Genomic DNA, 129,893 nt, shown 5'->3' with positions numbered 1-129,893 from the left:
TAGGCAGACTTCGTTGGAGACTTATTAACAGACTTAATATACAAACTTCTTAGGCAGACTTCTTAACCAGACTTAATATGCAGACTTCTTAGGCAGACTTCTTAAGCAGACTTAATATGCAGACTTAATACGTCGAATAAACTAAACCAGACAGTTTTAAAATTATATTGCAAACCAGCTATAATTGGCTAAACCAATTGCGTTTTAAATAACAAAATCGATAAACCACATTGAACTGGTACGACGGTTATTGAACTGGTACGACAGTTATTGAACTGGTACGATTGAACTGGTACGATGGTTATTGAACCGGTACGACGGTTAAATAGGTTTCTACGGTCATATATAAGAGTTTCTACGAACACTGTATTAACACAAATCGGTAAAAAAAAAAAAACTACTATCGTTTAGAAATTTTTTCTCGGAACTTGTCGCCGGTTTTTACAGTACATCCGTTTACCGTTTAAGGTAAGTCGAAATTAATGCCGACTTCTCTTTTGGATCGAAGTCGTCTATGTAATTCACGAACCCTAATCTCCTTCGCTTTCTATTCCAGATCTAGTGTCGCCGCCGTCCATAACTGTTCATTTCCGCCGTCTGTTCATTTCCGCCGTTGCTCGTGGAAAGGTATTTGGCTGTACTAATTTCTTATAATTTGTAAATAAATATCTTTACGGGTTCCAAGTTCCCAGTCGTTTGGGTTTCTACATCAGTTTTTCTAAAACATATTTCTCTCTGCTTGAATACAACATATTTCTCTCTGCTTGAATAATTGTTTTCATTGAATATGCAGCACATGGAAGCTGGGATTAACCTACTCAGGCTGCGATTTACAAAGCATCCTGAGTGGTTTAGGTCAGACAGGATAACATTCCTCGACTCTTACTTTGCAACGATGTGGAGGCACAAGTACAAGGAGTTCGTGGACTCTCACGCCAACCCTTATGGTTCATGCAAGCTCCTTCCAGCTGGCTCGTTCGAGTACTACACTGGCGCAGCGCCAACCTACTGCGTTAGTAACAAGACGTGGGGGTATGATGTGGATGACCTGTACTCGATGTTACACATCACTGATGATCACTGGGTGGCAATGTGGATTTCGATTCCGATGAAGCATATTGTTATTTGGGATAGCCATGCGAATACTCATGCATCGGATATTCAGATTGAGGCTGCTGTGACTCCGATTACCGTCTTGGTTCCCTACATACTCCGTGAATGTGCACCTGCTGAAGACCATATCAATCTGACTTATATGATCCATTCACGTGGGAGCGAATCAAGGGGCATTTGATCCCACAAAACAAACAAAGCGGTGACTGTGGCGTTTACTGCTTGAAGTACCTTGAATGCCATGCTCTAGGGATGCCATTTACTAAGACCTTGTGCGATGCAAACATTAAAAACGTCCGAGACAAGCTGGCAACTGAGATATTTGACGAGACAGGAGTAACCGGCACAGAGAAGTATGATTATCCATGGTTGGACGTATACGAAGGTAAGTGATATGTCCAACTATGTATATTCTGTACTGAAAGAGAAAGGACTCTCGTTTGGTGTGGTATGGTTGGAAGTTTTTGGTTAACCTGCCAGAATTGTTGTTCTCTATTTAACTGTAATGTTCCTAACTAATTTCGGTTTGTTTAGTAATATTTAAAATAATGGTGTGGTTGTATCTTTTGTGGTTGTATCTTTTGGGAGGCTAAAACGCTTGTAATAGACTAGTGTGGCTTCTGTGATAATTAACGTACTTTAAGGTTTAGCCTAATCATAGCTTATTATATCGCATAGTTTATGACAATAACTAAGAAGGATCGTACATAGACATGAAAGAGACATATTTCAGTAGTGTTTCCCTTACCTGGTGAAGCAGACTTCTTGTGCAGACTACTGTCGAAGACTTCTAGTTGTAGTCTTCAGTGTAAGTATACTATTATAGGTTTAGGGTTTTATCTTGACTTCAACGTCTGCAAAAAAAACAGAGGAAATTAACTTAGACCAATGTAACCCTTAAAATATGAGGTAACATAACACTTACACAATCCGGTCTGGTATGTCCTGGTTGGTGACATTTCGAACAACTGTACTGCTTTTGGATCTTACGGGGTTTCTTTTGCTTATGCCTCAAAATTTCCAGCCAAGTTTGTCATCTTGACTTCATCTGCCTGCCTTTTTTACGTCGGACCTCCGGAGGTAGACATTGTGTTGTTTCATCGGTTTTCATTGCAATGCTTGGAGGATATATATTATGCGAGTACGATGCATACAAGTAATCTTTGGAGTATGTCGGGCATACAAGAGTGGCCAGATGCATATGCATTGCATCTGAAACGGCTATAACATGAGATCAAGGTATTTTCTCAATATCATACACGCCACACCCACACTTTCGAAGTTCCAAATCAATGACACAGTTATGTGATCCTCCTTTCACATTGAATCGCCAACCATCTATGCCTTCAACCGTCAAATTATCAGCATAATGTGAACGAATTGCCAACAAATATTCAACTCCTCGAGTATGGTTGGTTGGAAGACTCAAAGCATCTTCCCGCTTTTTACAAAACCAGTTTGTTAGCTTCGCCCGTAAGTACTCCAACAGGAATACTATGGGAAATCCCCGTGCCCGTTTGAGAGCAGAGTTGATAGACTCTGCGATTTTGCTCGTCTTTATATTGTATCTATCACCTGGAAAGTGAACTCTTGACCACAACTGAATGCCTGTCTCCTCCAGGTACGTTGCAAGGTCAGGTTTTATATGCCTTATCTCGTCCATATAACGGTTAATATCATGTACCGTATATACATACGCAACACGTTTGACTAAGTACATAAGATGCTTCCCCTTAAACTTAGTGACAATATTATGTTGCAGATGATAATAGCATATACCGCGTGTTACCCATGGTAAAACAGTCTCACATGCCTTCTTAATGGAATGATGCCGGTCTGAAACTATCACCAACGGATACTCGTCTGTAAAACACTCCCGCAATTTTCTTAAAAACCATTCCCATGCGTGATCATTCTCAGAGTCCACTATTCCAAAAGCTAGTGGAAATATCTGGAAGTTACCATCTTGTGCTGTGGCCACTAGCAGAGTCCCTTCATACTTTCCAGTCAGATGACACCCATCGACAACAATGACCCGTCTGAGATATTGAAAACCAGCTATGGAGGCTCTGAAGGCTAAGAATAGGTACTTGAACCTATTCTGACTGTCGCGTTCAAGGGCAGTTATAGTACCCGGATTTGCTTAAGCGATCATACGCAAATAAGAAGGCAGTCGACTATATCCATCCTCAGGGGGTTTCCCTCACACATTCTTGTGCATATATCTAAGCTCTATATGAAGTTGTGTAGTCTATTTTCAATTGAAACATCGCCTGCATTGAATCTTTGATGTGTTCTGCAGTAATCCCATCAATTATTCCCACACGCTCTATAAATAACTTTCCAATGTATCTTGGAGTCGTATGCTTTCGGTGAGCCAACCGATCTGAAACAGAACAGGTATGAGTTTTGACATATTTAGTGACCCAAAACGTTTTTGCTTCATTCTTTACAGCTGCTCTAACTCTCCATTGGCATCCTTTAACAGCACATTTAGCAACAAACAGACGTCTCGATGACTTATCAACTCTGAATGCAAACTTCAACATAACAGCCGTCAACCTGATCTCAGAAATCAGCTCGTCTTTTGTAGCAAAACTTCTGTTTACTTTTATTTTGTCAACCCAATTTCTTTCATATCCTCTTTGAGGAGCCTTCACCGGTTCTTCAATCCGCTCACCCTCTGAATCAGAATTTGAATCCTCATCCTTCACTTTCCCATATTGGCTGTAGTCCTGATCCTCAGAGTCCTGACCCTCAGAGTCAGTACCATCTTCCTCCTTTACTGAATCGTTTTTGATGTCATCGTTTATCTCATCATAATCATACTCATCGACATTTTCATCTTCACCTTCCTCAGTAGTTTGATTCCCACCTTCAACAGAACACCCATCAGCAGCATCAACACCACCAGTACGTCCATCATTGTCCTTACTAGATACACAAAGACGTATAACATGCGTCTTACTCAACCCAATCAAGCTCTGTACTTGTCTATCATTAGTAATATGCATAGGAGGGGTATCCGGAGCCATGTGTGCTAACATTGAATCTGGCAATGCATAAGTGATAGACACGCTGTCCGTATTTCCATCCAGCATGTAATCATCTAGAGCCATAGCTACGAGTTCTCCATGTGTACAACCATCATTCAAGAAGAACAACCTCCCTCCTTTGCGATTATCCACCTCAAAATGCCACGACTGAGCACCCATAACCCATTCTCCAAATACAACAGGCAACTGAGCCGCCATCTGCAAAAAAGGTAAACCACATAAGATAAACCATGTTTTCCAAGTAACATAGAGCAGACTTCTAAAAAAGTCTGCTATAATCGGCTAAAAGTCTAAACATTCAAGAAAATTCATCACTTTCTAATTATAACACATATCAACGTGAAACTCACGTATATGGAATTAAAAAAGGCAGATCAACATGTCCAAACAATATATTTATTTTAGCATATACCATTAATTCGAAAATGAATTTTTTGTTAAAATAATTAGGCAGACTTCAAGTGTTGTTTGCTGTGTTATTCTCCTTCGCCAGGCAGACTTCAGTGGCAGACTTCATAAGAAGTCTGCTAATATGTGCCAGTTACCGTTCAAATCTACAAAAAATTATAACTATCAATGTATAACACATAAACATACAAAATTAATACAAATAAAGGAAATATACCTTCTAAACAAGAATAAAAATTTTTAAAAAAATTTCATCACACAAAAGTTTTTAAAAAGTGCTTTTTAAAAACGAAAAAAGAAGCAGACTTCCAGCAAAACTCCACCTGGTTTCTTTCACGAAGAAGTCTGCCAAAAAGGCAGGGTTACTTTTGCAATTGACCAAATGTTTGACTTTCGTAGTAGACTTCTATATAAAGTCTGCATAAGAAAAATGTTATTTCTGCAATTGACCAAACGTTTGACTTTTACAGCAGACTTCTTTAGAAGTCTAAAGAAGTCTGCTTGAACAGTCAAAGATGGTCAACATCTTGGTCAAATGCAAAAATAACCTTTTAGGTCAAACTTATCTTTTTCAGACGCCTCCACGAAGTCTGCAGAAAAGGTCGAAGTATAATATTTTCCGGTCAAATGCAAAACTATTCTCGCTTTTCGGCAGCCTGAAATAGAAGTCTAAACGTTGTTTTTTTGTATTCAAATGAAAATTCGCAGACTTACAAAGAAGTCTACTTTCAAAAAAATACCAAAATGTCAATTGCAAATCTAACCTTTTACGTTGACTAGCAGACTGTAAAAAAAGTCTACTTTCGCGAAACATAGCCCAATGTTAAAGAAAATATTTAGATGTTTACCTCCTTCCAATTTGAACTCGATTAACTTTGACAGAAGTTCAGAATTTTAGAGATGCACGAAAAGGAAACCAGCCCAGAACTCGGTTATCCAAGAATCTCACAAAATATATGATTTGCGAATTCAAACATATCAATGTCGACCAAGAAAGAGATTTTTAGATGAAACCAGATAGAAATTTGAAGATAGAATGAAGTTTGAGCGGCCAAATAAGCATTTAGAGCTTCAAGTGCAGATGAGCAATCATTAACAGCTTCCCTTTTGGTTGGTAATGGTAGTTGGCGAAATTGAAGATGATGGCATTTTCGTAAATACTTGATATATCTTAGGATGGTTATGTCTTTTTCGAATTACCTAAAAAGATAATTATAAATATAATGACATTTATGTTATTATATGTGGCTTTAGGGAGAAAGTGGGGAGAAATTGGCTAATATTGAAGAGGGAGAAAAAGAGGTTAGATTTGCATTTGACTTCAATTTTGAGGTCATATGTGCAAGAACCCCTTAAAATACATGAATTTTTTTTTTGTATTTTTTTGTGGAAAAACATGATTTTGAATATTTGACGGGAAAATTTTTTACTGGAATTTTGAATTTTTGATAGAAAATCAAGATATTGTGTTTTTGGCGGAAAATCAAGATTTTGCGTTTTTGGCGAGAAACCGAGAGCTTTCGTTTTCGGCGAGAAACCGAGATTTTTTGTTTTTTGCGAGAAACCAAGAGTTTTAGTTTCTGGTGGGCAATCGAGATTTTGCGTTTTTTGGCGAGAAACCTAGATTTTTTTTTGTTTTTGGTGGGAAATCGAGATTTTACGTTTTTGGCAGGAAACCGAGAGTTTTTGTTTTTGGCGAGAAATCGAGATTTTGCGTTTTTTACGAAAACCTAGATTTTTCGTATTTGGCGGAAAATCAAAATTTTGTGTTTTGGAGGAAAAACGAGATTTTGCGTTTTCGGCGAAATCGAGAGTTTTTCGTTTTTGGCAGAAAATCGAGATTTTGCGTTTTTGGTGAGAAACTGAGATTTTTCGTCATTGACGAGAAACAAAGAGTTTTTGTTTTTGGCGAGAAACCAAGAATTAACGTTTAGGCGGGAAATCAAAATTTTCCGTTTTTGATTTTTTGTCTTAGCGGAAAATCGAGATTTTGTGATTTTTGTGGAAATAAAAATTTTGTGATGTTTGTAGAAATCGAAATTTTTATTTTAGTAAAGGCATTAATGTCTTTTACATAAACTAGATGCAAACGCTGCATTTGAACTTTCTATTTCTCAGCATCAAGAATATCCAAATTTTTTAGATGCTAATCAATTTGCATCTAAATGCTGCATCTGAACGCAATTTTTTTGTAAAAAAAACGAACAACATTTAGATATTTGCAGTTAGATGCAACATCCAAATACAGAAATGAACATGGCCTATAGTTTTAATTTTATCGGTTAATGATTATGAGAGAAAAGCAGGTAGGTTAGATCAATAATGTTATATTTGACCCATATTGAATGTGAGGTCCCAAGCACCGAGATTAAAATTGAATTAGTCAAATGTATGTACAGTAAAACCTCTATAAATTAATAATGTCGGAACTGCAATATTTTATTAATTAATCGAGTTATTAATTTATCGATATAAAAATCAGCTCGAAAAACAAATTTGGGACTTAAGAAATATATTAATTTATCGAGTATTAATTTATAGAGGTTATACTGTACATAGTATTAACCCATAGTTTCGACTTCAGCCCATCACATATGGGCCTCGTTTTTTTTCCATAATAATTGGACCTAATCTTCATCATGTCATCGGGAAATATGGGAAAATTGGCCTTTTTAGACCCCAACTATTCGATTATGTTAATCTCAGACCTGACTTTATGTATCCGACTAAAACATACTTACACTTCTATTTAATTTGAGTATCATACTTAAACAATGTTTTTTGTGCATAAACATACTTAACACCAAACGTCGTTAAAAAACCGTCAACCCTTGTCGATGTGGAGGCCAGGTCAGAGATCTCGTTCTAATGCAAAACATCATCGGGTTTAGGTGTAAACGACGTCGGGTTAGTTATTTTTTTCTTCTTGTATTCTTCTTCTTCAACATCTCTACAATGGACTCTTTCTCTGGTGTCTTTCGCTTCCTTCCCGGCCAACATCTCCTCTCTAAATGTCCATCATGCCACTAAATCCCCTCTTAATTCCAAAAAGCTCATCACCATCGCAATCTCCGCCGTGACGTCCACCGTTTTAGTTGCCACGCTTATCGAATTGCTCTATTGGCGTAGAAGAAGAAGAAGAAGATGACAGGATAGTAACTTACCTGATGATAGCAAGACGTGGACAACTGACAGTAGCCACCGAGTTTATCCGCCTCCTCTGTTGGTGGCGCCGCTAAGAGGGTAGGAATAGTAAGCAGAGAACGACGGCGAACATTAGCTTAGAGATTCTTTACTTAGGAACGATGGTGAATCCAAGAGGAATTGAGAATCGATCGGCTAGTAAAAATGGTTTGAGTTTCTTTACCAGTCTAAATCGGGAGCTTGGTTCAATAGGAGAGGATGAAGAAGAAGAGTTATACTTCTCCTGGTCGTCGTCAAGCTCACCAGGAAGATCGACCTTCATCAGCATTTCTCCGCGCGTCAATGAGTCCGAAGAGATCCGCCGGTGGTAATCTCCGCCACAGAGCTGCCGCTGAAGACTTCTCGGGGAAGCTCTTAATCATCACCAGCGAAAGTATCAGAAAAACCAGATTATCTATTCCTGAGGTTTCTATCACTGCCGGGATTTTGCCTGGCAAAAAAACGCCGATGAGAAATTAGGACCAAATCTCAAGATCTCTGGCAGTCAAATGATGTCATTTGTTTTTTTTTCTCAGATTTTGAAAATCTGATGTAACTGTTTACGTGGATGCCACATATACTAGATTTAACAGAGTTTGAATAGCGTTTAATCGAATGGTGTTTTACGCACAAAAAGAAAAGTTTAGGTATAAAATTCATATTATTTAAAATTTGAGAACGTTTTAGCACAGGATACAAGATCAGGTTTAAATTTAACACTTTTGCATAGTTTACGGAGGAAAAAACCAATTTTCCGGATATATGAAAAGAAGAATAATAACAAACCTATTTTGGGTTATAAAACCCTAATATTATGAATGTGTGGAACGCACGCTAACAACGTACCCACCAAAAAAACAGAGTAAAACGAAAGGTTTTGTGTTTTCTAGGGAACGATCATCCCAAATTCTGCTTTCTCATTCGTGACGAGGAGAAACTACGAGGAGAAACTACGATGAGGTAAATTGATTTGTTTTCTAATCTAGGATTCATCGAAACTTCGATTACTTATAACCTAAATTCGATATTTTATGTGTTGAAGAGACGATTTTTATAGATTTTGAGTTTGTTGGCGATTTTCGTAAAACATCTGGCTTTTTCGTATTGTTTTTCATTGGCATCATCACTACGTATATAAGACTCTCTCTCTCTCTCTCTCGACTCTAATATATAATATGAACGTATAACAGTCAATCAGTCATTGACAGTCATTGCTTTAATCCAAAAAAAAAAAAAAACAGTCATTGCTCTTAATTGTTTTCGCGAGAGAAACCCTAGAGAAAAGTTTGAGATTCAAGCAATCGTTATCGGTTATTTTTCTTTTTGTAATCTTGCAGAGAGGCAATGTTGAAGCCCAATAAACTCGTAGATAACAACCTTTGGGACTCAATGAGCTCGGAAGATAATAAGCTTCTTGATCCTGAACCTAGTCGTCTCAACATGAAAAACTCTTATCCGGTCAACCAAATCGCTCTGCCTCTTGCAGTTCCTTTGGTTGGTTACGTCGGTTCTTCTCTGCATTAAAAACCAACTCAAGTGGAAACAAAATGTACCGCAAAGGTCGTTTCACAGAGGCTTTGAATTTTTACGATCAAGCAATAGAGCTCTCACCTAATAATGGAATGTACCATAGAAATCGAGCACTTGCATTGTCTAGATTGGGACGGATCGGGGAAGCTGTGAGCCAGTGTGAAAAAGGCATAAAGTTGGATCCATATTTTGAAATGGCTCGTCAAAGTTTAGCCTTGTTTCTTCTTAGGTAGTCATTGATTCACTTTTACACTATTTTCAAACAATAGAGAAAGTTTATCAAACTAATCATTTGTCTCTTTAAATTGGTTGTAGATTAGGTCAGGTCGATAATGCGAGAAAGCATGGATTAATACCATTGAACAGTCGTGTCTTGAACATGCTTAAGCAAGTAGAAAAACATTGAACGAATATTGCACTAATGCAAGGAGACGCGAGGACTGGACTAGTGTTTTGAAAGAAGCAAGTGCAGCTATTGTGTCTGGAGCCGTTTGGTCTCCTCAGGTAAAGAACAACTAATCTTGTGTTATTTTATGAGGAATCAGAAACAAACGTTTTACATATCTCACAAAAAAGACGTATATCTCATCTGTAGCTAGCTATGTGTAAAGTTGAAGCACTACTGAAACTCCAAAGGCTTGATGAGGCTCAAGCAGCACTAACAGATGTCCCCAACGTTGAACCATTCCCAGCCTCTTTCTCACGGACTCGGTTTTTCGACATGATCTGTGTAGCTTACACATTTTTTGTGAAATTTCAAATGGATTTGGCTCTAGGAAGGTGAGCTCTTGCTATATACTATTGCTGACTATTTTTAATATACTGTTATGTTGGATAAATAATAGTAAAGATAAGATGACAAAATTTTGCAGGTTAGATGATGCAGCTGAAGCTGCAGCGAAAGCTTCAGAGTTGGATCCACATAATATTGAAATTAAAATTTTCAAGAAGAAGGTTGAATTGATTCAAAGTGCACTGTTCTACATCAAGGTACGTAAGATCTATATAGTGTGACTTAGCTTTGACTTTTCTCTTGCTCCCTAAGGTTTTTCCTGTGAAATTGTAGATGGAGAAATGGGCTGAAGCAGCGAGAGATTATGAGATCTTAAGTTGCATAGAATCTTTGTCTCAAGCTCAATCTTTTGCTACATACGATAAAGCCATTGCTAATTCTTTGTCTCAAGCTCAAGTTGCATTAAAGCTATCTCGCAGAGAAGTAGTTCCAAACTTGGATTCTGGAGCTGATGTTAAGGAAATTTCTAGTCTGAAGAGTTAACCGGTTCTTATTAAGTGGGCTGCTTTCTTGTTGTTGGATAATATGAAGATGTTGATTCTTTTTTGCAAAACAGATTTTCATTGTCGTTTTATTATTCTTTTTATTAATTATATAATTTTATGTTCAGAAAATAAAATCTAGGAATTATTTTACAAACTTTATATAATACTACACAACATCTGATCATGTGAGCATTGGATCTTAGGAATATATGTCTTTTGTTGAATAAGTCGTGCTTACTATGTTAGAAATTTTTGGTAAATCACGAATCTATAAATTTTTGGTAAATCAAGTTGCATTAAAGCTATCTCGCAGAGAAGTAGTTCCAAACTTGGAATCTGGAACTGATGTTGAGGAAATTTCTAATCTGAAGAGTTAACCGGTTCTTATTAAGTGGGTTGCTTTCTTGCTGTTGTTGGATAATATGAAGATGTTGATTCTTTTTTGCAAAACTTTAGATTTTCATTGTCGTTTTATTATTCTTGTTATTAATTATATAATTTTATGTTCAGAAAATAAAATTTAGGAATTATTTTACAAACTTTATTCAATACTACACAACATCTGATCATGTGATGGGTGAAACCCGAACATTGGATATGAGGAATATATGTCTTTTATTGAATAATTGAAGTCTTGCTTACTATATTTTTAATTTCATTAAGTTAATGATTATGAGAGAAAAGCAGGTAGGTCGATCATGTATGTTTTTTATTTGACACATGTTGAATGTGAGGTCCCAGCCACCAAGAAACTGATCAAGCGCTACATTATCCAATTATTTAATTCCCTTAGTTTTACAAGATTAAAATTGAATTAGTCAAATGTTTGTATTAACCTATTGTTTAAATAAATAATTACAAGTTTGCGAATGTATTCAGAGTAGACTTATACGTACCTGATCCGAAGTACAACTTGAAAATAAATTTGATAAAATGGAAAAATTGGTGAAAGAATGAATAATCAGTGTTTATTCATCAGCCACCAGTCTACCAACTTTCTAGTTTCGACAATATTTACCACGTGTGCAAGCGAAGTCAATTATTCAACATATAAAGAAAAATAGATAAATGAGTAGAGAATAAAATACTAAAATAGATAATTTCGGCGTAGCTTCGGGTCAAGAATCAAGATTAGTCTGGTCAGGTCAAAACTGAGGAGCTCTGTATAATTAGTAATCAATGAGTCGACGAATAAATCTTTTGTTAAAAAATAAACGCACTGAAATGTATCATCATCCCGTCTATTTTCACCCCTATGATCGATCGATTTTGTTTTTTAATATAATATTGAATATTATAATCGAGTTTTCGTATCGTTGACAAGAAAATTCGAGTTTCGACATGCTACTATTTATTCAGTTGCCAACGTACAAGCAAATATATGGAACAAATATCATTTGGCAAAAAAAAAATGTACAAAACAAAGTATGTGGTGACAAAGGAAGAACAGATCGAGAGACAAAAGGTTTCTGAAAAGTTATAATGTTCATTGTACGTTTTTTTTTCTTTGGGTAAAAATAAAATGTTCATTGCACGTTCGCATCGTACACATATATATGGTTTATGGATAGAAAGACAATTCTAGTTCATTTTTGATATTGTCAAAAAAGATGTTTATAGAGGCTGTCCGAAAGTATCCTCGATCGGGTTGATGCAATGAGTTTTTTTTCGTACACATTAAAAAAAATAAACAAGGTTAACAAAATAGATAAATTAACACAAATCAGAGTTGTTAAGTTGAATCTAAAAAGTTTAGTTGTTAGATTTATAAAGCAAAAAAAAAATGAAGGAAGATTGATTATTTATTTATTTATTTCTGGAAATTCCATCTCCATTTTTCTGGAGTATATAAATTGTTTGTTTTTTTTTTTTATAATGTTTTAGCCATAATATTATTCTTTAAAAAATGAAAAAGTATCTAAAAGGAAATAAATATTCGTGATATGACGTGGCAGTTCGAGTGGTGTAAATATACTATTACCAAGTTGTTATTGTCATTAGCCAAATTGATGGTCGAATGGTCGAACCTGACCGTATTCTTGGATATATTCAACTGTAGCATCGGTCCACACACTGACCTCACCTTTCCTAACTTTTAATTCTATATTATTTCCTTAACAACAAAACTACCATTAATTTTTGGTCCTGTAAGAAGAGCATTAAGAATTTCCTTATATGTCCGAAAACATAATAAGAAAACAAAAAAATATATATATATGAAAGATTCGCATTATCTACCATTTAAATACAATTGGATAATTGCGGAACAATGTGGTTTTAAATTTTCATGTTTTGTTCTTCGGTTTATATTTCGAATTCAAAATGGGTAGTGACAAGTTGTCGTTACTGTATTTAAATCAGAATTTGAACACAACATTAGTAATACTACTAACGACTAGAATATAATATACGTTGAATAACAAACAAGAAAGAGTGACTATCACAATTTAATTATACAATGACTCTGCACCATACCAATAAGGTAACCTCGTTATTCTTTAGATTACTCTATTATTTAATTATTAACTCACAATTAATTTAGTGATAAATAGTGTCTAGGTACATAATATTCGCAGAAACGGTCCCTAATAACAAACATTAAGTCTATAAAAGCCCCATAAGAACGAAATTTTCATTTCCAATTGAATTGGGAACAAACATTTTTTCTCAATCTCTTCCTCGTCACTCTCACCGTCTCACGGAATCTCCATTGAAGCAGCCATAGAGAACCTTCAATGGCTTCAATGGCTGCCGTTCTCAGCAAAACCGCTTTCCTTTCTCAGCCACTAACCAAATCTATCAATCCCGATTTCCCCTTCGCCGCCGCAACCGCCGCTTCCGTTTCCTTCCCTTCGAAATCGCGAACCCTTCGCGGAGGAATCCGAGCTGGTCTGATCGCGCCCGATGGCGGGAAGCTGGTGGAGCTCGTCGTGGAGGAGCCACGGCGGCGAGAGAAGAAGCACGAGGCGGCGGAGCTGCCGCGCGTAGAGCTGACCGCGATCGACCTGCAATGGATGCACGTCTTGAGCGAAGGCTGGGCAAGCCCACTCGGAGGTTTCATGAGAGAATCCGAGTTCCTCCAAACTCTTCATTTCAACTCGCTGCGTCTTGACGACGGCTCCGTCGTCAACATGTCGGTGCCTATTGTCCTCGCTATTGACGACGAGCAAAAGGCCCGGATCGGCGAGTCTAAACGCGTCGCACTTGTTGATTCCGACGGTAATCCCGTTGCTATCCTCAGCGAGTAAGTTTCTTATTCATAATTGCTCCTTCACTCATCCATTGTTTAGATCGAATTCATTATCCTGGAGGAAACTGAGTTTTCAATTGGGATTTTGAACATCTATGAGCAAGTAGTGGAAAATTGAGGCTAGTCAATGATATAGATTCATGATTAAACTAGTCTATAGATCTGATTCGTCCCTTAAGCTGTCACTCGTTTGACACAGACACAAAAGCTGTGCATCACGGTAGTGTCTTAAAAGGTTTATCTGTAGATTTCATTTTGGTCTCATTTATCTGGTGGAAACATGGCTTTTCAAATCCAACTTTTTTGTCTTGAAGATTAGTCAATGATATAGATTCGTGATTGAACTAGTCTATACGATATAGCTTGTTTCTCAAACTTGTTTGTGATTGATCAGCATTGAGATTTACAAGCATCCCAAGGAAGAAAGGATAGCCAGAACTTGGGGTACAACCGCACCAGGTTTGCCGTATGTAGAAGAGGCGATAACTAACGCCGGAAACTGGCTGATCGGTGGTGATCTTGAGGTTCTAGAGCCAGTCAAGTACAACGATGGGCTTGACCGTTTCAGGCTTTCACCTGCTGAGCTCCGCAAAGAGCTAGAGAAGCGTGATGCGGATGCTGTCTTTGCTTTCCAGCTCAGGAACCCGGTTCACAATGGTCATGCACTCCTTATGACTGATACTCGTAGGAGACTTCTTGAGATGGGATACAAAAACCCTATCCTTTTGCTTCACCCATTAGGAGGTTACACAAAGGCTGATGATGTTCCTCTAAGTTGGAGGATGAAGCAGCATGAGAAGGTAAAGAAAAAACTGATGGCTTGTGTTTCCTTGAAAATTTTGCTGTTTTCTTGAAATGCTAAATGGGTTTTATGAATCTAAAACAGGTGCTAGAGGATGGTGTTCTCGATCCAGAGACAACAGTGGTTTCGATATTCCCATCTCCAATGCATTACGCTGGTCCAACCGAAGTGCAATGGCACGCAAAGGCTAGAATCAATGCTGGTGCTAACTTTTACATTGTGGGTCGTGATCCAGCTGGAATGGGTCATCCAGTAGAGAAACGTGATCTTTACGATGCTGATCATGGAAAGAAAGTACTAAGCATGGCTCCTGGACTTGAACGACTCAACATCCTTCCTTTCAGGGTATATGAAAACCCAATTCAAAGATTCACACTTTTATTTCTTGGCAATGTTGAGATATGATTATTTATTTATATTTGGTTCATTCCAAACGACAGGTTGCTGCATATGACAAGACGCAAGGCAAGATGGCTTTCTTCGATCCCTCGAGGCCTCAAGACTTCTTGTTCATATCCGGCACTAAGGTAACTTCACTAGCTCTTAAACAGATTCCTACATTGTTGAATTCTCCATCGTCCTTACTCCTTTGTGATAAAATAAATATATTGTTGTCGGTTTATCAGATGCGCACATTGGCAAAGAACAAAGAAAACCCTCCGGACGGATTCATGTGTCCAGGTGGATGGCAAGTTCTGGTTGATTACTATGACAGCTTGACTCCGGCAGGTAATGGTAGACTACCGGAAGTGGTTACGGCCTAAGACTAAGACAAAGAAAAAGACAAAGAAGCTGTCTTTATTGATTCGTTTCAAATGGTATGGTTTTGTAACTTTGTGTGGTAGGCCTTGTGGCAACAATCATGGTTGTATAGGAGAAAGCCTATTTATAAATCTGGCCGGACCTATTTTCGAAATAAATACAATAAGTCTTTTTTTTCTTCCTTCCAACGACCGAATGAAACTTGTACCATATGAAACGATTGTGTTTATATAATAAGTACAACAAAATGCAGTTTTTGCTTTTTTCTATGCAACTATTCATAAATATATATGTATTTGTGTACTAGTTCGTATAGAGACGCTTGAATCTCCCATTTTGACTACATTAAAATCAGGTAAATTTGTAGACACAAGGAACGTTTAAAAATTAATAGATGAGTTAGGTTAGGCCCATTTGTATTAATATGGGCGTTAAAAGGTCTATTAATTTGGAAACCAAAGGTCTCGTCTCATTTCGAGAGAGAAAGTTGGGAAGAAAGTTCAATCTCAGGTCGCTAAAGCGGAAATCGGTGTCTGTTGCCGGAGTCTATTTCTATGGTAACTTTTATCTTTTAGAAAAATTTAAGGTAAAATTTCTTAAATCTTTTGATTTTTAAAGCTAAATTTTCAGATATACTTCGTGTAGGCATTGTGAAGAGCGATGATTTATCACGCTTCGGTATACTATTGTGGCTAAACTTATGGTAGAAAAAGGATGATTTGTTGGGGATTGCAAAGTAGGAAACTTTATGATTTTTTTTTTTTTTTTTTTGACTCTTTTGTGGAGTTTCACTTGCATGTTTACATGAATGCAAACTGTTTATTTAAATGTCTGAAAGAAAACCTAATGTTGATCATTCTGATTGTCTTGACTGAGCGTTTATGTAAACAATGGGTTTTCTGTATAATTACTGTAGAGAGGTAGAAACTGGTAGCTTGCTTCTGTAGAATTCATAATCTTGAAATCAAAAATGTGATTATTGATTACTACTTCTGACTAAGATTCTCTTAGCAAAAATCAACCTTGACATGACGATTCGCCTTCATAATTGCTCAAACGTTGTGATAGCATGTTGCAAAAAACGCTTGGTGTGATTTGAAATCTGAATGTTTTTTCAAAGTTTCAGGCTGAGAAAACATGTTTCTCCAAGCCAAACTGCCATGGAATGTCATGATTCGAGCTGAAGAATTGGACCCGAACGGCCACCTCATGATCAAGAGAGCTATTCTCATTCGCCTGCTAGATGCCTTTGCTTCCAAGAAAGCAACCAAAGATCTTGGCTATTTTGTGGCACTCAAGAATCTCGAGAAAGTCGGTGAGGGCAAAATCAAGGAAAACACTGGCGAGATTCTCTTCCCTGTAGTTTTCAGCGGAATCACCTTCAATATCTTCCAAGGAGAGATTGTACACGGTGTGGTGCACATGGTGCACAAGACAGGCGTCTTCTTGAGATGTGGCCCTTGTGAAAATGTTTACCTATCCCACTTCAAGATGTCTGGTTACGACTTACGAGTACATTCCAGGAGAAAACCCGATGTTCTTGAATCAGACCATGTCTCGGATTCAGAAAGGTTCCACTGTTCGTTTCATGGTGTTAAGTACCAAATGGAGAGAGAAAGAGAGATATTTCATCGCTTTGGCCAGCCTCGAAGGAGACTACAATCTCGGCCCGTTTTAAAAAGATTGTAATCTGAATCTTCACTCTATATACGCTATGTAAAAGAATCGTTTTCAATGTTATTCAGATCAAATAGTTATATATAAAAAAACAAATCAATAGTATACTAGAAAGAAAAATCATAGCTTCCTCATGCTCTCTTCTTCCACTTCAGGTAGCTAAAGAAGTGTTTCTCCGGTACCGGAACAGACTTCACCAACCATCCGATCGGCCACGACGCAGCCGCGATGGCCACGCAAACTCCCCACTGACCCAAATCCAGCCTCTCGGTATCAGCAAACCTCTTGAGAAACTCAACCATAACAACTTGCAAAACCACAGTCACTACTATAATCCCAACGAAGAGCCTGTTCTTGTGTATCCCTTTAAACACATTCTTCTTCTCCAAGCTCCTCGCGTTAAACTCGTTAAACACTTGACACAGCACAAACGTATTAAAAATCAAAGTGTTCTTCACTCTCTCATTCACTCCAAAAATCGATCTCCCTCGAAACTGAAGCACCAAGAGCACACCGATCTGATAAAACGCTTGAGCCAATAGATTCCTCCACATGACGTTCGTGATCAAAGGAGCGAATCTACCGATCGGTTTCTTCCTCATCAGATCGTTCGTCGGTTTCTCCGTAGCCAAAGCCAAAGCGCCGAGAGTGTCCATGATCAGATTCACCCACAGCAACTGAACCGCCGTCAACGGAACTTCTCCGGCGGAAATCGCCGCCACGAAATTGATCACTAGAGCCGCGACGTTTACGGTGAGCTGGAATTGTATGAATTTCTGGATGTTGTTGTAAACGCATCTCCCCCATCTGAGAACCGTCGCGACGGAGGCGAAATTATCGTCGAGGATCACTATATCGGAGCTCTCTTTCGCAACCTCCGTGCCTTGGATCCCCATCGAGAGTCCGATATCGGCTTCTTTTAACGCCGGCGCGTCGTTTGTTCCGTCTCCGGTGACCGCCACGACGTGACCTAGCTCTCTGAGGCATTTCACCATTAAAAGCTTGTCGAAAGGGGAAGATCTCGCCATCACTTTGATTCTCTCGACTTTCTCTAATCTCTCTTGTTGTGTGTAGTTTCGAAACTCCTCTCCTTCTAATACAGCTTCTTTGTTCGTCTCGTCTTCTTGTGTTAAGATCCCGCACTCTACGGCGATTGCTCTCGCCGTGAATATGTTGTCTCCGGTTATCATTTTGATGCTTACTCCGGCGAATTGGCAATCCTCGACGGCTTTCTTCACTCCTGGTCTACACGGATCTTTGATTCCGACGATTCCGAGTAAAGTCAGGTTCTCTTCTTTTAGCTTCTTCTTCTCTTCTTCTTCTTCCTCTGAATACGCAAACGCGATGCAACGTAGGGATTTAGCTGCCATTGATTGAATGATCTGCTCGAATTTGATCTTATCATCTTCATCAATCTCTTTTACAGCTCCAGAACCATCGCAGAAGGTAGAACACATAGCTAGAATCTTCTCTGCAGCTCCTTTCCAATGAACAACTGTGATCTCTCCCTTCTTCTTCTTCCTCAGCAATACGCCACTTCTCTTCTTCTCTGAGTTAAAAGCTTCAACATGAACAACATCGTGTTCTTCAATCACTTCTTCCATATCCATCTTCAATTCCTCAACCGCCCAGCTCAGAATCGCTTTCTCCGTCGGAGAACCGGAAAACTCATACTCTGTTCCTGAATTAGCCTTGAACACACTCCCTGTAGTGTTCATTGCAACTCCTTGATGAAACAATTCCACAACTTTCCGAGACAGAGAAGAGGAAGAAGAAGAAGTTCCTGGTTCGAGACCAAACCAGGAATCGGTTACCTTCATTTGGTTAAGCGTCAAAGTACCGGTTTTATCGGTGCAAATCGTCGTTGCAGAGCCCATTGTCTCACAAGCAGAGAGCTTTCTCACCATAGCTTGATCTTTCATCATCCTCTTCATCGAATACGCTAATGTCAATGTCACAGCTAATGGCAATCCTTCAGGTATCGCAACCACGATGATCGTAACCGCAGCCGCAACCATTTCAACCACCGCGTTCACGATTTCGTCGCTATTCGTCTTCTTTCCGTTATACTCGCGGTTTCCACTCTCGTCTCTCGTGCTTCCCGTGAAGTAACGGACCAACAAAACAACAAGAACCAAGAACGCTACGAGTAAACCGACTTTACCTATCGAAGAAGTAAGCTTGTCGAGACGAGTTTGCAATGGAGTTTGCTCGTTTGTGTCACGCGAGATGTGACTCATCATCTGTCCCCAAGCTGTGTTCATTCCAACGGAAGTAACCGCCATTTTACCAAACCCATCAGCGACTTTAGTCCCTGAGAACAAGAACGTGTTTCCGTTTAGACTTACCTCGACGTGATCGCTTTCTCCTGTCATGCTTGATTCGTCGACGTGCAACGAGTGTCCTTCGACGAACACTCCATCCGCTGGAACTTGATCTCCGATGTTCAAACAAACGATGTCTCCAACGACAATGTCGAAGATCGAAATCTCTTGACGACGTCCGTTTCTTACGACATCGATCTTGATGTTGCTACTTACTTTGGAGAGTTTGTCGAACTGTCTGTTCTGTCTGAAGTTGCTGACCGCAGAGACAGCAACCACCAAGAAAACCGCTACGAATATGCTTCCTCCATCGTACCATCCTTCTTTTAATCCGTGCTCTTTGATACCGAACCCGAGAGAGAGCGTTGCGCAGGCTAAAAGGATGAGAATCGTGAGGTCTTTGAAAGCTTCGATCACGAAATGGATGAGACTCTTCGATGGAGGTCTTGTGTAAGTGTTGGACCCGAACGTTGAACGCCTAACCTGGATCTCGTCGGCTTCTTCGTTGATCCCGAGACGCGTGTTTGTCTTGAGAGCTGAGACTAAGCCGTTAGGACCACCAAGAGAGTCGAGTTTCTCTTGGTTCTTGTTTTTGACGAGATCGTTTAGTGTTTCTTGATCGATCTTGAAGTCTCCGTGATGATCTTGGTGATGGTCAAGATTAATGGTGGTGTAGGAAAGGGAACGAGTGAACAAACCGGGTTTTTGGATGGTGTGTTTGGCGCAGTTGAGGAGAGTTCTTGAGCAGTAGATCTTGATGAATGCTAATTGCCATTTCTTGTTTGACTTGCTTAGGGTTTTGGGGAGTTCCAAAAGAAACTCGACGCCCACCAAATTGTTCTTCTTCTCTGCATGATCAGGAACGTTTGTTGGCATTGATTTTGGTATCTTTTAAACCGGAGTTGCTAAACCGAAAAGAGTGAAAACAAAATAACAAGCTGTGAATATCTCTGTGAAAGCGATATTGAATGTGAAGGCAAAATACAAGCTGATGTAAGATGTTTAACGCAATCTGCATTGCTTTTATATTATTAGTTCACGAGTCGGTTTTGCAATCATCCACGAAGTTTCCTAGCAATACAAACGAAAGCCACCTTCACCAAATATATCGCCTAAAAGCTCGTTCAATTAATCGACATTAAATTCTAAATTAAATGCAACAGTAAACTATTAATATACTAATATATCAATTAAAGATTTTTAAATAAGTGAAAAGAGTTTTAAAATGAACAATATATTTTCCTCTCCAAAACTTTTAACCAATAAAACTAAGCCGCATAACTTAAATTAAATTATATAACCAAAAAAATAAACGTAAATTAATAGAAAATTTAAATAGATATAAGAAATATAAAAATACGAATTTGATCGATGTGAACAGTGAAATCTCTTAGAACCTGTCATTCAAAACCGTTTCGAGTTTTTTCAGGGACACAAGTGTTATCCACAAGCTTTAGAGATAAAGATCTGTGTCACAACTCGTGGACCTGACCTGTTTTCTTTAGACAAAATGGTCCACATTTTTTTTTGACAAAGTCAATACGGTCAACATGATAATTTTCTTAATGCTATATGATATTATTGATATGTATTATTTTCAATATAGGATATGTAGTAGTATATGTATTAATGCGTAATTGCGTCTAGTACTTGTTTAGGTTTAGTATTATCTGACATTCGTTTTCAATATAAAAAGAATGAAGGGAAAGTCGGCGTATTGGTCAATCGACATGCCTACTTGTACTGTACATCCCTTAACATATTCTTTGATTAGCGACTAAGGAAATGGTAATAAGACAATTATTTATACAAAATACTTAATTTATCATTTGGAGAGTTTGAACCGTGTGGATTTCGAATTCATAGTAACGGCTACTCGGCTATCCTAATTTGCGTTCTAACTGTCATTGCATTTCATTTGAGTATCACAAACTTTTCCTTTTTGATTTTTTTGCTAAACTGGATCCAGAGTCGTCTTTGAAAATTTTTAAACTACAAGCGAGCAAAAAAAGTTGGTCCCTTAATCTTTTATATAAAAAAATATGGTAACGAAAAAATATCACACTCTTAATTCTACTGTTCTCTAAAAGGGAACATTAATTTTATTCGATATCAAAAGAAAATAATATCCATACATGATTTATGATTTTTATGAAATATGAATTTTCTTGCAGTTTTACTTGCAAACTCATCCATCAAGCTTGTATAATCAAGTTCTTTAACCATAGCACTTTCGATTAACAACGTCGATAGTCCGTTTAGTCTTTCTTGTGACATAGTTGATTGTAAATACGTATTTTATGAGTTTCAACTTTGAAAAAAAAATTTCTGTAGTGACAACCGAAACTGAAATCGTCATCATTATACAGTATGCAATCCATGTTTGTGGATAACACATTTCCATCCTTTTCAGAAAATCCAACACCTCAACCAGCTTATTTATTTCTTTGGGTAAAACATCTCGTAAAAGCTTTAATTCCATATATAAATTATTACTATCAACATCAGAATTTCAGAGGCATTTTTTCTAAAGAATTTTGGAAGCATTTTTTTTTTGTGCTAAAAATCCACAACTCACTTGAGTAATTAATTACTCTTTTACAACTAAATAATTAATTACTCTTTTAAAATAAAACTCTTCTTAACGCAGCTTAATCCACAAATAATAAATTATGAAAAATCTACAGCTCACTAAGATATTTAATTATTATTTTTAGATGAAGAGTCTTATTTATAGTGCAGCTTCCCCTTTAAATTTTTGGAAGTCTTATGTGCGACATTTCTAATATGGGCTTAATTTTTAACAATGGGCCGATTTAAAAAAAAAGAGTAATAAATGGTAAATTTGCGCACAAATGGACTAACATAACACTTGAAAAATTGGCCCCTAAAAATATTTAAGTCTTTGGCTTTGAAGCATATGCCTCATTAACCTGTGCTCAGATAATTCTTCTTAATACAGTTTAATCCACAAATAATAAATTATTAAAAATCCATAGCTCACTAAAATATTTAAATATTATTTTTAGATAAAGAGTCTTATTTATAGTGCAGCTTCCCCTTTAAAATGTTTGAAGTCTTCCATGTGGAACATTTCTCATATGGACTTAATTTTTAACAATATGTCAATTTAAAAAAAAAATAAATGGCAAACTTGCGCACAAATGAACTAACATAACATTTGAAAAATTAGCCCTGAAACAGATATTTTATTAGCATGTGCTCAGATACACTGGATCACAAACTTAAATTTAAAATATTCAAAACCACGTATCAAATGGAATATGTTTTGGGTTTTAAATGATTAAGCAGACCAAATGATGTTATAGTGGCTTGTTCTCGGTAATGTGTTTTAGTTGTGTTCCGTCATTTCAGGATGATGCTTTTTTAGTTGGGTTGAATCGAGCTGATCAATTTTGGGTTAGGTCGATTTCGATAAAACTAATTTTTTGTTTGATCGATTATGAATCAGATTGAATAGCATAAATTGAATTCTGATATAATATGGACTATTTTACTCGAAACCAATCAACAATAAATTGATTAGCTAATATTATTTATATATATTTTAGTATCTTTTTGTTGTCAACATATATTTTAGTATCTAACCTCGGAAAAGTTGGAAAACTTCTAAAGTAATATATAAATGACAAAATACGCTCAAATTAGGGTAAAACTTGTCTATTATGTTTTTTTTTTTCAAATTTTCCACATAAAAACTATATCATATATCCTAGGCCTTACTTATAGATCTTATTTATCTAACATTTACGTTTCAGATTAAATTATTATTATTTTTTTTCATGACAATGGTAAAACATAGAAATTACGTAGAATTGTTGTAAAGTCGGAAGCAGTAACTTCCTCATGAAGTTTATCGTTAAGCGTAGAGAAATTTCAAATGTTATGCAAGAAGAAAAATGTTTTACTTATTTGGTTAAAAAACTAACTCTGGGATATGGAAACGGGAAACCCGAATTTCCATGGGGAAAAATGTTTCAAGTTGTCTCAAGCATCAAGTCTCAACCACCATTAGTGGATTTCTCGTAGGAGGTACCTAGCAAAATCGTCACATTTTCATATACGTTATATATTTTTTGTCAGGAAAAAACAAAAAAGAAATAAATATTCGCTTCTTTTGAAAAGATTAGCTTAATATAAAACATCATGGAAGAAAACGTAAGCGAGAAAGAGTCGTTGGAAAGTGGAAAGATATGGTACTAAAATTGGTAGATTATGGCGGAATAGGGTTCAATGGCTTACATATAGCTGAAGACATGTGTTTTGTTCCCTTTGTTAAATTAGCGCTTTTTGTTGTTGCTACATTGTTATAAATGTTCGAATAAAAACAATAATCATTTTATAACTGTTTAGCTAAAACAATATTTTTTGGAAGCTACATTTTTTTCAGAAAATCAGCACTAACTAAATAAACATTTTATGAAAGATATCTTTTAAATTCACATAAAAATATTATGTCCTTTCATAAAGTCTCAATCTTTCCATATAATATATATATATATATATATATATATTTAAATGGACTCTATAAGCCAAAAACAAATAAACAAAGAGTTACTCAACGTTAAGGATCGAATATTGACTTGTATATAATATAATTTATAGTCAATTACAACTGACCAAAAATTCTTCCACATTGGATACGTATTGCCTGTACGGGTCTCGGAATAAATTGTATTTCTTTTGTTTTTAGGTGAACTACAGGATAACGTTTTAGGAAAAAAAGAATTAACGAATGAAAAAAGAGAATTTTGGTGTGGTAGCATAACGACAAAGGTAAATTAGGTGTGCGAGAACTAATTTTTCCATAGGGTGGAAAGTATCCAATACCCCCTCACCTTTAGTGCACTATAACATACTTAATATATGATAAAGTTTATGTCTTAACATTTTTCAATTTATCTGACAATTTTCTTTTTCATCCCACTTTACCTTTAATTCATATTTCTCTATCCACGCCTTTATAGGGGAACTTGGGTCGATGAAATTCATTTTGAATTTCAAATCAGTCACAAGCCAGTATTACTTTTTTCTCCCTTTCTCCTTCAATATCTGAGTTCTCTCTCTCTTATCAGACGAACGGCGGCTGAAGCTAGGTAGCGACGTCGTCTTTTTTTGGGATATCAACCATGGTCGGCGAGTCTTCTACGTCACCCAGTTCTAAATCGACGGCGGATTCTGGAAGGTATAACCTTTTTTCTTGTCTCCTCTAGCACTCCTTGAGGTGTTTCCGACATTTCGCTACAGTGAATGACACGAACTCTGTTATCACTCGCACCCACGCGATTTTATATCTTAAAGTGTTAGATCTGATTTTCCAGTTGTTTTCTAGGGTGATTTGCATCAATATTATGTTTGCCAGTTTCATTGTCTTCTTCACCCACCAGATGTTTTATCTACAGATCTATAGTCGTGTATAGTAATCGACTACTAAATTTCGGTAGTCATTTACATTTAGAATTGGGGTAGTTAACTATTGGACAACATATACTTCACTTTCATGATAAGTGACTACTGTAACTTGATAGTTAACTTCTTTTTTCTGTTGTGTTTCGTAGGCATATCTCGATCCTCGGAAACCCCAATGTCAATCCTTTGGCAAATGATGTGTTTCCGCATATTCGTGATGCAGTTAGCATATTCCAAAGAGTTGGTACGGTATCTGCAGAAGACGCTTGCTCGTTTGCGTCATCTTGTAAGTTCATGAACCAAACATTCAAGGAACCATCTGTGACAAGGGTTATTAACATATCAGCTTTCGTCAAGAGACCGAGTTTAATTCAGGACTACCCTACCTTTTTTGAGTCAGCGATCAACTCAGGTAATCCAATTGCACTCTATCTCCATGGGATGAGCCGAATAACGGTTGCTAATGATATCGAAGGTTCGCTGAGGTTTTTGAACCAAGCCTCAAAAGGTGGAGTTGAAGCGGCGACTGTAATGCTGGCAATCTGTGTTACAGCTGTTGGGCACTATCCAAAAGGCATGGATATGTTAGACCGTGTGGTTGGTTGGAGAGTAAAAATCGAGCATATGATCTCCATTGGGGAGCAAGTGATGGATTTAATCACGAAAATGGTGGTCCCTGATAGTCATACATCTTTACCCCAACTAGCCCTTGATTTCCCCAGCTGCCGTTTGAAGCATCAGCTAATGTACTGCGAACACTGCTACCTCTACGTTTACTACCACCATGAAAAATTCTCATTAGACCCCTAATTAGTTGAGTATGTTGTTGCCTTATATTAAACCATAATATCTATTATATTCGACTACTATTAGTTGCCTACTTATTAGTTAGCTATTACCAATTTCCAATGTAGTTGACTATTATCAGATGGGTTTAGCTCTTAAGTACTGTATTAATTAATGTAAGACTAAATATTGTTGTGCAATTTATTTTGGGACCCTCTAATCTTAGCAATATTTAATTTTCTGAACCATTAAGCAGGAGGGAAAAATGAAATTTTATTCTCGCTAACAACCTCTGATAACCGTTTTTTTTTAAAATGCAGAAAAACCGCAATTATAACTTCCTTTACTGCCCTTCATAAGTTCCCGTCTGCCATTTCTTTTTTTCTTCTCTCACTCCACGAACTTATTTGCAACTGTCATTTCTCTCTTTATATCCCTTATTCTCTTTCATCTTCCCTGTTATCTTTCATCTTCCCCGACGCTTTTCTTTAACCTAAAAAGACACCCAGTGACCGACCGTTTTTTTTTTCTTGCGTCCGAACCGCCTCCGCCGCACCGATAACGACGACCCAGTCGTCGTCTCTGTTGCCCTGCCCCTTTCAATTTTAAAGGTAAGCTCTTTCACTGTTTATTGTACTTCCCCATCCTTTAGATCCCGTTTCGCCGCCGCCGCCGTACGCAGAGGCTTCCGTGAACAACCGATTTCATACTCGAATTTTGATGGCTATTAGTAAATAATTATCGTAATAGTCGTATATTTTCAATGAATAAATGTAGTTTATTTCGAATTTGATATCATTTCTGCTCCAATTTCAGATCTAGGTTTTCGTTTTATCGTTTTCAACTATTTCTAACTTGGGACTCTAGGGATTTCGGGGTGACACCCGACTTTGGTTTGGTCCGATATTATAAAAATTAATATTCAAGTAACCGACTATTCTATCACAAACCAGTTTATGTCCAATTCGATTGTATAATCGAACGTAACTGGCGTATACATGAATACGTTAGTTGATTACCAGTAGTCATTTAGGTAATATTTGGCTATTTTCTTCAACTGTTTTTTGTTGCCTGTTATGATAATTATTCATCTACAAATAAACGATTACTTGTAGTTATTAAGGTTTAATTGGCTACTATATTCAACCGGTAGTTACTGACTTATAGCCATTTATCTATTTTACAGAGTACAATCCATGACCCGGTTTCCGGACCGACTGTTTGCCTTAGGCAACGAACCGGCGAATAAAAAGGTGAATACTTACTTCCAGCTACCTTATCTCGACACTATCAGTCATGCTTTGGAAGAAGAGCATATGGAGAAGCTCTCTCTGTCCCAATTTGGAAAGATTATTGAAACAAGCAACAAGATAGCATCGTCAGTCAGATTTCTTCATTTCATTTTGTCGAGACAGCTGGTTACGAAAAAAAAAAAAGAGCTTTGGTGCCTCTTTGCTGGGCAGCCAATTCGCTTTTCTATCAGAGAGTTTGCTATTACGACGGGGTTAGATTGCTCCAATTTACCACCGCCGAAAAAGTTCAAGGAAGACCAGGTCAATAAATATACCGTTGAATTATTTGGTTCTGAGAGGAATGCAACCCCAGGATGGATAGCGAATACCCTTGCCGGCCGACCGTACAAAGATAAAGCTACCAGATTCAAGTTGGCATGCCTACTCCTCATAGACCGTATTGTCTGTCCTACCTCCAAAAATGCCAAGATTAGTGCCAAGCACATCATGTTGGTACAAGATGTTGATAAATTTCTCGAATATCCATGGGGTCGAAAATCCTTTGATCTGACTATTCACAGCATCAAAACTAGGACAGCTACGACATCGTACCTTTCTCAGCCAACCTGTGCTTTTCAGGGTTTTCTACATGCTTTACAGATGGTTGTTTTGGAGTGTGCTCCTTCTATTCTGCAGAAGGATGTAAAAGGTAAATGAACCAAGCATACCCTGAGGGATGACGATGATGAAGAAGATGAATTCCCAAGTGTACGGCCTGGTTCTATGAAACCGATTAATATCTCGATGCCTCATGTGAAGTCTCTCGACAATAATACCAAGGTATGTTATATATTTCGGAATACTGGTAACTGGTTACTAGTAGTCAATTCATTTATCATCCGGATTGCGACTACCCACGGCACGTAAAAGTTATGTTAACCAGTAGATATCTATTGATAATCAAAGACCTGGTAGTTACCTACGCGTGAAATTTAAACATTGTATGATTGTTAGTTGTCTACTTACAGGTAATTAAGACTACTTGAAATGTCGCATAGGACTGGAGTGTAATAGTAGTTCCTAGTGTTATATAATCAACTTCTAATAGTTAACTACTTGTAGTGTAGATTTGTTTTGTTCGCGATGGTTACTACCAGCGAATATATTAGTAATGAACTATTAAAAGGTGTATACTTGGTAGCTACTTACTCGTGGTAATTTATCATCACAGGTGGCTGTCACAGCAATCTTACCGGACGATGAACACCTGTTGGATGATACCGATTTCGCATTTGATGATGATGTCCCGGACGAAACCGTAGACAACTTACTCGCAGCAATCAGTGATGGCAAGAAATTTTCTAGGAAGACATGGAATGGCGGTGAAAGTGCAAGTCTTCTTCAAAACCAGCCAAATGCACCAGCGTCATCGTCTCGGAACACATCTTCTGATGTGGATTTAGATTCTGCTGCTTCTTCCATGCTTGAAAAGGTTGTACGTGAGACCGGGTTTGTATTATCAGAGATTAAAAGTCTTCGTACCGAGTTTGTTGACCTTCGTTCCAAAGTATCTTCCACTTTGAGTACCTTTAAGGATTATATTCGGAGCCAACAGGATCTTTCGCCTAAAGTTCGAGAACCTGCTAAGCGACCGCTTGGCCGTAGGGTCAAGTCCATTCCACTAAGAGCCAAGCACGTACGATTTCAACAGGTTTCTTCGTCCGAGGAGTCCAAGTCCTCAGATCCATCAAAAGAAGATGACGGCGATGACGGTACAAAGAACAAGGATTCAAGCAGTCCTTCTACCGAAAGTGACGACGTTGTGGATACCAATGTCGGTGATGTTGTTGAAATTTACGATGGTGATGCCCATGAAGATAGAAGGGAACCTGACGCTGAGGGATCTGGAGATGTTGGCGAAGTGGGTAAACAAATGCCAGTTGACGTTGATGATGTCCAAGACGCTGCTACACTCGCGAGCAACCAGATTGCGAGTGTGCTGTCTGATTTATCAGACCAAGTATAGGTACGTAGTCAACTACTAATAGCCATATACTTGCAACTAAACTACTCACTCACACTTGTCTTGTTAATGTAGGTTAATGTAGAGCCGTCAATAATCCAGCCTGTTCCATCACCACCACCATATGTGAGTATACAACTAGTTAAGCATACAATCTCGTGTCTTAGTACTCGATTATATGATACAATAATATCAGGTTGTACAGCCGAGGGACCAAACCGGTGCCGATAAAGTTGTCCCACCTGTTGTTACCAACGAAGAAACCGATGCTGCTGAAGATGTCCAACCTGTTGTTACCAACGACGGAACCGATGCTGCTAAAGAGGTTTCACCTGTTGACATGAACAACCAAACCAGCCCGCAGGAAGATGTGACACCTGTTCAGACCAACGACCAAACAGTCCCCCAGAAAGAAGTACCACCAGAACCCCAGGTTCGTTAACTTTATTAATATCATCACTCAGTAGTTGTGTTTAATGTAGCTATTTACTAAGTAGTCAATTATTTGTAATTTTGACAACACACTTATGTATACTAGATCATGCTGGAGACTCAACACACTATTCCTGAATCTGCGATCTCAGCCGGCACAAAGATGGAAACGGTTTGTACTCTATTATTTCTTTTTCCTTAGAATCATCTAGGAAGTCTAAGTTAAAGTAGTTAGCTACGTGTAGAGGACTACTGTTTGTTCATCTTTCGGTGATAATTCGTCGACGTACCAGTTTAGTTAGGACCTACAAATTCCTGTAGTCAACTACTAATATATGATTTTTTTTATGTCCCTTTAAGGGATTGGGAGATGATGTCCCAAATGCCCAGAAAGAGATCAAAATTCCAGCAGGCGTTGATCCTCCTGTGTGGTCATTGGGTCTTACACAGGAAGAGAAAAATATGGTCCAAACATCTAAGACTGGAGGTGAAGAACAGGGAGCTATTCGCAAGAGTAAACGACAACCCGTCCCTTCGTCACAGATGACCGACTATATAGTCCCACGAACTAAACGCCCGAAGAAGTCTGATAAATCAATTGACATGTCGCATTGGTTTCCTACACAAAACTTCGAACAAGTCATCCTCCTACAAAATAGAATGAAAGATACTCGGTAAGTAAACGTTTATTTGATTTTTGTTTACTATTTGACGGTAGTTAACACTGGGTCCTTTGCAACGCTTGTTATCTGTAGGACTTTTCCTAGTTGGAATGGGATTGTCCTCTCTGTCAACATTTTGAAAGAAATTGTTGACCTGAAATTCCCGATCTCCGTGATGGTAATTAGTAACTAACTATTTATCAATAGCTAACTATTTTCAATGTGTCTAGTATGTAACTGAATACTTTCTCTTCTATCTTTTATATTAGTCTATCGACAGCATTATTAGGTTATTCTGTCATCAACTGGCGGAATTGAACGACGATCGGTGCACTTATGACTTTGTCGAGTACACGTTCCTTCACGGCATCGTTGAACTTCTTCCGCATTTCACAAATCCCCCGAAGAAGAAACTTGTCTCACTCCCTCCTGGTTCAGCTGCATACGTCAAAGCCAGGCGCTCATGGTACACTCAGGTTGCGCGGATTTATTGCCCTTTTCAAGTGGATGACCGATACTGGGTGGGGCTTTGCATCGATTTTGAAAGCCACGAGATTCTGGTACTGAATTCGTATGCGACACTCAAAGAGATGAAACTTAAGACAAGTGTCGCGCCCCTTGCACAGTCTCTACCACATTTTATCAGAAGAGTGGCATACAATACAGAGATGAAAGCAGACGACCTGACGGCGTTCACAATAAAAATTGTGAAACCAACTTTCCAGACATCGACTTTAGGTATCTCCTATTTGTAGTAGTATACATATACGTGTTAAACGTTTACAGATAGTTAACTATTTTTCTGCACGACCAGGTCATTTGGGTGTGCTGGCACTCATGTCTATTCAGTTGCACGCTGCAAATGTGCCTCTGGACAATGCTGTGGGTGATGATGTTGTTCGTGACGCTTCCCTGAAGTTTGCTTATGATCTCCTATGTTTGATCGAACTGCCTTCTCTAGCTAATGTCGTAATTCCAAAGGACCCTGCGGCTTGATGCCAACATTGCATCCAGGTGTTTTAATAACTTATTCCCTGTCGAACATGTCACATCGTTTCAGACACTTATCCCTTTATGACTTATTGTTATGTTTGTGTGTTTTATGAACTTCGACATATTTAATTATTAGTAGTCGTTTATTATCATCAATCGGAATGAAGCATTACTAATATTTATGTGATAGTAACCATCGCGAACAAATAAGTCTGTATTACAGGTAGTTAACTACGATTTAATAGTTGACTACGCCGACACAGTAGACAAGGTTCTGTACAAAATAGGTAGACAACTATCTCGTATTAGGATATTAACGGTTTTATAGTTGACTACTCCGACGTCATAGACAAACTACCAACATCAAATAACGGACTACTCAATAAGTAGCTATTATATTCTGCTTACCATCACCAGCCGCCCCATCCTCCTCCGTCGTGCCGTAGACAACCAAAGCTTCTTCATTTTCCCCAGGAACCCTCACAACATCATCGTCCGTATTTTCATCTGTGGCTACGCACAGATTGAGCTGGTCGATTTCCGCTCTCATTTCCACAAAGAGCGACACTTCATCATCCGACGACATCAGCACAGGTGGGGCGTCGCGGCCGTCGTCCATCAGCATGAATGCCGGCCACTGGAAAGTAAATGTTACGCCCACATCTTATTTGATACACAGTTTTTCCTTAACGAGCTTCACAACTTCACAAAAACTCATCCGCGAGCTTAGGAAAACCGCTTTAGTGTTCCCTCTGCGGTCCGTAAGGAAAGTCCACACTCCGTTGGTCTGTTCGAACCATTTCCCTTTCACCAACAACACCATTTGCCTTCCTGCCATCTACACAAACAAAGGTCAAGAGGTCATAAATATCCAACTACATATGTTAAGTAGTCATAATTTATCCTCAGAAGTAGTTATACCTTCGAAACCAAGAAGTAGACAAACCCTAGACGATTGTTTACTAGCGGCGGTTTATGGAAATTTTCGTCTTAGCTATTTATTTGATCCCAAGGGTCCCCTCCACTAAACCTATCCGTACAAATTGACAACACGACAAAACACCTCGGGCGGGCAAATAAGGAACAAAAAGTAAGTGATGTTACTGTCTCAAAAACATGGTAGCGTCTGCCTTTAGCTAAGTCCGTGTGGTCCCTACCCGCCACAAAAAACTGATGTCTACTTTTTGGGGAGCAAGGAGCATACTGTCATTTCCACCCTTACTTTTTCGTTGACTTCCGCTACTGAGTGAATTGACTCTTGTTGGATGTCATGCGCTTAATTTGCTCCTCCAAACATAATATTGATGCAAATCACCCATGAAAAAAAGACATACAAATTAAAAATAAGCAAGGGAAACAAAAAAAGACGAAAATACTATTTTTGACCAACAGAAAGCATCTCATACAAGATTTTTTTGTTTGTATGTTTGTTTCTCATGTAATTTGACAAACTAAACTACTTTTAACATTTGTATATATGAAAAGTTAAGGAAATAGGCTAATTTTTAAAAATTGTTTTTACAAAATGGAGTTACAGTTTAGGATTTGGGTTCAGGATCGAATGGTTAGTCTACATTTTACTTTTAATAATTCAAAGATCAGGTTCGTATTATTTTATAATTAATTTTCAAAGTATAAACTATTTTGTTGATTACTACAGATTTGTATATGGGACTGGGAGTTTGTTAGTATGATAACGAAAAGATATTGAAACTGACTGGGCTCGTTTGTCCTAACCAAAATATTTGCAATTTGTAATTTCTATATGGGCTTAACTAGCGAGCAGGGCCGGATCTTGGGACAGCCTGATGAAACATCCGCCTATAACCCCTAAAATTTTTCTTTGGTTATTTACAAATTTTTCAGCCCCCAAATTACAAAAAAAATATTTGTTCTTAAATTGTTTTTAACCCCCAAATTCTCAGATACGGCTCTGTTAGCGAAATTAACAGATCTTGTTATTAAGCAAAACAAACGAAAATTTATGGGGTTTTGGTCGTCTCAACAAGTAACTCCTATAATAACTTCAAGTAAATATACCTTTCTCAATCAAAAAAAAAAAAAAATCAAGTGTTTTACTCATTATTGTTAAAAAACTAACTTTGAGGACATGGAAACCCGAATTTACATGGGTCATGAAAACTAACTCAAGAGTCAAGTCTCAAGTCTCAACCACCATTCATGGATTTCTTGTAGGAGAGACCTAAGTAGCAATATCGTCACATCTTCGTATACTATACGTTATATATTCTTATATATTTTCCGTGAAGAAAAAACAGAAGAAAAAAATATTCGCGTCTTTTGAAAAGATTAATTAGCTTAATATACAAAACACATGTGGAAAGATAATGGTACTAAGATTGGTAGATTATGGCGGAATAGGGTTCCATCAGCATTAATTACATAATTTTTTTTAATCAAAAGGTACCTTTGAATTCACATAAAATTATGTCCTGTCATAAATTCGATCTTTCCATAATAGTTAAGAACATTATTTATGTAAGCTTTATGTAAAATTGTAAATAAACAATTTACGTTGATTGATAAGTCTTCTATATCTCTTAGATTTTAGTTTTAACTGGAAAGAAATGAGTCGAGAGTTCAAATCTCTCAGATTAAGAATGTTAGAATTCTTAAGTTAAAGAGAGATGGCATGAAAGAATCGAAGATGTTGTTTTAGTGTTCACTCGTATTAAAAGTGGTCTGTAAGTTGCCTTTTGTCAACAAAAAAAAAGTGGTCTATAAGCCAAAAACAAATAAACAAAGACTTTATTCAATCTTAAGGATCGAATATAGACTTTTTTTGTTAAAAAATTTTCATATTGACAATTTTATAGTTTTTTTTACATATATAAAAGATGCGATAAGAAAGAAAAGATATAGAGACAAAAAAAAAGAAAAAAAAATCCAACCCGAGAACCGCTAATGGGCTAGACCAGGAGCCCAAAGAAAGAAAACATAAAACGGAAAAAACAAATTGAGAGACAGGAAACTCTAGTCTCACAGCCGCCGGAACCACCTACCGTCAAGAAGAGAGCCACCGACCTGAGCACACCAGAAACTGGAGGAAATAACTGGGGTGGGAGAAAAGAGAACCGGAACGAATATTGACTTGTATATAATTTCTAGTCCGGCTTTGGGCTAAAACAGATAAAGTCTTTGTTTCAGTATGCCAAAACTATATATAAATTAAGGACATCAATTATTGAAAAATGTGTTGTAATGTAGTGGTTTATAGCTCAAAACATAAGTTTCGAATCCCAAAAACAGCATTTTGTGAAAAAAATTTATTAATAAGTTTTTGGGTTTTATGCGCTCAAACTTATCGGACCGGCCCTACCTGTGCTGGTCTAGGTATAGATTTTTTGGGTGAACTACAGGATAACGTGTTATGGAAGAAACAGATTAGCGAATGACGAAAAGACCCAAAAATTAAAGAAAAGCAAAAGAGGGGGGAAAAGGACGAACAAACTCTTTTTGACGCATAGAAAGCATCTCAATCTCAAGTATGTCATATCATTTGTATAAATGACAATTTAAGGAAATAGGCTAATTCTAAGGCTTGTCTAAAGCTATTTTATAGGGATACCATACATGTCGGCCCATTGGTCCATAGTAAATGAATAAATGTTGTTAATATGCAAAACAATCGAACCCATGTAATGGGTGTATTTAAATGATGCTTTAATGGTCGAGAAATGTCGCAAAATAGAGTTTTGTAGACATTACATGTGAAGTCAGACAATCAATTAGTTGATCTTTTCACAAGAATGTGCTATCGGAATTGCTTAAGATTCTAATAGCAAAAATGAGAATCCATAACATGCTCTTTAATTTACATATCTTAAGAGTTTAATTGGAACTAAATGTACAATATATATATATATATATGTTTAGTATGATTAAGCAGTTTGGTTATGTGACGGTTATTATAATGTGTGAGATATAAATACTGAGGTGTAACTAACTCAGCTTAATCTGATAATATATTGACCTCGTCGTCTTTACCTTTGCCCTCTCCTCTCCAGAGATCAAGTTAGGATACGATAAAACATTAAAACTTCAATAAAATATATCAGAGGTACGTGGTTACGTTGTGAATATATAAAAAAAAAGACAGTATTCACAGAGAAAACAGAGATAGCTTGGTTGTTTATAAAGGTGATGTGATCATGTGAAAGAAGATTGCTATTTGTTTTCTAACAACGTAAAAGGAGATATGTAACTCTGTAAGTATGTCTATCTTAGATGCGTATATACATTCAAAATGATTATTCTTTGCTTTTTTACTTTTAATTAGGCTTTTTTTTGGTTTGTTGACAAAAGGGTTTATTTTAATATATTTCTTGGCAGTCGCAAACATAAAGGCCGAATAAAATCTCAAGTTTATGAAATTTAGAATATGACTATGATTGTACCAACCAAGCTTTTATATGCGCATCCGAGTGTTTAATACTTAAAATTAAAACCGAAATAGCCCGAGATCTTTCCATTCTCTCAAATATGGGACAATAGTCCATTAATCGATCGGTTAGGTGTTTAACTAATCCCAACACTAATTGGTTAGATATTCAGTTAATAATAGATAAAATACTCTGACGTATAATATAATATAAATCGAATTATGTTTACATCAGCTTAGTAGTTTATAAACTACAAATTATAAAATATAAAGTTTTGGCAAACGAATTAAACCTTAATTATCGATTAATTCCCATAACCATTAACTCTATTACTTAGATGTGTGATTAGGCACAGAAGTCTTTAGTACTCACTCTGTTTAGAATATTTGCACATAGATTAAGAATTCATTTAATTTTTATTTTTTCTACATTAAAAATATTATTTATAATTCAGTTAAATATAATTTAGCCAATAAAAAAACAATTTGCAGAATATAAAAAGTCAAAAACAATAAAAATTCATTAAATTTTACATTGAAAAGTGAAAATATCAAATAATTCTGAACAAAAAAATTCTCCTAAAACATCAAATAATTCTGAACAGATAGAGTACATGATTAAACAATGATTTAGTCATGTTTCTTTTATTTCCTAGATACTCAATCTGATTTACGTTTTCAATAAATAGCTAAATAAATATACTATACACCAGATATACATATTAAGAATTCAAATAAATAAAAAGAACTATTCTATGGTTGAATGTGAAAAGCTTAAATGAATTTAATTGGAAAAAGGGAAATATGATATTCTGAGATCGAAGAAGAAAATGGATTAACAAATATAGAAAAGATAATACATTAGCGGGTAAAATTGATTTGCAATTTAACCGCTGTTCATCATCATCCTCACAAATTCATCATAGTTGACTTGACCATCACCATCCAAATCTGCCTCCTTTATCATTTGATCAACCTCTTCATCTGTTAGCTTCTCCCCAAGATTGATCATCACATGCCTCAACTGCAATTATAAATCAAAATTTACGATGTTAAATGATGTTTTTAAGTAAAGAAAAAAGGGTATTATTTGTGTAGTTTCATACTCTGTTCCTAAATAGATGATGTTTTAGTATTTTCACATTTATTAAGAAGCAATAAATACATATTTTTATTAATTACTTTTTATTTTTTTTTAAATTATTTTGCTATTTTCAATAAATGTATAACCTTTATTCACACTTTTCAATACTATTTCAGAAATTTAATATTCTTACAACCAATGTAAATTAAGTATTTTTTAATTTACAAATAAAATAACATTAAATACTTCTAAAACATCATCTTTTGTGAAACAATACTAAATCTTAAAACATTATCTATTTAAGAATATGAGTAATATTTTTGATTTTGTTTGTCACCTAGTCGTGTTGTTATCAAAACATCGTAAGATATAAATGGAGAAAGATGGTTAAAGAAAATAAATTATGTGTGTGAAAAGAATATGTATATATATTATTTGCACTGTGAGACCGTGAGAGTGACATGTGATCCGCCCAATAAAACAATAGAATCATACACATTTTACTAAATATTAACAACATTTTAAAATATTTCTTTTGACCTCGTTATCTCCAAAAGTCACAATGCCAGCTAGCTCGAAGCCTCAAACAGTTTACCTTTCTACGACGCAAACACTTTTTGATTAACTATAACAACAAAATAAATAGCCATATCTGTTTTGTTATTTCTTGTCTAAATTTCAAATATGAATAGAAATGAATAAGACACCTAAAGGATCTCTTGTAAAACTCGAAATATTGTCTAGCCTTGTTGTCTGATATTGTCATTAATTCAAAAAATTCTAGCTAACTATGATTTATAGCTGGAATGATCCTTTTTCAAATTAAATGCAAAAGTGCTAAATTCCGTCCTAAGGCACACCACTCAAGTAGAGAAACAAGTTATATCGCAGGTATCACAAGAAACACCTAAGCGGTTATACGGTCGATTTTTCGAACAAAACATGTATATAACTAATCTATGCACAGTACATAATCCACTCTTTTTCCCCTCTATCACCCATTTTGGATACTGAATTATTAGATACAAATACGATCAATCATAATTATATATCGGTATGCCTCCACTCCAATCACTGAATTAATTAAAAACATCGAATTGATGTTTGTTCTATAATACCTGATCAAAACATATCTAACTACGAATAAAAATATATAAAAACATAGATAGATTTGCATAACAGACATCGAAAATAATTGAAAAACTTAGAAGAGTTTTTTGTTTTTTTTTTTTTTAATAAAAAGGCAACCAAAAAAGAGAGGCAAAAGTATCAATTTAATTATGATTAAGAGAGGAAAGTGTCATTAATTACTATGCTAACCTCACTGGCAGAGATGTAGCCATTTTGGTCTTTGTCAAACACTTTGAATGCTTCTTTCAGCTCCTCATCTACATCAGTTTCCTGCAAGAAAAAAAAAAAAGGTTAATCAACAAATACAAAAACCGAATATGAGTAATTGATCTACTTTCATATATATAATGAAAAGACTATAATTAATGTAAAATAGAAAAGAACCTGGATTTTGTTGGCCATGAGGTTGAGGAACTCAGAGAACTCGATGGTGCCGTTACCATCGGAGTCGATCTCATTGATCATATCTTGAAGCTCTTGTTCGGTCGGATTCTGATCCAACGAGCGAATCACAGTGGCAAGTTCATCAGCAGTGATGCAACCATCACCATCTTTGTCAAACAAACAAAACGCCTCTTTAAACTCCATTATTTGTTCTTGCGTTAGTTCCTGTTGTGTCTCGTCCATCCAAATAAAACTGTTCTTTTGAGAATGAGAAAGAGAGAAAAAAAGAAGAGAGAAGAGAGTAGCAAAGAAATGAAGCTTTGAAGTGCTTCAACTCTCATTCTGCTTTCCTATTTGTAGAAGTCGTTGCTTTAGACTTTCATGCTTTGGACTCATTCACTTTTTTCCACTTTTTTTTTTTTCTTTTTAACCATTTTTATTTGGAAATTTTAGTTCAAGTCATATGACTCAAAATATTATTTCCGTAATAGAATTCAATACGAACGGGTCAGGTGGGATATTTTGTAGGTTAACTATGGCGATTTGATTGAAACTCTTTTTAGAACGCTTTTATCGTAGAAAAATCGTACATATCAATATATATATATAGGACTCGTATATATCCGTTCTGCTAAAATATTCGGCTCACTTGAAGATCAGCATCACGTCAATTTTTTCGAGAGTTATATGGTTTTTTATATAGTATTTTATATATTTATGGAAACGTTTCACTTTCCTCGAGCGTTATATATGGAATGTCTTATCACATGAGTATATACCATATCGATCACAGCGGTCAAGACGGTCGATCATCGTAACCGTAACGTTAGCGGGTTTGGTTTAGTCAGCTAATTTTTTTTTCTCGTAGTCAGGTAATTAATTAAATGGTACAAAGATGAAAAGAGTTTATTTTGTCGGAAAAAAAATAATACAATGACAAGAAAAAAAAATAAAAAGGTAGATGGTTGTGAATTCTGTATTTTGTAACAATAAATGGAATTTACAAAATTGATACTTATAAATGGATGTGGGTTTCGACAGCTGTAAAAGTACATGACGAGGGGACAAAGAGCATTGAGATTGTGGACCAAACACTTGCATTTACGGCAAAACGTGTCGATCCCTTTTTTTGTTTTCCTCATTTTTTTTAAACACACTTCTTGTAGAAAAAAGATTCCTTAAAAAAAAAAAAATCTCATAGAATAGATCCACCATATACATAGTATGACTATGTGTAGATAATATAAATCAGGACTCAGGAGATGTGGCTAGTTACTCTATCACTTAAAGAGTGTTCATAGTTTTAAAAAGCAAAACATACAAAGTGGTTATTTAAAGGATACTGAATTTTTATGATATGATTAACAAAAGATTTAGTATGCTTATTCAGTGATAATGCAATGGAGACAGTTTGAAACAGAATCTAACCAAATCAAACTGAACTAAACCAAACCAACCAAACATAAACCAACCCAAACTAAACCATATTCGATACATAACCAAATGGTTGAAGTTTTTTCTCAACCCAAACGTCTCAGGTTGGTTTGAAACCGAACCAATATTTATTTTGTTAACTAATTAGTGATTTAAACAAAGATTGACATATTATTATTTTCGGATCTTCAACTAAACCCACGTTTCCCATTTTTTAGCTATAGGGTGGGCATTTTGTAATGATATTACTGTAGAAAAATATGGACATATTAGAATTTGATCTATGATATATGTGAATTGTGAAATATGGTTTGAAGGTGTTGCAAAGTTCATGTGTGAATATTTAAATTCTTAAGTATATATGAGGAGATAAAGACTGTTTTTCTCTTTAAAAAAAAATAAAGAGAAGACCCAGGAGCAACCAATCAAACACCAAGGTGTATAGACTTTACACTTTACACAGTGACACCTGCTGAATGCATGCTTAAACTTGTTGACTAAGCTAAATTGACCTTCTCCGAAATCATCATAAGTTCATAATTAATTTAACATTATACAAAAATAGGACAGAATCTAATGCGTAAGAAAGATTAAAAAGTCGGAACATAGCTGGACGAAATCAAACACACAAACAAAAACTATTTCGATATTATTCGGTAATATACTAGTATTTCTACTCTACATATGAAAAAGCAAACCTGAAACGAAAATTCTTATAAAAAACATTGTACAGAACTTAAGAGTTTTACAAATAATCACAATGAATCCAACTAAATATAAAATTTGGACTGTATATAAATCGGTTTTATATATTTTTAGTCAGATTAATTTCAAGACTAAAATTCAAAGTATACAAGGGTTGAATCGGTTGATTCTCAAAACCTACATTCAACACAATCGAACGTGTCCATTGCAACATGTTGACTTGAATGTTGTTATTCGAAAATATTAAGTAGAGGGAATGATGCATTCAATACAAATATACATTCATTTAAATGATAAAGTTATATTATGATTGTACGGTCTTGATAGCACTTAATTAGTAATTTATAGAAATACGCAATAGTTTAAATATATGTATCAATCGAATTCCTATATAAAGTGCCAAATATGGTATATACCAATAGCCAGTAATGACACAAGCTATACATGTAGTGTTTGGATTCGTTTTGATTTTGTAAAGTCAAAAGTAGTATGTATTATGCTAACCTTATTAAAAGTTGTGGTGACCCAAGCTAATGGCATTGCTTTTATATTGTTTTCTTTTATATTTGACCTTTTGGTTCAACAAATATAAATGTAGATGTTGAATGACGTCTTAAAGGGACTTAAAGAAACAAAAGAATGCCGTATATATGAAGGTACACTACAAATATAAATAGTGTATTTTTGGCCACACCTTTGCATAATGTGATGCGAAATGATAATTAGATTCAGAGTACAAGTTTTCATTTGAATTAGGAATGAAATTTTGAGGTCCATCCAACTCAACCAAAAAGACTAAACACTGGATACATTTTTTTTTTTGCTCAGATCACGTACCAAAACAACGAAGTTTTTGATGGTAATGAAACATTTCACTAATATTTTCTTGGTTAATCTTTTTGTAAAAACTTTTGGTATATGATTAGTTTGAAGCAAAATTATGTATTTTATTGCAACGAAGAGCATATAAAAGACAAGAAATATAAAATTTTATGTTATATCGATTAGTAATTAAATTCCTTTTTGAAATTAGCTATTTGGAATCTGTGATTTATCTTGGTGATTGATATACTTTTTACAACAAAAAGGTCCATAGAACTAATAGGTACGATCTTGTTTGCTTCTTTTATATTTACGTTCTCCTTTTTTCTCTCTTTCAAGTATCCATTCTTTGTTTATTGTATGTTTAAACTTTAAAGATAAACTTGTGATCCATTTTATCAGACTCCTATTTGAAAAGAAAGAATAATACTTTGAAAATGTTGGAGAAGAAGATGAAGAACATCAACATGATTTGGATCTAGGCTATAACTCTAAGAAAAACGAAGAAATAAAAGCTGAAGATGAGGGTTGATATCTGGACTATAACCCTAAGAAGACGATGAATATCTTATCTCAACTTCTTAAGTATCTATTTCATTATTGCCCCATTTGTGCACATAAATCCAGTGGATTTCAATCTGCTTAACATATGAAAATCACAGACAATGTATCAAATTCTATAAGTGGTCTGGTCTGCTCTGCTCTGTCTGATAAGCCGTTTGAAAGGGCATCAAGTCAGTGTTCTCACACTGGATCAAACAGCCGCCATTTTTGATTCGTTTCCTTGGGATCTGGCAATTAACTTCTCCACCAGAATGGAGAGTTGCCACTGGCTCTTCTTCAAGTCTCCCCCACGAAAATATAAGAAGATATGTGAATCAGGCTACAAGTGGAAGCTCAATAGAAGATGGTTGTTGCGAGGGTTTCCAGAACAAGACATTTTTCTTTAATTTTCTGAGTTTCTCTGCACAACATACATATGATGTTGAGTTGGAACAAAAGGGTAGACAGTGGTCATTGCATCTGTTCTAATATGGGGATCTATCTCCGTATTGTCTATCTTGCGATTCTGTGGTAGAAGTTGACCCAGTTATGCAGAAAGAGAAACACAAGAAATGGGGTGGTTCTCCTTCACAACGAAAACCAAAAGACTCATCTTCAGCGGCATCATTTTCTTCCAAGCGGTTCAAACTGCAAAGCAGCACCTTCTACTTACAGTCTCAGCAATAATCCTCCTTTATTTCAAAGCCTCTGGTAAAATACCAAAACCATTATTTTGGAAGAAACTGAGCTTTCGTTTTGGTTTTTTAACTTATCTATGAGCAAGTGCTGAAAAATTCTTGATTTTATGATCAGCATTGAGATTTACAAGCCTCCCAAGGAAGAGCGGATAGCCAGAACTTGGGGTAGTATTGCTCACGGTTTGCCTTATGTAGGAGAGTTCTTGATGATGTTCCTCTATAAGTTGGTGGATGAAGCAGTATAAGAAGGTAAAAAAAATGTTCTTCTTGCTTGTGTGTATCTGATTAAGAGCAACAAATTTTGCTGTTTTCTTGAAATATTAAATGGGGTTTTATGATTCTAAAACAGGTGCTAGAGGACGGTGTTCTCGATCCAAAGACAACAGTGGTTTCAAATTTGATATTCCCATCTCCTATGCTTTACGATGGTTGTCCATCTGAAGTGCAATGGCACGCAAAGGCTTGAATCGATTTGGGTGCTAACTCTTACACTGTGGGTCGTGATCCAGCCAGAATGGGTCATCTAGTAGAGAAACGTGATCTTTACGCTGCTGATCATGGAAAGAAAGTATTTAGCATGGCGCCTGAACTCGAACGACTCAATATCCCTCCTTTCAAGGTATATGAAAACCCAATTCAATTATCCACACTTTTATTCCTTAGCAATGTTGATATCTGATTTTATTTTAGGTTATGTTCGAGGTTTGATTGATCTTGGGACATGGAGATATGAGTCTGAATCTTTATTTGTTTGCGTTAGTTTTTGCTTGAATCTGTGTTTTGCTATCCGTCACAAATGTGTGTTCTGTCTACATTCGTCATGATTGGTCAGGCCACAAGCTGATAGCGTTGAACGTATTCATATGTGCAATACTTGTGAGTTATGGTTTCATATGGCAAGTTTCTGTGGACTGTAGATGCTGTTTATCTGGCTTATTTGTTGTGGCGAAGGATTGTTTTGTAGTTTCTCCTCTATAGAATAAATCATGTCCATAACTTATAATAATTCAGACTTATTTGTTGCATGAAAAAACAAATAAAGAAGAGAATAAGATTTTTACGATATTGAATCAGTTCCTGTCCAAAAGCAATCAAGTTGGTCTTTAAGCTTTGGAACTTGGACGATTTGATGCGATGTTAATTTAATGATATATGTTGTCTTTATTTTTGGGATCTTGGTGGGCAAGAAAGGCTAAGAACTTCGTGGGCAACCTATTACCGTGGACCACACGCTGTGATTGTGGTTATCGATAGCACACACAGAGCCAGGATCTCTTTCATGAAGACGAGCTCTCCATGGTTACTCGGCCATACTCTGTTTGCAAACAAGAACAATGATTGGCATATCCTAGCAAGCTGTGCGGTTACTGGAGAAGGATTGTACAATGGGCTTGGTTGGATTGCGCAGAAAGTTAATGGTAAAGCCGCAAGTTAATAATAAAGGAAATCAGAACTGAATCAGAGAGTAGTCTTTGTTCTTTCTTTTGTCTACTTCAGCTGTTCTTTAAGAAAGCTTTTTGGTTGCTGTCATTGAAACTGTCCAGAATTATTAGATCTGAAAGAAAAGAATCTTCTTTTGTTTCTGTTTTTGCCACTGTAGTTCTCTGTCATAAATCAAGAGAATGCATTGATATCAATAGATTTTATCTGCACAAATGAATCATTTTCTTTTTGCCAATTACATCAACTTCAAACGCAAACTCTTCTGGAAGACACAGAGAAAAAAAAAAACAAAAAAGTAGGAAATGAAGATTAAAGAATGGAGCAGCCACATCGTTTTGCTTCTTTAGGGCCTTCGAACCATTGATCCCATGTTGCATTCACTGGTCCCGTTGTTCTGCAAGTAGTCACAAAAGCTTTCAAATCAATCAGAATAAATGATCTCACAGTATGAAAGGGAGAATGCAAAACTGAATTAGGATTACTCGGGAAGAAGAGGATCAGACTGATGTCAACACTGTCTAAGAACCTGCATCCATTCAAGAAACAAGTCAAGGTTATGGAACGATGATTATTCGTTAACCGAATATTGGATATAAAGAAGTTCTTACTCTTTGCAAGAAGCTGATGAATTATCCATTTTTTCAAGCTGCTCCAGCTCTTCCTGAATATGAATGGAGGAAGAATCATATATACCATACAACATTGTTACGACACCCAAAGACAAGTATTCGATTTCACTAATGTCTAAACAGCTACGTGGACAATAGCTTCAACTCCTCAAGATATGACCTAACATAAATGAAAGATTTTGCCTTAACATAGCAAATCCAAAACTAAACCAGTGCACACCAAAAGATATGATAGTCTCGAGCTCACCTTCTTCGATGAACACACAATACCCAAAATCGATTGCGTTGACCCTAGCATTCTTATCTTCACATGTCTCATTAATATATTACGAAATATTTCAATAGTACAATAATGGACTGATGGAGGTGGTTGATTTCCCTGGAGATGTTGGAGGCAGATCAAAGAACGACGATGGAGGATTGGAGGGTGTTATTATAATAACGGAGAACTGATGAACGGATAGAGAGGAACTGAATTTAAAACAATCTTTCATTATGATATGTCGAATTATGTTTTACCAATTTAAATTCTTAGTAAGTAGTTTATAAGCTACAAAACGTAAGATATAAAATTTTAGCAAACGAATAACACCTTAACTATCTTAATTGTAGTAATTCGACTATCCTAATCTGAATTCTAATTGTCATTGCATTTCATATGGTGGATTACAAACTTAATTTAGGATATTAAGAACCACGTATCATATCGAAGTCTTGGGCGTTCAAGATATTATAATAAGGTATTAAAGAACTAAGTAGACCAGAAGAATAGAAGATGTTATAGTGGCTTGTTCTTGGTAGTGTTTTTTTTGTTTCCTTCAAATTTTCCTCACAAAACTATATCATATATCATAGACGCTATACATTATAGATCTTATCTAACCAATTTTTAAGTTTCAGATTTGTTATCTTTTTCTTGACATTGTTAAACCAAAAAGAAAAAATTACGTGGAGTTGTTGTAAAGGCGATCGGAATTGAAGCAGTAACTTCCCAATAAAGTTATCGTCAAACGTAGAGAAATTTCAAATGTTTTGCAAAGAAGAAAAGTGTTTTTACTTACTTTAGCTAAAAAAATAATAAGTTTGGGACCAAATTTCCATGGGGAGTAATAATGTCTAAACTCTAAATCTCAAGTCTCAACCCATTAGTAGATGATTTATCGTATGAGCTACTTAGCAATATGGTCACATTACGTTATGCATTTTCCGTCAAGAAAAAACAAATAGCAAAGAAATATTTGCTTCTTTTGAAAAGATCAATTATAGCTTAATATGACAAAACACATGTGGGAAGATATGGTAGATTATGGCGCAATAGGGTTCCATGGCTTACTTATATGCTTATAGCTGAAACACATGTGTTTTGTCTAGCGTTTTTTGTTTTTTTTGCTTGATCTTATAAATGTTCAACTTAAACAACGTTTGCAAGCTATTTTTCACAATATCAGCATTAATTAAATAAATCTTTTGATTACAGATATCTTTTGAACTCACATGAAATTATGTCCTTCTATAAGTCGATCTTTTCACAGACAGCTTTTTATGTAAGCTATATGCAGATAAACAATTTACGTTGGTTGTTATGGTTTATATATCTCTTAGTTTTTAGTTTTAGTTATAAAGAAATGAGTCGAGCGTTCAAATCTCTCAGGTTAAAAATGTAAGAATTCTCTAGTAAAAGAAAGATGGCTAGCCAAAAATCCTAACAACCAACGTAAATTGTTTATCTGCAAGCGCTTGAAGAATCGACGATTTTGTTTTCGTGTTCACTCGTATTAAATGTGGACTCTATAAGCCAAAACAATCAACAAAGAAGTAACTCAACGTTAAGGATCGAATATTGACTTCTAATTATCAATAAGAAAATATTCTTCCAAATTGGATGTATTGAATAAATTGTATTTTTTGTTTATTTTTAGTGAACTACAGGATAACGTGATAAGGAAGAAAAACAGTACACGAATAACGAAAAACATACGAATTAAAGTAAGGCAAAGATGGGGGAAAAAGAAGAGGGACGAATACACTCTTTTTGACGCATAGGAGCATCTCCTACAAGAGTTTTTTTTTTTTTTTACTTTTGTTGCTGATGTAATTTGACACAGTAGAATATTGATACTATATCATTTGATGGTTAAACGATTACAAAAGCCAAAGCCTCAAAAAAATACTACTTGTGAGCTATGGAGGAATGTACAAAAACCAGTCCCCCACCAAGGTCAGTTTTTTTTCACACACAGAGTGAGAGAAATCATAAGACATCTTTGATATTGTTCTTCATTCTCTATCTAACTCTCTCTCTAAGTTTTCATTCTCTAGTATTTGCTTATATACGAACGAATTCCCGAAGTTGTTCTCAACAAAAAGATGCATAGTTAAGACAACAACAAAATACTAGGGTTTAGTGTAGTGATGACAAGCATCTACCATCCTTTATTATGAGGGTAGCCACAGTAAGACATAACCCAAAACCAAGAATGCGTCGGAATACCTGTTGAATGATGGAGTCAAACAACAACATTGAGAGGATAGAGACGAAGATACAACAAAAGCAAGCAAATACAAAACAAACACCAAGAGCAAGAACCTTTGAAAGAGATGATGGTTCCACGATCCCACGTTCAATTTGGTTGATAAGTTTTTCTCCAGCGGATAGGTTTGTGTAAAACCATTTTTCATCACTTAGCGGTACTGATGTGCTCTGAGGCTGTGTCAAGAGAACATTGTAATTTCCTCTCGATTTCAAGAAGAGAATAGCCCTTAAGAGCCCCATGTGTCCTGAGATGTCTTCTACGATTAGCATCAAAATTTTTAATTGTTTACGCCTTATCAAATTGTCCTTTGCTGCCTTAGCTAGTAAGTGAACTGCAAGCACCCCAAGTCTCATATCTCTATCTGCGTCATATATAAACACAAATCAAAATACAGAAAACACAAGTAAAAGAGTCTTAGAGAGTTTAAGTAGTCCACCTTCGGATACGAAATAGCCTGACATTCCAGTATAGTCTGTCGCGTCATCCATATAAAGCGTGATTGAGACCTCACCATAAAAAACCCTTTTCTATAAGAGCCGATGCAATTTTCTTTCTAACATCAAAAGCTTCGAGACCAGCAGGGACGGGGTAATCCTGGGTGTCCCATAAGACGCATGTTTCAGCGTCTTAGAGGTTTAACAATATGGAAAACACATAAGTAATTAGGAAAAAAAAAAGCAATGTACCATGAGAGAACGATTGATATATCATGGTTTTTATGGTTTTTAACCATGGTATAGGTCTTATTTATAGAGTCTTTCTAGTGTTTTTCGAGTCTTTTGGAGTCTTTACAGGTCATAGGTGCGTTTGGAGCTTAACTGGAGACTTTGGAGCACTTTGGAGTTTAATCAGGATCAAATTCGTCAAGGATGAATCATGTGCTTTAGTGTCGCTCGACACCATGGAGAGTAACGCTCGACACTTGTTGCATAAATAAGGAAAACGTGATTTTGTTTCCTATTTGAAGAAGGAGTTGGGCCCAAACGTTTTCAAGGAAGCCCAAGACGTGTCTTAGAGATATATATAGGATTTTTATTCCCTTTTTACGATGACCTTAGATTTTCTTAGAGAGAACTTTTGTTTTTGAGAGCTTTTGTGGAGGCAAGTCTGAAACTCTGTTCCGGAGAGAGAAGATTTCGAACCCCTGTTTATTAATCTATTTATTGCTTACTGCAATCTATTCTATCATGTTTATTGCTTCAATCTTCATGACTGAGTAGTTTACTTATTAGGTTTAGGGTTCTCATAAAGGATTTGGATGTTGGATTGATTGATTAGTTAGGGTTCATAATCTATTTAGTTATTCACCATAGGTTGTTCTTAAAGCTAATTCTGGACTGGCCACCTAGAACTTAGATCTTAGGTTAATTGATTGACACGGAAGTGTAATTGAATAACTGGAAAGAACCTAGGGTGAGCAAAGTAGCTATTCGCAAAGGAATTTGGTTTAGATACTCTGTGAAAATATCGAACTTGTGCATTAAAGCTGGTTTAAATCTGTAGGATTTGCAAAGGAATTTGGAATTCTAGGATTTTAACTTAGATAATTCTCACAACGGAAGTTAGTTAATTATAATTTTGTGATTCGAGTTCAAGAACCGTGCTTAAACCTGAACCCTGATTAATCGATTGATCTGCATTCATTGATTTCCTGAAAAACGCCCTAGACCTAATCTCCACACATCTGAACTTTACAAACGTTTTTACTGCATTCGTTTATCTTTATTTGCATCGCTATTTGCTTCTCATTAATCTGCTTGGCGTAATTCAATTCCTAATAGGTTTATTGAGCGAATCTCTCGTCTCTGTGGTTCGACCCCTACATACTACAATTGCACATCTGTGCTCTTGCAGAGTAGCTCTAGGGATTAAACTTTGAGCAGATCAACGATAAAAACCTAAAACAGATTAGATGAAGAAATAGAGAGCGATCTTACATGCGAAGTCAGTCATAGGCATAGGCATGGCTATTTGGTCGAAAAGATTGTGGAAAACAAAGAAATTAATTTGAGGGTTAATGTGTTGGAAATTTTTAAAGTTGATTAATAAAAAGAAATTGAAAATTTAATAGCCAACTCTTAATTAGCAAAGTAAAAAACAGAAATAATCATAAAAGGAAAGAATTCTAACTTATCACCTTTATTTCTATTTCTTTATCAGGACTGTGTATAGGGCTTAGAAGGAGAGTTCTTGTTCTTAGATTATTATTTAAATCATGAGAATTACTGAGATGTTAGGATGAACGGTGCAGCAACATTGCAGCGATAACACCTACAAATGTTGACCAACCAAGAAATCTACCAAGAAGTGGATTTCCACTAACTACATAAGTTTTGTCAACACGTCGAAAACCTGTTCTTTTGTCCTCGTACTTGATAAGAGTTCCTCTAACTGATAGGCTTTCCCAGAGCCATTTAGTGTGTACAGGGAAGTTCTTGGGCTCTGCTGCTCCTTGAGGATATGCAAAATGCATGTTGTAATGGGATGAGCTCAAATGGTTGAGAGCACATACAAACTCGTCGCGACTTGAGATGTCGTCTCCAAGGACTAGCATCACATTTGCTGGCACGGGATTATCAACTTGCCAGCACATAAAGTCGGTTAAAATCCTCTGAAGTCTCCCATACTCATCTCCTGAAAAGACATTAGAAATATAAGTAAAAGAGAAAGAGTGTTATACAAGAAAACATAAGAGTAAAAGAGAATTTTATGGACATCACCTGCTGGCGTGTGATTGACATCGAGTGTCGGTGTGGATTCAAGGCCACGAGTATAGATAGACATACCACGGTAATCAAACGTATTAGAGGTCTGTTTGAAAATGTTTATTGGTAACTCATTCGGGTCGGATTCAAGGCCATCGAGTATCTTATTGGACTCGCCATAAGCAAAGATGGATACCTCACCATGATAGTTCAACCTCTTAAGGGCAGACCTAATGTTCTGCGAAACCACAACAGCGTTGAGACCAACAGGTTTTTTGCAACCGTCAGCGTCCCAAAAGACGCCCGTATTTGCCGTTTCGAATCGCTTCACTGCCGTGTTGAAACGCTCCTCAGCCATAGAAATCAAAAGGTACAAGATTTATTTCAATCTAAATTAGTGTGTTTGGGATATATATATCTAAATTTCTAGTGGGCTCCCGTATATGGGCCATTAAATTTTACCAAAAATTAATCAATCTTTCTATTTATATACAACACTAACTTGGTAACTTACCAGATAAGTTACCACATAAGACAAGACATCCAGTTATTTATATAATTGTTATTGCTTCTGTTTGATATTCTAGGACATATCAGAAGGCTTACCAACAGCTCGAAACTGAACAGAGTTTTACATTGGTTACATAACCCATTCATGTAAAACAGAGTACCCTTGGAATTTCTAGTCTTGAAATAAGTCTTAACTTAGAACCAAAAAAAGAAAAGAAAAAAAGAATAAGTCTTAACACAAAGTCATTACATAGCTTGCACACATAGAAAAACAACATGTTTCAACCTAAGTTTCAAATTTATTCACACATAAAAAAGATGCATCAATAGTCTAGAGGATAACAAAATACAAGGAAACTTCTTTTGTGTCCACCAATATCAGTCCAGAGCTTCTTTTTTGCTCTTGGTTGATAAGTATTTTTTCAATCTGGTTGATAAGCTTTTCTCCAGCTGATAGGCTTGTGCAAAGCCACTGTGTATCAAATAGTGTCCTGATGCTTTCTGAGGCTGTGTCAAGATAACATTGTAATTAAATCTCGATTTCAGAAAGTGAATAGCCCTTAAGAGCCCATGTGCCATGAGATCGATGTCTCCCAGGATTAGCACTAAATTTAATGCTCTATGCCTACGTGAATCGCATGACCAAGTGAGTCCACTGCAATCTGCCAAAGTCTCGCATCTCTGTTTCCTGAGACCAATATATATTAACACAGATCAAATCAAGATACAGAAAAAGAAAAAGTATGAAGAGAGAGACAAAAAGTGTTAAGAGAGTTCACCTTCGTCTACGAAACTCAGACCAAATCCACTATAGCCACCCATTGACGTATTATTCACAGAAAGATAAGGCATGAGTGAAACATCACCATGAAAACCCTTTTCTCTAAGAAAAGATTCAATGTTCTTCGTAACATCAAGAGCATCAAGACCAGCAGGGAGGGGGCAATCCTGGGTGTCCCATAAGACGAATGTTTCAGCGGCTTAGAGGTTTCACAATATGGAAAACACATATAAGCAATTACCAAAAAATAAAATCAAAGTACCACATGAGAGAAACAAAACTAACCAAATTGGAGTAAGAGATAGAGAGATAGATCTTACAGATGATAAGCGTAGTCATGGCTTTGAAGGATTGATGGGGAGAATTAGAGACTATTTGGCTGTCGAAAACAGAAAACAAAAGATTAATATGTGGTTAGATCGGTGGTTGAGGATGAGAGACTTCTATGATTTTAAAAGGGTGAGTTTTTCTGTTGCCGATGAGAAAGATTAGAATTTTCCTTTTTATTAGGCAACGAAAAAGTTATATTTATGTAATGACTTTCATAACCAACGTGTGGAGATTAGATGTAGAGATAGAGAGAGATCTTACGGATGATAGGCATAGGCAATGGTTTAGAAAGATTGATCGAGTTTTGCTACTGCCGACGAGAAACTTAAGAAAAGTTTTGTGCAACGAGTAACTAAGATCCAGGGTATTTAGTATTGTGGAACGCGTCGTCAGTACTACTTCATAATACATATTAATAGAACTTTATCACAGTTTTTTTTCTTGGATCAATTAGTATAGAATGACTTTTATAACCAACGTGTGGAATGTTCGATGCCCATTACTTTTTTTTTCCATCTGAAGTTATATATATTGATGATGATTTAACGATTACAAAAGCAAAAGCCTAAAAAAAAAGTACATCTTGTGAGCTATGGAGGACATGTATAAAAGTCCCAAACCAAGGTAAAACCTGTGAGTTATGGAGGAGTCATACAAAAGGTCAAGATTTTAATAGTTAAATAATGAGAACTAGTGAGATATTAGGGTGAGCGGCGCAGCAACATTGCAGCGAGAGCACACACAAATGCTGACCAACCAAGCAATCGTTGTAAACTTTCTCTACTATTGTGAACAATTTGTGAGTTTTTGTCTTTGACTTGGTCTTCGAGAGGAGCTCCTCCAATTGATAGGCTTTCCCAAAACCATTTCGTGTGTACAGGATAATCAGTGGGCCCTGGTGCATTTTGAGGATATGCAAAGTGAATGTTGTAAGATGCCGAATACAAATGGTTAAAGGGTCACGTCTTGAGATGCCGTCTCCCAGAATTAACATCACATTTGCTGGTGGATGATTATCAACGCTCCAGAACATAAAGTCTAATAAAATCCTCTCAAGACGGCCGTCTTTGCCGTTTGACACTCTTTTTGACCATAGAAAGCATCTCCTACAGCTACAAGAGTTGTTTTTACTTGTTTGCTTTTGTTGCTGATGTAATTTGACACACTAGAATATTGATTGATATCATATTATTTGTATATTTGAAAAAAAAAAACAAAAAAAAAGGAAAAGGGTATTAGGTTTAGTGAAATGCATCGTCCTTATTGATGAGCAAAGCTCTGCATATATACAGAGTAGAATGTACAAGGAAGGGAATATACAGGCATTAAAGGAGACGTAATTACAGGGATTATAACGGCTAGTAATATATACTTTCTATACTCTATACACCCCCTCAAGATGGACCACCGGAGAAGAGTCCAATCTTGACTCGCATGCCTTCAAAACGAGTGCGGGAGAGAGGTTTGGTCAGTGCGTCGGCCAACTGATCATGCCTTGAGACATGAGAGACTCGAACTTGCCCATTTTGTACCTGGTTTCGAACAAAGTGATAGTCTAGGGCAATATGTTTCATGCGAGAATGGAATACCGGATTCGCCGCTAAGTACGTAGTGCCAATGTTGTCACAGTATATAGCTGGCGTTTGTGTGATTTGAAGACCAAGTTCTGTCATCAGTGATGTGATCCAACATATTTCAGCGGCTGTGGATGCTACTGATCGATATTCAGCTTCGGTGGAGGATCTTGCGACGCCGGTTTGTTTCTTCGATGACCACGCAACAGGATGACTCCCAATGTAAACAATGTAGGCACTCGTTGAAGTGTAATCGTCTTTATTTCCAGCCCAGTCTGCGTCGGTGAAGGCATGGACTGATGGTGTATTCTTAGCTGGGAAGAAAATGCCATGAGACATTGTGCACGAGAGATAACGGATGACTCTTTTAACAGCCGTCCAATGCTCCGTCGTAGGTCGATGCATAAATTGAGAGAGTTTATTGACCGCAAAAGAGATATCTGGACGTGTGAGAGATAAGTATTGCAAGCTTCCCACCGCCATCCGATATTGTGTTGCAGCATCTAAAGCTTTGCCAGAGAATAACGATAGTGATGTGTTGGGACACATTGGTGTGCTAACAGGCTTGGCGTTTGTCATTTGCATCCTGTGCAATAAATCTGCAATATATCGGTTTTAAGATAAATGTAAGCCACGTGAAGTACGTATTACTTCGATACCAAGAAAATATGACAAATGTCCCAAATCTTTAATGGAGAAACGATGAGAAAGGGAAGTGATAAACCGGTTTATGTGTGTGGGGCTATGCCGGTGATGACTATGTCATCCACGTAGACCAACATATAGAGCAAAATTCCATTGTTGTTGTAGATGAAGAGGGAGGCATCAGCAAGTGAGTTCTTAAAACCCGATTGGAGTAGAAATTGACGGAGCTCGTTGTACCAAGCCTTTGGTGCTTGTTTGAGTCCATAAATGGCTTTACGAAGCTTACATACCGCCGTGGGGTTATCTCGATCAATAAATCGAGGTGGTTGAGTCATGTATACGTCTTCCTCAAGATGGCCTTGAAGAAACGCTGTAGTGACATCTAATTGTCGTAATGGCCATTCTCTGGTTGTGGCTGTGCTAAGGACAATCCGAATAGTAGCCGGCTTAACAACAGGGCTGAATGTGTCATGGTAATCAATACCAGGCCGCTGATTGAATCCTTTAGCCACTAAGCGTGCCTTGTAACGTTCGATGGATCCGTCTGTTCTTCTTTTAATGGTGAAAATCCATCTGCATCCAACAACATTCTCAGCATTAGAAATGTCAGTGAGATCCCATGATCTATTTTTAACCTGAGAATTTATTTCTTCACTCATGGCTTTACGCCAATAAGGTGACTTGAGAGCTTCAGCAAGAGATTTTGGCACAGTAGTTGGTGGGGCATCAACATGAGTATGAAGATTTAATTTTTAAACTGGCTTTCGAATCCGAGTGCTGGCCCGTGTCAGTACCACCGGTTGATCATGAGAAAGAGGTGCTGGTAGATCTATTGGAGGTGTTGGAGACGGTCCCGTGGGTTCATATTGTGTTTGTGGCGGAGTAGGGTTTGTCGCCGCAGAAGAATTTTCGTTCGTACTTGACGTCATCGGAGGAGTCGCATAAGTCCAATATGACTTGGGCATAGAGGCATGCGACATTAAAGCAAGTCCCGTTTCAACAATATGTCGATGACGGTGCTCGGCAATACCATTATGCTCAGGTGTATGTGGAAGACTGGTCATATGTGATATGCCATGAGATGAAAGAAAATCTGAAAGACCCATATATTCACCCCCATTGTCTGTGTATAGGGTTCTAAGTTTGTGTTGAAATCGATTTTCAACCAAACTTTTGAATTTCGTGAAAACATCATAAACTTGAGACTTTCGTTTTAAAGGATACAGCCATGTGTATCTTGTAAAATGATCTACAAAAATAACGTCTTAAAACCATCAACTGAAATCAACGGAGATGTCCAAACATCTAAGAAAACAATATCTAATGGCTGAGAAGATCGTAAAGAAGAATTTGTGAAAGGTAACTTGTGCATTTTATTAATAGAACAAGCTGAGCATGGTTGTGCTAGCAAAACGTTTGAAACAATAGGTAAATCAAATTGAGAAATAACTTTTTGAAGAATAGGAAAAGCCGGATGACCTAAACGAGAATGCCAATCCGTAAGAGTAGTTTTCACAACAGAAGCAAAAGCAAGGGAAGGAGATTTGGAGTTGGTAATTTTTGGCCACTCATAAGTGCCATCTTTAGGCTTGCCTTCCAGACGAAGAGCCCCCGTTTGTAAATCTCTCACCTGGAAATAAGTTGGTGTAAAAATCACAGCAGCATCATTAGATTTGCATAATTGAAAAACAGATATAAGATTCTTATCTAGAGAAGGAACACATAGTATATTATCTAAAAGAAATGGTTTAGTATAAGAGGATAAAGAACCAGAACCAGTGTGCGAGATCTGCAACACAGAACCATCGCCAAGGAGAACGTCATCACCACCATTGTAAGGAGTTTGGAGAGAGAGGTTGGCTAAATCTGACGTCATATGATGAGACACCCCTGTGTCAACAAGCCAAGTAGATGAATCTGACATCATGGCTGGATTAGCTCGTGGTTGCCATTGTTGTTGGTGCGGTGCAGATTGCCACGGCTGAGAATTCTGGTGTGGAGAGGACCATGATGAAGATGAGCCACCGCCTTTGACAATCTGAAATTCTGGACAATATCTGACACTATGACCTTGTGTTCCACATGCTTGGCATCGACCTAGATATGGTTTGGAGAAGCGATTGTTGTTCTGATATTGAGTTTGTTGTGGGTGACGATGAGTGAAGCGATTGTTATTGTTAGTTTGATTGCACTGAGGATGACGTTGACGAGTGTCGGTGGCGTTAGTCACGATCGGAGCAGCAGGAGATGATTCGGTGCACAAGATCATCGCCTCACGATTCAAGAGCCGTTGATGAAGTTCGGTGAAGGAGATGGGGTTGTCACGACCATTAATTGCGTCAATCTCCGGTTTGTATTCTTCAGGGAGACCGGTGAGAATATCTTCAGTGAGATCCTCTGGATCCATCGGTTTACCAAGGAGAGCAAGCTCATCTGCCTTCCCTTTTATGAGACGCAAGTATTCACTTATTGTCTTTGTTCCTTTAGAACTGGTCTTGATCTGGTACCTGATTTGCCGTGTATGGCCTCGGGAAGGGTTAACGAATGTCTCCGCAAGTGTATCCCACACCTCTTTGGACGAGTTAGCACTGGATACCACTGATTGAACAGAGAGAGAGATCGCACCAATCAACGTACTGTAAAGGAGTCTGTCTTGACGCCACCATGGAGCATATGCCGGATTGGGAGTGGAAACACCATTGGCGGTGATTGTTTTAGAGGGAATTTCTCCAGATCCATCAATGAACTGGTGTAGTTCATGACCTTCAAGTAACGCCTTTACTTGACGTCCCCACATGAGATAATTCTGGGGTGTAAGTTTTGTCACACTGGACATGTTAACAGAGAGAAGTGTGCTTTGTGGATCTTGGGAGTTGAACACGGAAGTTCTTTCAGCAGTGGAGTTGGACGCCATGAGAGACAAAAGAGAGAAAATACAGAGAACAGAGAGAACGAAGAAGAAGGATCAGGAAAAAAAAGAAAGAAAGAAAGAAGAAGAAGCGTGGCTAAAAAAAAAGGTTACACCTTTTGGTGCTCTGATACCATATTAGGTTTAGTGAAATGCATCGTCTTTATTGATGAGCAAAACTCTACATATATATAGAGTAGAATGTACAAGGAAGAGAATATACAAGCATTAAAGGAGACGTAATTACAGAAATTATAACGGCTAGTAATATATACTTTCTATACTCTATAAAAGGACTATTTCCTTCATTTCAGAAAAGAGCAAATGAATAAGACAACTAAGGATCTCTTGTAAAACTCGAGATATCGTATAGCCTTGTTGTCTAATACTGTCATTAATTCATAACGATGCTAATAACCATGATTTATAGCTGAAATTATCCTTTATATTTTCTTCCTTATCAAATTAAATGCAAAATTGCTAAATTCCGTGTGAGTCCCTTATCAAATTAAATGCAAAATTGCTAAATTCCGTGTGAGGGCACCACCACTCATATTGAGCAACAAGTATTTGTTTTAGAAAATTGGTTCATATAACTAATCTAGCTAGACACACTGTATAACCCACTTTAGACACTGATTTAATAGATACAAATACGATCAGACATAATTATATATCGATATGCCTCCAATCATTGAATTAAATAAAAGTATAAAACATATTTAGATACGGCACGTATATATTGAGTGTTGTACAATACGCAACGGAGTACATCGAATTGATATTTGTTCTATATAATACTTGATGAACAAAATAACTAAAAAAAAAAAAAGACTAAATTAAAGGTATACAGAGACAGTCACAAAATAACTAAAACTAACTTCGACTTTTATTCTTCGGAAGAATCATTCAACATAGTATAGTTTGATTCTTGTTCATCATGTTGGTGGTGTGGACGGCCTGAGAAGAGAAGAACCAAATGTCAACATGTAATAAAAAAAAAGAATCGAAGATAGATAAAAAAATTAAGAACTGCTTACTGCAAGCAAGATCAACCTCATTCACTACAAGAAAACATGTTGAATTCTTATGAATTTTCCTACGAAAATTTTGATAGGAAATTTTCTTACCATTTTCCTACAAACTTATGACAAAATATAAAAATGGTAGGAAATTGAAAGGAAATTTCCTAGAAAATCATCGAAAAATATTCAAACTTTTCTTACCAATATTCAACTAAAATGATATCTGTAAAAAATTTGATCAGAAAATGATAAGAAATCGGTTTAAAAAATTTACTGTTATTATGGTAGGAAATTCATCAGAAATTGCTGACCATTTTTCTACAAACAGAATATGAAAAAAATCACCTATCATTTTCCTACGAAATAAATATTTTATTATTTAAATATCCTACCAATTTCCTATCAAAATCAGTAAAAAAGAAAAAGGAAAAAATCTCACATCGACAAACCAGTGTAAAAATCACATCCAACATGCTCTATAAATGATGACACACACTGAAAAAAATACTAAGTTAATTAATATAATTCTGGCTTTGAAAGCCTATAATTAGTTAAAATTGATTTTTAATTAGTTGTTAATTAGGCTAATTAATTTTGGATTTAATTTTTAGAATTCATTTAATAATTGAAATTATTTAATTTTGAAATTTATTTAATTAAAATTATTTTTATATAGCTTGTAGGAAAATTGAAGGAATTTGGTATGAAAATGTTCGTAAGAAAACGGTATGAAATTTTTTGTAGGAAATGGAAGGAAAACAGTAGCAATCGTCTTACGATATTCTGATCAAATTTTCTGACGAAATTTTCCTACCAAAAATTTTGTAGGAAATTTCCTACCATTTTCTTGGCATAAAATCTGCGATAATATTTCGTCGGAAATTGGTAGAAAACATTTGTTTCCTACGATTTTCTGATGATATATATGGTAGGAATATGTGATGTTTTCATGTAGTGATTAGTTCTTTAAATCATCAATCTGATTTCTCATAGCATCAACCTGATTTATCATAACATCAACCTGATTCGTCATAGCATCAACCTGATTCTTCATAGCATTAAGCCGCTCTTCAATTTCTTGGAAGCCACTTTCTCCTTTGCCTTCGAAAAGAAAATTCTTGTTTAGATTCTGTTTTTTTTTTTTGGTTTTGGGATTCCATTATACCTCATAAATGTTAAAAATAAAATAAAAACAATTCATACCAGACGCTTCAGCGTTTCCACTTCGGCTATACACTTCTAGCACTGAGATACGATTAAAAAAAAAGGAAGAAGCAATCACGAATTTGTTTTTTTTTTTCTCAATCTCTTACAAAAAATTAAAATTAAATAATGAATAATATACGGATAATCTCAACATTACCACAAAATAAGCCAGCAAGAAATCCAATGTCGACGGCCCTACCGATAAGCCTATCCAAATCTATGCCTCCCTCGGACTTGGGAGCTACACTTGAAAGAAATAGAGAACAATCACCAATGAATACAAAGAAAACATTGTATGATGACTTTTAAAGTTCAAATTAATAAAATAATGTTTGTCGAAGAAAAAAAATAATACATCAAAACCCTAAAGACCCTCGCGAGTTTTATAGAATACGTTCCGGAATCAGAGAACGTTACCGCTAGTAAGTACCATTGCTACATGAAGAAAACTTGCGACGAGGTATCAGTCCGCGATTTACCTGCGAGACGAAAGATCTCAGATTCCGCAGTATGATCGGAAATTAGGGTTTGCTATTCTTCTTCGTCTCTGATGGTTTGTAATATTAATAATATACAATGTGAATTTTTTTTTTGGTAAAAATGTTATATACAATGTGATTTGTCTTCAATAGGTGGTAAATATGGTATTCCTCAAATAGGCCTGCGTTTTCTTTTATCCTTGGGCCTTAGCTAATGTATCAACTCGATTTGACATTTTAAAATAAATCCATAGTATATGGAAAACTCAAGAAAATTCTGTTTGGTTACTGGTTTACCAAATCTCGGTTCAACATCATATATCTGTAATTTTAATTTTCTCGGTTTATTTAAATTCGGTTGATCTAATTGCATCCCATAATGATGATGGATTATAGTTATAGGAAAGCAATTTGGAGCATCTCAGTTTGTTATCTAGAGTGAACGAGATAGATTATCGTTTTACTTATACCACATTGGAACCACCTATCTAATGAGAGTAGAGTACAAATTATGTGCTATGGAAGAGATGTCAAGTTTTTATACTTAAATAATGAGAAATAGTGAGATGTTAGCATCATTGCAGCAAGAGCGCACACAAATGCTGACCAACCAAGAAATCGTTGTAAGCTTCCTCTGCTATTGCCGACAATTTGTGAGCTTTTGTATTTGACTTGGTCTTTGAGAGGAGTTCCTCCGATGGATAGGCTTTCCCAAAACCATTTTGTATGGACAGGGTAATTAGTGAGCCCTGGTGCATCTTTTTGAGGATGTGCAAAGTGAATGTTGTAACATGCCAAATTCAAATGGTTAAGAGCACATATAAACTCGTCGCAACTTGAGCTGTAGTCTCCAAGGACTAGCATCACATTTGCTGGTGCATGATTATCAATGCTCCAAAACATGAAATCCAATAGAATCCTCTCAAGTCTCCCATCTTTATCTCCTAACACCATGTGATAAAAAGTTATATCTTTACTTGTGCTTCTTTGTGCTCTCCCAACAATCTCAAATGGGAACAAAATCAAAAATATACCTTCCAACACAAATTCAGAGAGAATTACTGTAACTAATCAAATGTTGTGGGAAACATAATCTTAAACGATATCTTTCTGAGACTGCAAAAGCAAAAGTACTCACATGACCATTTTCACAAAAAAAAATAATTTGTAACAGAAGTTGAAGAAAGAAAGATGACAGAACACAACATTGCAACAACAAAGAAATACCATTACCCTTTTCGGATTTATTAGTAATTGCCAATTACATCAACTCTAGAGCTTAGCTCACTAACTGCACATTCACAAGAGTCAAGGGTTTAAAATAAAACAAAAAAAACAACATCCAAGTCAGCCTTTGCAAAAACAAACCAGAGCTACACATTAATGAACAAAAGGCTTAAAATAAGGATATCATTTACAAATAGAAAAGCCATTACTCCAAGATGGAGTTTTTTATATCTAACCAAAGAACAAGAAAACTATTTTTCTGCAATTCTTGTAGTGATCGTTTGGCTTATAACAAGCATCAACCATGCTTTATATGACTACTTAACCGAGAAGGCAGCCCGCAGCCACAATACAAACCAAGCGTCAGAATACCTGTTGAATGAGTCAAACAATCAAGCAAACAACAACATTGAGAGGATGGAGAAGAATAAGATACAACAAAAGCAACCAAATACAATACAAAAACCAAGACCAAGATCCTTTGAAAGAGTCAAAGTTTCCACAACCCCACGTTCAATTTGGTTGATTAGTTTTTTTTACCAGCTGATAGGTTTGTGCAAAACCATTCTACATCACGTAGTGGTACTGATGTACTCTGAGGCTGAGTCAAGAGAACATTGAAATTTTCTTTCGGTTTCAAGAAAAGAATAACCTTAAGAGCCCCATGTGTCCTTTTAAAACTTTTGATTGAAGGCAAAATTATCTAAAATTATGAATGCATTATGTATTTTCTCACTATAGTTTTTAAAAATATGTTTTAGAAAATCAACAATAATAAAAATGCACAAAAAAACACGCAAATTTTTGTTTTTGATTTGATGTAATTTAATTAATAAGTTACCATATTCATCAAAAAACTACTGTATATATGATAAATACTTTTAAAACATTTTCAATTATTTTGGACAGAATCTTTTCACTCACATGCAACATACCATACAGGTATTCTTCAGTAGTCCCTGGATCTCTATTCTGAGAGCAAACTTCTCTCTCTTGGCATGCTTGTGAGCTGAGAACAAAATAGAAGATTTGCCAAATCGGTTTCAATGTCATTGTCATGGGAAGAAGAAGATGAAGAAGTAATCATCAAGTTTGCGAAGAAAGAAGGCTTCATTGGAGATCGAGAGAGAAAGAGAATGATCGGGAATTCAGGATTACTGAACCAAAGTGTAAAGTGTAAAAGTTAATTCCCACCAAAACTTAGGTGTTAAGTTGTTTTATATGACATGTCAAATTTAATGACTATTACATATTAACAATTTAGTTACAGCAAAAATAATATATCTTTTTCATAAAAATGAAAAATATATATTGCTGTTGGCATGACTACATAATAAATCATGACTTGCAAACGAAAAAAAAAAAAAAAAAAAACAATCTGATCCACACAAATATATTTATTTGTCTGTAATGAAAGATGGGAGACTTATAAATTTCACCAAAATTTAATCAATCGTTCTATTTATACAACAGTAACTTAGGCAAGGCATCGAGTAATTGTCATTGTACCAAAAGATATCTTTATCTTTACATAAAATTGTTATTGCTTTTGCTCTTTGATTTTCTAGGACATATCAGAGGGCTTACGAACAGCTCGGAGCTGAACAGAGTTGTCAAAACAGTGGAAGAAGCCAAAGTGAGGGAAACGCTCATACCAAGTCTCTTGTGGCACATGTGTGTCCCAGTGTTCTCCGCTACTGCTCTTACCGTATTTGTGAACCCAACCCGAACCGTTGTGTCCTTCACCCCAGCTCCGGTTCCAACGGTCACCGTGCTTCCCTTCCCACCAAGTCTCACCTTGCTTCACTCCCTGAGCGTTCGGGCTAAAGTTCTCGTCCCATTTGTCTCCCCATTTGTCCCAACCATCCCCTACCCACCTCTCTGCCCACTTATCTGTGTACTTTGTGCTTCCGCCTTGCCCGTCATACTTCTCTCCCCACCTGGTGATATAACCAATCATCAAAAACAGATTTAGACACATTCCAATTGAGGCTAAAGACGGTCTCTGTTGTTTTGAGTTACCTCTCATGCCAAACATGAGCGTGTCCAACATCGAGTGGTGTGTTGCGGTCAAGGCTGCACCACTTGTGAGCCCATTTTTCTGATTTCCCTGTAGCATCGTAATGCTCCCACCACTTCTCTTGCCATTCATCACCTTGTCCACTTTTTCCCCATTTGTCTGCTGTTTTCTCCATATGTACAATACCATTCTCCTGTAATAAAGACAAAATCCAAAATATAGTCAGTCTCAATATCTCTCCACTAGCATATTAAGTAGAAGCTCAAGTTTCACTGACCTGCATCATTGCCTCTCTCCAGAACTCACGCCACACGTTCCCAGCTGCATCGCGTCCTGATTTCTCTGAACCAAGTTCTTTGAACCCAAACTCATCAGAGGCCTCCCAGTACTTGTCTTGCCACTCAACAACACCATCAGCAGTAACACCACGTATCATTGTCCACCTGCAAACCACACCATCAGGCCTTTGCTCTACACCGGTCTGCTTCCACCACTTCAACCCGTCTTGGCTAACTCCATGGGATGAAGTCTCATCCAAACCATCGAGAACACGAGCCGCCTCTTCCGCATTTGCTGAAGATATGACTTCAAGGTCATGTTCCGACGATGACGTCTCGGAACTAGGCTTTGTCTCTGTCTCTTTCTTAACCTCGATCAAAGACTCAAAAGGCGGGATAACAAAGCTATGTCTTTCATTAGAAAGCATGCTCTCATAAGGTATCGAAAGAGAATCTGCTGAATGCTCTTTCTCTAATACAGGATTTGACAAGGTTGGAAACTCAACAGGCTCGACCACAGCCTGTAAGCCACCGTTGTCATCAGAACTCATTTCACTACCTTGAGGAGGTGTCCACGACCAAAAATCTGGTCCTGGAGTCTCAGACCCAGATGTTTCTGACCGAGGCACATAAACTGTTCTGCTCCACATTCCTGGTCAATTCCAACAACATAGATTGTAAAAACTCAAACCAAATTAGCACCAAATTTAACATTAAACCTCGATCAATCCAAATTAGCATTAGAATTCAACCAAAAAGTATCTATTTTAACTTGAAGCCAACAAATCTAACAAGTAAATTCTCGATGTGATTCTTGAATGTGATTTCAACAACACATTTCTCACTGCAAGAAACAACAGACTGACTAATTGAAGTGCTAATCATATCATAAGTCTAGAGTATGCAAAAGATAGTGAAGAAATCTAACAAGTAAAAGCTAATAAACAACAAATAACCAAGAAATTGAAAATTTGAATTCAGCATAGAAAAGTACCTGATTTAGCATTTTTCCGAGTCTCCGTGACTTTACTTCCGTCACTCTTCTCTTTATCTGGAAACCCCTCTTTCCCGTCGCCTGAATTATTAGAGGCGAGAATCGCTTTCGCCGCCGAGATCGCCGCCGCGGCACGATCCACGACCTGCATCCTCTGAATCCGATCTCTCTCCTCGACGGAAACTTCCAGAATCTTATGAAATTCATCGCTCTTCTTCTCTAAATCTCCTTCAACCTTCTCGCCATCGACGGCTACATTCTCGGCTATCTTCTCGAATGCCTTCTCCTTCTTCTCGCGATCAACGGCGTTTTTCCACATATGAAGGTACGATTCAGCTCCTTCATTTGAAACCCTAAGAGTCCTAAACCCGATTCTCCCCCTTCGATTCCTCCGATTCGCCGCCGATGGTGGTGTATTGATCGGAAGGGAATCACGCCATCGTCCGTCGTCCAAGTGAGGGACGTGAGACGCGCTTAAGGCGGCGCGTATGGAGACTCCAAGACGCGAAGCCATTTTTCTTCCGATTTCAAATTCCAAAAGGGTTGAATCAGTTTGATTTTTCGAGGTTTCGAAATTAGCGGGGTTACATGAAGAAGAAGAAGAAGAAGCTTTTATAAATACTCACAGTCTCTCTCTCTGTTTTATGTTCACTTGTTTTGATAAAACTATTTCTCTTTCCTTTCTCGTGATTTGATTTGAGTGGTAAAGTGGTAATTTTGCGTGTCTACTAAGGGAAGGACTTGTTTTGGCCGACGTCTTTGGTGTTCGCGAAATGACACGTGGTATTTTCATTACCGTGAATCGGAATAGATAAATATTACACTTAGCTCCCTCAATATAAACTTCATATGCAAAAACGTTATGCATTTTTATTTATGTTAATTTGACCCAAATTACATTTCACTACACTATTCCATCCTGGTTCAAAAAAAAACAGACTGACCTATTGATAATCAGAAAAATCGCATAAAAAATCTTTAAGGTGGCATCGGCACGTACTGACACTACAACAACAAAAATCCAACAGAGCTCTTGGGTTTTTTGTTCTCCATATTTTATGTCTCTAAAATTCATTACCTTACTAAAAGGTCACAATCATGCTTACCTTGAATAAATTAGAAACTTTATATATCAATCCCTTTAAATTTGAAACTTGCCTTTCAATTTTGGGTCATGTATGTGTATGAGATTAGAAACTTACCTTTATACTTAAATTAGAAACTTACCTTTAAATTTGGGTCATGTGTACTACACAATCCCCAAGTTATACGAATACGAATGCATGCGACCTACCTTGATAAAACTTTAGTTGCCGTTGCTTTGATGACTTTTACTTTTTTTGTTTTTGTTCCTTAACAGTTGTGCCACTAAAAGAGAATTCCTTTCTTGTTAGATATTTCATCCCGGATTCTTGATTTATTATTAAAAGTAAAACCTTGGGCCGTATATATCAGAACACATGAGATCTTCTTTACGTTGAATGGTTTAGTTACGTGACCAAAAAAAGTGAAAAAAGAAAAAAAAGAGAGATAATGTGATCAATGCGGTTAGGTGATCATTGCAGATTTGTCGAGCCAAAATTGGACGGTGTTAACGCTAAGTTTGAAGGAAACAAACTACCATACATATAGTTTTAGGCCTCGAACAAAAAATGACGTATGAACCGAAAACCAGCGACGACCGTTGATTCATTTTACAATTGATGGTGCAATGATATGTCACATACTCACATGCATAAAAATGTAAATGAGGAAATATTCTTCTTTAATTCTGTGGTATGAAGTGGTTCACATTTCAAATCAATTTTGCAGCCGTTGTCTGATTCTTCCTTACTTGTTTGGAATTTTGTTCCTGTTTTGACATTTAAAGATCGAGATGGATAAAAATTACACACTCGTGTAAAAACAATGGTTCCACACTTTTTGAATAATTATGGCACTATATTTTTTGTAGTCTCTTGAATCTTATTAGAGTGCTACTTATTAAAGTTCACGATGATCACTTTCAAATGTTCATGCTAATTATTTTTTTATTAGAAAAATACTAACTAATGTATCATCTATGTATAGTAAACTCACAGAAAGGTGATCTTGTTTCAAATAAATGTTCATTCTTTTCTTTTTCTCTTTCAAATGTGTTGCTTCTCTTAGTTCATTTGTTCTACGAGCCGGTTTTGGTTTTGTACCATTTTATCCTTGTTATCACTATTTCATCACTGTCGTTATGAACTAAACCAAACAAAATGAACAGGTTAGAGATAATAAAGAGAATATGCATTTATTCATTATCCTTGTTATCACTACAGAGCATTTATTCATTATTCCTAAACCCTAATTCAGATTGTCTCTCGAGACCGTTGTTCTTTTCTTTCATTGTTCCTTAATACTTAAATGCTATCACTGAATATAAATGAATTGACAAGAAGATAACGAAAAAGTGAACTGTATATTGAGAATATACGGTTCAGAACATACACAAAGAGGCTTTAACTACCAAACATTAGATAATGGACAAGGACACGGAATAGAAAACAACTATACTATAATTAAGCCCAGACGTTTCAGTATATTTAATTTAAGAACTTGTTGAAGTTCATTTTGAAGTCGACAATGCAAGAAACCGTAAAACAACCGAGATGATGACATCCATGTAAGATTTCTTGAACGAGGATTGGAGAATTAAGAAGTCATAGAGTAAAACAGCCACAGCTGAGCAGCCACACCTAAGTTGTCAAAAAGCCTGGCCGTCCTTGGGGCATACCTAGACAAGAGGACAGTTGCTAGGATAATGAAATCCAAGGAAAACGCCATGTCCCAGCGTATGAAATCTGCCATGAAATGACTTCCATGCAACTTCTTTTTGTCCTCCAACTCAAAGAGTGCCACCAACAAAAGGTTGATAGCAAGTAAGGTGGCTTGGGCGGGATTGTGCACTATGGCTTGGTGGCTCTGCACTTGACCATGGCCTCCGCCTTCGTCTTCTCCTTCGCCTCTTCCTTCGCCTCTTTCAAGTTATTTGTAACCCTAGCCATAATCCGGCACACCTCCTTTTATGTTTTCACTTCACTTCTAAGCATATTGAGACAATTTTGACACTATCATATAATGAAGCCATTCCACAATGTTTTTAAACTGAAAGATAACATTATAGAGCCGTCAAAAAAAATAATACAAGCAAATTCATTTCAAATGTTGCCGTTTTACAGCTAAAACTTAATGCAAGTATGTTTGAAACCACATTTAGCAATAAAATCTGCATTTGGGTCTATCTTCCTTGAAATAACATAGTCCAATTGATCAGAATTTTTTATTTTCGTAACAAGGCAAACAAAAATCATTAACAAAATGGAAAAACACATGGGAATAATACCGAATGGATAATCTTAGAGCGCTTCTTATTAATGTTCACAATTATCACTTTCAAATGTTCATGCTATTATTATTTTTTTAAAAAGAAATTACGACCTAATCTATCATTTGTTCAAAATAAACGTTCGTTCTTTTTTTCTATCTTTCAAATGTGTTGATTCTCTTGTTTCATTTGTTCTACAAGCTGGTTTTGGTTCGGTACCATCTTATTTTTTGTAATTGCTTTTATGCACCTATTTGGGGTCTCAAGAAACTCCTTTAAACTTTAAATAGGACTATTCCGGGATTTTATCTATGACTTGTTACTCAACCATTCCTAAATAAAAAAGAAGTGCTACAGTGAAATGAACATAACTGGAGAAATTATACATGGTCAAATGTTGACCAGAAGTAGTCACACATACCCCACAGCCCCATAGTTTACTTCTTCATCTACGACTTGTTACTCACGTGCGGTCACACCAACCATGAAACTGGATCATCTCAAAAGACAAAATAAAAAGTTAAAATACAAAAATAAGTAAAAAAATAGAACTGATTTCTTCATGAAAACAAAAACAGGAGGTTAAAATATTTTGTGTTAACGGAAAAGATTAAATATAAGTATTAACCACACAAGCTTGAAATGTAAAAATTACTGTAGGTGATTACTGATATGTAATAACCATGAACAAAAACTGATAAAATACACTTTATTGGGCCACTAGAGGCCCATATAATGCCGAATCGGCGCGTGCATAAACAAAAATCTTTTTCGAAAAGAGACAAAATATAATGTCAAAAATAGTGATTTTCGATTTTCATATAATATTATCATTTTGACAACTAAAAAGACTACTTATTCTTCTTTTCCTCGCTTTTCTTCTTTCAAAATCTTAAACTTTTTTTTTCCCCTTCGACCCTTTCGATCATCGGAAAAGGTCTTTTTGAAGTCGGGTCAACAAATAGAAGTTGATTTTTTTTTCCTTTTTTGGGAAATTCCAACAATTGTCTCTCTCTGTAGAATTCTCGAGATCTATTTGTTTCTCAAATCCCTGAAATTTGTGTCCAACCAGTAAATATGGGGTTTTGTGAATGTTTATGAGTTTCCATAATCGATGGTGATCTTTTCCCTCTGAGTAAAATTTTCACATCAAATTTTTCTTAAAAAAAACTTGTCTTTCTTCTCTGTCGTTGTTTAAGTTTTTGGTTTGGGGCTGAGTTGAGATTTTGGTGGTGAAAAAAAAAATTTGATGGAAGTGGGTAGCTCCAATTCGTCGGGTCAACTTTCCGGGCGGGTCGTTGACACAAGAGGCAAACACAGGATTCAAGCCGAACTCAAAAGGCTTGAACAAGAAACTCGCTTCTTAGAGGTAATACTTTCCTCTAAAACCCTTTTTCTTGTGTGATTATCTTGATTAATTCAGCTTGAAGGTGTTATATCTGTCTGATATTTATCATCATAATGGATCAGTCTTTTGATTTTCTGCTCCTTCAAATGGTTATTTTTGGAGGGAATTGTAGTTGTCTGAGTAGAGTATGGTGGAGAATCTGAAAGTTTGACACTTTTAGTTGTGGGAATTAGGAAGCAATAGCAAAAGCGTTGATCTGATTTAGAGGGTTTTCTTGTTTTGATTCTATGAGTGGATGAAGTGAACAGCTTTGGTTAGTTTGATTTGGTAGTGTCTTCAGTCTTTATGGTTGTTTTGCTTCTCTGTTGAGAAGCTGAACAAAATTGGATCTCAGATTAGCTTTTATTCATATTTAAGAGAGTTTAAGCAAGATCATGTATCATTTGTTGTGTTGTGGAGAAACGTGACTTTGTTATAGACCTTCAATTAGCTCAGAGATAGTGTAAAACACTCTTCTTGTCGAGAGTTGATGTGATGCTAAAATGTTACCCTTATGAGAGAGAGAGAGAGATGATCCTTTGCAGAAACTGGTAAAGTCTTAAGGTCTTTTCAATTATGTTAAGGTCATATTTTGAGCCCGTGGGGTTTAAGCTCTTCTCCACATAGCTGTTTAGACATTAGTGAAATCGAATACTTGTTTTTGGTTGCCTTAAAAATGTTAACAAGGTGTATATGAATTGATTCTTCCTCCATTTATGTTCAGGAAGAGCTTGAGCAGCTTGAAAAGATGGATAATGCATCAGCTTGTTGCAAAGAGTAAGAACTTCCGCATATCCAATACATCCGGTTCACGAATCATCATCGTTCCATAAGCTTGACTCGTTTCTCGAATTGATGCAGGTTCTTAGACAGTGTTGACAGCAATCCCGATCCTCTTCTTCCCGAGTAATTCTACTTCTGTTTTGCATTCTCCCTTTCATTACTGTGAGATCATTTGTTCTGATTTGAAAGCTTTTTGACTACTTTGCAGAACAATGGGGCCAGTGAATGCAACATGGGATCAATGGTTCGAAGGCCCTAAAGAAGCAAAACGATGTGGCTGCTCCATTCTTTAATCTTCATTTCCTCTCGCGTTTATATTTTTTTTTTCTCTATTTCTTCCAGAAGAGTTTGTGTTTTCCATTCGGCGGCATTGAAATTGATGTAATTGGCAAAACAAAACAAAAATGATTCATTTGTGCAGATAAAATCTACTATATCGATGAGTCTCTTAGTTTACAAAGAAATACAAAAACTGAAACAAAACAAGAATCTTTTCTTTCATAGGGCCTTTTGAATTGAATCTTTAGTAGTCTATCAGTGGTGCCAAGATAGTCTTTGCCTTCACGTCAGAAACGACAATGCATTGAACTTCTACCGCTTGACTTCCAACAGAAGTGGATGATTCTTTCGCCTTTCTTTGTTCACCTGACACGTTTCGGCTAAGACCTGAAACTCTGGACACAGCTCCAATGTGAGCAACCAAAAAGAGCTTGTTAGACAAATCTTTAAATAGCAAAGCTTAAAAACCAAGTTGAATATATGCCAGAGTCAAACAATTGCTTTTGGACGGGAACTGGTTCAATGTTGTAAAAATCCTCCTATTCACTTTTTTTTTTCATGCATGACAACGAAGTATGATTTATTATAAGTTTAGTAATGTTTATCTCCATCATTCATTTTGACATATAACAACACATGCACAAGGACCTAAAAAACGGATATGGTTTCATCTAGGAACATGGCTTATTCAATAAAGGAGAAACTACAAAACAATCATTTGCCACAAAAAATAAGCTAGATAAACAACACCTACAGAAACTTGCCATACGAAACTATACCTCGCAAGTATTGCATATATGAAAGCGTTCAACAATATGAGCATGTGTCTTGACCAATTATGATGAGATCTTAAACAGAACATACATTTTGTAACAGAAAAAAAAAATACACACTTAAGCAAGTAACCTAAATAAAGGCACTAACGCAACAAAAGATGCAAATTTACCAAAATCCATAAAATTTCAAACTTGTATTCCCATGTATCAAGATCAAATCTTGAAGACAACCTAAGAAACATGTATTTGATAGCCAAACAAACATCCGTCAGAGATTTCGATTACCATGGAGAGCCTGAATTTTTTGTTGTTGATAATACAAATATATGTAACAAGTGGTCGGCGCACAAGATTGACTTCAAACATGTGGTAAAATTAGAAGGTAACCTGATCATCCTTTGTGTTTTTCAGTTGATTATTGATGTATGATGCACTAAATTTACACATATTTTTTAGGTGAAGGTACAAACATTGCCTACAAGGAAATAATCAACTTAAAAATACCTCCATCTACACTCCTGCATCTGATTACGGCAATTCTCTCTCTTCTTACTTTTATATATATATATATATATATATATATTTGTCTCAAGAAACAGAAATAAACATGCCAGACTTGAGCAGTTTGCAGTGAACTTACTTGGTTTTCCCATTCGCCATAGGCGTAGATCGTTAAATCTAAAGCTAATCGTGAGAGAAATCTTTTGGCACATAAGGCTCTGTAGGACTATTCACTTTCTGAAATCGAGATGCAATTACAATGTTATTTTGACACAGTCTCAGGAAGCATCATCAGGACAGCCATTTGATACACAGTGGCTTTGCACAAGTCTATCAACTGGAGAAAAACTCATGAACCAGATTGAACGTGTTGTCATCGAAATGTAGCAAATACAACAATTTCATCCTCATGGTTATGATGGACTCATGAGTAGACTGAAAGGAGAGGTTCATGGCGATCCAGAAAATTGCTCACTAGCTTCTCCTCCGAGAACAATATCTAAAATCTCTAACTAAGGTTAGTGATGTTTCTTTTTTTGTTTCACTATTATTATCTACAAAGACCAACTTCTCCCTCTCCACAATGGACAGCCGCGACATGCCTTGAGGAAGCCATTGAACTGATCTATAAATCCATTACTTGAGATCCGATCAAGACTAGCCGTTGTGATCAAGATTTTTGACAAAGATGGAGCTCATGATGACGATTGGTGTCAGATAAGTGCTGATGTCTGTGTTATGTTTTGTATCTGGTTTCAGAAAATTACTGCTGTTGTTTCTAAGTTTGTGTGTTTTTAATGATCATCAAAACAATTTTTAGTGGTTTAGGTTTCTTTCAATCCAAACGTTGGAGTTCGCTACACATTTGTTATGTACAAGAGTAGAAATTTTATAAATTAATATTCGATAAATTGATAAACTCGATTAGTTATTAAATTTTGTTGGTCCAAATTTTAAATTTTAACTTAGTTAGTCTCTTTATAAATTAATAACTCTATAAATTAATAAAAATTAAGAGTTCTAATATTGTTAATTTATAGAGTTTTTACTGTATTTATTATATTCGCATTTCAAAATTGTTATGTTATTTGTTAGGATGAAACAGTTTTTTGTCATTTTATCAATTAAAAATAGGCATCTTTGGCAAAGTCGGCTTCTTCTTTAGGAACAGAGTTGACCCTTATGCAGAAAAAAAAAAAATCCATGTTTTACATGCTTGTATCTCTGTCTGATCCTTGGCTTTTCTTTATATAATTGGATATGGTCTTTTCTATGTTGGTAGATTTTAATAAATGGCTCGTGTGTTTGCATCATATTATTAGCATCTAATTGCTCATACACTAGTATTATGCTTGCTACTCTTAGCTGATTCGATGACATTTTCAAACCGCAAAAAAGAAAAAAAAAACATACCAAAAGAGTCGAATATCAGCATCTAATGGCTCATACAATCATTTTTGCTTCACTCTAATGGAATACCTAATTATCTTATGAACACACTTGAAGAAAAACGACACCAACAATATCTCATATATTCCAATTTTGACCTTACGAAGTCATATCTATCAATTCATATAAAAATCAAAATCCAACTCTCAACACTCTCACTTCGATATATCCGCCTTCTTCTTCAACAATCATCTCTCAGAGCCAACTGTACCGATTTCTCCGATCTCCCGGAGCTTCACTTCTCCGGCCGGAAAACTATGTCTCAGTCTATCCAATTCTCCACTCCTTCACACACTCTCCATCTCCCTCAATCACGATTCCACCGTCCTCTCACTTCCTTTTCCTTCCGCCAATTCCCTCTAACCTCCACCATCAAGTACACATCAATCAGAGCCTCCTCCTCTCCGTCGCCTTCACCGGATCTAGATTCCTCCTCCTCCTCCTCCTCCTCGGCGTCGCAGGTCCTTCTCTCTCTTAACGGCTCCGGCGCTGTGAAATCAGAGGAGAGATCCGTCGTAGCTACGGCGGTTTCTACGGATACGGCGGCGATAGAGGTCGATACAGTGACGGAAGCGGAGCTCAAGGAGAATGGATTCAGGAGCACGAGGAGGACGAAGCTGATCTGCACGATCGGACCGGCGACGTGTGGGTTCGAGCAATTGGAAGCGCTCGCCGTCGGTGGCATGAACGTGGCGAGGCTAAACATGTGCCACGGCACGCGCGATTGGCACCGTAGTGTTATCCGTAGCGTAAGGAGGCTTAACGAGGAGAAAGGATTCGCAGTTGCAATCATGATGGATACTGAAGGTAGTGAGATTCACATGGGAGATCTTGGGGGCGAAGCTTCAGCTAAATCAGAGGTTTGTTCTTCTCTTCTTCTTCTCCATCTCAATTCGAGCCTTGATGATGCAGGACATTATTGCTCTGTATAATGTTTAAGAAACTTGGTAATGACTTTTACAGGATGGTGAGATTTGGACATTCACTGTTAGAGCTTTTGATTCTTCTCGCCCTGAACGTACCATTAGTGTGAGCTACGATGGTTTCGCTGAAGGTATATTTGCAAATTATGTTTCTACCTTGTAAAGTATGAAGTGGGAATGAAATCATTACATGTATCAATCTTGAAATCAATCTTGCTTCGTTTGTGATGCAGACGTAAGAGTTGGAGATGAGCTTTTGGTTGATGGTGGAATGGTGAGATTTGAAGTGATTGAGAAGATTGGTCCTGATGTCAAGTGTCTATGCACCGACCCTGGATTGTTGCTTCCTCGAGCTAACTTGACGTTTTGGAGAGATGGAAGTCTTGTGAGAGAGCGTAATGCCATGCTTCCTACCATTTCTTCCAAGGTCTGTAATGTTATCTTCCCTTTCACTTTTCATTCGCCTTATTTGGTAAATTGGGGATAGGTAACAAAAAAAAACACACAATTTGAAGATGTACACTTTTGGAACCTAGATTCTGTTCTACAGGCAGGTTAGCAAAAACCACAAAAGAGACAAGTAGCTATATCAACAAAAGCACTTCTTTCTCTATCAAACTAGAGTCCCTGTGAATCTAATGAGTGCTGAATTTATTTGCGATGTCATTGTGTACAAAAGTTTACTCTTGTCTCCTAGTTAATGCTGTGCACATATAATAATACGCTGGAGGAATGATGTTTTACTCAGAAACTAAAACATATAGAATATCTCCCATGAGGGATAACAGGCGCATTTTGGCTGATGATACCTCAATTATTTGGTTTCAGGACTGGTTGGATATTGATTTTGGAATTGCTGAAGGTGTGGATTTCATTGCTGTATCGTTTGTCAAGTCAGCTGAAGTAATTAATCATCTTAAGAGTTATCTTGCTGCTCGTTCCCGTGGAGGGTAAGTATAATATTCTCATCACCAACACATCATAATAATATATCAGAAACATATAATCTACTTTGGAATTGGGCCTTTTGCATCCACCATCTTTACTTGTAGTTTAATTTGATGATGTATTTCTTTTACGATGCAGGGACATAGGAGTGATTGCAAAGATCGAGAGTATTGATTCACTGACAAACTTGGAAGAAATCATCCTAGCATCAGATGGAGCCATGGTCGCAAGAGGAGATCTTGGAGCTCAAATTCCTCTTGAGCAAGTCCCAGCAGCTCAGCAGAGAATCGTCCAAGTCTGCAGAGCGCTAAACAAACCCGTCATCGTCGCGTCACAGCTTCTCGAGTCCATGATCGAGTACCCAACACCAACCAGAGCAGAAGTAGCGGACGTGTCCGAAGCAGTAAGGCAGAGATCAGACGCATTGATGCTCTCTGGAGAATCAGCTATGGGTCAATTCCCTGACAAGGCCCTCGCGGTTCTTAGAAGTGTCAGTCTAAGGATCGAAAGATGGTGGAGGGAAGAGAAACGCTACGAGGCTACGCGTACTCCACTTCAAGCCATTGGCTCTACTTTTTCAGACAAAATCTCTGAAGAGATTTGCAACTCTGCTGCTAAAATGGGTAATTCCCCAAGTTCTCTCTCTGTTCCTCAAAAAACAATCTCTGTTTTCACTTTCAGTTCTCAGTTTTGTTACTCATTTTTACTATCCAAAACTTTGCAGCCAACAATCTTGGAGTGGACGCGGTTTTCGTCTACACAAAGGACGGACACATGGCGTCTTTAGTCTCACGGTGTCGACCTGACTGTCCGATCTTCGCTTTCACGACCACGACCTCCGTGAGAAGACGGTTAAACCTACAATGGGGACTCATACCGTTCCGTCTAAGCTTCTCAGAGGACATGGAAAGCAACTTGAACAAAACATTCTCGTTGCTGAAATCAAGAGGTATGATCAAATCTGGTGACCTCGTGATCGCAGTCTCTGACATGTTGCAATCGATCCAGGTAATGAACGTTCCGTAGATTCACTGTCTCTCTCTCTCTTCGAAAATTCCGCAAAGACTCTGTTTTGGTTTCTTACTTTGTTGCTGTTTTAGACAAACTTTCGACATTAGATTCCAGAGGCATCGTCGGTTTGGTCTAATCGTATAACTGTTAACAGTTGACGGTGCCATGAGTGTGTAAGCTTTGCTTTGTTGTGTACTGTTTATTGTGTTTTTTTTTTTTTTTGGCTTTCAATAATATCAGTAATCTATTCTCATTATCTGCTTTAAAATCATCATTACTATGCAAAAGTCTTCTGTATTCATTATAGTTAGCTACCATGAAATTGCTATGAACAATAAGATAGTCTATAAATCATACCCAAAATTAAAATTTAGTCTATATATTTTCTTAAGTTAACAAAGTAGGTTTAAATTTATTTATTTTGCTCAAGAAAGTCAAAACCATTACTAAAACAAAAATGAACACTAGAGTTTGCAGTTTGAAATATAATGAAATTATAGATAAAAAGAAAACCGAGTTTTTGATAGTAAATCCAAGGCTAGGAACAGAGAAGCTAGCTCTAGTCCACATATAATCAGAGAGTATCAGGCTTGATCTTCCGACCCTTCAGGTGTTTCTTCGAGTCTACGTTCTGAGCTATTCGCTTTCACAAGTGAATTAAACAGTATAATCTATCAAATAGCAATCCTGGCCATTCATCATGTTCTGGTTTGTGGTGATGATTCGGAGTTGCTAAGTAAACATGGTAGCCACTCCAATTATTCAAACCTCTAAGCATACGGAAGAACTTGGGATCCTCTGCGACTAAATCTGAGACTACGATCACAGTTGCTGGTTCAGGAATGTCCTCCTCAGGAGAATATCCATTGACCAGAAAAGAAAGTCATGAAACATTCTATTATGTCTCGAGAGTTTATCATCCCCTCCTGGAAGGAAGTAGATTCTTGCTTCCCACGTCTTCCTAAGCAGAAACTCACCACCCCACCAAGATCCTTTCTTGTCATCAACATAAACCCATATTGATACCTGACCTATGAATTCCCTTTTATGAAGAGCTGATTCGATTTTGCGATAGATCATATCAGGACTTGAACTAACAGGGAATAGGAAATCCTCTACGTCTCAGAAGATGGCTGTCGTAGCACCATTGACTGGTGTGATGCGCTCGGAGAAATCTTCGATCTTGTATTCGTCGCACATGGTTCGAAATTGGATGACTTTCTCGCTAAGTTAGGGTTTAGGTCGGGCGTGTCTACTTTACTACGGCTGAATTAGGTTAAATTTTAAACCGACTTAATCGTATGTCTTAAAACTAAACTCTAAACCCCAAAAAACTGTAAAACCAAAGATATATTAAAACGTTAAAAACTACGTATTTCCTTTTTTTGTTCGGTCATAGTTTCCTTAATTTTGAAAGATGGTCCCACAAATCCAAAAATTATCCAAATCTTTTGGAAAGTTCCAACGAAAAAAGGAAAGTCTATTTGGATTAGGGTTAGGAGTTATAATGAACCGTAATTCATGTGGAGATAGGATTTTAGAGACCCTAAGCTTATAAATACAGTGCAAAACTGCTCTTCTTTTCATCATCATAAACTAAAAGCCGGCTCTTATGGTACGTAGAGAGAAGAGACCAACAAGCATGAGAAGTTGCAAGAGACGTCGTGTGAATCATGAGAGAGACGACTATTACCAAACTCGGACGGATTTTTCAAAGGAAGAGATTCAAAGAAGCTGCGAATTCTTGCAAAAACTGAGAAACTTGGATGATGATCAGAGAATCTTTAATCAATGCCTCGACGCGATGAAGTCTTACAAATCTGGATCAATAACCTTCGTCGATCTCAGAGACAGAGTCGTTTCCATTCTCCGTAACCGCGACGGTTTGCTCGAAGAGTTTCGTCAGCTTTTGTCTGATTCATCTTCTTCTTCTTCTTCTCGTGAAAGTAACTCAATCAAAGAGAAGAAACCAGACTTGCAACGCACGGTTGATTTCTTGAACAAACTAGAAGCTTTGGGAGATAAAAGTGTACACAGAGCGTTTTTCGATGCGTTATGGTTTTCTGGTGATAACGAGGCTCTTGTTGAAAAACTCGACGTGATTTTTCACGATCACAAGTCTCTGAAAGAAGAGTTTGTAACGTTCCTAATCGATTCACGTTTACTCAAACCAAAACGCGTTTTGGAGGCAGCAGCTAAACCTAAACCCATTACAGAGGATACGCAAGAGGTTAATGCAGAAGGCGAGGAACTTAACCCATCGTATGATATTAGACCTGAAGCTGATCAAGAGGAATATTCTTGCTCCTCTGATGCTCAAAGGAGAGAATTAAACGGGAAATACGTTTCCATTGGTAAGTATGATCCGGAGAAAGTAGTGAAGAAGAAGAGTCGGCCTCCACGCGATGTGGACATGAATGAATTCGAGGACAAATGTATGCATCAGGGCATGTTCTTACATATCCTACCTTCTGTCATTAACTACGGGGAGGGTCGTGGCTTGTTTAGTACGAAGCCGCCTGTGAGATTTAAGGATTTCTTGCGATGGTATTATGGAGAAGATAGGAAAGTGCCAGAAATATTTAAGACACAACCGAGACTTGGGGTACAAGGTATTTTATCTGAGTTGGAGAGACTGCAGGAGGAGATGAAAGAGAAGCGAGAAACTAGGAACAGAAGAATCTATGAACGTGTGAACAAGTGAAGAGAGAAGGTTTTTTCTCTTTTTATTGGTTATGTATTGAAATTACGAAATTTGTATCTACTACAGTTTGAATCTCGTTTATGTTTTGTCTTTATAGACCAAATGTTTAGGAATCTTCATTAATTTGGGGAAGTCGAATTCTAGCAATTAGATTAATTTTCTCGATGGAAGAATGTGAAAAGAAAAACATCACAAACTAATTCAGAATAACATATTGAAGCTAATCCTTTCAAATGAACTTTTAAAGGGTTTTTTAAATACCAAAAAAAAGAAGACCCTAAAGTTGTGATTGTAGTACATTCACTTATGTTAATTTAATTAGGTATTGTATTTAACACATTTATCTTGTAGTTGCATACATTTTATAATAACAAAGTTTTAACTGTCAACTTGTTGATGTTATTAACAATGTACCAGTTCGAAGAATTAAAGAATACTACGTAAAGAAAAAATGAAAGAAAAAAAAAATCAACTAGTTCCAACGATTTTGTAAAAGATACTTAGGAAGCCTTGTTAAAAAGTTATTGTATTTAGAAACGCATTTAGGATGTTTATGAAAACTTCTTACAAGATTATGCACTCTGATACTCTTTTAAGTTATAGAAGTCACATGCAACTGATACCATAAAATATATAACAAACTCAATGCGTTTTGCCTATTTCGACAATTTTCACACTTGATACATTGATCAATTTGCCGTGTACCTTTGCTTAATTTAAGTAAAAACTCAGAATATGACATTGCGAAACTGAAGAAATTAATATCAGTCTTCGAGTAATTATTGAATTCGTCAGTTTTTTTTCTCCGAATTAGTCTACTACCGTAGGACACCATAGTATAGAAATTCAGCTAGTTTTTTTTATCCACTAGAGCGAATGTATTTTTTATGGGTTTAGAATTAATTATATAAATTAAATAATTTTGGAGGATTTGATCATATCTTCCTATTCTATTGTTTACATCACTTAAATCGATGGTCCCATCTCTATTAAAATTTGGAGTAAGTGGGTCCGTAAATTTTTAAATGTAAAAGACTCAACAAATTTCAGATTAATCATGAAACAGTTCAATGATTTAATTATTATCTATAGTCAGAATAGGGACCTTGATGAAATTATCTAATTCTTTACGGGTCCAAATTAGAAAGATATATACAAACAAATAACCAATGTAATAATAGAGACAAGAACACCAACAATGAATTGAGATATTATATCTTTCTTATTGGCTGTGATTTCAACCACTAAATTATGAACATCGTACATATACAAATACAATGTACATTATATTATATATACCCACTTTTATGATAATAGTTTTATATCACTTGAAATAAATCGTTACATTTTATGAAAAATCAAAGTCTGCCTCTGGTTCAACTATTTGTAGGTGATATTCTTTAATACAACTAATAATTAAAAGTTCGAATCTCAAAGTAAGGACTTACATTAGCATATATATATTTACGTGCTTTGTTTTGTCTGCACAAATCTGAATTACCAGAAAAAATAAGAATATGCCCAAAAGAAACAGCAACAAAATTCCAAAAACAAAAAGAAGCAAAAAACAGGTAGGGTAATGATGATGTAAAGAAGTATATATCATATATTTCATTTGCTAAACATTATATATATATATGTAAGTATTGACAAGACCTTCACTATCAAAAGCCTTTATGTCTTCTTCAGTCCTTTTCTGATTTGCTAAATTTAATATTCAGATCTGATCACTGATCTCTCTTACCCTAAACTCAATTTTCTCTTATCCATGTGTGCAAGCAATCGTACATATAAATAAGGGTATCTCTAATCTTTTATTTTATTATTTTTTATTTTTATGGTCCACAGCTACTTTTATGATTATTAATTCGGTTCTGCATTTGATCTCGATTGAGAATTTAGATATAGTGATCCATTGGACTTCGAGGAAACGTATTTGATCATACTAAATTAAGTATGTGTATATATAAACACTTACTCTACGTTTATAAATTTCAAAGCATCTTCGAGAATGATTATGCAAGAAACGTACTGTAAATACCTATATATCTACATTTAGATCTATAAATATGTCCACATTTTTGTTGCCAAACGTGTACTTGTATATAATAATAAGAATGAGGCAATACGTATATATAAATATCAAATCAGAATAAGACTAGAAATTAACGTTTGTAAATGAATATAAAAATATAAAGAGTAGATGATAATCTAAGATAAGGTTAGATTTAAACTTATGGAAAATTGAAATGAAGTAGGCCAACTAATGGGGTCATATTTCAAGATGATGACGTTTCCCATTTGTTATTTCTACTGTAACAAACTTATTAATTTCTCTGTTTGGCATTTTTTTGTTATATTTATTTATTCTCCGAAATTTTTGCATTTATTTACTGGCACCAAAAAATGGGAATACGTAATATTAAGACTTCCTAAGAGTTAAATATCGTCACGTCTTGGCTTTAAATTTATTATAAGTAAACTAATCATTTTGCTATCAAAAGAAGAAAAAGAAGAAGAAAAAACCTAGTATACTAGTAGCAAATACACTGATGTGGGTTATTAAATGAGTAGATTGGATCAAATGTTTTGATACTACCGACTTGGGACTTATATGAAATTGTCTTTGATGGATATATCTCAATATCTGAAAATCCCCTTAATTTCCATGGAGCTTTGACAGAACATCATTATAACTTTTGATACTACCGACTTGGGACTTATATGAAATTGTCTTTGATGGATATATCTCAATATCTGAAAATCCCCTTAATTTCCATGGAGCTTTGACAGAACATCATTATAACTTGTTCCTTAGGGCATCTCTAACCCACCTCTATTTTAGAGGTAAAAATAGAGATTATACTCCAACCCACCTCTATTTTCACCTCTAAAATAGAGATTGCTATTTTTTCCTCCAAATATAGAGGGACTCTATTTTTTCTCTCTATAATAGAGGTGAACTTTTTTATTTATAAAACAGTCCTTTAACTTTTAAATCTTTTTATTTATGCAAAAAGTATAATTTTTTTATGACTATAAATGTGATAATTTTGGTTATAGTTAAAAAAAAAAATAAAAACATATGATATTATTAAATATAAAAATTCTCATTGCAAATTAAACTACAAAAAGATAATTACAAATTAAAAATATATAAAAATAAACGAAAAATAACATCAATTTAATTTATGAATTTTTACTTCTAATACTATTATAATATGTTGAAACTTTCATAAAAAAGTAACATAAGTGGGATTAATTTAAAAAATTTAGTAGTCAAAGATTAGTATTATTATAATTTATGAAAACTTTTATAAAAAGTACAATAAAAGATTAATTCACAAATTTTATTTATCAAAGTTAGTATTATTATAATTTCTGTAAATTTTTGTAAAAAAAAATAAGTGGGGTTCATTCATAAATTTTATTAATAAAAGGTGTTAAGAATAATTAAAAAAAAGAATATACTGAGAATATTCCTTTTTAGAGAGAAAAATAGAGGTAACCATTGGAAACAAATGTACCTCTATTTTAGAGTTCCTCTAATTTAGAGGCAAAAATAGAGGCAACCATTGGAGATGGTCTTATAACTTCTATATCTCTCGTCTTTTGATGAACATATCTAAAAAAAGGTAAAAACGGTGAGGTACCTAGAAATCACCTAAACAACACAAAAACAATATTATATTGACTTAATAGTACCATTTATTAGTATTAGATCAGTTACTGCACATAATAAGGTTAATTAACAAAATAAAATGTTGTAGAGTAATGAGGTAAAAAAAACGATGTTTTGAGGATGAGCAAATAGAAGAAATGAGTGTGCTTTTGCATTGAAGTATTTGTTAGGTTTGAACAAAACCATTAAAACCCAATCCACCCAAACGAAAAAGAGTCATAACTGAACTTCTGCCTAAACCACCAAATTATCCAAAAAAAAAAAAAGAGTTTGCCAAACCATGAAAAAGTTTTTCCATGAGCAAATCTTTATTTCGGCTTTCACAACAATGTTAGATGCGAGCGAAACTATCTTTAGTCCAGTCGTAGATTAGGTCAAGATATATTTTTTGTTTGGTCGCATATCAAGAGATTTAAAATAGCTGTTCATCGAGAGTTTGAACGTCTAGACGTTGCACACATTTCTATAGATATTTGTATATTTGTATAAATGGCCAAGAGACTCAAACTCAAGTTCAATTTAGAGAACACAATCAGCCAAATTAAGAGTGATGATGAGCTATGTATTGATATAGTACAAAATCTCTTAATCATATATATATATATATATATATAGATTAGAGAAACACTTATCATCATTTAAGGTGTCGACATCATAAGAATTTACAATTGAGTTAAATTTAGATTTAATGGTTATACATTGTAGCTGACAAAAAATGTACATACCCTCCATTTTAATGTTGTTAATAATTTTCATATGATTGCACAAATTCAATATTTATAACTCAAGTTTTCAGGTCTATGTATGAACTACAACTATACACACACACACACTGACACACACACGCTGACACACACACATATATATATATATATATATGATTTGCATAAAAATATTTGGACATTTTGAATGCAAATTTAGACTTATGTTTAAACACAGTTATGTTACTGATCTATAAATCTAGAAAAGTGAATGTAACATGTGTGACATCTTTCAGTATATTGATGTGTAATAAACACGCACAATATACTTTTATGGTATAATTAGATATGATATATAGTATGTATAGAGACTTTTAAAAATCTACTATTTAATATATACACTATTTGGTCGAGAGACTGAGTGCATTAGACAACTTGTTAGATTACATAATTTACATATAATATTCAAAGTTTGACTAAGATTTAGCCTACAGAATTGTGAATGCATTTGTACTTATATTGGAACGATTGGGAATACATTACAGATAATATAGTTTGTCTAAGTATTGGTTCCAGTTGAGGATTTTATTTATAAAGATAATAAAATTATGTTGGAGAGTCCCCACTGTACCATAATATTGTAAACCAAATAAAGAACCTACGTTTATAGAAACATAAATAACATAATTAATGAACATATCAAACACTAAAAGTTTTACAACTGTTTTATGAATACGCAAAGAGATATAACAAAAAGAGCTCAATTATTTAATACTACATATGAAATTATAAGAGATAAAAGTATAACAGGGTTTTTATTTTGTTAATACTAGCATATATTATTCGGATTTAAAATCCGATGACGCCGTTACGGTATTACTAAAATTACAACGCTACATTTTCCATTTAACATAATTTAAGAGTTGGGAATGATATATATTTCTAATGGGATCCCTATTTCTAATCGTATGTATTTCTGTTGTATCCTTCGAATTCTAACAGAGGTTACGTTACATCTATGCATTGCATTCAAAGTAGGCCAAACATGTTTTTTATTGTTAACCTTAAAATAGGTGAACGATAAACCGTGTTGAATTGTCTAACCTTCGCTTTCTTGCATTATTGTCTTTGCCCAATGAATTAAAGAATTATAAATTTATATACAGAGATTCTTTTTATGTTTTTCTGCACCAAAATTATTCAATTATCGTTCGACCAAAAAAAAAAACAAAATTATTCAAGTATCGTATATACAAGACTCCTTTAGTTTTATCATATTAAGTTTAAAACTTTTATTTTGTCAGAAAATAATCAAAGCCTCAACAGTACTACTAACGAATCATCCTTTTATATGACGTTTAAAAATTTAATTTAGATTATACCAGATGGTGTGATTGCAAAAGAAAAGTCTTCTTTAGATATTCACTTACGAACAATTTGATAATCCGTTGTGATTTTTGTTTTTTATCTAACCGTTTGATTGACTTCTTACAAGACCTACTTTATTGGCTCTTTCTTTACAAAATTGAAGACAAATCAAACCGTATGAAATATATCAGCTGAATGATTTATTTTTATTAAAAATCTAACTTATGTTACTGAATATAATTAACAAAAATATACTGCCCGTCTGCAATTTAATTTGTGTCTATCAAATTAGGGATCTTTGGTTGAGGAGCAGGTCCAGCCTTGAGGGCAAGCAAAGTAATTGTCTCAGGCATCCAATTTAAAAAGATATATTTTTGTTAAAAAAAAATTATTAGGGATATATATTATTAACTTATATAAATTTATGATGTACAAAACTTATTATTATTATTATTAGTATAACCTATTATCAGTTTTAAATATTAGATATTATTTTTTTGGTTTAAATTTTTACTCCCTCCATTTCACAAAGAGTGTCGTTCTTACATTTTTCACACAAATTAAGAAATAAAATAAAAGGTTTCTTATACCCTTATTAATTTGTAGAAAATAACTTTTGAAATTATATTTATAATTAATTTTCTAAATTTATTGAGGTTAAAAATGATATTTTATGTTAAAAATTACATTGGAATTCTAAAACGATATTCTTTTTGAAACAAAAAAAAGTGTCAGAACGACACTCTTTGTGAAACAGAGAGAGTATATAATTATGATAATAATTAAGTTTTGTTGTAAAAGAAAATAGTAAAAAGTCCCATATCCACAAAAGAGACTAAAGGTGGAGTTCAATATGTTTTATAAATAATATTACATTCCACAAAAAAAATATAGTGTTTAGACTTATACTACTCCCTTCGGATTTATGTAATTGTCTTTTTAAAGTTATACACACAGATTAAAAAAATATTAATTGTGTTAGCTTTTCAATATAAAAACATCATTAATTATCTATTTAAATACGATTCAACCAATAATAAAACAAATTACATAATAAAAATAATTATAAAAAATAAAAAAAATTAATAAATGTTGCATTGAAAACTGAAAACGACAACTAATTTAAAACAAACAAAATTCCCTAAAATGACAACTAATAAAAAACGGAGGGAGTATTAAACTTTCGAAAACCTGTCATTAAGTTAAAATTTTTAATCAATAAGTCGCCAATTGTGACAGTTATGTTGAAAAACTCGACTACGAGAGTTTAATAAATAATTTTGCAGGGAAAAATGTAAGAAGAGCTATATTTCAGCAATAAACTATATGTTTTACTGATTTTTTATTTTTTAATAAATTGTTTATGAAATTTGATTGTTTTATGAAGTTTTAGTTTTATTTTTTATTTTTATTATTTTTAATTTAATATATATATATATATATATGAAAGATGAAAATATATATTTTAAAAAATTAAATACGGATATCTAAATTGATTGGTCCGGTGCTATTGATGAGTGAATCTCGGACCAAGGAGATGGCGTTACATATAGATTCAAAACATAAATCTCCGTTGTAGGATTGCTCTCATAGAAAATATCCATTTCAAACACAAAAGTTTTATATGTAATACGTAAGCAAATATATTGCCTCTTATTAACTAAACTAATAATAATATAACTTGTTATCATCCAATATAAAACTCATGGACCCCCATAATTCACAACTTCTTAAATAGATAGAAATATCTCGTTGTCTTTTTTGATTAGAAAAGTGTCGTTATTATCAATATTAGTTCACTTGTATAAAAATATATAGGGTGCACATTCTAATTATCAATATTAGTTCAACTTCATAGAAATAAACATCATAATATATTTATTAAGTTCATAAGAACAAATTATATATACTACATTCTTGTATATTTAAAACTACATTTCAAGATATGGTAGAAAGTGAACTATATTAATATTTGAAAACCAGAAATATTATGAATTGGTCAGTTAGTTAAAAATAAAAATTGACAGCTTTTAACTAGGGTATGCAAAATAATTAAATAAAATTAGTATGAAAAATATATGGACAACCTCATGAAATTCATCAAAAGGTAGTGCCTACATAAACTTTGTAATTCCCAGAGCCTACCAAGCAAATGAAAAAAAAAAGTTTCAAAGGCTGCAACTTTCCCTGAGTTCATTGAAAAATCAAGTGTGTTAATTGTGATCATGTTTGAGTCTTGGAAATAGCTAATCTTCAAATCAGCTCAAATACAGCTATGTTTCTCCGCCAATGATCTTGAAAAGCAAATGATTCATTTTTTTTTTGGCCAAACGCAAATGATTTATAAATTAACATTTCATAATGAAACCATTGAATCATGAAATCATATTGTTAGATGAGTTAATAAAATCATAAAATATGCATCACAATATATAGAGTGTTTATACGGATGACAATCATGACTCTAGTTGTAATTGTTGTTAGAATTGAACTTCTGTTCGACTCGAAGAAATTGTTGTTAGTAGCAATGATGGTTTTCAAAATAAAATAATTGCAATTCATGAAAGAAGTTCTCTAAAGCGGAAGCATCAATTGTGCCTTTTCCAAAATAATATTAGGATTGGAATGAAATGAAATACCAAATCAATTGGACTAGAAACGGAAACGGCTAATCTATATAATTACTATATTCACTTGTTTCTTGCGATAATATTTATAAATATTAAAATTTTCACTTTAGTATTTAAGTACTTCGCTATTTTATTCAGAAAATACATTGGTTTTATTGGTAATAAAGAAATACGTCACCTGGGAAATTTCGATATGGTGGTTGGGTTAAGGCATGACAAAGTGGTTGATTTTGAAACCAAAGGTTAAGGTAAGAGTAATTTATTGCCTGAAAATCATCATTAAGGAATTAAATAAATAATAAAGCAAAAGCCAAAAGGAAGAGGATAAAAAAGGTAAAACGGGAGTGGAAATAATTAGTGTTGTCAGGTCCCAGAGGTGTATTACTGTTTCGCCTTAATTTAAATTTATTTGGGAATCTAAGAAATAATAAAGGTAAGAAACAAAAAACTAGGGGGTGTATTTTAATAACACACTACTATTTGCACATAAATGCTGGGATTTTGTTACCCATTACATCAACAAATCATTTTTCAAAAGTGAAAAAACTTTCATGTAATTGTGTACATCTTTATTTCTGTGAAGATGTGATAGATTCATTTTTTTTTAAATTGCCATAGCACAGTATTATTCAATTCAAGATAAAAAAGGTTAAATGATCTTACTATAGACAACTCAAACTGTAGCATAACTATTTTTGCGAACAAGCATAAGGCCTTCATAAGATTTGGGAACAATTTTTTAGCAAAAAAAAAAAAAAAAAAAAGAACACATTTGGAAGAAAAAATTGCAATACTATAAAAATCTGAAATAATATATTAGTATTATAGGAGTTGGAGTGGGAGTAGGAGTTGGAGTTGGAGTTGGAGTTGGAGTTGGAGACTTGGAGTTGAAGTTGAAGTTGGAGGAGTTGAAGTGTGTTCATAAATGATATTCTTAAGTAATGTTAGGTTATTACCTAGATAAGACTTTGGATGGTGTGTGTGATATATCTCATCTCTCTTTCTACTGAGAGCCGAGATAAACTAGTTCTATCAAGATTCATATGATAGACCAATGCATAAGGTAGTCACCATAGATCTATGTGTCAATTTGTAATTAGCAAAAACTTAATAACCAAAATTGACCCTCATCCATATATTGATTCCCTACATTAGATTTATATTTACTTCTTATAATTTGTTGTTTTAATTATTTTGGTTTAAAATGTAATGTAATTTTATTTTATTTTTGTAGAAGAACACTTGTTTTAGTAATTTTTGTTAATTAAAAAAAAACGGACATGGTCCACTAAGTCGAATATAAAAATATATGTCACGGACAGGGGAAAAAGGGAAAATAAAGTGATAGAAAAAGGGTTTTAATAACTTGATTGCTGTAGAGGGAAAGTATCATCAGCTTTTGGTTTTGGGAAGAAGAACTCGACCCCCACTTCTTTTTGTGTTTATCAATGTTACATTAATTCGATTTTGTATATTGGTTGCAATGTAGCATTAGCACTACTTTCTTTTCGTGTTTATCAATGACACACGAATAATCCATCTTACCCTTATTCAGCTAAATATTGAATAGAGTTCCACTTCCACAGTACTTGGTAAAAATACCCAAAAAAATTTGTGATTTGGTTTTTCTTTTAAAATTTCTAAAAAGCATGATTTTAATATGTATTATTGTATATACATGTGTACAGTTGGGATTTGGGAACATATGTTATTATGTAGATGGTGTTAATTTATAATTATGAATTTTTTTTTGCTGCTAAAATACTTTAACCGGTTTGTGTCCATAATCTTAATCGGACCCATTAATAACAACCAATACAAACAAATTATTAGTACACTGCATAAGTTTCAAATGTTTATAGCCTGAAGATTTGCAATGTAAAATGAGTAAAACATGTATATGTTCAGTACAAACAATGATTAAATATAAGTGGCTATTAAGAAATGTAGATGCGTGATCCTATTTTGAACATAAAAAAATCGACACATTTATTCATATGAAACGAGTCGTCACTCTTTGAAACTCATAATGCATTTGGTTGTCCTCTAATTTACCAGCAGCTAGGATAATTGCATACATGCGTACAAAGGAAGAGTCATCTTCTTATTATTCGTTTTTCACCGTACATTAGTTTTAAATTCTCGATTCCACCTTTTTCTTTGTTACTCTATTTAACTTTTTTTATTTATTTTTCTTTTGTTTTAACTTTTACTTTTCTTTATATGAATAGACCAAACGGTCAAATATTTGGGCCCCTGTCTTTTTGCATGATTTTTAGTAATTTTGATTAAAGGTTTGTGATTTAAATGCAGTTAATAAAGCAAAGCTAAAGTCTCATAATTACAGCATGGGAATAAAGGTTAATCTTTCTTTTTTTTGACATAAGTTTTTAATGGTTAAATAGCTTCTTATATGTTGTTATCATTTCACATTCAGATAATTACTGCCATACCTTACTTTTTCTTTTCATAATAAAAAACAAAATCTCAGCCTTTTCTTCTTTTGTCCTTTAGTGGCCAGTCTAAATATATTTTGTTTTCCCTTATTTACTGACATTTTATTATTACTTAATTAAGCGGATCATACAATGATGTATTAAAAACTGAAAATATAATTAATTTTTAATTTACTACATTTGTATTTTATTTTTCATAAGATAGTACAAGTATACCCAGAACGAGTAGTATAAGATTTACTTCTGACACGTGTTGCGTAACTATTGGCTAAAAGTCAGTTCCCCACTATAAATAAAAAACGAAAAAAAAGAGAGGAATAATCCATTTTCGGATATCCCCGATATTCCACGGTAGTGGAGGACAAAAGCGTAATTGACCAGTACCAATTACTGACACGTCTCCGTAAAAAGGATTTACCACCACGCTCAGATGAAAACGACAAAAATGTAATTTAAAAAAAAAAAACGACCTCCTCCCACTAAAGAAAGGGGTAAAACGGTGAAAATGAAGAAAAATCAGAATAGTTACCAAGCTGATGTGGCAATAACAGTGCCACCTCAGCTTCATCTTTGGACCTCTTCAGCTTCGGATCTCTGCTCCTTTATAAGATTAAGCCAACTTCTCTTTACCCACACCATCTCACCCACACCAGAAAAATCAAAAAATACGTTTCTCTCTTATAAGAAATCTCTCTTTCTTTTTTCTTCTCTTCTCCTCTCTAGATTTGTCGCTTACCTCTAAATTCTCCGGCGATGAATCTCGCCGGGAAAATGAATATTCCGGTAATCATTTCCTCTGTTTCCGTCTCTAGTAACGCTATCTCTGACCATCGCCGTCACGTGTTCCGTGAAAATCCTCGCCGATCCGTCTTCTAGACTTTTCCTAGTATATTATTCTTTGCTTCGTTTTGTGAAAAAAGAAATGATCCGCTGATTGCAGAAGACTGTCTAGGTTTCTTCTGGTTTTAGCTGAGAGGTTTTGTTTAGATTCTCTGTTTTCTTCTTTGAATCCGTGGAGATACCAAATTTTTGGGACTTTTATAACGATTAGTTTTTTGTGGGAGAGAGATCTGTGAGGTTTTTTGGAGGAGACGGAGTGTAAATTGAATTTGAATTTTCGTCTTCTGTGTTGAAATTGACTTGGACCATAATTGGTGAAGAGAGAGAGAGAGAGAAGTTAGATCTTCGTCTTTGTTCAGTAAACGATGCCATTTACGATGAAGATCCAGCCGATTGATATCGATTCACCTTCCCTAGCTCCAGGCAAACCGGTGCTCAAATCTCGTCTCAAGCGGTTGTTTGATCGGCCGTTCACGAACGTACTGAGAAGCGGAACCACCGAGAAACCATTCGCCGTCGCCGTCGTCACCGGTGAAGCTCAATGCAATCCCGTCACGGAGTTCGAGCCGAGCTCCGTTTGTTTAGCGAAGATGGTTCAAAACTTCATAGAGGAAAACAACGAGAAGCAAGCGAAATGTGGACGCAACCGCTGCAATTGCTTCAACGGCAACAACGATAGCTCCTCCGACGATGAATTAGATCTGTTCGGAGGTTCGTTCGATTGCTTCAACGGCGGTTCTCCGTGCGACGCCTCCGATCATCTCAAGGTATACACCGTTTGTCCCTCACCTCTCTCTCTCTCTCCGTTTGATCAGTGTTAACGGAATTGTAATTCTCGATCCCAATCAGAGCTTGATCCAGTGCGCGAGCGTCGCCGAGAGGAACCTATTAGCCGACGCGGCGAAGATTGTGGATAAGAACAAATCAGTGAAACGGAAAGACGATATGAAGAAGATCGTCAACGAAGGACTCTTATCTCTTAATTACGATTCTTCAATCTGCAAATCGAAATGGGAAAAATCTCCTTCTTTCCCAGCTGGTAAAGATCTCTCTCTCCACAAACCTCGTTTCTACTTTTTTTTTTGACGACCCTTCACGAAATCTGTGTGACTGATTTTTTTTTTCACGAATTTTCAGGTGAATATGAGTACATAGATGTGATTATTGGAGAAGAAAGATTGCTAATCGATATAGATTTCCGATCGGAGTTCGACATAGCGAGGCAGACGAGTGGTTACAAGGCGTTGCTTCAATCTCTACCGTTCATCTTCGTCGGAAAATCTGATCGGTTGAGTCAGATCGTGTCGTTGATCTCGGAGGCGGCGAAACAGAGCTTGAAGAAGAGAGGGATGCATTTGCCTCCGTGGAGGAAAGCCGAGTACATGCGATCTAAATGGCTCTCCACTTACGTTCGAGCCTCCGTCGTTGCCTCTGGAAACGCCGAGGAGCCGCCGGTTGCGGCGGCCGCGGCGGTGTCGGAGCTGGATTGTGCAGAGCTTGAGCTGGTTTTCGAGGAGAAATCTTTATCTCCTCCGGTAGTGATTAATTCTTCCTCCTCTCCTTTTTCGTCTGTTGTCGACGGCGATGATGACGTGGCAATCCCGACGGTGGAGAGAGAAGTGAAGGCCGTCACCGGATTAGCTTCACTCTTCAAGGAAAAGCCGTAATAAAAAAATTTTGAGTTTTTTTTCCTTTTTTCTAATTTTCGTTAATTTCCAAAAGTAAAAACTTGAGGAAAAAATATAATTAAAAAAAAAATCTATATAACATTACCATATTCCTTTTTTTTACCTTTTTTACTTTGTAGTTGTTTTTTGACCTCTTTTGTTTTTTCTTCGCAAGGGGTGACCACTTTGTACTTAGTACCGTCCACGGTGAAAAAGTAAAATAATAATAATATTACTATTCCCCAAATAAATAAAATTGTTTATCTATCTAGAATTTAGTACTTCCGAAACTCAAAAACACCTGAGAAACTGTGCAGTGTTGTGGATAAGAATCTTTAAAAACTATTAATTGATATTTATAATCTCTGTATAATCTTAAGACGATTCGTGTTTAAAATATGTAAGCGCATAAGGGAACATAAGAGTATTGACACGATCTTTAATTTTAGGTTTCTCATCTTTTCATAAACCTTATACAATTCGATAAATTAAACGTTACGAATTTAATTTGTTTACTAATGACGACTGCTTTGAGAGAAGAGAGAAGCTCGTGGGCTCTCGATAGCAGTGGAGTGCCAGAGCTGTTCTTGAACAACGTCTCATATATTATTCTCTTTTTGCTTTTCATTTTTGTTTTTCCCTAACTATGATTATTTTAACGATTTTGCTTCGTTAATCTTTATTTGATATCTTTTCTAAAACCTGGTTCATTTTTGTCATTTTGGATTAGCAATAAAAATCCGCATTGCTTAGGTGAAATTTTTTTCTTTAGTGTGAAAAAAGTTTAGGTGGATTTATATGTAAATCAAAATATTTTTATCATTTTCATGTATAATCCACTTACCTGCTTTATATTTTTTTTATCATTTGCATGTAAATAAAAAAAACAATGCATGTATCAGCTGCTTCATATTTTATCATTTTATGTGATTCGGATGTTAATTGGATTGATATTTTGTCTCTACGAGTGCAATAAATTTCGAGAGATCGATATTTTTTTTTGTCATGATGCATTTCAAAATTTGAAGGAGAAAAAAAAATAAGTGGCTCGTGCTTGTAACACGTGCTAGATATTTGTACATATACAGTAACCATCGATCGGTATACAAAATTATTTTGCAGGGTTTCTTAATTTAATTAAACGGTAATCACAATTTTGACTCTATTGTGGACAAAACAAATTATACATTTAATTGATTGGTTTCTAAATATAAAATATTCTATCGCTTTCACCATACAATATACATTCTAATAGTTGCAAACTTAATTATCTATAGTCAATATTATATTACAATAATAATTGAAAACACCTAAAACAATTCTATCATTTGAATAAACAAGAAATAATAATATAGGTTTATGATTATTTTTCTTATTGCATTCATTTTTGTAAGATGTTTAGAAGAAAACCAGTTACTGAAAAATAAAGTAATATATCTGTATAAAGTGTTAAACGGGTGATAATGAATAAAATGCTAATGTGATGCTTACACTAAGTCAGTAAACTAATATTTTGGAAAAAGATTAAATTCTACCGCATTAGAAAGATTCAATTTTTAACGTGCACTATAAAGTTGGTGATCATATTTTAATTGATCATTGTTTATGTGGTTAAGGTTAATACGTAGCGTTGTGATGCAATATTAAAAATCATGTGGTTAGCGTTAATTATATGGTTGTTTAACCATGCAAGCAACGATCAATCAAATTATATTCACTATATAAGTAGAATTGTTTTTTTTTTCTTTCTAACATTCATAAGTTGGGATATAGATTCCGTATTCTTAGTTGAAAGAGAAGATAAACTATGTTGATGAGTATGAAATGCGATTCGTTTTCTTCTTCTTCTTTACTGTTCTAATAATAAATAAATTGATATTCAAATAAGCATTAATAACTAAATAAATTTTATATTTAGTAAGTTTAACAATTGAAGATGAAAATGAAAAGAAGATGATCTATCGGACAAAAAAGAAGATGAACTATCAAAGACAACAAAGAAAACATTTTACATAATTTTCTTTCAGAATACCAAATTAAAAATAATACAGGAATAACAAATGTAAAAAAAAAAGATTATAGTTTTCACTGTTGTAATAGTCTTGAATATCGATACATTCATTAGCTCTTCGTATCCCAAAAGCTTACAAACAAGCTCAATTTTAGCGGCAGCAATTCATCATTTCTCTTTGTCCAAAAAATAAAAAACTCATCATCTCTAGGAATATTTACATTAAATCATTTAATTAACCAATTTAGCTACATTTGTTGTGAAACTTAAGTATCATCTTCTAAATCATAAAAAAGAAACAAAAATAATCGTTTAGTGGGGTAAATCTAGAGTGATTTAAGCCGATCGTCTACAAAATGTTTGAAAAATTGATATCCTATTACATACCTTTAACTCTTTTTTTTTTCAATTGAGCCCAGGGAAATATGATCTTAACTAGAATCGTACATATGTAGAAAACTTAGCTTATTTGGTGACATTGTTAAATATACCTCTTTTTATTAAGACTGTCTACTTAATTGTCATGTCTTGTCAGAGCTTTTAAATGGAAAAAAAAAATAGAAATAGTTAAAGCAAAAGATTTTTTTTTTTTCTCCATTTCTGTCGAAGCCTAAATCAACTTTTTACAAGGACCTAACTGTGTTCCAAATATAAGTATATGTAATTAAATATGTTTTTCTTTTAAACACATACATATATATGATATATGTAATGTATCACAATCATTGATGTGGGGGCACTAGTCAATTCATCCATAACTATAGTATTTATTATTATTGTTATTATTATTTTAGATGTCATATATCAAACGTATTGTATAATCGAATTATTTGACAATAGGGTAGGGTCGGTTACAACAATTTCACAAGCTGTGGGGTCTTGATTCCCTTTTCTTATTACCATCCACACTTTTTTCTGGATTTGACATTATTTGCACGGGTAGAAAATATGAAATATTTTTATTTTAATATCCCTATTTTATTTACGATTTAATATCATATATATTTTTTAGTTACGTTTTCTCTTCGTTACCAATAAAGAAGAGAAAGTAATAAACCATTGGGTTAGATTAAAGGTCTATAGAAAACGACTCTCCACCCACTCATTTAAATAGTTTTCGGAGATTATCTTTGTTAATTGCTTCTTCACATGAGTTTTGGTTAATGAGACAATCAAGGTTTCTGCACTAAGAGATATAAATGATTTATTTTAAAAAATTATTGCACAACCAACTTGTTTTAGTGTTGCAATTATTATTATGATTATTTTTGAAACCCCACATGAACGTTACAATGATTTGTTTATATATTATACGGTTATGCCTATGTGTTTGATAGAGAGAAGAGAGAGAGACAGATAAAAAAAGCATCTTTTTATAAGCCCACATTGATCATTAGACATTTTTCAAAGTGCTTTTCTCAATGTCGAAATTGAAAACTTACTACATACTCTCTTGTCCGTTTTTTTCCCATCTTTCTTTTTAACTTTTAGAATATACATTTCTTCTTTTTAATATATTTGGTCAAGTTAAGTTTTTCCCAAGCTTATTAGCAAGACACTTGTAGATATAGACGCTTTCGAAGATTGATGTTGTGAGAGGATAAAAATTCAACGCAGAATGTTAATATCCCCATTCTATAAACCCTTAATTTATATGAATCCAAAATAATTTATCTACTTGAATTATGTACAACAGAATATATTTTCATTAGTATATATTTAAAACGAAGAATGGAAAAGAAAAGAGACACGGAGGAGATGTGAAGAGAGAGACTTATCCACTTTGACATAAGCCTTGGAATATTAGGTGACAACATGTGATTCCTCTCCTCACTCTCTTCCTTTTCATTTTTATTTTGCCTCAAAATTCGTTTTTCTTATTAATCTTATTTTCTGTCAATTTGTTTTACTAATATAATTATTCTTGTTTGTGAAAATTCATTTTTCGTCATCCTAAAATTATTGCCGACAAAAAAAAAAAATCATCATCCATGAAATGGTCGCACTCGCATTATAATGTTCCTGGATCAGTTCTGTTTTGTTTGTCTATCTTTCTGTTGTTGTTTATAAACTAAAACTTTAAAATTCATTTGTCGAAAGCTATCATAGAGAGTATATTAGAGAAACTACATTATCGAGTTATAGATTGAAAATAATGATTTTATCAGTGAAAGGAATAAAATTTAATGATCAAGGCAGGGATAATCCAACCAAAAATACATCCCAAGTGTATCGTAGAGAATTTAAAATATTAACTTATTCTAACTACTAAATTTTGTTTTTAAAAGTTTAATTCTGGAACTAATATATTTAAAAAAATTCATATTTCAGTCAACTATTAAACCAATAAAGTTTCCATCATTTTAAAGATATCATGAAAAAAATGTTTCGCATTAAGACAGTTGTGTGCTTTTTACTTTTTAGCCAATGAATAACATAGATATCTTTCTGATATTTTTTAATTACTCTCTGCACACAGATATGTTATATTTTTTTCACCCAAAAAAAAGATTTCTTACGAAACTGAATTTAAGCACGAAATTTTTACTGAAAAAATAGTCCCTGAAATTTGAGTTATATAGATACAAAAGCAAACAATCTATTATATAAAGAGTGAGTTGAGTCTCACAAATTTGACACCTAAGCACTCATCCTTTTGACACATCATCTTCTAAATAATTATTAAATTTTTATTATTTAATAATTTTTAAAAATCTTTTCGTAAATAAGCATCAATTTATTACTTAAATCATTGAATTCAGTGATAAACATACATTTATTAAAATAATTCTCCTAAAAAATGTGATTCATTTTCCTTAAATTAACTAATGTATATATCTTTATATACAAGTTATTTTAGTTAGATTACTGAACTAAAAAAAATAGGAGCAGTCATAAGAGGTCGAAAGAGAGAAAAGGAGAAATAAGAAGAAAAAGAGAGGAGAAAGAGTCGTGAAAGGAGGAAGAAAAGAGTAGAGAGGACAAGCCGTGAGTAGGAGAGGGAGAGAGAGGAGGAGATTAATGACAAAGAAAAAAAAAGAAACAGAGAGAGCACATAAACACGAGGAAGGAGAACAAGTGTTAGGAAATCAGAATAGATGACGTCGCAGAGAAAGAATGGACCATCACCACCGCAAAGGAGAAGAATTGAGAAAAGTATATCTGTTTGTGGAAGTAAGTAAAAAATGAATCAAAACAAATCAGAATGACTATTAGATACGAAATCAGTTACTAACTCAACAGAGAATCGGCGATGACCTATAAAAGCTTTTGATTTCTTTATTTCAGTAGACATCAAAATATCCATGCGAAGGCTAAGCAGCCACTATATAATGTTCCTTTGCAAGGAGACCGCCAATGGGGGTCTATATTCTATGAGTCTAATTGTGATTATGTGTAGAATATACTAGCTGGATCAATAAGTAGCAGTGTTATTGTATAGCTTAAGAGTTCTTTAATTATAATTTACCAAAAGTTTATTTATTTGCTTATAATATAAAGTTTATGTAAATGTTTATGAATATGTATGACAGTTTGTTTAGCTAATTAATGGTTAAAATAAAAATTCTACTAATCATTTTAATACATTCCATAGAAATGCTTATAACCTACTAAACAGAGGTAAATATATTTTACCATGTTCAAAAAAAGAAAGATTGTTGAAAGTTTGACTCCAATCATGTAGGAACTAAATGGAACAAAATATGAAGAAATGAGTAGTAAAATATTGTCATTTAAAGAGTCTATTTGAGTGTGTGTGTGTGTGTGTAGTGTTTAGAAAGATTGGATTAGGATTGTGTTTTGGTGACTTCATTGGCAAATGTTATCGTATAATTAGATTTTTTAAGAAAATTACAAATCCAAAATACAAAAAGAATCTTCAAAGTAGATTTAGAGTAATATTTTAATAATGCAACGATAATTTTTAACAATGTGAAATAAATAACAACTATATCACTGTGGTTAAGAGAGAGCTCAGAAGTTTTTATAAGAGTTGAGAGAAGTGAGCAAAACGTGATATAGTTTAAAATATATCAGTGCATTCGTGTTAAACTATAGATTTTTACAACAATTTAATATTTAAAAAAATATTTCTATTTTTAAATATGTACAACAGAAATAATAGATTTTTACGCAGTATTAAGGATACCAATTTGTTGTGAGATTTAAAAAATACATTACAAAAAAGACCCGCGTGTATACGCGGGTATTCATCTAGTGTGTATAAAAATGATTACCATTCTGAAAACAATATTAAGTGGGTTGGGTACAAACTAAGTAAAAGAACTTCTTCCTTGTCGGATTTATGGATAACTATGGACAACTTATAGATATATTTATTATACCTTCTGAATTATTATCTGCTAAGATCATAATGATTTGTATAAATCCAAAACAAAGTTATTTAAAAATTTATAAACAGTGTAGTGTTGCTTGAGGAGGCAACATATATTAATAAAACAAACATAAAATCTGAATTCTCACACTTCTGTTTGAGTTTCTTATTGTGTAGATCTTTAAACCACACTTTACTATCAGATCCAGGATATCAGATAGCTTGCAAAATATATACTCCATTGAACAACTAAATGAGAAAGTAAAATTGAAGGTAAATTTCCAAAGAGAAGCTTCATTAATTTCTCTAAATTATGAAACTGTGTTATCTGTTCTAGAAGCAATAGCACTGACAGATACGAAGAGTAAGTGATGACACTCTTAATGGGACTCAGAGGTTATTCATTAGAAACCTATTTACAGAAATTGAAAAATATCATATAATTCTATTTAATACACACATTGAATTGTTGAGAAAAATATAGGATAATAAAAGCTACGAAAAAATGAAGTCAGGATTCCTCTACTAGGAATCAGAGATATATCTAGGTGCACTTTTAATTTGGTTGGTATTCATTTCTGAAGAAATAATACAATAGCTTCTTTTTTTTCCTTCTGCTCACCTATAGGCTATAAATATAAATTTCTAATAGAACATTTACCAGAGAGGCATATAGAAACAAAGCCCAGTTAGAAGCTACTTAAGGCCCACTCTACTATTATTATGTAATTTATACGGAACCTCAAGAAACCAGAAGATAGCATCATCTACTGGTCAATGTTCCCCATCATAATTCATAACTAGCCTGGGCGATGTCAAAAAAAAAAACTTAGCCTGAGCGTTCGGTCGGTTCGGGTCTTTTGATTGGTTTTTTTTTTAATTCTTGGTTTTTTCGGGTTGGGAAAAAGAAATACCGCCAAAAGATACCGAACAAAGTTTCGGTTTGGTAATAGGTTATTTCGGGTCGGTTTTGAGGAAGTTTAGTTCGGTTCATCAGTTTAGTATTTTGACTAAATCAATTTAACCATAGGAATACGTTCAAATAAAATTGGTGCATTTCGGTTGTTTCGGAGGTTCGGTTCCTCAGGTATTTTGGTTTTTTGATCGTTTTGGTGAAAAATTGTAAGAATACGAAAAACCAAATGGTTTTAGCTACAGAATTAAACCAAACAAAAATCCGAATTTAAAATAAAGATATGGTTCGGTTGGTTGGGTTCATACCGAATAGCCATTCATTAGAAATCGATTTACATAATCGATTGTACTATTTAATACACACATTAAATAGTGAAAAAAAATGTAACACGGTAAATAGTTGAGAAATATAGGACAATAAAAGCTACAAAAAGTAAGTCAGAATTCTTTGAATCAAAGATATATTTGTAGTTATAGGTACACTATAATTTGGTTCATAATGACCAAAAAAAAAAGTTCATAACATCGTGTATTCATTTTTCACAAACTATAAAATCATTCTTATAATTTCCCCAAAGAGAGCACGAGCACCAAAAAGCCCAATTCGGAGCCCAATCAACAGAAGAAAAATAAAAAAACTCAAACTTTACGAGCCAAGGTTCTCTGTTTAGTGGCGTGTTGAACCACTTTCTCCTCAACGTGTAACCCTTTCCTGCGCCGTACGGCATTGATGAGCTTCCTCGCCGTATTCGGAAGAACACTAGCTCCATCACCAAACTCTTCAATCTCTTCTTCAGTTTTCGGAACAAAGAACGGATCTTCCTCGAGCATTTCCCAATGGCTCAAAACCATGAGAGCACTCGCACCACCAGACGTTCCTTTTCTCAGCTCGTCTGCGAAACCGAAACTCTCGGAAACCGGCACGTACGCATGGATCGTGAACAGAGACGACCCTTCTTGCATCTCTTCCTTGAGAACTCTAGCTCGTCTTCTGCTCAGAACCGCATACATCGGACCAAGATACTCAGGTGCGGTGTTTAGTTCGCAGAAGTACATTGCTTCGACGATACGTGGATTTGTCTGAAGCACGGCGGCTCTACACGCGTCTTTGACAGCTGTCATGACTTGTCCTGTGAATATTCCAAAGTTTTCAGGTTGTTTCTCTGTTTCGGAATCTTCTGCAAGATGAGACTCGATGGTGAAAGCTAATCCCCACATTGGTTCATCGCATAGAGGTCCTGATGCTGTCGCTAGCTGAAAACCAGAGACTATGCTGCTCTCTAGAGTCAGTGCTTCGCTGTACAGTGCTGTTTCTGATGTTTCTGAAGTAATCTCAGTAGAATCTTCTGTGAAGCCAAGTCTTTGAGAGACATGAGGAGAGCCTCTCACGAGAATCGATCCATCCTCGCGGATTCTTTTACCATCTGGAGCGAAAAGTATGTTTGGACCTTTTTCTCTTGGACCAAGCGCCCAAATCCTCTTGAGCAGTTTCGACCATTCAGTTTTGCATTTCTCTCGATCATTTTCGGTTTCAGAACTTGATAAAACGCCAGCTTCGATTAACTCGTTCTTCAATGCTTCTATGGGATCCACATTCTCTACGAGGCTAGGCCCTTGTGATTCTAGTATCTTAATGCTGTGACTGCCTTTACCTCCAATTATATCACCAAGCAAGTCTGTGTTCTCATCAAGCAGCTTGGTTAGCGAGTGTGGTAGTTTCATGACGTGTACTCTGATAACGCATCTGCCGTTTGGAGTTCTCTTCTCAACGAAATCCGAAGTATTCAAGCTTAGAGATCTCAAACTCTCCAAGAGATTAGCTCCATCACCTTCAATTGTCTCCCTGTAGGACACGAGAGGCGAAGAGACTTCAAGGTTCACTTTTGCAAATCTGTCTTTCAAGTCCTTGATACATCTTTCTAGATGAACTTCTCCAGCAGCAGCAAGCACATGCTCTCCTCTTGCAGATACTGTGATCTCCACAAACGGATCTGCTCGGTTTAGAAGCCTCAGACCTTTCATCAGAGCACTCATATCTGCAGGATCCGACGGTTCAATCGCGACTCTGAGAGTGGGAGAGACCTGAAACTCCATGCTGGCTAAGGGCCAACAGTTTCTAGTAGATGAAAGTGTTGCGCTTTTTGATATATATGGTCCAAGGCCTCTTATTGCCACTACATTTCCGGCTTTCACCTCGTTTACTGGTGTTAATCCTTGTCCCATCATAAGATAGATGGAATGTAGTTCTGCTTCTTGAATGTACTTCTGAGACGATTCACCTTTGAGAGGATCATATAAAGCGGAAATCACAAAGACTCTTTGCCCTGCACAAAGAACTCCGCTAAAGATCCTAGCAAATGCGAGGAAACACTCATCGGACTCGCTTTTGCTGTCCTCGTCGTTTAAACCGTTCATCCTCTCCCTGTGGTTTCCATCTTGAGGAATCATTTTCATGGGAATGGCAAACATTTTAGACACAAACACGACACAAGGTGCGTCTCGGCTAGAATCACAAGCCTCGATTGATTTTCTAACAAGCTCTGCTTCTGCAAGTACGCTTGAATCAACATCGTTACCACCGATGATTTTCCTTTCTGGAACCAAGCGCGAGATTCTAAATGCCTGTGCTGCAATGGGGTCAGGCAGATGTTTCACAGCCATAGACAAGACTGCATCAGACAAAGGAAGCCAACGGCTCATCACTGACTGAAGCACGTTTTTGGGATCCTTGTTCTGAAGTTCGCGTGGTGGAATAGACAGATTGAAAGATTTGATAACTTTCTCAAGAATGGCTCTGTCCCCGTCGGGATCTAGTGCAGCCTCGTAAACCTGCCACAAAGGCTCAAGCACAAACTGCACAAACATTGGTTTTGCCTTGCTTCCCGCACTTAAAGAATTCTTCCTCACACTCATCTTTGTCTTGGAATCATAATAATAAGGACCCCATAACGATTTCTCCAACGCAGGCGCCTTAGCTCCAAGCTTAGACGCATAGAAATTAGCAAACTCAGAGACCCCAAAACCCCACCCGTCAAGAGCACACACGAAGACCACATTACCCTTCTGAGGCTGAAACGTAACTTCTTCATCATCCTCCAACAACTCAGGACTCTCAGCAGAAATCTCACCAGAAGTACTCGCAAGTATAGAGTCAATATCAGACAAATACTTCGCCGACTTATACGCGCTCACTATCCCATTAACCTCATGAACAATCCTTATCAAGCGAGTATATGCTTCCATGGGACTCAACCTCAGCTCACAAATCAACCGATCAATCTTGTTGAGCACTAAGCAAGGAGTCAACTTCTCGACCCAAGCTTGACGCAACACAGCATGCGTCTGAATGTGGACACCTTCAACAGCATCAACCAAAACCAAGGCCCCATCACTGAGCCGAGCAGCTGTTGAGACTTCACTACAGAAGTCCATGTGCCCAGGGGAATCAATCAGGTTCAGAGAATGGTCCTCATACTTGAGAGAAATCGAAGAGCTTTTCATCGTTATCGCACGTCTCTGTTCTTCATCGAGATAGTCCATGTACCTAAGCTTCCCGGCGAGTCTCGGGTGAAGCACGCCGCCACCAGAGGAAGCGATGAGGTGATCGGCGAGGGTTGTTTTACCGTGGTCTACATGTGCTAAGATACATATGTTCCTAACTTTTCTACCATCAGACTCATCCATTTCTTTCACTTTACACAACGAAGCTATCCTGGAGATATTACCATCAATCAGATAAACAAAAAGCAGATTCCATAATCATCACAAAAGAGAAATCACAATGACAAAGATGCTTTGTAAATTCCAAAATTGACTCGATTTCCAGAAGATTTCAAAGTTTTGATTCAGAAAATTGAGAACTGAGATTGATATCCAGTTACCTAATCCGTTGGTCGAGCTCAGACGCTTTCTTCAGAAGCAGAATCACTTCCCTCGATTATCTCTGATGAGTATTCTCTCCTTATAGAGATTCTCACAATCTCTCTCTCTCTTTCTTTAAAAAGTGATCGCTTAGACAACTATATGCAAGTAATCACGTAAACGGAGAAAAAATGATGCGACCTTGCTTCCGCGGCGGACGAAACAACGGCGGCGCAGGGTTTGGCGATTTCCTCTGCAAGTTTCTCTCCACAAAACCATCCACCACATGAACCTATTTGTTTGGATTTTAAAACCGGGTTTAACTAAACCGAAACCCACCGGCTGAGAAAGAGGTTTTTAAGTTAAATTAGATTTTCTTTTTACTTAATTTAATAATTTAAGCTCTTAAACCGGACCAAGTTCGGGTCAAAATTTCCCTGCCCTAAGTCTTAGCCAAAATCAATTTTGAGAGAGAGAGAGATGCAGAAAAGGGAGCTCGGGAAATCCGGTGGCCAGTCCGGCGGAGCTTCGGCTCCACCACCGAAGAGAGGCCGTCCGTTTGGTAGCACGAGTGCAAACTCGGCAGCTGCAGCAGCTGCCGCTGCGGCGGCGGATGCGATGTCTCCGTCAGCTCTACTCGGTCCTTCTCTTCTTGTTCACAATTCCTTCATCGGTAAGCTCGCAAATTATCAATCTATACTATCTACTTTCTATTCCTCTTACGAATGGTTTTGTTGTTGTTGTTGTTGTTGTTGTTGTTAACTTCACTGAGATCGATTTAGCACTTCCCTTATATACTGTCGAATTTGTCTGATTTTTTTTTGGAATGTGTGATCCTGGGAAGATAGACTACTCGTACTGTTATTTGGATTATAAATTTCACAAGAGACTCACTGTTTGTGAAAGCTCATTGCTTTTCCATATTCTAGATATGAAGTATGCTTTTTTTGGTTTCATATTGGAATGGTTTTGATTTTTTGTAGACCAGAACAATAGAAGAATAGTCCTAGCGCTACAGAGTGGGTTGAAGAGCGAGGTGACATGGGCATTGAATACACTCACATTGCTTTCCTTCAAGGAGAAAGAGGATATTCGAAGAGACTTCACTCCTCTAGCTAAGATACCTGGCTTGCTTGATGCCCTTCTCTTAATTGTAAGTTTGATTTAGTTGTTTTTTGTGTGTAAGGCACTGTTATGCTTTTCTTTTTGTAATTTTTGTGTTGAAGTTTAGTGCGGGATTGTGCTTGGTAGATAGATGACTGGCGTGACATAGCTCTCCCAAAGAACCTGACAAGAGGAACTAGGGTCAGATCGTTAGGTGCAAATTCTTCAGTTACGGGTTTTGGCAGTGAGTATGATGCGCTAGCCACAATTCAAACCCCTGGGTGAGCCGATATGATCTATCCTTTACTATGATACTATGATACTATGATTTTATCTTATATCTTTGGAACCTAAGTGAGGTTAATATTCGCCTAGCAGATCCGGCGTTGGTTCTTCAGCCACTGAGGCATTAGGGAAAAAAGGCTCTGGAAAACATCAGTCATCTCAGTGGTGGAATGAAGAAGATGGTTTGTTTAATATAGACGATGAAGGGAGAGCAGAGAAACAGATGTGCGCCATTGCTGCGTCAAACGTTATCCGCAACTTCTCCTTCATGCCGGATAATGAAGTTGTAATGGCTCAGCATCGCCATTGCTTAGAAACTGTTTTCCAGTGCATAAACGATCATATGACCGGTAAGAAGGAATACTGTGTTTTTGATATATATCGTCCCATTCACGTCTGATAGATTTCTATTTCTTTTTGGATCGAACTAGCTTCAGTGCATTCCCTCTATCTTCTTATGTGCCTGATACTTGATTGAGAGGTATGAATCTAAGAAAATCTTTTGTTGACAGAGGATGAAGAGCTAGTCACAAATTCGCTTGAGACGATTGTAAACCTAGCGCATTTGATGGATCTTCGAATTTTCAGCTCGCTTAAACAGTCATACATCAACATAAAGTAAGAGTTTGTGTATCCATGTATCCTTCTAACAAATTTCATCTTAACATGTTTCAAATTCGGACTTAATGTGAGCCATTCATTTCTTTTCTGCAAATAGTGAAAAGCAAGCTGTACAAGCTGTGGTTGGGATTCTTGATTCTGCCGTCAAGGCTTGGAACTGTGCTGCTGCTGAATTGCTAGGGCGTTTGATAATCAACCCGGACAATGAACCCTTCATTAATCCCTTAATTCCACAGGTTTGATAACGTCTTTCATGATAATCATCTTATGGTTTATGGTTACTTACTCATAATAATAAGTAGTTTAACAAACCCATAAATGGGCCAACCTCTTACAGATACACAGGCGATTAGTCGATCTTTTAAGCATACCAGCAGTTGATGCACAAGCCGCAGCTGTTGGTGCACTCTACAATCTCGTGGAAGTAAACATGGATTGCAGATTAAAGCTTGCAAGTGAGAGATGGTATACAAAAAAACAAAAATATGCTTCCTCCCTCTCTAATTAATATACAACCAAAAATCGTTCACATTACAACAATGACACACACCATTTACGTTTTCAGGGCGATTGATAGATTGCTGAAAGTGATAAAGACTCCGCATCCGGTTCCAGAAGTCTGCAGGAAAGCTGCAATGATACTAGAGAACCTTGTCTCCGAGCCTCAGAACAGAGCATTGTTACTTGCGTATGAGAATGCTTTTGCAGAGCTGCTTTTTCAAGATGGTAAGTATTCTGATTCGTTTGCGAGGATTTTGTATGAACTAACTGCTAGATCAAATAGCAGAGTGGCTTCGGCTCGGGGAATCTGGGGGATGTAATGTGGGTTTAGTCAGTCAAAAGTCTCTCTATAGATTAGTGGGTTTGGTTAATGATGCTGTAATGTATTAGTAGTAGACTTGGATCATTTGAGATATTAAAAGCACAGTATTGTTGAACAAAGCAGATGGTGGTTTCTTTTCATTATTGCTCTCGCATACATGTGATACGACAATTTAACCCTCCTCTTGTGTAATCTAGCAACTCTTGGTTGGTAGTATCTTTATGTAATGATAGATAATGTTTTGGCAATTGATTTTTATTCTTTCATTACATCATTTGATTTAGTACAGACGTTTATTAGTCATAGGCGATTACAATCAAATTGAAAAAAAAAAAGACAATTTGTATTTAGCCGTTGAAATCAACTTGTCGCTTTAGGATTTCAAAATGCATCTTTTACTAATGAAATATTTCATCTGTTTCTGATTAAAATGACAAAGATACAGAAATTAACTAAATAAACTAACAATTATAAACTACTACATTTTTTCAAATTACTAAAATCCATTGGATTTTTTCTTCTCCTTTCCATTGTCTTTAAATTTCTTATATTCTTCACATTCACTCGATTTTTGTTGTTCAAGAAAAAAAAACTAACAAAAATAAATATCTTCACTCAGTTTAGCACTAATTTGTCCATCATCTTTGAGTTCAAATGTATAGTTCTTCTCCCATTATTTTAACAACCATTTGCTTCACTAACCTCTTCAGTTGTTGCATCATATTGAAAAGTTTTATTTTTGTTAAATATTACTATTTTATTTTTTCTTTTAGATGAATGCAATTAAGTGTACGGTATCTCATTTTTATAACCCAATTCATTTCTTCTGATGTGTTACTTCATCATCAAGTACATACGATGTGAGCATTAGTTTTGTGCCATGGATTAAATACAAAATGTCTTTTTTTTAAAAAAAAAAACATTTTCATTGCATTAATTTAACTGAAGCAAGAGTGTTTACCAAAGTTTTACAGTAAGCCAACAATAGTTACACTCCGAAATGGATCAATTCTGACGAAGGGAGGAATCCCAACAAAGACCCAAGGGTGGTCTTAGGCCTGGGCGTTAAAACCTAACCCGACGGACCCGACCCGACCCGACCCGAAAAACAGAGTTTGGGTTGATTTTTGTTTTAGTGTTAAATCCGAATGGTTTTAATATAAATTTATTTCGGTTTTTGGTTCGGTTCGGGTCAAACCCGAAAACCATTTTGCGACCCGAAAGAATATATCAGACATATATTATATAGTATACACATTTACATATTTACATATTTTGTTTCCTATTTTTCTTCTCTCTGATATCGACGCCGACGACTCCACTTCCATCTTTATCAAAACTTGATTATAACTAAAATTAGTCAATCTGGAATCATTATCTCGTCTTTCTCCTCATTCATCTTCGTCAAGAGTCCAATCGCACGTGATTCTAAACCCTATTTCTTCTGTTTGAATTTTTTTTTTGTTTTTCACAATCTCTGATTTTTATTCTAGTTCGACGATTCCGATTTAAAGATTTTCTGTCTCGATTTGTTTATGGGTTATTGTTGTTTTGTTTGATTGTGCTTGTTTGTGTTTAGAATTTTCTCATTCCTTGTCTCGATTGTGTTTTGTTTTTCCTTTCTTGGGTGAAGAATCCCATCGAGTCGTTTCAATTCTAATCTACTTTGGTTAATACACTAAAAGCTTAACTCTTTAATCAGACAAATATATTTGAAACCATGACCAAATCGTACCAGTATTGAATCTTGATGTAGCTTTGGCAATCTTAGTCGTTACATGTAATTTGTAATTTAGCCAACTTCATACAGCTCGTTAAATTTCTTGTTTACAGCTCGTTATTGTTTGGTTTTATTTGAGACCCATTTTGCTCGCCGAGGGTATAGATGTATGTGAGATGATTTTTTTTTTATTTGTTCATCTTTGTTCATCTTTGTTGTTTTATTTGCTTGTTCTCTATCACCTTGCAGATGGATTCTTCATCACTTCCTCACTTGAACGACAATGACGACCTGGAAGATGAAGTTGCAGATGATATTGGGAGTACTCCTTTAAGTGGAAACAAGAGGAAGAGGAAAGAAGTTCCTACATCTACTTCACCGAAGGCTAAGTCTAAGCCGAAGGAAAAGGCTAAGAAGAAAGTGTTTAGCACAAGATCACCTGTATGGGAGCACTTCACAAGAACAAAAGAGGATGCAGATGTATGCTTGTGTAACTACTGTGGTAAAAGCTTTGCTTGTGCGAGTACTAATGGGACAACTAGCTTGAACAAGCATCTCACAATCTGCAAGGAACATCTAGCTTGGGTGGAAATTAAAAAAGAAAGTCAGAATGTTATAACTCCTGAAGCTGAAGGTGCCCTGAAGATGGCTAGTGTCTGAATCCGTTTTCAGACAAGCATGTATTGAGTTGATTGTGATGGGAGAACTACCTCTGTCATTTATTGAAAGCATAGCATTCAGATATTTCTGTAGCAGGGTGAATCTGTACACGCCCAAGTCTCGGAGGACAACAACAAGAAACATTGTGGAGTTGTATATCCAGAAGAAAGCAGCTATGAGGGAAATTCTTTGTGGCAATAAGCAAAGGCTTTCATTGACAACAGACATTTGGAAAGCTCCAACAACAGGAGCTAGCTACATGGTAATCACAGCTCACTTTATTGACACAAAGTGGAATCTGAAGAAAATGATTATAGGCTTCAAGAATGTGGATGACCATAAGGGTTCGACTATTTCATCTGTCTTGGTTGAATGTTTAGCTGATTGGGGAATTAAGAGGGTTTTCACAATTACAGTTGACAATGCCACAGCCAACACATCTGCTTTAAGACGTTTCAAGGAAAAATTCAGCAAAGTTGGTACTGATGCACTTGTTTTAGGTGGTGAGTACTTACATATGCGGTGTGCTGCTCATATCATCAACTTGGTTGTAGGTGATGGTATGCACGAGGTGGAAAGTTGTGTTACTTCAATAAGAAATGGGGTTGAATACGTAAGAGGCTCTACAAACAGGGTTAAGGCATTTGATCTAAAGGTGGAATCTGCAAAGATGACCAGAGGAAGTCTTTCATTGGATTGCAAAACCAGATGGAACTCTACATACCTAATGCTATCAAGAGCTCTGAAGTTCAGGACAGGTTTGGAAAGAATGCAAGCTGAAGACATGCTGTTCAACGCATACTTTGAGCAAAAAAATGATGGTAGCAAAAAGATTGGGCCGCCTACAAAGGCTGATTGGGATTCTGTTTCAAGGTTAGTCAGGTTTCTAGTTATTTTTTATAACTCTACCTTGGTTGTCTCGGCATCTACTACAGTGAACTCTTACAAATGCTACAATGAAATTGTTACCATTGAGAGGAACCTGGTAAAGCTGAGCAATGACCCTGAGGAAGCAATGAGGACAAAGGCAAAAGCTATGAGAGACAAGTTTGACAAGTATTGGGATGGTCTGACTAAAATAAATAAGTTGCTGATAATAGCTAGTATCTTCGACCCAAGTAAGAATATGAGGTTTGTTACTATATGCTGTGATAGACTATATGGAAAAGACAGTGTACAAACTAAGGAGATCATAGCAGCTGTAACAGATGCGATGGAGAAACTGTTTGAGGTGTATCAGTCTAACAGTTCTGAAACCTCATCCAAATCTGCAGCAAGCGGGTCTCAAAGTGGTCAAAGTTGTCAAGAGTCACAAGAACAAGAACCTGGTAATATTTTTGATCAGATGGATTTGGATTTTGAGAGTGGGTATGAAAGAATGGATTTTGTCTACAAGGAGATGGTAGATGAATTAGGAGACGAAGATGTGGGCTCAGAGTTGGATACATATTTGAAGGAGAAGTGTGAAACTCCAAAGACAACCATGTTCGGTCAAGAGTATGATGTGTTAGGATGGTGGAAGCTGAATAGTGCTAAGTTTTCGGTTCTTTCAGAGATGGCAAGGGATGTGCTAGCGATACAAGTTTCGTCTGTCGCCTCCGAGTCGGCATTTAGCACAAGTGGACGTATCTTAGAGCCTTACCGTAGCTGTTTAACTCATAACATGATAGAAGTGCTTATGTGCCTTGAGCAATGGTTGAAGTGTGAAGTTCGGTTGAATGAAAGAGGGATTATTACAAAGGAAGAAATGCTTGCTGACATTGAATTGCAAGATGAACTTGAGAGAGGTAAGTTTGTTATCTATTCTTTTAGGTTTCAAGGTTGTTTTTTTGGTTTTTTGGTTTTTGCAGTTTTACAAGTTTTTATGTTTTTTTGTTTCAGATATTGAATCTCAATGCAACTTCAACCTCTAAAATCAGTAGTCTTCCGGTTATAAGGTAATATATATTGCACTATCTCTTCTTTTTATTCTTCGTTGTTTCTTATTCAAATTCCACTTCTCCTTTTGTTTACAGGAAAATGGCGAAGTTTTGAAGAGTTGAAGACTCTTCTTAAGTTATCTTTTTCATTGTGTTCTTCTTCTTTTTTAGTTGTTTTTGGAATTTCGTTTTTGTTTGGTAATTGGTATTTTGGAATTTGGATTGTGTTTGGTGAGGAACTGAGAATACTTAGCAGAATGATGTTTTTCAAACTTGCAGAATAATTTTTCTGTTCGTTTTTACGTTTGACATTTGAAATTGCTTGGATTTTTTTGGTTATTTTTGGTTTAATCCGGTTTAGGGCTTAATTATTCATGAATTATTTCGGGTATTTTGGTTTACTCGGGTTTTTCGGGTCTAAAACCGAACCGAATCAATTGGAATTTTTGTTTTAGTTCTGTATCGGGTTTTGATTTAATTTCTAAACCCGACCCGAACTCGAGAAGACCCGAACCAAACCGACCCTAAAAAATTTCGGTTTCTAAACGGGTCTAACCAAATCAAAATTTTGGGACCCGAAACTCGTGGACCCGAGCCGAACCCAATCCGAGGACCTTATGCCCAGGCCTAGGTGGTCTAAAGAGCAGAGGGAAACGATCCCAGCCCAGGACACAAACCGAACGAGAACCAGAGCTGCATGCATTCACTCGCCATATCAGGGTTTTGCATTCTAAATGAGGATATTCTGTTCTTGATGATGGAGGAGAGAAGAATAATCACCGAACAAAAAAAAAAATTTCTTAATTTTTAGTTTTTGAATATAAACACAGGTGGAATGGAGAATGTGGTGATCGATATCGAACCGGGCACATTATCTATAATACAACATCAGACACACAACATGGAAACTAATTTTCTAAACCACATACAACTTCTCTGAGCGCAATCGGCTCGGTAAAAGTGGTTTTGATTAAAACTAACATCACCATTTGTAAATCCATTACTTATAACATTCTTTAAATAAATAACTGTCACCAGATTTGAGTTCAAATATATTTACAAAAATTAATTTTATCCTTGAAACTCTTTTTTTGCATTTGTTTTCCTTATATGTTGCTTTTTTTTGTCAATTTGTTTTCTTTTTGCTTATTTTTAATTTACAAAATAATTATAATGTATTCTTCTAGTGATCGATCATAAATAATTTGAGAATAACAGAAGGAACTACTCATAGTTATTATCATTGTCTTGATTTAGTAATTGATCATATATAGGATATTAAACAGGTCTGCTATGTGGAATCTGGCCTATGATTCGTCCAATTAGATGTAAAATAAACGACTTTCAAATGGATTAACCCGTTCATGCCTGCTGCATTCACGGTCAGTCCCGATTATTTCATCAAGTTAAGAAATTTTCTAGAGAAAAAGCAATGTTGGATCATAAATGAATGAAGCAACGATTTTCTATTCCTGCCTGTTTTTTTTTCTTCAATCATGTAGAAGTAGATATTGAACTGACTAGGATTTACTGATTCACAATATAAAAGTATTTATACATATCGACTTTTCCATAAACCCTAACAAATAAAGACATATTGCTCTATTCACAGTAGGATATGTTCCTAATTGTATGATATTCATACTTATCACCGAAATTCCTACTTATCCCCTTATAAATAAAAAAATGTTAAAGCAACATTTGATCCATCCAATACATAATGTAATTTGTAAACAAAAAATTATTCCAACATATAATGTAACTTGTAAGAAAAAAAAAAACCCAATAAACAGGTCCAACAGGCCAATGCGGTTTAAAACTAAACGGGACTAAACGGACTCAAAATTAAAACGGTTTAAACTGACAAAGTATGTTTGTCCCGGTTGTTCATCTTTCTTTTCTTTCTGTTTTGGAGCTCTCTCAATATTTAATATTTTGAAACGTGTCTATGCTCTCGAAAACACACACACAATAGCGGTTTATATAGAGTAGCAAAGAGTGTGTGTTAACGGATACTAATTAAGGATTTTTAAAATTTAATAAATATATAACTTGTTAAAATCCTATAAAAAGAAAACAAAATTTGATCAACTCTGCAAAAAATGAAATAACACTAAAAGAAATAAAATAAGATTAAGAGCTTTTTGCGCGCGAAATCACAATATAAAATTCTTTGGGTGACCAAATCTGTGTGAATCCGTTACTTATAATGTTCTTTAAATAACCAATTGTCACCAGATCATAAACAGTTTGAGAATAACAAAGGAACTACGTATAGTTATTATCATTGTTTTGATTGTCTTGATTTAGTAATTGATCATATATAGGATGTTAAACAAGTCTGTTATGTGGATTCTGGTCTATAATTCGTCCAATTAGATGTAAAATAAACGGCTTTCAAATGGACTAACCCGTTTATGTCTCGGGTTTAGTTTGTTTCGTCAAGTTGGAAATTTTCTAGGAAAAACAATGTTAGATCATAAATAAATGAACCAACGATTTTCTATTCCAATCCATTCTTTTTTCTTCAATCAAGTAGAATGAGATATCGAACTGACTTATCTTTACTGATTCACAATACAAAGGTATTTATACATATCGACTTTTCCAGAAATCCTAACAAATAGGATATGTTCCTAATTGTATGATATTCATACTTATCACCGAGATTCATACTTATCTCTTTATAAAAAAAATGTTAAAGCAACATTTGATCCAATACATATAATTTGTAAACAAAAAAACTATTCCAACATATAATGTATGTAACTTGTAAGGAGAAAAAAACCAATAAACAGGATAAACAGGTCCAACAGACCAATGTGGGTTTAAAATTAAACGGGTCAAAGCAGACTCAAATTTAAACCGGTTTAAACAGACAAGGTCGAAATGGACAAGGTCTGAAAGGGCAGGGCTAACCCGTTTTAACATCTTTAAATTCATATACATAAAAACTAGTTGTGTGACACATTCATTAGTTGCATATAGTTTTACGGTTGTATTCATGAAAAAGAATTGGCAAAGAAGACACTAAAACAATGGCCCAACATAATCACAAGCATATAATCAGGTAAACACAATTAATTAAATGGAAAGATAGACACGACAAAAAAGTATTTGTTATCCACAGTATTTGTAACGGAGTTATAAGAATAATTTAAGATACATTTCCTCCTCTTCTGAAACCTACTTTTAAACATGGTTTCAAATCTTTAACCTTCTTAATCCATGTTTTGATTACTTTAAATACATGAATAAGTGATATTCGTTCCTTATTTAGTACTACTAATTAATGAAATCTTTAACATTTCTGCTAGAAAAACCTTCTTCATTTGTTTTATAAGCCTATCATCTGTTTGTAGATATGCTTGTGATTATTTGCTTAAAGTTGGATATAGCATTTACCTATGACGATTAGCTGAGAGTGGTCGGATGTAAATCTTTCATCGATTAGAAAGGGAACAAACTAATGTTTATACAATCTTGAGACACTCTAATTGCGGTGGTGGAGTATTATTTTAGAACATGACTGTTAATACTTTTGCTACGAAAAAGAATTCTGCTTTGCAAAAAGGTTCAAATTTTGTAGAATATCTTCAAATTCGTCCAACCCCAAAGACAGCTATAATCAAATGGAGATATTTTGTCTTCCTATTCAAATTAAAATATATACGAAATAATCACGTTTTCACGTTAGAATAATTGATGAGATAGTGTTATTGTTCACCAATATATGAATATATAATAAAATAACAAAGATTAAGCAACACATATACAGTGTAACAAATTTGCCATTTTGGAGATGGGGTCAAAATCTTCTTTGTCCTTACATTTTTGGTAATATTCTTCTTAATAATCAACAAGTGTCTTTTCTTGTAAACGAGGAGACGTTTTATCTTCTAATATATTTGTATTGTGATTTTGTTGGCACATACTTGTTGTATATATTATGAGTGTATGATATTAAAACGACCATAACACCTAATTACCCATAATTGTGACCAACAACATGTACAACGCGAACTAGAGCATTCCTACCAGAATTTAATGCATATATTCGCATGTTTTTTTTAGTGAATTTGTGAATATTTTGTTATATTGTTGAGTTAAAAAGAATATAGAGCCGTTGCTTCTAAGCCCATACAATTAGAGACAACTAATCTCAAAATTAGTTATATGCGCAATAATCAACAATGAATTCTAAAATCAAGTGATTGTAATCTTATAATTTCATATGCAAATAAAACAAGTGGTGTAGTTCTAATTATACACGTTTTTACTATGCTAGTTTATATTTAGCTCGTAGTCCCAAGTTCGTTATGCAATTTGCAATAATTTTTTATCATTAGTCTCGAGCGCATTATTGAAACTTTTCTGTAAATAATGAATTTTTTTTCTTGTTGTATGGATCCATTATAGAGTGAATAACGTCGAAGTTGGGAGATTATATTTTTCTTTCCTTTTAAAAAGACAAATTTGGGTGGTTGGGGAAGAAACAAAATCTAATTCTCTAATTATAGTGCTATTTGAAGAGGGTGCGAAATTTGGTTAATCGAAATGCGCCTCTTCATTGGTCCAAGTGTGGAGCCTCTTGTGATGTAACGTAACAATAAAAATAATTGCATGATTTCATCATAGTAATATATGTAGTAAAACAATAGTTTAAAATACATAATATGTGGGTGTAAAGACATCGAAAGCTGAGGCCATTGTGTGGTCCATTGATGCTCTCTTTCCTTTGGCTCGAATTAGTCGACCAAAAGTGGACCTCACGGTTCTTTGTGCGGTTGTGTAACTAAACAGAATTTTGAAACCAGTCTCATTCCATATAAGTCGTATAATATAAGACTGATCATGTACAGGTGTCCAGCTTTTACCAATGTTTTATAATTGGCTAAACACTAGCGGAACGGTAGCAATTAGCGTCTAGCCTATTTAAACGAGATAAGTCGACGAAGACATTTTTTTTAATTATGTTTTTGTTTGTTTTTTTATGTTTCTGTTATTCAACTTATTCTTTTCGTTTAGTTACTTTTTTTTTTTGAAACCACTGTGTTTTTTGGGAAAACATTAATGTTTTGGGGGAAAATTAAATTTTTTTTATAAAGAATAGCTTTCTACATTTTATTTTTATTTTTCAAACCAAAATTCCATTTACCTATTAAATAGTATAATTATTCATTTACTTATATACTAAATCTCGATTAAAAATTAATATATTATAGTATACTAAATAGGAATCTATTTCTATGTTTAAAATTCTATTTCATATATATAGAATGTATTTAAATGATTTATGAAATGGAAAGAATAAGTTTTTGAAAAATTGTAGTAAACTTTTGGTCAAATATGACATTAGAAACCAAGGTAATATAGTGGCGGACAGCTTATTAAAGTTAATGAAGACCAAAACTTGATTTTGTTTACTCGAATTTATTCAGTCAAATGTGCTGATTAAAGTTGTTTTTGGCTCACAAATTGCCTTTTTTGCCCGTATTTAGAATCAGAAAAATTTAACGAAGTGATAAAATGATAAAAATTGAAAAAAGTTATAAAAAATACCTTATACGTTTTTTTTTAATTCGTGTCAATCCCAAGACCATACTCATATTCACAATAGTTTGGAATTTAAGCTTGATTAAAAAACATTTTCGTTTGATATTCGGCTTTCCAAAAGAATTTGTTTTTTTTTTTTTTTTTTGGTAAAAACAAAGTAGTTTACATTTTCTTCGATATTTTGTAGCAATGCAAAGCGATACGAAAACTTGGTTTTCCATTTACAATATCATAATAAACTTTTACATGTCTATCTTTTTAAATTCTTTTCAGCTTTCCAAAACCCTAGACATGACTCTATGCATATGATAAGTTTCTTAATAGGGTGTGTTTAAGACTTTCATTATAAAAAAAATTACAATTCGCAATACTATTAACTAATAATCGGAAGGGCATCCATACTTGGCTGCAAAAGCCTGCAATGGAATAATAGTCAACTTATTAGAATCCGGAGGAACTGTGTTTGGTCCGTTTGTATAACATATTGCACTTATTTGTTATTGCTTCCCTTAGACACTAGAAAGCAAAATACCAAACTCCCGTGACAACGATATTATTCATACTCTATAACCTTCTTTTTTGGCGATACTCGTTGTAATAATAAAGAAACTTTAGTTGTAAACGATTTGAAAATAATATAATTGTAGCGAAAGAAAAAATTAATCGATAAAGTATTACGAAAAATACTCTTATTGGTGCTGGACCATCCATCCCCCGCAGCATCATGAAAGGCAACATCTCCATGACAACGTAGCTTTCTATTTTTTTTTTCTTTTTTCTTTTTTTGCTAAACGCCGTAGCTTTCAAAATTTAATACATCGATTTCAAATATGTATTTTTTAATTGTTATTATCATCTCTGTTAACTAGAAGAATCCTAAACTGAAATCAAAACTTACCGTGCAAAAATCCAGGGATGATTAAAATCTATCATAGTAGGAGTACTCAAACTCCGATCCCTCAACTAATAAGATGAATTTTCAATCACTAGATCACTATGAGTTGTGTTTTTTTTTTTTTTTTTTTTGTCAGAGAACGGATTTACTTGTTCATTAAAAAGAAATAATGAACAAGCCTTTTTATTTTCAGATTTTAACTTCAAGTATGAAAACCAGAAACTTACTGGAGATATTACATGAATGTACTGTTTTCACTCTTTATGTACTACAATTTTTTTTGTAGTAATTAAGTTACTCATTTTTAGAGTTTTCATGGTTTGGGTAAAATTTTAAAATCAAATACATTGTCCCAAGAATTGGTCAACTCTATTCTCTTAAGTGTATCCACATGCTCTAATGTTATTTGTAATTCAATGATATTATTTATACCACTTGATCTGTAAATTTCTTACCTAACGAACACTATTCAATCGTTATTATGAAAACTTATGTATGCACACAGCACACCACTATATGGGTATTTATTTTACTACAAGAGTTTGATTTTGTCTAAAACTCTTTTTTGGCATATGAAAAAAATTAACCGTTATGAGGGATGTAATCAGATTAATTTAGTCAAACGTAGTCCGTATATATTCTTTGATCTCACTCAGTTACTCACTTGACTCACCTCCTGATATACAATCTTTATTCATTTTTTTCTTTCTTAACATTTCACCATTTAGAGCAGTCTGATCTACAATTAATAATATTGAATCCACATCTCAACATAATTCAAAATGTGGGTTAGAAAGGCTTTTTCATTTCGCAATTTTTCTTGATGAAAGAATAATATATATCGAAAACACATGGCAAACATACCGGAAAAGCTAATATATAATTATATAATATTAATATTAATTATTACTATATCGCTAAGATCTATAATTGGTGGTTCCTTGTTATTGTCGAATATTTTTTATTTATACATTGTGTCGTTTTCATTTTTGGGTCAAAATCATGTCGTCTTCCACTCGATGATGGGTCTTGGCAATTTCTTTCTATGATAATATTATTATTTGATACTTATTTATATGTATTAACTACTCCTTTGTTGAAAGGGTTCCATTAACATGGCAGAAATAAGAAGTTAATCTGCAAAATAGAAAGAAAATGCCTCAATATATTTAAAATCGCAGGAGAAATAAATCCGTCCAAAACGTGTATATATTAGTTCATTTTGCTTAGTATAGAGCTGTCTTTTGTTTTTTCTTTTAATTTAATAATTCTTACTCTAATCTTCCCATTATTAATTATACGGTATATTGCTCTACTTGATTGTTGAACTAATAGCTACTATTGAAAAAACACTTACAATATACAAAACTATTAGTATCAAAACCATACGTGATCGGTGACCAGTTCGGCTAAGATTGTAACATATATAATAACTTGCCAACCGTTAAAAAAATATGGAAATAATTACTGTAATTGTCTAGCACCAATTAGTTATTGTCTTCGTGTCCAAAATATAGCCGAAACAACTTGCTTTAACTTGTCTTATGAAACAAAAATAAATATAACTAGTATTTTCTAGAATTTGCATTGCTTAGTCATAAATTATATATCCAACGTACTAATTCATTCGTGCGTTACGTTTCACCTTCTCTACCTATCTGATCGTCGATAGAACACCTCACAACCACATACCCGCATAACACACAATCAAAAATATATTTAAATGAAAGAAATATGAAATCTTTATTTTTAAATTGCAAGTTGTCATATGTCTCACGTAATTCGACATAGAATTTCGTGGAAAAATAACTATATCACGTCTCTTTGAAAGTTTAATGGTCGTATCGTACCCCAATTTTTCTTCTCAATAAGCCGTCTTAATAAATTAAGTCTACTTAAGACAACTCCTACTAGCTCGAGTCGCTCGACCCAATTTCATCAATTATATCTATTTTTTCCCGATCATCTGCACGTATTTTAATAACAAGTTAACGAAAATAAATAAAAGAAGAGTATTTAAAATCACTAGTTTCCCTGAAACCCTCCAAGCACATCTTCCCACAAGTCATCCCTGTTTACATGGCTACATGATTGTTAAGCGCATGTAAGTGCATGCCAAATAAAATTGGAGAAAATTATAAATTTAAATTTTAATATTCTCTAAATATCATTTTTAAAATAACATATTTAGAAAGTTTGTTCTTTAAAATGCATGAAATCTAATATGCTGTACAAAATACTTCAATTTTGCAAAAAATTTACTCCATTAATTTCATATAAGTATTGTTTTAAAATTTTACTTTTAATTCACAAAAAGTATATTTTCTGTTTTTTAATCCGGATTTTCATATAAAAGTCATTTTTATTCATACTAGTTCAACATGTTAATTAGAGAGAAAACTTAATTTAGTATATCAATAAAGAGCACATATAATAAAATTTACATATTTTGATGTGTGAATATTCTAAAAATGTTAATATTTATATAAACTTCCTCCGTTTCAATCCTTGATTTTAGATCTCAATAAATTCACAAAATCTTTGTATATGTTTTTATTAAAAAATTGCAACATGGTCTGACCACTCACTATTACGAATGCTAACTGCAGAAGATATTTTGATACAACATATTCATATACAATTCCACTACATCTTATATTCCTATTATATAGAAATAGTTTTCAAGATACGTATCAGAAAATGTTCTAATATGCTATCATCATGCATATGCGTAAAAATTTCCATGTAAATGTAATCTTTTATTATGGACTGATATTAGTGAGTTCTAGTGTGGGGACGAAAATGCCATTGTGGAATGTGGACTGGCAAAGTCAAAATCTCAGGAGAATAAAATAACCAAGCTTCGTTGTATGTTTCTTATGAATCTTATAACTTTGACACAAATTTTTAAAAACATCAATTTCGTATTCTTTATTTTGCTCCACCATCTCATGGGACCCACAATGGTCCCAAGGTATACGCTGACATGGCCGAAGCAATGCCGTCCATCTGTCAATCGACAACCTCCAAACAATCTTGACGGTTTGTTAGTGGGCACAAGAGCCTCCAATTATCAGCCCGCGCGTTGAGTAAATGACTTATCTACCCTTAGTTTTATAATCCAATTTACTGTGAAATACTTAAACCACAGTTAATGATGGTTAACTAAATACTGTATTCAAGTGGAACAGAAAGGAGAGAATCTAACAAGAAAAAGATGGACACATAAGGACCGTTGTAAGTAGGAACACAGCTTTCTTTTATTTTTTGCTAAATGGAAGACAAATTAATTTAATTAAATAAAACATCAAACTCAAACACCAAGTGTCCAATAGATACAACGATAATGATGAACATCAAGATTTATATTCTCTCTTTGGAATAGTGATTACTTCTACTTTTTCATGATTAGTATTTAAGCACTCACTAGTGGAATAGTTATTGTGATATAGACCTTAAGATATTTTGTAAGAGAATATCGTGATGTATAAAGTTGAGTGTACTTTATAAAGAAGTTTATAAGACTAAATAAGCAATACATTCGCTAGACATATCATTTTGGCTACACACATACACAATATGATTCAAATAAGTTTATGGATCTTACATGTGATTCTACTAGCTAGATGTAAAACTTCAGATCCAGAATATTATAACTATTGGAGCATTGCATATTATATAACGAATACTTTCCCAACTATATTGATTTACAAAGGAAAATATCTAATCCAATAGAATTATTGTGATAAATTAATTAGAGTTATTTAGTCGCTTAATCAAATTGTGTGGGTTGGTGAAGTTTGAGTATGCAAGGTGTACCGAAAATTCTTCACGTGCAGAATATGAAAAAATAAAATGAAATATGATTTGAGAATTTGTCTAAACTTTCGAAACTTAATTTTGTACATAAAAATTATATTCATAACTATCTCTTCATGTGTTCGAAAATTATGATTTCACTACTACCTATACATATATTAAACAACTTGACTAGTTAAAATTTTAAAACAATATATCAATGATGTTTGCATGTTTGGTATCTTTTATCAATAGTAGAACGATGGAATGTGTATATCGTCAAAATCCTAAGTTTGAATATGTTTATGCATGACAAATTCTAAAATGTTTTTTTTTCCTACTTTTTTTTACAGCTTTTTCTAGTTATATGTATCATATGTACCATTACTTTTTTTGTAGTACCATTATTATTCGATAAACATAAACACTTGACTTTGCTGAATTTGAATACTTTTTCTAGTTATATTTTTCAATGATTCGACGTGTTATACCCTGATTTGCTGATTTTTACAAAGAGAAACATATCTATGAAACTTGTGTACATATACATATATATAGATATACATATTTATTTACCAACCAAAAAGAAAGTTAAAGGTCAAAATTTAAAATTTAAAGTCAAAATTGAACTTTCACTTTATAGTATTTATGTTATTTGAAGGATTATAAATAAATAAATTTCCATTAAAAACTCCTATATAATTTCTCATTTAGTTTAGTGAATGTATATCCATGACTACTAAGAATTCACAGCTGTTGTTCTGAAAACAAGCTGACTGGCCTTCTATATTTTGTAAAATGTATGGTTATATTCAAAGTTTTTATTTAAACTTAGGTAAACATTTATGTAAAAATAAATGGGCTTGTTGACTAAATCTTCATTTGACACATGATTCATCTCATTTGTTAAGATATATAATTTTTATGATATACTAAAAAATTTATTATTATATTTACTAATTTAAATCTATTAATAAGTTACATATATTGAGAAAGAGTAAGGATACTATTGTTATTGATGTTTTATCTTAAAACTAAAATGAAAAATTTATCACTTTTCAAAAATTTTATCGTCAAAGTGATAAGAAAATAATGTGTGTAAGCAAGCTATTTAACAATCCCCGTATAACCACGTAATATAGATTCTCATTAACATCATAAACTATTTCTCCAAGGGTAGTTTCGGTACAACACTAAAGAAATCATCTCTCATTTCCCCTATAAAAACAAACCTGAAGCCACCAAACAACTCGTCCCTGAAACATCTCAAGAGCTCAGGCACCACTTCTTCTCGCCGCCAGTATCTTCTCTTTTCATGGAATCTCCTCCCCAACGGAAAAACCAGTCATCTCCGGCGAAATTACTCCTCGGAAAATACGAAATCGGCCGACGACTCGGCAGCGGAAGCTTTGCGAAAGTCCATTTGGCTCGTTCCATAGATAACGATGAGCTCGTGGCTATTAAGATCATCGAGAAGAAGAGAACCATTGAATCCGGCATGGAGCCAAGGATAATCCGCGAGATCGACGCGATGCGTCGTCTCCGTCACCATCCCAACATCCTCAAGATCCACGAAGTTATGGCAACCAAATCTAAGATCTACCTCGTCATGGAACTCGCCGCCGGCGGCGAGCTCTTCTCCAAAGTCCTCCGTCGTGGCCGACTTCCTGAATCGACGGCGCGTCGTTACTTCCAGCAACTCGCCTCCGCGCTCCGGTTCTCTCACCAAGACGGCGTCGCTCACCGCGACGTGAAGCCACAGAATCTACTCCTCGACAAGCAAGGAAACCTCAAGGTCTCCGACTTCGGTTTATCCGCCTTGCCGGAGCATCTCCAAAACGGATTGCTCCACACGGCGTGCGGAACTCCGGCTTACACAGCTCCGGAGGTTATTTCACGGCGAGGATACGACGGAGCGAAGGCTGATGCGTGGTCTTGTGGAGTGATTTTATTCGTTCTTCTCGTCGGAGATGTTCCTTTCGACGATTCGAACATTGCAGCCATGTATAGGAAGATTCACCGGAGAGATTACCGTTTCCCGAGCTGGATCTCGAAGCAAGCCAAATCGATTATCTATCAGATGCTCGATCCGAATCCGGCGACGAGGATGAGCATAGAGACCGTCATGAAGACGACCTGGTTCAAAAAATCTCTAGAAACCTCTGAATTCCACCGCAACATCTTCGAATCGGAGCCGTTTCTGGAGAAGGAAGCGAAACCGAGCGTTAATTCGATTACAGCGTTCGATTTAATCTCGTTTTCGTCGGGGCTAGATCTCTCCGGATTGTTTGAGATTAAGAAGAAGAAAGAAAGAAGATTCACAGCTAAAGTCTCCGCCGTCGAAGTAGAGGAGAAAGCGAAAGCGATTGGGGAGAAGTTAGGTTACGCAGTGAAGAAGAAGACGAAGAAAGAAGGAGAAGCGAATATAGTTGGATTAGGAAGAGGAAGAACAGCGATAGTGTTGGAGGCGGTGGAGGTAGCGGTGGATGTTGTGGTGGTTGAAGTGAAAGTTGTCGAAGGAGAAGAAGAAGATTCACGGTGGTCCGTTTTGATTACTGAGCTTGAAGACATAGTTCTCTCATGGCACAATGACGTCATGTAAATATTTTGTGACGTGTGGACTTAGTTTTTTTTCTTGCTTCTTTTTTTGTTCAATTTTGTATAATCTCCCGTTTCAAAGATTTACATAGTCTTTTAAACGGTTCTTATATACATTGATTTAGCTAAACATCTACCAAAACAACTCTTAAACCCTAAAGCTCATCGCAATCTTGAATCCCAACAAGAGACGAAAGTGTTGAGATCCAAAGATCTAATCCTCTCTTAACCTCTTGTTTCCTCACTTCCTCGATCTTACGAACAGCTTTCTTCGATAACCCGAGTTTAATCAAAATGGTTCCAAGTGATTTAAACGTCGAATCATCGGGTCGAGTCCCGGACAAAACCATCTCTTTGAAAATCTCGACAGCTTCTTTGAATCTCCCGTCCAATGCGTATAAACCAAGAACACTGTTGTAACTCAAAGGATCGTTGAGAATCTTCATCTCTCTCATCTGTTTCGCTATCTGAGTCGCTTCTTCGAACCTACCGTTCTTCTTGTACATGCACAGCATCATTGCGAACGTGAACTCGTTTGCTTCTCTTCTCTGTTTCATGCTATCGAATATCGCCTCTGCTTTTCTCACCATCGACCTCTCGCTGTACAGGTTGATCATACAGTTCGATGTGTATACGTCAGGATACTGAGTCTTGTTACAAGATCGAAGAAGCTCTCTGTATATAGCTTCAGCTTCACTCAAGTACCCGACTTTAGTGTAGAGTTTGATCAGAGAGTTGTGTATAACAGAGTTTCCTGAAATCCCAGCTTCTTTCATGGCTTCTACATAACTCATAGCTTCTTGAACGTTTCCTGTATCCGCAAAGGCATTGATCAAGACTCCATAAACAACAACGTCGGGTTCTATGTTGAAGTCAACCATCTCTTTATACACTTCCTCTGCCATATTGAGCTGACCAAGTTTCACAAAGCTCGATATTACCGCACAGTAAGGTATGCAATCGCTCACGTATCCAGTTTCTCTCATTTTTTCCAGGTAGCCTCTGGCTTTATCAGGCATGTCAGAGCTCGCGAGGATCTGTACAAGAGTGTTGTATGTACACTTATCCGGTGTGACCCCATAACTCATCATGCTCTCAAACAATTCACACGCCTTTTCACAGCTTTTACCGATTCCATACGCTTTGATCATCACATTGTACTCAAGAACTGTTCTCTTGTTCACTTCTTGGCTGCAGATGAATACTCTCTCGGCTTCTGATAGATATCCACGCTCACCATAGGCATCAATGTTGGCTGAATAGCCTTCAGAACTCATATTACCCGCAAAATGAAACCTTTTGAACCATGACCATGATTTCTCAATCATTTCTGCTTCTATATACATTCGAGTGAGAGCGGATTGCGTGTACTCATCAATCTCAACATCATTACCATCCATCTCCGCTACAAGCTCTTCAGCTTCCTCAACCATATGTCTTATAGAAAATGCATAGAGTAGGGTGCGGTAACTTACAGGATCCGGTTTAAGCCCAGCGTCTTTCATTTCCTTGAAGTAGGCCCCTGCCTTTTCAATATCGTTGTTCTTCGTGTGAAGCGAAATGAGAATGTTGTATGTTCTTGTATCAGGTAAGCACTGAAGCTTCATCATCTTCATCAAGGAACTCACTTCTCCAAGCTGACCGTTGTTGCCATACATATGTATCATGGTATTAAAAGTCACCGTGGTTGGCACAATACCTTCTTCTAGCATCTTCTTGAACGTCTCTGAAGCCTCTTTTATCTGGCCGGACTTACCGTACGTATCAATCATCGTGTTGTAAGCATAAGAGCTCAAGCAAACATGAGATTCCACATTGTTGTCTCCCATCCCAAACGACCATTTCTTGAAAAAGTCCTCTGCTTTCTGAAATTCTCTTGCCTTCTTATACATTTGAAGAACAATCCCCGTTGTAACCTCGTCAGGCTGCATCCCAATCTTGCTCATCTTCCCTAGCCAACAAAGCGCATGTACTTTAAGCCCGCCTTTGCTATAAACATCAATGAGAGTCCCATACGTTGAATTAATCGGCTTGATGCCTTTTCTCATCATTTCATCCCATAGACTCTGCACATACCTCCATTTACGAGCTTTCCCAAGAATCCGAAGCATGATATTGTAATGAATAACATTCAGTTCATAGCATTCTTTGCTCTTAAACCACTCGAAAATCTCCACCGCTCTCTCCCACCGCGTCTGCTCCTTCAAAATAATCGTCCTCTCCTTGTTGCTAAGCCTCTCCGCCCATGGACTCAACGCCTCTTCAACATCCTCAACACGATCCAGAGCCTCTAAAATGGCGGGAATACATCCTCCGTAGTTTAGACCTTTCGTCGAACACTTGGCGTGCACTTTACCGAACACACCGTTCCCACCGATTCCGGCATCTTTGGCTCTCTTATCAACAAACCCATCACAAATCCTTGATTTTACGATGATATTATCACCTGGGTTTACAATAAGAAGGTTTTTTCCGGCTATGACTTCGTGGGCAACAGTGCCAATTCCTCCTCGGTCGCAGTGTCTGGTGCTTTTCTGGGATCCTTTGTCACCGTCGTGGGTTCCCGGTACGTAATTCTGCTTCACTTTCTTAAAGGATGGGACTTTATCGAGAGGGAAGATCGGTAAGGTTTTCGTGGAGCAGAGAACGTGTAAGCTACATCCATCGAGACGAAGATTCAACAACATTTTTCAGATGCGACGAGCATTTAGTTTATTCACCAGATTTATGCACCCCCAATTGCGACGAACAGTATTTACTTCAACGTGCGAAAGTGATTAAGCTGAAGAATTCCGACGAGAATTTTTTTTCTGGCAAAGTTGCAAATGGATATAATTGCGCGCGCACTTGTCCCTCTCTTGTCTGATTGAAAAGAGAGAGAGGAATTTATATTTTAAGCCCTTGAAGGAATTTTTTTAGTATCACAAAGGAAGTCCTTATGTTTGTTTTGTTTTCTAAATAGTCCCAAAATTATATCATATAACATCAAGAACCCTGAGATAGCTATGTGATATACTGCGATTCTGTTAGTACAATGGAAATCCAACTCGGTGAAGAGAAAACTAATTTTTGCATTGAAATATTTTTACTCGAAACTCCACTCCCCTATTGTCTGGATTCTTATCAACATGTATCTGTTGGTAAACCTTGGGTGAGTATTATATGGATCATGACATCAGATTTGTGAATACTAATAATCAATCATGATTTTACTGTAAAAATATCATGTTTCGTCTTGCTAATGTTTTAGAGCTGCAACATTAACTCTCATGTTGTACTTAAAAGAGTTCAATGTCATTGTTCTGCTTAGAGTCAATGTATATAAAACTATACGATAAGGGTGTTTGCGAGACAATTATATTTGGTTAATTAATAGACACTAGAATGGAGTTGGTGAATTTAATGCTTTCATGCAATGTAAAAAAGACGATCAGTTAAATCCAAGAGAGTCACAGAAAACATAATCAAAACGATTATAGACGACATAATTAAAGCCTTCATGCATTAACACTTTTGAGGTGTCACGAGGTGTAGCACGGAGAAGAAGAAATCATATGAATTGGATGTTACACTTTGATGAAAGTCTGGGAAGAGCCATTGCATTAGCTCGCAAGAACTTACTCTCGGACGCGTCCACACCAATTCTCACTGTTTCAAGACATTCCAGCTTGCCCAAGAAGTGTCCCATCTGTTTCAGCTCTTGAAGAGAACCTCCATACTCTGAGATCTCTAACACCTTCACTTGACATGTCAATAAACAACATGATGCCTCCTCTTTCACCACGTTCTTCTTCTTCTTCTCCTGTTTCTTCTTAGGGATGCAAGCGCATGCATCCCCGCATCTATTTGTAACTCTGTGCACAAGACCCTGTAAACAAGAGGTACCACCAAAATTTGTGACAACAAACAACAAAATAGAAAAGAATCTCTCGATAATAAATTACCTTGATGACTAAAGTCTCCAATTTTGGACAGCTCTTGATCAGAAGTGGCATAACTTGCCAACCTTTTTCCTTGTTACTCTCAATAAATAAATTAAGGAGGTTGTTGAACACCGGCATGGATTTACAACAGAAATGAAACGCCTATAATAATGAAAACACAACCCAATATCAAACCATACAAATATATATAGATATATAAGTGAGAGAGACCTTCAGAATCACTACAAGTAAGCAAAAACTGACCTCGAGGGAATCAGGAGACAAGTGAAGGGTCGTAAGATTGACTATACCCGCAACTAGACCCGTAACATCACCAAATATAGCCTTTGGTTTAGCTTTATGAACAAAATTTTTACCACCATCATCCTCGTAATAACCACCACCACCATGATCATCATCATCATCATCATCATCATCATCATCATCATCATCATCATCATCATAATAATAATCATCATCATCACTATCATCATAATCATCATAATCGTTGGTTGACACCCATAATTTGATATTCAGCCTGGCTTCGACAAGCAAATCCAAATCAGTAAACTGATACTCTTCCGAGACATAACTAGAGTAGTCAAGGTAGACAAGACTTGGTGCTTCAAAAAAAACGATATCGTGAGCATCTTGAAGGTCTGGCTGATCGGTAAAAACCACAAGTCGCTTAATGGATGCACTATTCACATCCCTACCGCGACATAGCCGTGCCTCACCATCACGTATGTGTAACTCTTCCAGCGAGGGGCTGCCCCATACGAGCCGACAATAGTGGTCAAACTCAAACATAACTTCTAAGAGAGTGAGTGATTTGAGCGCTGGGAGAAACACACGCTCGGCTTCAAGAATAAAATTACCAGATAGTGTGAGCTTAACCAGTGTGTTACTCGTTAAGAAATTAGTTTCTAACCCTAGAACACACGGTGGTGAGGCGTGGAAGTGTAATTCCAATAAACCGCGTTCAATAGCAGTCCAAATCCAACGGTTGACACAAGGGTTCACATAGAATTCATTTCCATGTATAGAACGCAGAGAGCATGAGAATTTCTTGATGATGGGAGAATATTTGCTCAACACAGCAAGTGTCCTGTCTACGAAATCAATCAAACCACGTAACCCTCTTATTTCTTCTTCTCCGTTGGCATACACAGTCATCGACTCATCGACCCAAATGGTGTCTACGAGACACAGTAGATTCCTCCACCTCTTTGACAGAACCGATGTGGAAGCAGCTTCTTTTGTCGGAAGTAAAGACAGGATTTTGCCAAGAATCTCGTCTGGCAAATTGCTGATCGAATCTCTACACCCCATAATAGCCCACTAATAAAAATTTCGACTTGTAATCTCTACACACTTATAGAATTCAAAGAAGTTTAAGAACACAGATTTATAAAAGAAGAACTCTCTTTTATTAACCTTTAGAAAAATCACTCAAAAACTAAAGGCTCTCAAATCTCTCTCTTTCTCAACTCATAAGTGTTTGTAACAACTCTGCAACTCTTTATATAGAGAATGGATTAGCTTACTCCTAATTCCAATAGATAAACAAATTTCCTTTTAGATAACTCCTAAATTTCCTTTTAGATAACTCCTAAATTTCCTTTTAGACAACTTCTAAATTTTATTTTCTAATCTTAACCTTCTAGAAACACACTTTGATTAGGATCAGGAAACTTGCACTTCAAGTTTCTTTCAAGCTTATTCCAACAACACTCAATCAGTTTCCTTCTTTTGCAATCAAACTGTTCGAATCTTATAAACCAATCCTTTAAACCTAGTGAGAGGGGTAGGTAATTCAGGAAGATATCAATTTTGGACCAAGCAAAAGAATAAAACTTACGAAGATGTCTGCGCAGACGAGGTAGATGGAAAAGCTCGTTTCGCTTCACGATGGACTTCGAGGGCAGGCCTACAGAGAACGTTTTTATAAACAGAAAATAAACTTTTTTGTTGGAAACAATAAAATAATGTAAATAAAATTTTTAAAAGAAAAGATAATCAATATATGTATACTTTCCTTCTTTAATTATTTTTAACATAGTTTTATTGTTTTTTCTATGTCAAAATACAATTAATTGTTTGTAATGGAAAGTATTAAGGGAGTATTATGTAAATATTAGATTGTATTTCCTATTATCTTGGGATAGCGTATCTTGGACATCAAGTCTAGAATATTCTCTTTAGGGCTTACAACGATGATGTATATATGTTCATACGATGAATGAGAAGAATCAACTTTCTCGCCACAAACATTGTTATGGTATCAGAGCAGGTTACTTAAAAAAAAAAAAAAAAAAATTTGAAGAACAGCGAGAAAAAGAAGAAGAAAACAGAGCATCATGGCGGACGATCAAAACGCAGGAAGGGTGGCTGCAGTGGTAGCGGCGGACGCCAAGACGGAGGCCTCTTTCTCTCCGTTCTACCTGCATCCTTCCGATGGACCGGGAAACTTGATTACGACGGTACAGCTTAAGGGGGAGAATTACGAAGATTGGGCCAAGCACGTGCGGAATGCCTTGCGGACCAAAAGAAAACTCGGATTTATTGATGGAACGGTGACGAAGCCGACGACGGCTAAGGAGATCGAGCAGTGGGATGTGGTTAATTCCATGTTGGTGGCTTGGTTGATGAACACGATCGAGCCAACCTTGCGCACCACCATCACGATGGTGGATGAAGTGAGTATTCTATGGGAGGATTTGAAGCTGACTTTTTCTGCAGGCAATGGGCCGCGTATCAGTGAGCTTCGTGCAGATATCGCCAACTGCAGACAGAACGGTGACAGTGTGATGGTGTATTTTGGGAGACTCAAGAAGATGTGGGACGAATTGGCTATTTACAAACCAATTCGTACTTGTAGCTGTGGAGAGCTTGCGCCGCAATTGGAAGCTGATGAGGAGAAAACCAACACGTTTCTCAACGGATTGGACACAGCACGTTTTGGGACAGTGCGCTCCACCATCAATAGCATGGAGCCACTACCAAAGCTTGCACAGGTGTATCAGCGAATTGTTCGCGAAGAAAGACAGCAGACGATGATGAGAAACAGAGAAGGTGCTACAGAAGCCATTGGTTTTACGGCGCGCGCAAGCACACCGGCTCAGCCTTCTCGAAACAAAGATGCTACATGTACTCATTGCGGAAAGTATGTTATGAAGCATCTGACTGTTTTCAACTCAAGGGGTATCCCGACTGGTGGGGTGAACGAGGTCGCAACAGCGGTAGAGGAGGACTGCGCGGTGGACGATCAGGTCGTGGTGGTGGTATGGTGGGCAACTATGGTCGTGGTGGAGGTGGTCGCGGAACCAATCCGCAGGGACGTGCACACGCAGCTCAAGCTCACGACCAACCAGTAGCCGCTCCGGTTGCAAATCAGGCTCAACATAAAGAGTTTGACCGTTCGTCCTTACCGCAGCTCACCGACGATCAATGGACGACTGTGGTAAAGTTTCTCCACAATGCACCAAAGCCTGAACCATCTGATAAGCTAACCGGTAAGCCAGATAATGATAAATTTATTATAGACACAGGTGCCTCTCACCATATGACGTGGAATGTAGACCTCTTGAGCAATGTTACCGACATTTTTCCTTGCTCAATTGGCTTACCTGATGGGGACTCAGCTGTTGCGACGAAACAAGGAGATCTCTGTTTGGGCGGTGACTTATGGATTCGTGGAGTTTTATATTCTGCTCAGCTAGATTGCAACCTGATTTCTGTTGCTAAGTTGTTAAAAGCTATCAAATGCTCTATCACTTTTACTGAGGATATGTGTGTTTTGCAGGACCGTACTACGAAGACGCTGATTGGTGCGGGTGAGGAGGGTGATGGAGTCTATGTTTTTCGAGGAGTTGTTAGTGCACAAGCTCATAAGGCAGCGAGTTCTGATGCACGTCAGTTATGGCATCGTCGTTTGGGTCATCCGAATTATCGGATTTTATCGTTTTTATCGAGTCAT

General features: G+C 35.6%; 15 protein-coding genes and 1 long non-coding RNA gene across 17 annotated transcripts; 9 read left to right on the top strand and 7 right to left on the bottom strand.

Moving 5' to 3' along the window:
• Positions 1-13,208: 13,208 nt before the first annotated feature.
• Positions 13,209-15,644, top strand: LOC18023130 (ATP sulfurylase 1, chloroplastic). The gene is made up of 5 exons (XM_006406055.2): positions 13,209-13,812; positions 14,213-14,618; positions 14,705-14,965; positions 15,061-15,147; positions 15,247-15,644. Exons 1-5 carry the CDS (start codon positions 13,304-13,306, stop codon positions 15,382-15,384), a joined length of 1,401 nt encoding a protein of 466 aa, XP_006406118.1. The 5' UTR covers positions 13,209-13,303; the 3' UTR covers positions 15,385-15,644.
• A 193-nt stretch (positions 15,645-15,837) lies between these two features.
• On the top strand, positions 15,838-17,064 carry LOC18023129 (DNA-directed RNA polymerase V subunit 7). The gene is given in 3 exon segments (XM_024159304.1): positions 15,838-15,968; positions 16,503-16,888; positions 16,890-17,064. Coding segments are annotated over 2 exon segments (540 nt in total). The 5' UTR covers positions 15,838-15,968; positions 16,503-16,519; the 3' UTR covers positions 17,061-17,064.
• A 35-nt stretch (positions 17,065-17,099) lies between these two features.
• On the bottom strand, positions 17,100-20,372 carry LOC18023128 (putative calcium-transporting ATPase 13, plasma membrane-type). Its single transcript, XM_024159303.1, has one exon. It carries the CDS (start codon positions 20,257-20,259, stop codon positions 17,191-17,193), a length of 3,069 nt encoding a protein of 1,022 aa, XP_024015071.1. The 5' UTR covers positions 20,260-20,372; the 3' UTR covers positions 17,100-17,190.
• Positions 20,373-26,795: 6,423 nt separating this feature from the next.
• LOC18023127 lies at positions 26,796-30,944 on the top strand. Its single transcript, XM_024159181.1, has 10 exons — positions 26,796-27,540; positions 27,846-27,859; positions 28,063-28,851; positions 28,930-28,980; positions 29,051-29,287; positions 29,393-29,458; positions 29,647-29,960; positions 30,042-30,126; positions 30,218-30,508; positions 30,735-30,944. Exons 1-10 carry the CDS (start codon positions 26,796-26,798, stop codon positions 30,942-30,944), a joined length of 2,802 nt encoding a protein of 933 aa, XP_024014949.1.
• A 5,066-nt stretch (positions 30,945-36,010) lies between these two features.
• On the bottom strand, positions 36,011-38,306 carry LOC18023126 (calmodulin-like protein 11). Its single transcript, XM_006406051.2, has 3 exons — positions 37,943-38,306; positions 37,748-37,828; positions 36,011-36,367 (listed from the first exon to the last, which is right to left on the bottom strand). The coding sequence occupies exons 1-3, from the start codon at positions 38,183-38,185 to the stop codon at positions 36,230-36,232; spliced, it is 462 nt and encodes a 153-aa protein (XP_006406114.1). The 5' UTR covers positions 38,186-38,306; the 3' UTR covers positions 36,011-36,229.
• Positions 38,307-59,668: 21,362 nt separating this feature from the next.
• LOC112089021 lies at positions 59,669-60,293 on the bottom strand. The gene is made up of 3 exons (XR_002900825.1): positions 60,147-60,293; positions 59,948-60,029; positions 59,669-59,857 (listed from the first exon to the last, which is right to left on the bottom strand). It is a non-coding gene; the product is annotated as an uncharacterized LOC112089021 (long non-coding RNA).
• A 1,271-nt stretch (positions 60,294-61,564) lies between these two features.
• On the bottom strand, positions 61,565-64,079 carry LOC18023122. The gene is made up of 4 exons (XM_006406047.2): positions 63,433-64,079; positions 62,438-63,090; positions 62,163-62,353; positions 61,565-62,080 (listed from the first exon to the last, which is right to left on the bottom strand). The coding sequence occupies exons 1-4, from the start codon at positions 63,944-63,946 to the stop codon at positions 61,705-61,707; spliced, it is 1,734 nt and encodes a 577-aa protein (XP_006406110.1). The 5' UTR covers positions 63,947-64,079; the 3' UTR covers positions 61,565-61,704.
• A 3,605-nt stretch (positions 64,080-67,684) lies between these two features.
• LOC18023121 (guanine nucleotide-binding protein subunit gamma 2) lies at positions 67,685-69,369 on the top strand. Its single transcript, XM_006406046.2, has 4 exons — positions 67,685-68,153; positions 68,896-68,948; positions 69,033-69,077; positions 69,163-69,369. The coding sequence occupies exons 1-4, from the start codon at positions 68,034-68,036 to the stop codon at positions 69,245-69,247; spliced, it is 303 nt and encodes a 100-aa protein (XP_006406109.1). The 5' UTR covers positions 67,685-68,033; the 3' UTR covers positions 69,248-69,369.
• A 2,737-nt stretch (positions 69,370-72,106) lies between these two features.
• Positions 72,107-75,092, top strand: LOC18023120 (plastidial pyruvate kinase 1, chloroplastic). The gene is made up of 6 exons (XM_006406045.2): positions 72,107-72,819; positions 72,923-73,013; positions 73,116-73,309; positions 73,711-73,832; positions 73,969-74,453; positions 74,555-75,092. The coding sequence occupies exons 1-6, from the start codon at positions 72,217-72,219 to the stop codon at positions 74,854-74,856; spliced, it is 1,797 nt and encodes a 598-aa protein (XP_006406108.1). The 5' UTR covers positions 72,107-72,216; the 3' UTR covers positions 74,857-75,092.
• Positions 75,093-76,483: 1,391 nt separating this feature from the next.
• LOC18023119 lies at positions 76,484-77,545 on the top strand. Its single transcript, XM_024159180.1, has 2 exons — positions 76,484-77,071; positions 77,135-77,545. Exons 1-2 carry the CDS (start codon positions 76,484-76,486, stop codon positions 77,543-77,545), a joined length of 999 nt encoding a protein of 332 aa, XP_024014948.1.
• An 11,475-nt stretch (positions 77,546-89,020) lies between these two features.
• LOC112088915 lies at positions 89,021-91,015 on the top strand. Its single transcript, XM_024159382.1, has 3 exons — positions 89,021-89,989; positions 90,072-90,261; positions 90,360-91,015. The coding sequence occupies exons 1-3, from the start codon at positions 89,588-89,590 to the stop codon at positions 90,887-90,889; spliced, it is 1,122 nt and encodes a 373-aa protein (XP_024015150.1). The 5' UTR covers positions 89,021-89,587; the 3' UTR covers positions 90,890-91,015.
• Positions 91,016-98,683: 7,668 nt separating this feature from the next.
• On the bottom strand, positions 98,684-102,270 carry LOC18023118 (elongation factor-like GTPase 1). Its single transcript, XM_006406043.2, has 2 exons — positions 102,033-102,270; positions 98,684-101,863 (listed from the first exon to the last, which is right to left on the bottom strand). The coding sequence occupies exon 2, from the start codon at positions 101,833-101,835 to the stop codon at positions 98,791-98,793; it is 3,045 nt and encodes a 1,014-aa protein (XP_006406106.1). The 5' UTR covers positions 101,836-101,863; positions 102,033-102,270; the 3' UTR covers positions 98,684-98,790.
• Positions 102,271-102,453: 183 nt separating this feature from the next.
• On the top strand, positions 102,454-105,093 carry LOC18023116 (armadillo repeat-containing protein LFR). The gene is made up of 8 exons (XM_006406042.2): positions 102,454-102,685; positions 102,996-103,165; positions 103,264-103,397; positions 103,495-103,751; positions 103,914-104,019; positions 104,120-104,258; positions 104,360-104,487; positions 104,588-105,093. The coding sequence occupies exons 1-8, from the start codon at positions 102,493-102,495 to the stop codon at positions 104,841-104,843; spliced, it is 1,383 nt and encodes a 460-aa protein (XP_006406105.1). The 5' UTR covers positions 102,454-102,492; the 3' UTR covers positions 104,844-105,093.
• Positions 105,094-120,651: 15,558 nt separating this feature from the next.
• Positions 120,652-122,133, top strand: LOC18023117 (CBL-interacting serine/threonine-protein kinase 7). The gene has a single exon (XM_006406040.2). The coding sequence runs from the start codon at positions 120,709-120,711 to the stop codon at positions 121,993-121,995; it is 1,287 nt and encodes a 428-aa protein (XP_006406103.1). The 5' UTR covers positions 120,652-120,708; the 3' UTR covers positions 121,996-122,133.
• Positions 122,030-124,769, bottom strand: LOC18023115 (pentatricopeptide repeat-containing protein At3g23020). The gene has a single exon (XM_006406041.2). The coding sequence runs from the start codon at positions 124,676-124,678 to the stop codon at positions 122,147-122,149; it is 2,532 nt and encodes an 843-aa protein (XP_006406104.1). The 5' UTR covers positions 124,679-124,769; the 3' UTR covers positions 122,030-122,146.
• A 772-nt stretch (positions 124,770-125,541) lies between these two features.
• On the bottom strand, positions 125,542-127,246 carry LOC18023114 (F-box/LRR-repeat protein At1g48400). 2 transcript variants are annotated; one of them, XM_024159754.1, is made up of 4 exons: positions 126,319-127,246; positions 126,179-126,270; positions 125,936-126,076; positions 125,542-125,859 (listed from the first exon to the last, which is right to left on the bottom strand). In XM_024159754.1, the coding sequence occupies exons 1-4, from the start codon at positions 127,244-127,246 to the stop codon at positions 125,542-125,544; spliced, it is 1,479 nt and encodes a 492-aa protein (XP_024015522.1). The 2 variants fall into 2 exon arrangements, with proteins under 2 accessions (XP_024015522.1, XP_024015523.1); XM_024159755.1 differs by having other exon boundaries at positions 126,179-126,264; positions 126,340-127,246.
• Positions 127,247-129,893: the final 2,647 nt, after the last annotated feature.

This window comes from Eutrema salsugineum, unplaced genomic scaffold (genome assembly GCF_000478725.1).
Source record: "Eutrema salsugineum unplaced genomic scaffold, Eutsalg1_0 scaffold_13, whole genome shotgun sequence".
In the NCBI taxonomy this organism is placed as follows: Eukaryota; Viridiplantae; Streptophyta; class Magnoliopsida; order Brassicales; family Brassicaceae; genus Eutrema; species Eutrema salsugineum.
Note: the sequence above shows the minus strand (reverse complement) of the source record. Positions and strands in the feature narration are given on the sequence as shown.

What these genes read in the sequence shown, in the direction of transcription:
- LOC18023115 (XM_006406041.2), bottom strand. Translation starts at nt 124,678, where the DNA reads ATGTTGTTGAATCTTCGTCTCGATGGATGTAGCTTACACGTTCTCTGC.
- LOC18023114 (XM_024159754.1), bottom strand. Translation starts at nt 127,246, where the DNA reads ATGGGGTGTAGAGATTCGATCAGCAATTTGCCAGACGAGATTCTTGGC. An exon ending in TGATGATGATGATCATGGTG is followed by an intron (nt 126,271 to 126,318) that starts GTGGTGGTTATT and finishes TTGTTCATAAAG; the next exon opens with CTAAACCAAAGGCTATATTT. An exon ending in TGTCTCCTGATTCCCTCGAG is followed by an intron (nt 126,077 to 126,178) that starts GTCAGTTTTTGC and finishes TCATTATTATAG; the next exon opens with GCGTTTCATTTCTGTTGTAA.
- LOC18023128 (XM_024159303.1), bottom strand. Translation starts at nt 20,259, where the DNA reads ATGCCAACAAACGTTCCTGATCATGCAGAGAAGAAGAACAATTTGGTG.
- LOC18023122 (XM_006406047.2), bottom strand. Translation starts at nt 63,946, where the DNA reads ATGGCTTCGCGTCTTGGAGTCTCCATACGCGCCGCCTTAAGCGCGTCT. An exon ending in GGAGAGAGGCAATGATGCAG is followed by an intron (nt 62,354 to 62,437) that starts GTCAGTGAAACT and finishes TCTTTATTACAG; the next exon opens with GAGAATGGTATTGTACATAT. An exon ending in GCTCATGTTTGGCATGAGAG is followed by an intron (nt 62,081 to 62,162) that starts GTAACTCAAAAC and finishes TTATATCACCAG; the next exon opens with GTGGGGAGAGAAGTATGACG.
- LOC18023126 (XM_006406051.2), bottom strand. Translation starts at nt 38,185, where the DNA reads ATGGACGAGACACAACAGGAACTAACGCAAGAACAAATAATGGAGTTT. An exon ending in TCATGGCCAACAAAATCCAG is followed by an intron (nt 37,829 to 37,942) that starts GTTCTTTTCTAT and finishes TTTTTCTTGCAG; the next exon opens with GAAACTGATGTAGATGAGGA. An exon ending in GCTACATCTCTGCCAGTGAG is followed by an intron (nt 36,368 to 37,747) that starts GTTAGCATAGTA and finishes TTATAATTGCAG; the next exon opens with TTGAGGCATGTGATGATCAA.
- LOC112088915 (XM_024159382.1), top strand. Translation starts at nt 89,588, where the DNA reads ATGCCATTTACGATGAAGATCCAGCCGATTGATATCGATTCACCTTCC. An exon ending in ACGCCTCCGATCATCTCAAG is followed by an intron (nt 89,990 to 90,071) that starts GTATACACCGTT and finishes GATCCCAATCAG; the next exon opens with AGCTTGATCCAGTGCGCGAG. An exon ending in ATCTCCTTCTTTCCCAGCTG is followed by an intron (nt 90,262 to 90,359) that starts GTAAAGATCTCT and finishes ACGAATTTTCAG; the next exon opens with GTGAATATGAGTACATAGAT.
- LOC18023127 (XM_024159181.1), top strand. Translation starts at nt 26,796, where the DNA reads ATGACCCGGTTTCCGGACCGACTGTTTGCCTTAGGCAACGAACCGGCG. An exon ending in TGTCTGATTTATCAGACCAA is followed by an intron (nt 28,852 to 28,929) that starts GTATAGGTACGT and finishes TTGTTAATGTAG; the next exon opens with GTTAATGTAGAGCCGTCAAT. An exon ending in AATTCCCGATCTCCGTGATG is followed by an intron (nt 30,127 to 30,217) that starts GTAATTAGTAAC and finishes CTTTTATATTAG; the next exon opens with TCTATCGACAGCATTATTAG.
- LOC18023116 (XM_006406042.2), top strand. Translation starts at nt 102,493, where the DNA reads ATGCAGAAAAGGGAGCTCGGGAAATCCGGTGGCCAGTCCGGCGGAGCT. An exon ending in CATAAACGATCATATGACCG is followed by an intron (nt 103,752 to 103,913) that starts GTAAGAAGGAAT and finishes TTTTGTTGACAG; the next exon opens with AGGATGAAGAGCTAGTCACA. An exon ending in TTAATCCCTTAATTCCACAG is followed by an intron (nt 104,259 to 104,359) that starts GTTTGATAACGT and finishes AACCTCTTACAG; the next exon opens with ATACACAGGCGATTAGTCGA.
- LOC18023121 (XM_006406046.2), top strand. Translation starts at nt 68,034, where the DNA reads ATGGAAGTGGGTAGCTCCAATTCGTCGGGTCAACTTTCCGGGCGGGTC. An exon ending in GCATCAGCTTGTTGCAAAGA is followed by an intron (nt 68,949 to 69,032) that starts GTAAGAACTTCC and finishes GAATTGATGCAG; the next exon opens with GTTCTTAGACAGTGTTGACA. An exon ending in CCCGATCCTCTTCTTCCCGA is followed by an intron (nt 69,078 to 69,162) that starts GTAATTCTACTT and finishes ACTACTTTGCAG; the next exon opens with AACAATGGGGCCAGTGAATG.
- LOC18023120 (XM_006406045.2), top strand. Translation starts at nt 72,217, where the DNA reads ATGTCTCAGTCTATCCAATTCTCCACTCCTTCACACACTCTCCATCTC. An exon ending in CTACGATGGTTTCGCTGAAG is followed by an intron (nt 73,014 to 73,115) that starts GTATATTTGCAA and finishes TTTGTGATGCAG; the next exon opens with ACGTAAGAGTTGGAGATGAG. An exon ending in GCTGCTCGTTCCCGTGGAGG is followed by an intron (nt 73,833 to 73,968) that starts GTAAGTATAATA and finishes TTTACGATGCAG; the next exon opens with GGACATAGGAGTGATTGCAA.
- LOC18023118 (XM_006406043.2), bottom strand. Translation starts at nt 101,835, where the DNA reads ATGGATGAGTCTGATGGTAGAAAAGTTAGGAACATATGTATCTTAGCA.
- LOC18023117 (XM_006406040.2), top strand. Translation starts at nt 120,709, where the DNA reads ATGGAATCTCCTCCCCAACGGAAAAACCAGTCATCTCCGGCGAAATTA.
- LOC18023130 (XM_006406055.2), top strand. Translation starts at nt 13,304, where the DNA reads ATGGCTTCAATGGCTGCCGTTCTCAGCAAAACCGCTTTCCTTTCTCAG. An exon ending in GGATGAAGCAGCATGAGAAG is followed by an intron (nt 14,619 to 14,704) that starts GTAAAGAAAAAA and finishes AATCTAAAACAG; the next exon opens with GTGCTAGAGGATGGTGTTCT. An exon ending in TCAACATCCTTCCTTTCAGG is followed by an intron (nt 14,966 to 15,060) that starts GTATATGAAAAC and finishes TCCAAACGACAG; the next exon opens with GTTGCTGCATATGACAAGAC.
- LOC18023119 (XM_024159180.1), top strand. Translation starts at nt 76,484, where the DNA reads ATGAGAAGTTGCAAGAGACGTCGTGTGAATCATGAGAGAGACGACTAT. An exon ending in TTACAGAGGATACGCAAGAG is followed by an intron (nt 77,072 to 77,134) that starts GTTAATGCAGAA and finishes GCTGATCAAGAG; the next exon opens with GAATATTCTTGCTCCTCTGA.